We start from the raw sequence: 144,179 nt of genomic DNA, 5'->3' as shown, positions 1-144,179 counted from the left end.
CTTGTAAATCTTCATGTTCTCTAACTGCAGATTCACTGTCTTGGGATCTCTCTAGCAGAATCCAGGAGTCTGTATGGAGCAGGCATGACCCAGGCAGACAAGCATGGTGACAATAGAGTTCCTTACATGTATATGATTCATTTCAGAAACATCCTAAGATTTTTAACTGAGATATGAACTTAGCATTCTGGAAATAGTCAGGATATTTTTGGAATCTGCCTACAGAAGTCAGAGAATAAGCATTTCATATGTTTTATGAGAGGCTCGTTGGGACCAGAATTGTGACAACATTTTATAAATTGCATCATCGATGTAAACATGTAAATATATGCTCGTGTATGATGACACATGCATATGGATGACTATATATAAGTATAGTCTGATCAATGTCATGTGTATTTATTTGTTTCCTGTTTTGGTGGCACCACTCAGCTCGGGGGGATCTTAGTGGGCTACTGTCCATAGGGTTGCAAAGAGTCTGACGTGACTGAGCATAGGACAGCAAAAACACAGCAGTGAAAACACCAAGTCTTAACCACTGGACCTCCAGGGAATTCCCTATGTCATGTGTATCTTGTACATAGCCAATTATGTTTCAAGTTGGCATTAATTGAAAGGGGTAAAAAATAAGCTCTAAGTTGTTCAACATATGAGATCAACTTTATATTCGGAAATTAATAGGCTGTTGAAAAAAAAAGTCACTCAGTCGTGTCCAGCTCTTTGTGACCTCATGGACTATACAGTCCATGGAATTCTCCAGGCCAGAATACTGGAGTGGCTAGCTTTTTCCCTTCTCCATCTTCCCAACCCAGGGATCAAACTCAGGTCTCCCGCATTGCAGGTGGATTCTTTACCTGGTGAGCCACAAGGGAAGCCCTAATAAGGTTATTGCATTAACAGTTTTTATAAAGTATAATTACATTATCCCAAACTTTTAGTATTATCTTACTTGAGATGGGTGTGTGTGTTCAAATGTGTGTGTTTCTAGTTTCTTTCTTTTGTAAAATCCTCATTGTTGGTGTTTTGTTTGTTTTTCCTCAACATATAATATGGGTGAAATCTTCGGTTAAGGCCAATTAATACAGTGGAGATCAACATTCACTATTTACATTTAAATTATTTTTATTCCATATTTCACTGAAGAGTCCCTTGGACTGCAAGGAGATCAAACCAGTCAATCCTAAAGGAAATCAGTCCTGAATATTCATTGGAAGGACTGATGCTGAAGCTGAAACTCCAATATTTTGGCCACCTGATGCGAAGAACTGCCTCATTTGAAAAGACCCTGTTGCTGGGAAAGATCGAAGGCAGGAGGAAAAGGGGACGACAGAGGATGAGATGGTTGGATGGTATCACTGACTCGATGGACATGAGTCTGAACAAGCTCCAGGAGTTGGTGATGGACATGAAGGCCTGGTGTGCTGCAGTCAGTCCATGGGGTTTTGAGGAGTCGGACCCGACTGAACAACTGAACTGAACTGATAGGTTAGGAAAGCACCACTAACTCTTTTTAAACCTCTAAGTTAACATTTCACTCTATGTTTTGTCTAGTCTGTAATCAGTAGAACTCTGGAGAGGTTTTCCGCTTTGTTTTTTTTTTTTTTTTCTCATTCTCCATTTCCATTATATGCACATAGTCATTTGAGGAGGCTTGGTGCACCCCCAAGGGAAGTTGTGCTTCACCTCACATCTGATTTGCAACAGACAAAATCATGAATACAGAGAGGTCTGAACTTCTAATGTCACTTCTGGGTGTTCTTCTTACCCTTGAACTCTTCATTTTGGCATTTTTGTTCCCCAAGTCCTTGACCACTAATGTATACAGGAGAGCTTTGGGAAGCAGTCCCTCTCTGCCCTGCTGGAAGATTCTTCCACCCCGGAGGAGACAGCTCATGGTGGCTCCTTCTGAGTCCTGCTATGATCTCCAAGGCTCACTACAGCCTGACTTCTCACAGAAAACAGGACAGTTTGATATGAAGTCTTATCAAATTCTTTTCTTTGATGGGGTACAGAATGCTGTGTGTTTCCTGGCCAAGCATGCTATAATATCTTTAGGGAAATTTCACAAGTCCCTTAGGTAAGCTTTCCCCCGTAAATCTAGCAGTTGGCCTTGAAAGACTGTCAGTTTTTTCAAGGTGCTCTTTAGCTAAAGCACACTGCAAACATGCCCAGTATTTCCTTACACACCTGATTTCTTTTCAGAGTCCATGAACTCAGCACTGTGAAGCCATATCTGAAAAATAATTTAATGTCACCATTCAGTTGGCTGTCAGTTACAAGACATGAAATTCTTCTGGGGCATCTTGGGACACACTTGCTTTTGTTCCTTATTAAAAGGCATTATGGGTAGTTGAAAAACTGAGCTTTGCAGAGGAAGAGCTGTTCTGCGGCTTAATTCTGACTTTGGAGAACGTATTTAATTCTTGCAACTCAGCTTTTCTCATAAATACAGTGCTTTATACTATTTTTGGCATAGATGTAGAATCATTGGGATGACTAGATTAAAAATATATATAAAGACCTGAGCATATAGTAGGTCTTTCAAAAATGTAAAATACAAATGTCTTAAATACATATTTTAAGAGTTTTTAAAATAAGAAATCTTCTTACATATTATTATAACTACTTTCCTTCTCTCAGCATGAGACACTGGGAAATTTCTCTAAAGTATGAAAAACCTCCTCTCTTCTGCTGCCATCGAGTCTGAAGTGATGGAAAGCTTTGCATTAAGAAGAGCAGTGCCAAGTTCTCAGGTTGACAATGGTTTCTACCAATTAGACCTGAAAAAGATACAACTGACTTAAAGGTGACTCTCACTTAAAGTAATTAATCAATGCCTATTTGAAAACTGGACATCATGGCTAATTTTTATTTATTTTATTTTACACATCACTCCCTTCTTTCCAGAAATTTTTCAGGATACTAAAAATAGTCTTACCCTAAACGAAACCAAACTGGCCTTCTGATTTTTTCATTACACTCGACAGTGTTCTCACTGCTCTAAATCTCTGACTAGCATGCCAGAAAGTTATAGAGAATGTGTTTTGTTTATTTGAACTAAGCCAATGACCTTTTCAAGCATTCTCATCATGAACTGCATATTACATAGAGTACCTTCTGTGCATAATGAACCAATAGGATCAAATTCTGGGGCCTTATGGGATAAAACTACATTTCCCCTTAGGTTGTCAGCTTTTAAACGAGATGTTCTGCAGAACGGACAATGTTGACATGACATTATGGAGACACATCATGACTGGAGAGCATTTTGTCACAATGGTGATGTGTGAACTTCAGAAGAGTTGGATCCCAAGTTTGAACATGCTGCCAAGAATGTGGCTTCCTTTTTAGAGTATCCAGATGTCTCATGTCTGGAGAAATGGGCTTTTCAAATTGTTTATTTGTTGGTTTATATCAGGACAAGAAAGAGTACATTGCCTTCTTGAATCTAATTCAAGTCACTTCCAGAGTCTGAGAAACATGCCATACCTTCAGACACTTATTTTTATCTGCTCTGTAGCTGACTTTTATTGACCGGATCAAAGCTAGACTTATTTTAAAAGAATAAGCAAAAATAAAACCAGAAGTCTCCTTATGTTAAGCCAAGTCAAAGGTTTAAGGTCGTTTCACAAAAACATTAGGGGATGAAATAAAAGAGGGGATATCATCTGAAGCTTTTATAACCTTGATGCTTCACCATAAGCACCAAAGGAAGTCAAGCAGAATCTTCATAGCTTTTCTCCATCGTGTGCATATGTTGGTTCTGCCTCAGGAATCTGTAGACAACTGTCTTCATATGCAGATTCCAGCAATGACCATCAGTAATGGCAATGGAATTTCCAAGGTACAAAGTTTTCATTTGATTCATTTTTACTGTCATTTGTCTGAAACATATCAGCACCATGAGTTTAGGTATTATCAGAAAATCATGAATCATTTTTTTCAACTACATAAGTTCTTGGAAAATTTGACCAGCCCCAGGTCTTAAAATAGGGACACCCAATAGTTCAATTTGGAAATTCATGGAAACTCATGGTTTGTTCCCTGCTGAGCCCACGGTGCACAGAACTTGGGGCTCAAAAAGGTTGCAGCTTTCATATTTATTGAATAAATGAGTGAATGGTTCACACCAATGCTATTAATTGCCTATAATTAGTAAAGAGTCTGGTACTTTAAGCTTTCAGGAGTGAAGATGGACCTGTCTCTGATATGACCCCTGGGTGATACGATGAACTGCTGACCTTCTTTCATATTGGAATTTCATGTATTCATTGTGAATGGATTTCCACATATCATAAGCAGTTATGATTTTCATAATTCTGGTTGACCAATCTGAAGCTCTATTCTTCATCTTTGTAAAAGAGCCATCAAGCCTAAGAAATTATAGAAACCTTAATGAAGCCATGTAATCTCATAACACCTTCCAGAAAAAAAAAACAGCAATAGGTCACAGGTTACCTTAAAGGTAGAGTTCCCTGGTGGCTAACACAGTAAAGAATCCACCTGCAGTACAGGAAACCTGGGTTTGATTCCTGGGTTGGGAAGATCCCCTGGAGAAGGGAATGGCTACCCACTCCAGTATTTTTGCCTGGAGAATCCCATGGAGATGGAGCCTTGCAAACAATATTCCAGGGGTTGAAAAGAATAGGACACGACTGAGCAACTAACACACATTACCTTAAAGGCACCCTCTTTACATCTAGAAATAGAGCAGTGATTGTGCACCAGCTCAAGAAACTTATTTGAAAACTTGAAACAAAAGCTAAGAATCTTTGAATGCAAACTCGTACTGAAGTCTAACATCAAATTACATTTTTAGGTTCGTTATTTTGGATCAGTGATATAGTTAAAAATATGCACTTTCCCAGAAAAAAATAATTTAGAAACATCCTAATATATGCTTAGGTAATTGATAAAGAATCTTAGCAAAGAACTAGGAGAGATCGTGATTGTCACGTCCGCCCATCTTTCTACTTTGTACAATATCTGTGCCAAAAGAGAGGGAAAAAATAATATGGTAACCACCTTGTGCATGTTAGCATTGTATAAGCAATGGACACATCCTGGGGAGGGAGGGAAAATATATCTACAGAATATCTGTGTGGTACCTGACTCAGAGTCACCTTATTTCATGCTCTCAACAATGCTATGTTTAAGTGTTAAGTGTTTTGCACTCTTTTTATTTTTATATATGTGAGTCAGCCACTTCCCTGTGAAGAATAAATGAGATAATGCATGTAAAAGTGTTATCTAAACTGCAAGTTTCCATGTCACTATTAGATATTGTCAGAGCCCAGGAATTTATAAGAAATCTCCGGTTCTTACACATTGGAAGACTCAGTGAGCTGGCAGCAGTGGGCTGCCTGCCCTTCCTATTAGGACATGACTTGGGGAGAGAGGGCAGTAAAGAGCTAATTAGTGAAAAATTTGTTTATTCTTGGGGGATTTCGTTTTCCTATCTAGGGCTTACTAATGAATAATAAGCCTTCTTCTTCTTCCCTTTTTTTTTTTTTTTTTTTTTTAGCTTTCTGGCTTATGAAGTCCTGTGAGTAAAGACTGGGGCTGAATCTGGTAGCAGAGCAGAAGAAAAAGCCATACCCCTGCAAGGGGATGTTGTAATTGAGAAAGAAAAATGAGGATTCTGGCAGAAGAAGCAGTTTCTAAAGCTTGAAGTGAACTGAAAACTTTGCCTAAACTCTGACTCTGGGCCCAATCACTGTCAGTATTAACAGCAGAATATTTCTGCAGCTTCTCCGGGAATAGAAGGCGGCAGTACAGTAACAGGAGAGGGGCAGGGTGAGTTGCTGAGCTTCACGAACAAATCAGGTTCTGGTGACCCAGGACTGGACACGCCATGGAGGTGGTTAGGCAAGGGTTAGTTGGGATTTAAGAGCAGGGTCCTTTGCTTTAAAGGCCAAGAAAGTCATCTGTGTTTTGCTGCTAGGTGCTCAGTCATGTCCGACGCTTTGCAATCCCATGAACTATATAGCCCACCAGGCTCCTCTGTCCGTGGGATTCTCCAGGTAAGATTACTGGAGAGGGTTGCCATTCCCTTCTCCGGGGGATCTTCCTGATGCAGGTATTGAACCCAGGTGTCCTGCATTGCAGGCAACTTGTGCCTTAATTATACAGAGTAGGTCCTCAGAGAAGGGTGTGTAGGTTGGTAAGACTATGATGTCTTCTGTCAGCTGCCTGGAGAGGAAGGCACTGATCTTTGAAGCATGGAAAATTGAGTTCAGGTGGTAATGAAACTAGACAATCCTTTTGGATTGTTCAGCAGAGCAAAAGTTGTACTCGAATACAGCCATCCGAAGATGTAAAGTACTGCTCCCAATCTTGCAGAAATATGAAGAATCCCTGAACTTCTTTAAATCAAATGTCCATGCCCAACCCTACACCGATAGAACCCAACCAATCTTTCAGTGAGTGGAACTTGGATTTTTTTGTTTTAAAGTTTCCCAAGTGATTTTAATTGTAATCAGGCTTGAGAACCATTGACTTCAGAGTCTCAAGAGAAAAATTTGCAAGAAGATGCTATTCTATTCAAATCACCTTTCCCATTCTTACTCGACTTACAGTTATCCAAGAGGATGTATCAAATGGCAATTATTAGGAGGGAATTTTTCTAGCAGGTAGAAACACACCATCTTGTTGGGCCTTATAAAGTCAGCACTTGCTTCCTAAGGTCCGTGGTCTGTTCCACATTAAGAAAGAGGAGATAGTAGTTTAAGAACCCAGCATGGTCTGTTTCATGGGCACATGCTATTGAGTTTTATTTTTTTGATTATACAAAGATGGTCTTCTCCCCTCTCCTGATAACTCTCAATCCCCAGACTTCAGTGGCTGCCTCCTTTGGAAATTAACCAGCCTGCCATCCATTCTCACTGATGGCTGCAGATGGCTACTGACATTGCATAAACTGCATTGATGTTCCTTCTCTGAATCCACAGGTTGTAAACATTTTCTGCTGGATTTAGGTTATATTGGAATGCTGGACACAAAATTTCAATAGTGCTGGACACAAAGACTAGTGCTGAAAGTGGACACTGGACCGTTACAAAGGGATCAAGAATCTAGAAGATATTCAGATATTTGAAGATAATTAGGACAAGGGAGCCATGTAATGACGACTTGGGAAGATCCCTGTTGCTGTCTTTTCACTTTCTTTATGTTCTGTGCTAGGAACTCTAACCTCTTCTCAGTTTCAAAAGTTAGGAGAGACACCAGTCAAAGCAGAATTGGCCAGAACCTGGGGTTCTGACAGAGTACCCGATGCTGATCTGGGAAGAAACACATCTCTAAAAAGTTTAGACCTCTAGAAAGGCCCAAGAGTAGTTGACTGGAGCCTATCAAAGCAGGATGGCACAGTAGGGCTTCATGAAGGTCTTGCACTGGGTGTGGAGAAATGTCTAAGACAGAGAGCAAACAGCATCTGGTAAGCCCAGCAAAGCCAATGGGAGCCCTAGTCTGGAGCTCAAGAGTTATGAAAAAACTTGCCAGACTCCAGGAGAATTTATTCTATGGCCCACCAAGTGGGCGTATCATGTAGAGAGAAAGGCAGTGAGTGGAAATTGGACTCCTAGGCAGGAGGAAGTACGCTAAAGACACGGACAGCTCAGGGCTCGTCCTGTGCAAGAGGCCTGGAGTCTGGCCTCTAGAAATGCAGAATAGATTTTGTCCAGCAGCCAAGGGGACCTCATGTTGGCTGATGAACTTCTTGTCTATGGCTCCCTGAATTCCCCCAGCCCAGGGTAACGGGATAATTTCCAGAGTCATCTCAGGCCTGGACCTGTAGGTTGGGGTTAAGTGGTTCCAGCTTCTAAGGTTAGAAAGATATAGAGGCAGGAAACCAAGGAGATCCTCACCATGAGTAATTTTTTTTTTTTAACTCAATTCTTCTTTCCTCCCCCAGCTACAGTTTAGTGAAGTGGACATATTCTAAGAATATGTTCAGAGGAAGAGACTGACTAAACTATTCAAGTCAAAGAAGGGCTACAGCACTGTAGCCAAAATATTTACCGCTGGAAGCAGTCAAATGCATTTCTTGTTCTTTTATGTTCCAGAGTATCTGATATTATGTGGGACACATAATGTACTTTAAGTGCATATTGATACAGACCAGAAAGACATAGCTATAACAGAGGTGTGTGTGTGTGTTTAGTCACTCAGCTGTGTCCTTGGGAAGGACACACTCAGTCGTGTCCGACTCTTTGCCACCCCATGGACTATAGCCCACCGGGCTCTTCTGTCCATGGAATTCTCCAGGCGAGAGTATTGGATGGATAGTCATTCCCTTCTCCAGGGGATCTTCCCAACCCACGGATGAAACCCAGGTCTCCCACATTTGCAGGAAGATTCTTTACTGTTTGAGCCATTAGGGAAGCCCATACAAGAGGTGCATTACTGATAAAATATGGTATTTCCAAAACTACTATCCCATCCTAATTTATTTTCAAGTGTGCCCTTATCTAAAATGTCTTATTTTTATTTAAGTCTTTGCAAAACCTCATTCTTATTTTCTCACTTTAAAATACAAAATCTTAAATACTTGGAAGATATATTGCTGCCATATAATTCACAGGCACACACAACAATAAAAGAACCAACATATTGCTGAGTTAGCAACTAAATAAACAGCTAAGTACACCCCTTTTGTATCATTAAGTAGCGTGCATTCTTAAAGTGATAATGGAACTAAATTTGGAGAGAACAGACTGGTAGGTTTCAATTTATTTGTTTCACAATCACAGCCTCAAACTGAAGGGAAAATTATGCTGCAGTTTGATAAATAAAGCCCTATACATTCACAAACAAAATGCAAAATGCAAACTTCTAGAACTTCAAATAATCAAGGATCTTAGATTAATTCCATCAGTGGTGGAGAGTTTTTTGTTGTTGGGAATTTGCTGGAGAGTTTAGTATGAAAGCACTCTAACTAGTGTCTGATTATATCAGTGTCTCCATTTCCTCTTAGAACACACATCTGTTGTTGTGGGGGCTTTTCGGAGGGGAGAGTGTGGTTGTGGTTATTATGGAAATACGGCAAAACCAAATATTTTAAAGCAGATGAGAAGAAATCTACAGACAGTTGGCTCACAAATGTTGCAGGCTTTCCGCATCTAGGCATAAAGCAAGCAGCGGTAACAGCAGCGTTCCTGGTGGCCCCTGTTTTATCTGTTTCCAACACTGGACTGCTCTTGTTAGTTAACTGACTGGAGATTGTTTCCCCCTTTATTCCCTCGCTCTCTTTTATAATTGTTGTTACTCTGTTTTGCCTGAAAGCTGCAGTATCTCACTGTTCATTATTCCTGGTTCAGTCAAATCCTGTCCAAAATTAACCCACGGCGTGCTGGAGTTATTCCCTAGCTCTGCTTCTTCCTATACCGCATGGACCTTGCTGTTGCTCTTAAAAAGTTTACAGATCCTATAGAAGTAACTCTTTTAATGAGCTCAATGCTGATTTCACCCACCTGTGTTTCATATTTAAAATTCCTAACTAACATTCAATATTTAAGTTTCCAATTATTGACAAATTGTTGTAAAATTCTGGAGTCCCATACACTTAAATCCTCTCTCTCTCTCACACAGACCTAGTTCTACAGAATCCGTTTTAACTTTGGCTCCACGTTTTCTATTTTATTCATATTCTCTACTCTTTAAAAGAGCCTTCTGAGACTCCAAACTCAAGCTGTAAGACAGGAAGAAAAAAAAAGTCAGCATCAATGAGAGAGGGGAACTAGTTTCTTCTCCTAGCATCAGATTCCAGAGTATTCCATCTGAATTGAGTGCAGCCATCAGAAGAACCATAGAAATGGAAGGTTGCTGTTATAAATTAATGATTATTTGCTGCGCATGTTAGAATGGCTGTTTGTTCCACATTTTATTGTGATGTTTTATTCTTATTCAGTGCAACAGTAATTGGGTCTTAAACATGATAAAGTATCTTAAAGCTGCATTGGTAGCTGAGCTGCCTACAGCAGGTTTTTAACTCTAGTTAAAGAAGGTTAATCAAAGCTAATGAATCTGTTTTATCCAATGCCACAAGTGTATCCAAAAAATATGCAGGAGGTGACTAAAATCCGGATTGTTCAGCTGCAAATGCAAATGCATTTTCAGCATAGTAATTTTGTAAGCATTTTTGATGGTCCTGGATGGATGGCCCATACCTGCAAGCCCAATACTTTTCTTAACTTTCTGCTGCTCACTCTTCTGCCATGAAAAATACATATATACGTATATGAGCCTTATGAATATACAAGGGTGGAAATGCAATCCCACATAGAGCCTTCGGTGTGAGAATATCAAGAGACTGTTGCATTCAGAAGTTCAGAATAGCTCTGCTCTTTATGAAAGAATATGAGGAGCCCCTAATAAGGCTAATTCATTAGAACAAGCGTTTGTTATTAAAACACACCACGCACGACCAGAGGCATCCAAGCCAGACAGTGTGGCAATTAAAGTTGCCTCCCTGCAAAACTCGGGCTGCCCACCAACTCTCGCCCACGAGTTCTGTTTTGTTTTCTTATTAGAAATGACATTGAAGAATGCAAGTTCATAATTTGTCAGGCAGCCGAAGACGGATCAGTCTTTGGCCGTGACACCGTTGTGTCCCCTTTCAGTCAGAAGGTTTTAAAAATTCAAATTGTCTGCCTGTGTCCTTTTGCAAGGCTGGGGAATCCACCTTGCTATCTTGAACGCTGCCTTGTTGCACTGGAAAAAAAACAAAACAAAACAAAACTCATAGCTAGAAATCATCCTCTAAATGTCTAAATTCACAGTGGTGGAGAGTTTTTCATCTTAATCCCAGCATTTACGGAAAACACACACACATACACACATCCTCAGTCTGCACGGACACCTTTCCCCCCTTGGCTACTAGTGGTGGTTTGGAATGAGATTCATAGCGACTCAGAGGGCTGCTGCTGGCCTGGAAAAACCCCCTGCCTATGAGACAGAAAGGAGGGGGCGTGGGCACATTGTAGCTTTCCACCCAGCTCTCTTTTTAAACCTAAATAATATTTGTGCTTTAGGGGGAAGGGTGTGAAAACGGGATGGACCAAGAAAGCAAGGCAGGACCCAAGACTCCAGGGATGAAGGAGAAAAAAAAATTAAAAAGCCCGAGGACTCAATCTAGCTTTGGTCCATGGAAAGCCTCCATCACAGGTTTCAAAAGCATATTTTTTCAGTTTCACCAGCCACAACCCCCTCAATGAAAACTAGTTGCGAAATTCAGTGCCTGTTAGGCCTCAGCTAATTAGAAAAAATGGGCTTTTTTTTTTTTCTTTTCCTTTCTTTCTTTAGCACCTTTTCTTTCAAGCATTTAGTCTCAGGAGGGGAATCCAGGCTTTTGGCCGGGCTGTTTTGAAAACACGCCTTTGAATGCCTCTCCCTAATTCACGCCTTTTGTTTTTCAGCTTTTGTGTTTGCCAGTTTGACCATATAACATTATACATCTGGTGTATAGCTTGTTGGGGCTTTTTTCTCCCAGGGATCCTATGCATTCCCTATAGGATCCTCCCGGGCTTCAATTTGAGCGATCTTGTAACAGAAAGGGGTAAAGGAGCGCGAGGAGGCTGGGGGCAGGCAGAGAGAGAAATGAGCGAAACCTAAAAAAAAAAAAAAGTTGAAAAGAATTCTTTTGCTCTGGTCTTTTCTTCTCACTGTTGCGACTGGACCCTGAGTCAGCCGGCGACAAGGCCTCGGTGGGAAAATTGACGGGGCCACAGAATAGATAACTCATTGGAATTCTGGCAACATATTCGTAAATAAAACAAAAGTGGAGAGGCGGGCTGGGGGAGGGCGCGTGTTTCTGGGGAGGCGCAGGGCTGCGGGGGTCTGGGAGGACCCTTCCAGGGCTGGCTCCCTGACTCCCCTCTCGCAGGGGACATCTAAGATGGTCAAAGGAAAGGAATTCAGACTGTGTTGTCCAGGCTTGTTAGGCAGAGCTCTTGCAGCTGGACATGTTTATTATTGCAGCTATCAGGGTGCTCTTGCACACACACGTTCCAAGCCCCAGAGAGCTGAAATAATCCACCTTGTTTCTTCAGAGCGGGCAGGCAAGCTCTGTGCCTCCGAAGGGGTTTCTTTTTAAAAAGGAACATTCCTGTGCACGACAACTCTTTTTTTCCTCCTCTTCAGGAGGAGATGTCCCCCAGATTCAGTTTGCATTTATCTTTTCCAGCCCCTACCTCCCAGGCACACTTTTGACAAAACAGCTTGGATGGGTTTTTCTGGGTGTGATGGAATTTGTGTATGTTTCCTAATGGTGGAAACTCTCAATCTTCTAGCTGATTTTGTTATTAATGTACATAGTGTGTAATCTTCTGGCCAAGATCCTCTCTCAGTCTCCCCATCTGCAAAATGGACACAGCAAAACACCAAAGTCAGAATTTATAGTTTCCTGTATACTTTGAGTTCCTTTTTACAATGGCTTTGTTTGATACATATATTTCGCATATCATATATGAATAAACTCATTATAAAACCCATTATAAATAAATATATCATGTCTTGATTTGGGATAAGATAAAACCTACAATAAATAGAAAGACAGTATGTTTGTAGCTGGTGTTTGACGCTAATACCAGCATTCTTTTCTTTACTGCTGAACAATTTCAAAAGCAATACTAGGCATGAAAACAAAACAAACTCATTTCAGTGCAAAGCTTATGAGCTGTTTGTGTTTCCCTGAACTCAATGAAGGGGTGGGTGGGCAGGGAATTTATTTTAAATATAGAAGTGTGGAAAATATAACAGAGTCGGCAGAATATCTGGGAAGGTTCTGCAGCTCATAGTGCAGAGTTTATTAAAGATGTGATGTAACTTGTGAATGTAGTTTTCAAAAGTAGTCATGGAAAGACTGAAAGATCTTACGAAAAATGCTATTTTTGGCTTACATATTTGTAATTCAGATTACCGGCTGGTTAACCCTTTGATAAGAGTTTCTTTAGCTGGAAATCTGTATTCCTGTCTGTCCTTAATCAGTCCAGTCACCTGACCAATTATGCAGATCCAAGGATAAACACAAATTAGAAAGTATTTGGAGGAAACGGTGAGATCTTTTTAAAAATATATATATTTTTAACTAAGACACTTTGCTGTTCCAATCAAACACATAAAGTATACAATAGGCTAATTTTCAAGAATACGTTTTTTTCCAAAACATCATTCAGATGGGTAGAAAACGCCTACTATTCAATATTGAAATATACTGTAATTCCCTTGGAAAAGTAACTTAACGAACAGTTTCACTTAACAGACAAAGACTATTTATTTACTCTGAGTTTCCTGCAAGGTTGTCTGTTTTTTGTTTTTGTTTAAAATGGTTTCAGAACATGGAGAACTAAGACCATCCTCAACTGAAAGGAAAACAAAAACAAAAATCATGGACTTTAAAATTCTTCAATGAATTCCTTAGCTTCCAAATGTAAAACTGTCCCAGCAAGAATGTCACACAGTGTAAGCACAGAAGGATATGTATTTTACTGAAAACATTCTCTCCATAACGTCCAAAGAATACACAAAGAATAAGCTGCTCTTATTTAGATGACAATGTCTGTATTTATCATATTTTCAAGTCTGCTTAACAATCCGATACCATTTTCCAAAAGATGTCTTGGTTAGACTAAGACTCCTAACCCACCCACCTGCTCTTTTAGCTCATGAGTCTTGATTTGAAGAAAAATGTCCTTTATGTTTCTGTGAAGACTAGCTTTATTTCTAATGAAGTGGGAGTTTAGAATTAGAGGAAAACCTGGTGCAGGTCGTCCAGCAGCAGCAGCAAAGTAAAAATGACAAATAGCAGTTCCCCACTTAAGAAAATAACATTCTGTTGATTGACCAACACCCTTTAAATTTTAGCTCTTAACAACTCTTACAGAAACAGGAACTGCCAATAACAAACCTGATTTCCAGCGTCCCCAAGGTAATAATAATCCACTAATTTGACTACATCCCAGCTGGCCGTCTGTAACAGTTTCTCTCTGGTTTTTGAAGCAGAGAGGCCTTATCTTTGGTGGAAAAAAAAAAAAAAAAGAAAACACATACACAGGGAGGGTGGGCAGTGAAGTTAAGGAGTGTGGAGAGAAAACACATGGAAATTTAATGTGAAAGTTTCTTGTTTCAATAAAGCTGTTAGGTTTGGCATGAAGACTGTTATCAGATGGTTCCTTTGACATTACTTGAGCCTTTCAGTAAGTAAGACAAGCCTGAAGGATTAGGTTGTCAACTTCAGCCTGTCATCTTTAGGACAGGAAAAAAAAAAGTTTCTTTCTTTTTTCTTTCTCTTTTTTATGGTCGCATCTTCCTTCACCAGCTTTGGGGACTGCAAGAGAGGCATTTAAGGTGTAGAAGACAACTCCGACCCTACATTGATCATGGATGTTCTGCTTCTAAAGATGAGTGAGCCAGCCAAGCTGTAAGGCTAATCACCCTGGGCAAGTATGAATTTATCTAAAGAGGATTTCATGTGGAACCCCCTGAGCCGGCCGCCAAACGGATGACTGCACACTTTAAGAAAGTTAGTGGGCCTTCTCCCAATCAACTGTCAGGCGACATAAAAGGTTTGGAACGCGCTGACTTAAGCAAACGATATTTAGCCATCTAAGGAGATCAGAAGGCCCAAGATTTTGCTTTGTTGGAGCTGACAGGAAATATTGATACGTATCAAGTAACACTCCTGATGCAAAAGGGAAGATGTGATTCTTTTCGGCACTATCTCTATTTACAAAACTGTCTTGTGCTTTGGAAAGAAGGTGGGGGCAGGGGAAATGCCAAAACCAACACTTCACTTGGGACTTTGCCAGCTTTCCTGGGACCGCAATGTAGTGAAAATAGGAATCAAACTACATCAGCTTTTTTTTTTTTTTTTTTAAACAAAAGGTGTTGGAATTGGAATCTGCAGACTCTCTGAATGTCTAGCTGATGGGTGGACCTCGTCCATCACCCCAAATCTATCCCTTGAGTTGATTAACTTAGAAAGCCTGCCATGGATTATGTTTTGGTGGATAATATGCCAGAGTGTCTTCCAAATATCTGGCTCTCAGGCCTGAAAAGCAAATGCTCTGAACAGGTCCTAGGTATTGAAGTTCTATTTTCATGAGTAACAATGTTCATGATCCGAATGATTCATCACTTTCAGTATTTAAACCACATGGGTTGCGGGGAGGGGAATCATAATGTCCTGTATTGGCAAAGTCTAACGGGAACACAGGGCTTTTACCGTGGAATAAAGGTTGGGTTGGAGGGTTTCATTTAAAAGGGGAAAAAAAAAAAAAACACAAAACACCCTATTTTATCAGAAGACTAAACGTTCTCCATCAGTAATGTTGTGCCTGAGGTGATACCTTGAAGATGCTGGAGGTGGCAGTGTTAATGAAACACCCGTTGGCACTAAACAGCATTTCTAGAATCCTGATTGTAGCACTAGAAAGGAAAGTGAAATTTGTAACCGCACAATAAACAAGGGAAACTGCAGAAAAGAACCTGCTTGTTCTGAGAGGAAGATCGCTTCCAGTTAAACAAAGAAATTTAGGGTCGTCTGCTTTTCATGAAAATCGCATACATATGGCCTTTGAAATTTGTCACTGAAGACGTTTTTTGCTCTAAGGTAAAATTCACCACTTTATAGCTTTTCAGCTGCAAATCTCTGGCTTTCTTTTTTTCTTCTCTCTTTTGGCCCGCAGCCCAATATGAATGTATGATCACTAGCGCAATAGTTAAACATCTGAGCCTTTTTGAAGTGCCTTCAATGTTACAATGATGTGATGGTTGATTGCCTAGCCGTCCCTTTAGAAAAGAACTTCATTCTGCCCCCTAGTGGTAGAGATTAAAGTTTAATGACTATTTCATAATACGATAAAGCCTTCCCACTCCAGTGTTTCCCATATTTTTAAGAACATTCTGTAGGGTGGGAAGTACTGATGAGTTTCCTCATAATCAGGAATATTTTCAGTATATTTTCACAGGAAAACTATACTGAATGGACGGTTCTGCAAGCCAGAGGATCGTTTCATTTTCATGCATTTTGCTGTATACGCTGCCACTATAAACTGTCATTGTTCCCACTACCAGGTCCCTCCTGGAAAAATTCTGCAACATCTCAATGGAAACTTTTAGCCAAGAAGTGTATGTTATCCTCAAAATAACTGGAGGAAGAGAAAGCATTCCCTATCGTCAGATGTTGTGGAAGTTTACCTTACTTCTCAGATGACTATTTTTGAACAAAAGGTAACCGAAGCAGTTCTCACTAATTACAGTGCTGGTTGCTTCACAGGTCACATTTCCTTAGGGTTCCAGTTCATAAAGTAAGGCATGTATCCCCAACATAAAAAGGGGATGTGTGATGTCAGCACAATTTTTGACATGGGAAATGTTGATCATGCCCAGTTCTTTTGGAGCTGACACCAAAGTAGAAGGGGTTTGTTTGGGTTTTTATCCTGTCCTGGCTTTGTTTTCTTTATGTATTTATTTCTTTAATCTTTTGTGGAGGGTTCATTTTCTGCATGCAGGTGGCGCTTATGCAAGCATGTGAAATCAAGCCCTCAGAATGGAGCAACCAATAAGCATGTATGTCTAGGTCTTGCAGAAGTGAAAGCTCATGTTGGAGGGAGATGGAGACACAGAGGAGGAGGAGGGGTCCACGGAGAGTGGACAGGGCAGCTGGACCGTGTGTAATGTGTCAGTTCACGTCTGTGCCACCATTGTGCTGCCGATGTTGGAATGCAGAGAAGGCGCTAGTTTATTGAATGAGGAGCCATGTAAATTCCAGCTGTCAACGTGTGATCAGTCCTTCGGACAAAGAGAGAGGTTTTCTCCTTACCCATATTTGATTTCTAGTCACAGCTACACGTTTTTCCGGAGTTCTTCTGCCACCAGGCTGTGTCTCTGGGTCGCCCTTGGTCACCCCTCTCTTCTCAGACTGTCTCTACGAGTTCAGTACCTGGTTTGTGAAGGTGTATGGACTGCAATTGAAATGCATGAAGTCAAGATTTTTTTCAGGAAATAATGCTAGGTCTATAGTGGCGTCAACAGTCACCAGTATTTCTGAAGGAGCAGACTGGCTATTGTTTCATTTGTTTCCCTGTGATAGGCCAACACTTTCTTTAAAAGAGAATAGTCCAAAACAAATATTAATATACTCGATGGCTTTTCTTATTGCAAAGCACGTCAACGGGGTCATAACCATGTCAATTTAATTCCTTTCTTTAAAAAGAGCTCTGGGGAACCACGTGACCCACAAGGGGCCAGAGAAGCCCTCACTTCTCATCACTTCTTATTGCTGTCTGGCTCCCTACCCCCTCCACGTGGTTTGAAACAGGCTGCTGACATTTCTGAGATTTGGAGCAGGGTTCTGGGAAGCTCTCGACAAACTAGAAGGGGAGGAGGAAGAGGAGGAGAAGGAGGAGGTTTCTCTGAGTAAGACCAACTCCAAAACAGCTTGAGTCTCATGGGAGTTTAATTAGAGAAAGCAGCCCTGTTCACACAGGCAAAAATTATCCATACTAGGAGATCTCAGATGCCAATTTGTATATGTGTGTGTGTGTGTGTGTGTGTGTGTGTGTGTGTGTGTGTTAGTCACTCAGTCGTGTCCAACTCTTCGCGACCCCATGGACTGTAGCCTGCCAGGCTCCTTTGGGATTCTCCAGGCAAGACTATTGGAGTGGGTTGCCATTTCCTTCTCCAAATATATAAGAAGCCTAGAACATTTTGTGATGTACTAGGATTGCAGCCTTTCTTTCTCCTTATCCCAGAATTTCATCTCTAAAGCAACCCAAGGTGTCTCTGCTCTTCCGATGTCACTGACGTGGCAGTTCTTGGAACTCTGGCCGAAGACGGCAAATGGGACTTTGATGACTTGTTTTCTTAATGTCGATTACTTACATACAGATTATATGTGTATGTCCTTTTCAGGTATTCAACCTGTCTCAATGATTTCCACAGGGGTTCTTTCTAGAAGTGTATGGTTAAACACAGATGGGATGGAGAGATTGCTGGGTGGGAGGTGGGGCACAGGAGTTTCCTAAACAAATGATCTGGACCTAAAGAAATCAGAATCCTTTTGAACTCGCATTAATTTGTTACTGAATAAAATCAACTGCCATTTGAAATGCTTGGGTGACACTTGGCTATCTTGATTTTTTTTAATTGAAGTATAGTGGATTTTCAATGTTGCGTTAGTTTCAGATGTACAACACAGTGATTCATCCATTCTTCAGATTGTTTTCCTTTACAGGTCATTAGAAAATGCTGCATATAGTTCCCTGTGCTTAGGTCCTCATTGTTTTGTGTATATGTTAATCCCAAACTCCTCATTTATCTAAGACTCCCTTCCACTTTGGTAACAATAGTTTTGTTTTCTTTGTCAGTGGGTCCATTTCTGCTTTGTAAATAGATTCATTTGTATCACTTTTTTTTTTTTTTTTTAGATTCCACATGTAAGTTATATCATATGGCATTTGTCTTTGGTTTACTTCGCTTAGTGAGATAATATCTAGGTCTATATTGATTTTAAAAGATGTAAAGAGTGGCCTCGTTTTGAAGTCATTCATTGGTTTTCAAAACATCACCACCACCGTCATCCTCATCCATTACTGAATGGTCTCCTGCTTCATAGAAGACACAGAGCTCAGGCCACAAAAAAAACATAAAGAGAATGTGTTCTCCACCTTGACTGGGATTAGGGGGAGGTAAGTGAGGTCTATCAATTGTAAATAAAGACTAGATGAGCAGCCGTAATTTGCACCAGCCACATGGGAGACTGGAGCAAAAGGAAAACTCAGTAATAATGATCTAATATTTACTTTAAATTTTGATGTTTTGTTCATTATGGATTTTTGCATTAATTTTGATTTGTTGTGCATTGCATCCCAATACTATTTATCTTGATCATGAAGTTCTTGGTACTTCACTTGCCTCACCATCTTCCTAGCCCATCTTACAGACATGGAAAGATGGCGGCACACTCGTCTTATTTCTGTTGGTCTATCTTTTTAAGAGTCAACAGAAATCGGTTTGAGCTAAAACATTCTTTATGGAATCATTAAAAACACATTTATGAATGGTGACTCTCCATGTCATCTCTCTAAGGTGCTTTTCAGGGGCTACTGACACTCAGATAAAAATCTCTTGCTACAGACAACTGGTTTCTCTCTCTAGTAACTAGTTCATCTCAGATTTAGGATGCAGAAAAACTGCTTTCCCAGGCACTGTCTTATGTCATTATTCGAAGACCATCCAAGCCCAGGTACAGCGTTTCTCATCAGACCTGGGCTCTCGTGCCAGCTCTTATTTTGCATTTCCCTCCACCCTTCACCTGCCTAAGTGCCCCCAGCTGCTGCAGCGTCCTGCTATCAGTCACGTGCATGTCCCGGGGGCTGCACTTTGGGCAGTGGATTTCCGATTCCTTGGCACAGGGCAACATATGTTCTTCAACTCCAGAGCCTCGTGTCAGACACGGCCACTGCCAAGGATGCGTGATGTGTGACCTGCTCCAAACTTCTTCCTTGCTAATTCAGCCTAGAGAGACAGTTGTGCCAGAGTGGAGACCAACATGTGTTTACAGGGCATGACAGTGCAGCTCTGCACTGCTATAAACCCTTGACGCTTTTGACCTGCAAAACAAAAATGATTGCATAGAATTTGGCCTTTTTTCAGCACGTTGTGACTTGGCTTAGATGCCTGGAAAAGACAAAGAGGTGTGAGAGAGGCAGAGAGAGAGAGAGAGAGAGAGAGAGACCAAGGGAGAATATACATCTCTATTTGTACCGTTTAGCTACGGAGAAGGAAATGCAGAAACCACCTCTCAAGTCAGGAGAATACTCCAACCAGCTAGGGTGTTATAAATTAGAGCCTGTCAGTATTACAATGTATATTAATAGTCACACCTCTTTTTAATGAGTTTGGCATTGGCAGCTGAGAGGAAATACAAGTCATCATGGCTCTGCTCATGCAAACCCCGACAAAGGAATCCGTAATAAATCTTCCTAGAACAGCACTCACCATAAATATGTATCACATAAGGCATCTGTTTTACATTCTGCATATAAATCAGCATAGCGCTGAATAGCAATGAATCAGCTTCTCAATGCCTGATTTGATAACAAATCGACTTGGATCTTAGGAGAGAGAATTTACAGCCCTCACCCTCAAGACAGATAGTCAATACTTAAGAGGAGTGCCAAGTTAACTTTTCTTCAGCAAGCAAGTTTCCAGAATGAGAAACTCATTGGTGCCCGTGGTGGAGGGCGGGGTGGGGGACAGACAAGGCTAGGCAATTTCAGAGGAAGGGGAAGGGGAAGCAGTCTACCTTCCAGGGGAGGGGTTTTGAAAATGTTCAGTTCTGGGTTTGAAGGGCACTGTGACATTTCTCTCCACATGAACATTTTCTTCTCTGTTCGGTCCTTTACTTGGGTTTCCTGGCCTGGTGATGATGAAGACATCTTGGTCATGTAATGGGGGACTCCAGGGACCTCCCTCAGACTGGGTGGGGCTTCCCCCTTGCAAAGCCCCTTCACCTGTCCCCGCCAGGCTGGGGTGATTCCCATGGCTGAAGGAGGAAGCAAAGCTCTGACCCTTTTCTTTCCAGACTGTTGATAATAACTTCCTGTAAAGACCTTTTATTCCACGCTACAAAATGAGTGAACAGCATTTATGGCGTCTTTCCAGTATTGGAGTGTTGATGGGATCAGGTCACAGGGGGAAACTTGAATGGCTCTTTATTGTCACAGCCCTGCCTGATGCAGACATGTCCAGTTACACAGAGATAGGAGATGCTTAAAGACCACACGGGCAGAGCGGCGCTGCAAAGTTTATGCCAAGATAAAGGCAGCTGTTCTGGTTGACTTGGGTTGGCAGAGAAAGGAGCAGGTACCTTTCTGGCGATTGGATGTCACGTGGGGTGAACAGATACCCTTGTGCAAAGTTCTGAAGCCCATGCTTTATTTCCTTCTATTTTCTTTCATCTTAGCTATGGGTCGTCATTTCTCTTTCTTTGGATAGATCCATCTCATTTGTAGTAGGAAGCAGCCACTTACCATATTGCAAAATCCAAGCCTTCTAGTATATTGGTTATTTCCTTGGCCTGAAAACTGGTGATATTTTTCTAGGCTCAGATGTGGTGGCCTTTCCAAATTAGTGCACAACCACATTGAGTGTGGTTCACTTCTCAACCCCAAAGTAGGAAATAGATTTCAAAATCTTTCCATAGATTAACTTTATTCAGTGTTTTAAATCCAGTTGGGCAAATATGAAAATTTCCTCCCTCATTGTGGTTAGGTAAATAACCAGGAAAAAAATTCTAAGTTTTTATGAATTCCTATCTGATAAAACCTAACTAATCAGAAGTCTTCTAGCTACACGTTTTCTCCCTCACTTTAGGAGATATATATTCTGGTGTAATTCTTAACTGAGATGATAATCGGGTCCTCTTAAAATTCAGGATTTTCTTGTTCAGAATCTATAACTCACTCTAAGAACAATAATAACAGAAAATCACCCTGAAATATAATCTGTTTCAAAGACCAACCCACTTAACTGTTTTTCTCTTCATGGATCAATTTGGATGTACATAAATATTAGAAGAGTGGATCTTTTGCACTCCCAAGGGATATCTGGCAGTGTCTAGAGACAGTTTTAGTTATTTTTAGTTGTCATAATTTGGTGGAAGGGTGCTGATGGCATCTGGTGGGCAGGGGTTGGGGAAGCTGTCAAATATTCTATAGTACAAATAGCCCTCCTCCCCATCCCCATTCAATGAAGAATTATCCTTCCCCCAATAATGATGGCGCTAAATAAGAAAACTCTGCCGAAGACAGTGAAGGCCTGGGTTGTGGTGTCAGAGGACTTGGGCTGGAATTCAGCCTGAAGCTTCTTAGCATATGACCTGGAATAAGTTACCTAACCTGTGTGATCCTTATCTTTGAAGCAGGAACTGACCTCCGAGGTCTGGTGTGAGAAGTACATGAAGGAGTGTATGTAAACTATTTGGCCAGAAAGCAGTTCCATATCTAAGTTTCCCTTGCCTTCCCTTAACAACAAATCCTCAAGAGTCCACCTCAAAGTGAGCTCTAGCAGAAAATAATTTTTGAAATGATTATATTTTTTTCTGGCCTGCCCCTGTGTCCAAGTTTTGTTGTTTGTGTTTAAATAATAAATACCAGATAGAATCTGTTGGACTTCAGTCTTACAGGTTTGAGGGACTGCATAAAAGTTTAGGTCCAAGTGGAATCTTTCTGATTGAAATTCCAGTGCCACTGGTGATTTTATGAACAGGAAATGGGAAGGTCTGAGAGTCAGGCACACCTACATTCAAATGTCATATCTACATTTCTTGGCTTCATGACCTTGGACTATGTGACCTTGGGCCTAAAATACCTTGTTCAGGCCTTAGTTTTGCTCATTGGCAAAATGAGAGTCATGATTTTGGACTGTAAGATCATGTCTCGCCCAGAGCTAGATGGTGTGGAAGACCTGTCTAAATAACAACGGTTTGAAGCACCTGCTGTTCCTGCTTTTATTTTCCTGTGTCATTAAAGAGATGTGAGGCAGAACAAAGAAAAGAGACCTAGGGTGGCCTCAGAAGTGGAGAGGACAAATGTCATGGGGCAGACTAGGGAGGAGAGCTCACCTTAAGGGAACATCCGGTTCAGAGAAACCAGCCCTACATGTTTGAATGAGATCATTGAATGTATTGAACTAGAAAAGGTTCCTAATATCCAGCATGTGGTTTTTAAAGAGAGGAAGTGGTCAGGTACCACATATAACCAGAAGGCCTCTGTGACAGGTTGTATTTTCCAAAGATGGCTGCCACAGTCTCCTCCGAGACCACACATTGAGCAACTCTGCAAATTCGTTCAAGGTATTTTATTTTGATATAATTTTTGAAATGCTCATTTGTTTTAAATTATAAATGGAATGCATGTTCAAGAATGTAAGATTAAAAAAAGATAAAGTTAGCAGTGATATTAAAATACCTTTTTGGACCAATTACTGTTTTCAAATGTGTTTAGTTACAGAGTTCAAAAACAAAATTATAAGTGACCCTGATGCATAGGCAGTGTCTTCACACGCAAAACAAAGTGCAAATTAAGATAATTGTTGCAAAAATTTAGGCCCAGAACCTGCTTACCTAGACAGTCCCTATAATTTAAGAAAAGGTGTTTGGGATAATTGCCTCAATTTACCCCTTCAGTTGTCTGAGGGTATGAAGTACCCAGAACTTGTTGGCATAGTTTTCTTTTCTGATTGTATAAAATGCTTAATCGGACTGTTTGTCTCAAAATATTGTTTTGCTCAGTGAAAATCCTCTTTTATATAAAACATTCTTTGACTCATTTGTCAAAAGAATAGTTCAGTTATCAATGTCCAAATTACCAATCAATTCTATAAATTAATATTTTTTTTAAAGAAAACTGAACAGAAGCAAACAGGCTAGTTTACAAATTGAAAGCACATATTTTAAAGTGTAAAATGTTCCCTGGAATATTTCTAACAAGTAAATTGTAATCTACAGTTTGTGTTGTGCTGAGTTATGTCCCATCAGATTTACAAGGACAATGGGAGTGACTGTCTTGGACAGAGTTTCCATTTCCTCCACAGTATGTGCAGATTGTTGGGAGGGACATAGGAGGTGATTTGAAGAGGGAGTAAAGAGTGGCTAAAGTCCAGCAATTTAGAAGAAAATGCGAACATTTTTCCTCTCACGACTTAGGTACACACTTTCCAAAGGATGTGTGGCAGGTAAATTTTAGGGTCCTTCTCATTTTTCCCCAGTGTCTTATATTAAACGATATCAAACACATTCTAAGCTAGAACTCATTATTAAGAATGACAAGGAAGATTGATGTAATATAAAATAATCAGAGGAGGAGATAGTGGGTAAGCAGAAATTCTCTTTGACCTCTGGTCTAATCTTGAAGGGAAATGTAGATTAGAAAAAGCAAAGCTGGAAGTCAGCATGAAACAGCCTTACAGGCCACAGGACATAGACCATGGAAAAACAGGGGGATGAATGGACAAGAGGAAGGTGAGGTGGAAACAGAAGCTACAGGAAATGATGCACTGGACTCTGGAGGACAACTTCCTACTCACATACTGTCCACATTCTTAACACTTCACCTCCATTGTCTGTTTACTGTTTTTTGTTTTTAAATTTTAAAATCTTTTATTCTTACATGCGTTCCCAAATATGATTACTCATTTTTTAATTTATTTTTTTCTTATATTCAAGATGAACATCTTGAGAAAAGGCTACCACTTCAGGAGTCACAGTCTGCAAAAATGAAGAATATATAATATAAGAAGGATCCATCTTGCAAAATCTCTTGATAATTTAGAACTGGTTTATTTCTGTTTTCCATCCTCTGATGTCAAGCAATATACTGCCTTCCTGTCCTCATTTCAAAGGTGCTTATTTGTAAAATCATGATCTTATGAATAGTTGTTTGCCAAGATCTGTCCTATGTTTCATAGAACTCTAAAGTATATTCAAAATTCAGAGAAACATTTTATTAATTCTTACTAGTGAAAGTGAAAGTGTGTGTTGCTCAGTCATGTCTGACTCTTTTTGACCCCATGGACTGTGGCCCACCAGACTCCTATGTGCATGGAATTCTCCAGGTAAGAATACTGGAGTGGGTTGCCATTCCCTTCTCAAGGGGATCTTCCCAACCCAGAGACTGAACCCCATGTCTCCTGCATTGCAGTCAGATTCTTTACCATCTGAGCCACCAGGAAAGAAAAGTCTATTCAATGGGAAAATCTTCAAGCCTTGTTCTAGAGATATATACTGCTTTGAAATGTAGCATTTTGTACCGGATAAAAATGCAACAAAGCTTAATAATCCAGAAAAAAATACTTTTCTAAAACTTTGAGTGTTTGAAGTTTCAGAAATAAATGTGGTCAGTTTCAAATATTTCTAGGGTAGCAGCAGACTCATCTGGTTCTTTTCACCAGGGCTGAATGTCCTGGTGAGGTGTGTGTGGTATGTGAATTGGTCGGGGTCCAACTGGGACCCAGTTTTCTCAGATCATCTCCCTCTCGTTTATGTTTCCTGTGACAGCAGTAACTGGAAGTGATCACAAAACAGTAGGATATTTATTTCCTGGTTTTAGCTGACTAATGAGCATCTGAAAGATACTTGTAACTTGTGTGTGCTTGCTCAGGCAGTGGAATGTCTCTCTTTACTCTGGTAGTTCTTCTTCTAAAATCAATCAAAAGTATTTCCCATACTTGGGCAAAACAAACAAAATAAACCAGGGCTTTGATTCAGTAAATGAGGGTACCTAATAACTATTCCATTAGTTTTAATAAAAGAACCAAATATTAAATGATAATGACATCTTTATGTGACAAAAGTAAACTCCCTTCCAAATCCTGCCAAGAGTAGTTTTTTAACTGGGGTAAACTGGGAAGGGAGAGGAGAAAAACATCACCAAAAATACTTGTTATATATGAAAACCAGTAGATAAATAAAATACCATCTTGAGAGCAGAAATAACAATAATAATAATGGCAAATCAAAAACGGATAGTACTAATTTTCCCTCCCTTTTCGCCACCTTACAGGATATCCCGTCTCGCTGCAGAAACAAAACATGGAAATGAATCAGTCGATAAAGGATTTTCTCCCATTAACGATGTTGGCGATTTTGTCCCATGGAGGGGAAGTGGACCATTAAGATGAATGTTCAAAATCTATAGAGATCACAGTTACTCCCCCACCCCCTGCAGCTGGACTCAAACTTTTGTGTGTGTGATAAAGAATGTCAAGCTAAAGTTAAATGCATTTTATCTAAGTATGGTAATAAATCACCACCTAGACTGACCTACATGTTTAATTTTTTCCAACATTGATAGTTACTCTTTTTTTGACTGCTTCCATCACTGACTATTTTTGTTTTTCCCACTAAATCACAGAAAACTGACCTCTGTAGAAGCTCAATACCTATTCTTTGAAGGGTCAGAGAGAGAGAATAAAGCAATAGCTGTGAGAATATGAAGCCACAAGAGAGAATGAGGCCGCTTTCATCAGGAGAAATTCAGTGGTCATTCAAAAATTTTTATTGTGATATTTTTCATTTCAAAGAGATGTAAATTCCTCTTAAACAACTTACATTTTTCAAAAGTTAAAGTCAAAAATATTAATTGGGACTTCTCTGGCAGTCCAGTGGTTAGTACTTCAACTTCCAAAGCAAAGGGTATGGTTTGATCTCTGGTTGGGGAACTAAGATCCCATATGCTTTGGGGGTCAAAAAACCAAAACATAAAAAGAAGAAATATTATAACAAATTCAATAAAGATTTTGAAATGGTCCACATAAAAACATCTTTAAAACTGTTAATTAATTTAATTTGCAGGATCGCAATGGAAACATATGTCAAATATGTAGTGGAATACGTTAAATATATACAACTTTTATTTGTCAATAATTCAAAAAAACACTAAAATTAAACATCAGGAATAAATTAAAAAAAGAAAAAAATGCCGGAGGAGTAAAAGTCCCTTCCATTCCCAAGGTTTATATGACCTAGAAATGAACTTGTCCTAGGAATCAGGTTTAAGATATATTAGAAACCATAGACTTTCTATTTTCCCAGAAAAATAAACTTAATATCACAAATATTATCACCATGTTGGGATCAACATGGAAGGTTTGCTGGAATTAAATATTTAAAGCAAGAGGTGAGGAAAGATTTATGTAATGCTAATTTCAGGCAGTTTTCAAGGTTAATGCTTGTCCACATTTGCATGGGCCAGCTCTCCTCACCCCAAGCCCACATGATCAGCTCTGGCCTGCTTGCCACTGGCATCAACTCCTTCTGTGATATGCTGGCTGCAATTCAACAGTGAAGTGTGCATATTCTCTGCTGAGCATTTAGGGAGTCTGCAGGCAGTGACATATGATGTAAATGGAAAAACAGAAAAAAGTATGACCCTAAAACTCACCATCAGAAGACTTGTAGGTGTCCTGCTCACTGTTCCAAAGTGGGTACTCAGACAGGCCACCCAAACTGCTGACATCCTTCCTTGACCCTTTCAAAGTAGCTGTGAGCCTAACGATTGGGTTTTGGAACTGAGCTTCACAGGAATTGGTTCCAATCCTGGGTGGTGCTGAGAAAACTCCAGTCTCACCAGAATTTGGCTGAGACCACCAGACGCGTTTCATGTGAGGGCCTTTTCCCATAATCTGACCAGAATGGTTTATAAATGTTCTGGAGAGCAAAAAGCAGGTCCCACAGGCTGCGAAAGGGCCATGCCCTGCTCGGTTAGGAGACCACACAGCCATCCCCTCTCCCTTCTGAGTATTTAGAGTTAGGAAAACCACAACACCCCTCTCCTTCAGAAGCTGAGGGTGAAAGTGGAAAAAGACAGAAACACAAATTGCATCCTACAGCTGAGAAAGCCTCTCTCTTGGAAAAGCTAGAAAATAAATAAATAAAGGGGGAAATCCAAATGGGATTGCTCTTCAAACACACAAATGATCTTATGTTAACAGTTGGGATTAAACAGCTGTCTCGTGGTTATGTGATCATAACAGATGCTGTGTGCAAACGTTTCCTGCTAGCTTTGTTTTGGTTATTGCTGTTTGTGCAGTTCAATGGGCTGAATTCAGCTTAAGGGATACAGGTTTTTATTATCCTTCTGTGCTGCACGGGCAGCTTCATCATCTCTTTAAGAGGAAAGGGGGCGAGTGTGAGGGATAGAGGGAGAGGAAATGGAGGGTGGGCTCTCCGATGTCACATTGGGAATGATGTCATATCGATGAAATTCCAACACACTGATTTACGGCCACGTTGCTGTTAAAGTGGTCCCTAGATCTATTCTTTGTGCCTATGTGTTTGTGTGTGTGTGTGTGTGTGTGTGTGTGTGTGTGTGTGTGTGTGTGTGTGCATGTGTGTAGGCTTGAGTCTAGTGCAGTTTATGCAGCTGGATTATAAAACCTAGAGAAAGGTTTCTTTGATGCCTAACAGATTACAACGTAGTATTGCTCCCTGGTTTGTCTCTTTTCCTCCCATACCCTCCAGAGGTACAAAGGAACTAGACAGTTTTGAATTTTCCTAGAAGTTTCATTTCATCCTAGAAGTGGGGATCACCCTATCTGTGTCAGCCGAGTGACGTGGCAAACCATCACTATTTTGGGGAAGTTCAAATCTGAAGCCATGTTGGCCTGAATTATATGACTTGTTCGAATCAAAATATCCTCTTGGCTCAAATTCTTTCAGAGAGATGCTGTGATTCATAACACATTTTGCCTACCGACAGATTTTATTTCTACTTATATTTTCCAAACTTTAAAAAAACATGATGTAAATGGCAGAAATAATGTTTCTGGGTTCGCAAAGCACCTGGCTTCCATGAGGAGGAGGTAAAGAGAACAACGTGGGTGCTATTTAGCAGAGCTGGCGTGGGCTCAGCCTGCCGGTCCACACCCCCAGGACCTCAATTTGCAGCTATAAACAGCCCATCTTCATCCATGTAGGCAAGCATTCACCAGCCAGTAGCTCATCTATGCTTTTTGAAATTTTGAATGCGGGAAGGAGGAAGCAGATTCCATCGCCCAGAACCTTGTGTTACGAATCACACCTTTGAGTGGGACGTCCTACCATGGTGGAGTCTCTCCCCTCTGGCATCCTTACTAAACAGGAGGCTTTAACAATAAACATTTATAAAGAACCAAACTTAAATTGCCATCTTATTCTCACTCTAAGGAGATATTTAACGATGACTCTCCAGGGTTTATAGCTCACAGAATGAGACTAGCCTTTCTCTGAAAAGTAGCCAAAGCAGTCCCATTTCTAGAGAGTTTTAAATCAATTTCAAAGCAACTACATACACATTCAACTCTTGATCCACTAATGCCTGAACAGCTCCTGGAGATGCTTTCCTAATTCGACACAAAAGCAAGTCAAGGTTCATCCTACAAGGTAAGTAGCGTATCTAAGGGTTCAAGTTTATACGAGTAGTAAGTAGTGGAGCCCGTACTGGTACCTACATTGGGAATCTATGGCCACAAGATACAGAGGCTGAGAAGAGTGTTTGCTCATGGACCGCTGTTGCTGTCTGTCTTTTTTATTTGATGGATTGGAGGGTGAGAGAGCGCTGCACTATGTCCGTCTGCCTCTGTTGCCTCTAAATTGTGAAGGCAAACATCAGCCTTCTACTTCCAGTCTTTCTAGGTGCTCTGGAAATACTGAAGAATTTGTTTTCTATGTGCCCAGGAGGTCTGCATATCAGCTCCCTTTATGGAATCAAGCCTGTGGCAGCCTCAAAACAAAAAGTCCTTCCAAAGAAGAGATACAAACAGCCAATAAGCTCATGCAAAGATACTCAACATCTTTAATCATTAGGGAAATACAAATCAAACCTACAATAGTGGTACTAACTCACAACCATTAAGATAGTTAATATATATTTTTTAAAAATGACAGGCATTGACAAAGATGTGGAGAAACTGGGACTCTTTTGCACTGTTGGTAAGAGTGTAAAATGGTGTAGCTGCTATGGGAAACAGTATGGTGGTTTCTCAAAAATATCAAAAACAGAATTATCACATGATCCAGCAATTCCACTTCTAGGAATGGTATCAAGAAAATTGAAAGCAATATTAGACAGATAACTGTATGCTTATGTTCGTGGCAACATTATTCACAATAGCTAAAATGTAAAAGCAGTATGAGTGTCCATAAATGCATGCAGGAAAGGATGAATAGGATGTGGGGTGTGTGTGTGTGTGTGTGTGTGTGTGTGTGTGTGTGTGTATATGTATATATATATATTCCAGAATTTGAAAAGGAAGGAATTTCTAACATATGCTACAACATGAATGAACTTTGAGGACATTATTCTAAGTGAAATAAGCCAGTCACAGAAAACAAATACCATATGATCCCATTTATATTACATTCTTAGAGTAGTCAAACTTAAAGAAACAGACAGCAGAATGATGGTTGCAGGGGCAGAGAGACGGGGGAGGGGGAGCTGGTGTTTAATGGATACAGAGTTTCAGCTTGGGAAGATGAAAACGTTCTGGAGACGCATGAGGGTGATGACTGCACGGCAATATGAATGCGCCTAACACCACCGAGCTGAGCTCTGTGCTGAAGATTTCATGTTATATGTAGTTTACCACAATAAAAAATAAGAACAAAGCAAAGCAAAACAAACGGTCCATTGCAGTCACCTAAGACCCAAAGTTTAAGTCTCTAAAAGCTGCTTTCCCTGCCTTTGTGCCCCAGCCCCTTCTCCACTGTAAGTCTGGACACAACACATACTCGGCTTTTCAGCATGATCGAGTATCCAGATACTATAGTGTGTACAGACTAAATGTCGGTGGGAGAAATGCGAATCAAGCCATCAAAGAGGTTTGATTTATACCCTTTCCTTGACGATCAGAAGTATCTCTAGGATCTTCATTCTTTCCAGGCTTGATACCAATTAAAATGCAAATCTTTCCAAGAGAGAATGTTTTAAGCATTTTCATCTTTGAATGAAATTCAGATCCTTTTATCTTCTGTCTCTTTTTGTAAAACAAAGCTTCTTTTAATTACAAAAGTAATAGAGAAAAAGGGTTAATAGGAATACACACCAAAAACACTTGCAAACTGTCAAGATGGAGACGGTCTAACACAAAATGGGCAGAGGCTGTGAGGAGAAGGCAGAGCCAATCTAGGTGGCCCCCAAACAAAGAAAAAGATGGTCAAATCACTAAGCAGCAGGAAAATGAAAATTAAAAAATAGCAAAGTATCACTTTAATTCATCAAATGGGTACTGTTTTAATGGTACATCACTCATTCAGGACAGGAATACATGGAAAGGGTACATTCATACACCATTTGTAAAAATGTGAAGACTTTTTGAATTTTAGGGAAGCAATCTGATCAGTTCAGTTCAGTTCAGTCACTCAGGCACGTCTGACTCTTTGTAACCCCATGGACTGCAGCACGCCAGGCTTCCCTGTGCATCACCAACTCCTGGAATTTACTCAAACTCATGTCCATCTAATTGGTGATGACATCCAACCATCTCAGCCTCTGTCATCCCCTTCTCATCCTTCCTTCCATCTTTCCCAGCATCACGGTCTTTTCAAATGAGTCAGTTCTTTGCATCAGGTGACCAAATATTGGAGTTTCAGCTTCAGCATCAGTCCTTCCAATGAATATTCAGGACTGATTTCCTTTAGGATGGACTGGTTGGATCTCCTTGCTGTCCAAGGGACTCTCGAGAGTCTTCTCCAACATCACAATTCAAAAGCATCAGTTTTTCGGTGCTCAGCTTTCTTTATAGTCCAACTCTCACATTCATACATGACTACAGGAAAAACCATAGCTTTGAATAGACTGACCTTTGTTGGCAAAGTAGTGTCTCTGCTTTTTAATATGCTGTCTAGGCTGGTCATAACTTTTCTTCCAAGGAGAAGTGCCTTTTAATTTCATGGCTGCAGTCACCATCTGCAGTGACTTTGGAGTCCCCCCCCCCGCGCCCCTCCCCACCGCCAAATAAAGTCTGACACTGTTTCCACTGTTTCCCCATCTATTTGCCATGAAGTGATGGCACCAGATGCCATGACCTTAGTTTTCTAAATGTTGAGTTTCAAGCCAACTTTTTCACTCTCCTCTTTCACTTTCATCAAGAGGCTCTTTAGTTCTTCTTTGCCTTCTGCCATAAGTGTGGTGTCATCTACATATCTGAAGTTATTGATATTTCTCCTGGCAATCTTGATTCCAATTTGTGCTTCAAAGACTTTTTGCATTTTAGAAGCGCAATCTGAGAGCATATTTTAAAAGTTCATATATTTTTCCACTCAATAGTCCCATCCTTAAAAGTCTCCCCAAGAAAAGAAGAATTGAAACGAACGAAACCCTCTCTTTCTGTTTTAGTCAGTATGTGGAATATTGAAGATTATATATACATTTAAATACATATAAACATTCATATATGTGAGTATTTGCTGTTGCTGCTAAGTCGCATCAGTCGTGTCCGACTCTGTGAGACCCCATAGACGGAAGCCCACCATATTTCTCTGTCCCTGGGATTCTCCAGGCAAGAACACTGGAGTGGGTTGCCATTTCCTTCTCTGTGAATATTTGCTACATAGTGACCAAAAAAAATAAGTTCAGTACATTCATGCCATGGACAATGATTCAATCACTAAAAAGAAAAAAAATTAGAGGTGCGTCAAATGACTTAGATGAAATTCTGTGAAGAATTGCTGAATAGGAAAATCTTTGGGTGTAGCCCATTTTGGAAAAAAACAAGTAATCACTCTCACACACTCCAAACTTGCATGCACTTATCTTTTGTATCACCCACAGAGGATCATAGGATATATAATGGATAAGAGTGTACATTCCTAAAGACATATGGAAGGATTCTTTCTAGGTAATTCACATTATTTTCCTGTGGAGGAGTAAGCTGATGTGAGTAGAGAGAGAAAGGGGGAAAGTGAGTTTATAAGCTGAAAAGAAAAGGAAAAACAAAAAAATGGAATGAAAAATGGAAATGCGTCTTTTGCATTGCTTTTTTTCTATATGTCAGTATTGTTGCTTTTGTTTAGTTGCTAAGTCACATCTGACTCATCAAGACCCAGTGGACTGTAGCCCACCGGGCTCTTCTGTCCATGGGATTTCCCAGGCAAGAGCACTGGAGTGGGTTGCCGCTGGAGTGAGTTTCCTTCTCCAGGGGATATTCGCAACCCAGGCATTGAACCCACGCCTCCTGCATTGGCAGGCTGATTGTTTACCACCAAACCACAGGAGAGGCCATAAGTCACTATGTAAAGTGAAAACCTTAGTCGCTTAGTCATGTCCCACTCTTTGCGACCCCATGGACTGTTGCCCACCAAACTTCTCTGTCCATGGGATTCTCTGGGCAAAAATACTGGAGTGGGTAGCTATTCCCTTCTCCAGCGGATCTTCCAGACCAAGGAAACAAACTTGGGTCTCCTGCATCAGCAGCAGATTCTTTACCACTGAGCCACCTGGGAAGCCATATGTCAGTATACATATAAATAAATTTATATTAAAACATAAAACCAAATTACAGTACCTTTTATAGCTAAACCTCTGAAGGGAAAAATGAGGCTTCACGAGAGATACTGCCTGCTGCTCTTGGGATTATTATTATATTTTGCTCAGTTACAGCCTAAAACCAGTGACTTAGAGCATTCAATACGAGTTCCGATGATGCAGATAATTCATTTGGCATGAGATGGCCATCATTTTGCTGTTCGTAGGAAGCAGAGGACTGAGGAGGGGATGCTCCATAGCTCAGAGTCATGCCCTAAAAGTGTAAAGCGTGGTGTTATCTCTACCAAGCGCTGAAACAGAGCTCCATCAGTTATTATTTTGAGGAGTAATCAAACACAAGCAACCAAGCTACACACAGACCTCATTTCCCAGTTCCAGGAAGGTGTCTTAGAAAGGAGAGGCTGACGAGAGCAATGCAGAACCATACTTGCCTGGTAGCAGGACATACTTCTCAACACAGATCATCCTTTTAACTGGTTTCCTAATTTGCATTTCTAAAACTGGAATACAGTTTGAAAAAGTGAAGATGGGGCTGTATAAAGCCATGAAATTCCCCTTCGCAATTTATTCACTTTGATTCATTTCTCTGTTGGCCAGTATATAAGTGTGAATTTACTTTCAAAAATCATAATTCGCACATGATCAATTTTCAAAATATTTGAAAATGTACCTATGAAGCTTTTCCATACCAGAAGAAACTTGATTAGTGACAACAGAAATGAATCACAGTCTGTTTCCCCTATAAGTGAGGAGATGCTTTTTATTATATTCGGCATTTTCAACTAAAAAAAAATGTCTGTCAGCCCAGTTTGTGTCATTTTTTTAGGTAATTTTTTTGTTTCCTTAACAGTCTGCTGTGCTTATATGATATTTACTTTAATAATTTAATTATCTTTCCAGTCTGTTAATTTCCTACTGAGGTTGCTTATACTGGTATGGAGCCATTTGATATACATAGTCTAGTTTTTCTAACACAGTGAATTTTTTTTAATGTTGTCTTTGAGTTTTGTTTCCGTTCCATCTGTCCTGTCTTCTTCCTCCAGGACTCATAGCTTCTTAGATTCCATCTCCATTTTGTGATCAACACTACTGTATTTTCACAAATATGCTTTTCTTTTGAGTACTTAAATTTTTTCCTGATATCTCTAGTAGAGTTTTCTGTGTTTACTTATTTTCAATATGATTTCTACCCTTTACTGCTATCAGTTATGGCTTTAATTCTGCAATTCCAGTTTTAGTGAGGTTTGTTTAACTGGTATGATACATCTTGGTTAGATATTATGCAAAGGCTCAAAATTTGAAATTTCTTAATTTTCTTAAGTTTGCTTAATTTCTCTAACAGCCACCACTTTCACAGATCCCAAAATATATGTTATTACTTTCAATAATACTCCTTTATATATATATATACACACACATATATACATATATATACATATGTATATACATATATACACACATATATACATATATACACATATATATACACATATGTATATACATATATACATATATATATACACACACACACATATATATATATGAAAAGGAAATGGCGACCTACTCCAGTACTCTTGCCTGGGCAATCCTGTGGTCAGAAGAACCTGGCAGGCTATAGCCCAGGGGGGTCTCAAAAGGATCAGGCATGCCTTAGTGACCACACAGCAACAAACATATACCTTATAGCTCAGGAAGTCAGAACCTTATAGCTCAGGAGGTCAGAAGTCTAAAGCAGGTTAGCAGGGCTCTATTCTTTCTGAAGACGAGGGGACAATCTGCTCCCTTGCCTTCTCCAGCGTCTAGAAGCACCTGCTCCCCATGCCTGCGGCCCCACGTCACTCAAGCCTCTGACTCAGCTGCATCTCTTTCTCTAACTCTGACCCTCCTGTCTCTCTTATTCCTTGTGATTACTCTGGATAATTCAGAATAATCTCCCCATCTCAAGGACCTTAATCACATCTCCAGAGTTATCTTTTCTCATGTAAAAGACTATGTCCATGAGCTTGTAAAATTAAGACATGGACATCTTTGGAGGACTATTATTCAGCCTGCATGTGGGCCATGTTGCTTGAGTTGTGTCCGACTCTTTGTGACCCCATGGACCATAGCCCACCAGGCTTCTCTGTCCATGGGGTTCTCCAGGCAACAGTACTTGAGTGGGTTGCTATGCTCCCTTCCAGGGGATCTTCCCGACCCAGGGATCAAACCCTGTCTCTTGCGTCTGCTGCATTGACAAGTGGGTTCTTTACCACTAGTGCCAGTTAACTGGCAAACCAGTTAATCAGCCTACTATAGTCACATTCAGGCTTCCCTCAAAACTCAGTTGATAAAGAATCCTCGTGCAATGCAGGAGACTGAAACCATAGTCACAGAAAACTAGCCAATGATCATATGGACCACAGCCTTGTCTAACTCAATGAAACTAAGCCATGACGTGTGGGGCCACCAAGATGGATGGGTCACGGTGGAGAGGTCTGACAGAATATGGTCCACTGGAGAAGGGAATGGCAAAACACTTCAGTATTCTTGCCTTGAGAACCTCATTAAAAGCATGAAAAGACAAAATGATAGGATACTGAAAGAGGAACTCCCCCAGGTCGGTAGGTGCCCAATATGCTACTGGAGATGAGTGGAGAAATAACTCCAGAAAGAATGAAGGGATGGAGCCAAAGCAAAAACAATACCCAGCTGTGGATGTGACTGGTGATAGAAGTAAGGTCTGATGCTGTAAAGAGTAATATCGCATAGGAATCTGGAATGTTAGGTCCGTGAATCAAGGCAAATTGGAAGTGGTCAAACAGGAGATGGCAAGAGTGAATGTTGACATTCTAGGAATTAGCAAACTAAAATGGACTGGAATGGATGAATTTAACTCAGATGACCACCATATCTACTACTGTGGGCAAGAATCCCTTAGGAGAAATGGAGTAGCCATCATGGTCAACAAAAGAGTCTGAAATGCAATACTTGGATGCTATCTCAAAAACGACAGAATGATCTGTGTTCATTTCCAAGGCAAACTATTCAATATCACAATAATCCAAGCCTATGTCCCAACCAGTAATGCTGAAGAAGCTGAAGTTGAACAGTTCTATGATGACCTACAAGACCTTTTAGATCTAACACCCCAAAAAGATGTTCTTTTCATTATAGGGGACTGGAATGCAAAAGTAGGAAATCAAGAAACACCTGGAGTAACAGGCAAATTTTGCCTTTTAGTACAGAATGAAGCAGGGCAAAGGCTAATAGAGTTTTGCCAAGAGAATGCACTGGTCATAGCAAACATCCTCTTCCAACAACACAAGAGAAGGCTCTACACATGGGCATCACCAGATGGTCAACACCGAAATCAGACTGATTATATTCTTTGCAGCCAAAGATGGAGAAGCTCTATATAGTCAGCAAAAACAAGACCAGGAGCTGACTGTGGCTCAGATCATGAACTCCTTATTGACAAATTCAGACTTAAATTGAAGAAAGTAGGGAAAACCACTAGACCATTCAGATATGACCTAAATCAAATCCCTTATGATTATACAGTGGAAGTGAGAAATAGATTTAAGGGACTAGATCTGATAGAGTGCCTGATAAACTATGGAATGAGGTTCGTGACATTGTGCAGGAGACAGGGATCAAGACCATCCCCAAGAAAAAGAAATGCAAAAAAGCAAAATGGCTGCCTGTGGAGGCCTTACAAATAGCTGTGAAAAGAAGAGAAGTGAAAAGCAAAGGAGAAAAGGAAAGATATAAGCATCTGAATGCAGAGTTCCAAAGAATAGCAAGGAGAGATTAAAAAGTCTTCCTCAATGCAAAGAAATAGAGGAAAAGAACAGAATGGGAAAGACTAGAGATCTCTTCAAGAAAATTAGAGATACCAAGGGAACATTTCATGCAAAGATGGGCTCAATAAAGGACAGAAATGGTATGGACCTAACAGAAGCAGAAGATATTAAGAAGAGGTGGCAAGAATACACAGAAGAACTGTACAAAAAAGAGCTTCACTACCCAGATAATCACGATTGTGTGATCATTCACCTGGAGCCAGACATCCTGGAATGTGAAGTCAAGTGGGCCTTAGAAAGCATCACTATGAACAAAGCAAGTGGAGGTGATGGAATTCCAGTTGAGGTATTTCAAATCCTAAAGGATGATGCTGTGAAAGTGCTGCACTCAATATGCCAGTGAATCTGGAAAACTCAGCTGTGGCCACAGGACTGGAAAAGGTCAGTATTCATTCCAATCCCAAAGAAAGGCAATGCCAAAGAATGCTCAAACTACCGCACAACTGCACTCATCTCACACGCTAGGGAAGTAATGCTCAAAATTCTCCAAGCCAGACTACAGCAATATGTGAACCATGAACTCCCTGATGTTCAAGCTGGTTTTAGAAAAGGCAGAGGAACCAGAGATCAAAATGCCAACATCCACTGGATCATGGAAAAAAAGCAAGAGAGTACCAGAAAAACATTTATTTCTACTTTATTGACTGTGTGGATCACAATAAACAGCAGAAAATTTTGAAAGAGACAGGCATACCAGATCACCTGACCTGCCTCTTGAAAAACCTGTATGCAGGTCAAGAAGCAACAGTTAGAACTGGACATGGAAAAACAGACTGGTTCCAAATAGGAAAAGAGTACATCAAGGCTGTATATTGTCACTCTGCTTAATTAACTTACATACAGAGTACATCATGAGAAATGCTGGGCTGGGAGAAGCGCAAGCTGGAATCAAGATTGCTGGGAGAAATATCAATAACCTCAGATATGCCAATGACACCACCCTTACGGCAGAAAGTGAAGAGGAACTAAAAAGTCTCTTGACGAAAGTGAAAGAGGAGAGTGAAAAAGCTGGCTTAAACTCAACATTCAGAAAACGAAGATCATGGTATCTGGTCCCATCACTTCCCGGGAAATAGATGGGGAAACAGTGGAAACAGTGTTAGACTTTATTTTGGGGGGCTCCAAAATCACTGCATATGGTGATTGCAGCCATGAAATTAAAAGACGCTTACTCCTTGGAAGGAAAGTTATGACCAAGCTAGATAGCATATTGAAAAGCAGAGATATTGCTTTGCCAACAAAGATCCGTCTAGTCAAGGCTATGGTTTTTCCTGTGGTCATGTATGGATGTGAGAGTTGGACTGTGAAGAAAGTTGAACACTGAAGAATTGATGCTTTTGAACTGTGGTGTTGGAAAAGACTCTTGGAAGTCCCTTGGACTGCAAAGAGATCCGACCAGTCCATTCTAAAGGAGATCAGTCCTGGGTGTTCATTGGAAGGAATGATGGTAAAGCTGAAACTCCAGTACTTTGGCCACCTCATGCGAAGAGTTGACTCATTGGAAAAGACCCTGATGCTGGGAGGGATTGGGGGCAGGAGGAGAAAGGGATGACAGAGGATGAGATGGCTGGATGGCATCACCAACTTGATGGATGTGAGTTTTAGTGAACTCTGGGAGTTGGTGTTGGACAGGGAGGCCTGGTGTGCTGCGATTCATGGGGTCTCAAAGAGTTGGACACAACTGAGGGACTGAACTGAACTGAACTAACTGAGACTGAATGAAGTAAGAGAGAAAGTAGGAAAATCAGATCAGTTGTTCTTCCACAGCCCAGGAGCATATGATGCCGTCTTGGATGAGAGGATGCTTGAAGAAAAGATGGATAGAAATAGATGCCTGTGATTTGAACGCTTGAGGTAGAGCTAAATGTGGGTACTTTGAAATTTGTGTTTCGAAGAGCAAGGAAAAGAGAAGAATCAAAATGAATTCCACATTCTAGTTAGAGAATTTACTATTGATTTAGTAAAATGAGAAAGACTGAGGTAGGAAAAAATTTGGAAGGTTGAGAATCAAGAGTTTCATTTTGGACACATTGTGTTTAAAAGGCCTGACCAATTAGAAGTGGTGGGAAAGGCACAAAAATAGAAGTTTGCAAAGGGGGCTGAAAAATAGTGACCAGAGAGGCCAAAGAAAACTCAACAGAGTGTGACATCACAGAATCTTAGGAAAGAGAGACTTCTGAGAAAGTGAGAGTGGACAGTGATGCTGGTACCATGAGGATGGGCAAAGTGAAGCCCCATGAGCCTAACAAGATCAGTCTCTGTAGGGATGAAGGTGAAAGCCATTCTGTAATCAAAGAGTGAGGGTGATGAGGCCATATATATAGATGATTCAAAATACTTGGACTTGAATTGAAGATAAGCTTTCTTCTAAGCATAAAATGAATGGCATTCATTTTAAGGAATGAGGGATCAGAGAATATAAGCATATCATTTAAGTTTAGTTTTGGCTTCAAATGTTAAAAAGCCCCACAATGACAACTTGAACAAGAAAGATGTATGTTTTTCTCCTTCATTACTTTGTTGTTGTGATGGTGGTGGTGGTGGTTCAGTCACTAAGTCATGCCCCACTCTTTGCAACCCCATAGACTGCAGCACACCAGGCTTCCCTGTCCTTCACTACCTCCTGGAGTTTGCTCAAATTTATGTCCATTGAGTTGTTGATGCCATCCAACCATCTCTTCCTTTGTAATCCCCTTCTTAGTTTAGGCATTAAGAAGTTTGGGGCTGCTATGGTGTCTCCCCAAACATCACATCAAAGGTCCAAATCTTAAATAAAATAAAACATGCAAACAAAAAAAGCAAGAAACGAACAAAAATCAAACAGTATCTCTATTAAAGGATAATACTTGGTCTTCAATATTCATTGCCCCCTTTTCTTTTGGTTAAAGAACCTATGCCCAGGGGCCCAAATCCTTCTATTGCATAGCTAGGCTAACATCAGCATGGGAGGAAGTGATGAAGTGCTCAGACCCTTTCATTTGGATGATGCTTCTTCCATCTGCTTACTTGTTTGCATGGCCACACCTAAGTGCAAGAGTCTGGGATATGTTGCCTATTCCAGGCATGTATGGGCTCAACTAAAGGCATAGATTCTTTAATCAAAGCAGAAGGGGACAATGGGTATTGAAGACCAACTATCATCGTTTACCAGAGATACTGTTTGATTTCTGTTAGTTTTTTTGCTTGTTTGTTTTGTTTTATTTAGCTGTTATACAGTTATAACTGTGTAAAAAAATAATGAACAGACAGTGTTAGTTGCTCAGTTGTGTTCAACTTTTTGCAGCCCCATGGACTGTACTCTCCGTGGAATTCTCTAGGCAAGAATACTGGAGTGAGTGGCCATTTCCGTCTCTAGAGGATCTTTCTGACCCAGGGATCAAACCTGGATCTCCTACATTGCAGGCAGATTCTTTACCATCTGAGCTACCTGGAAAGCCCAGAAATAAACAGAAACCTTAGTTAAATTGGGAAATCGGTTAAATAGAGTTGGAAGACCAGAAGGGGGAGCTCTCATGCTCTGTGGCACTGAGTTGGGGACACATAGGTGAGCCCTCCCTTCTTCCAGTGGAAGACCATGACTTGCCAACACTTGTCATTTTAGGTGTGCACTAGCCACTTTCAGTGATTCTCTTGTGATCACCTCCCTTGCTTGTTTCACCCCCTCCCTTCTTCTCAAAAAAAAGTTGGGAAACTTATGGACACCCAGAAAGACTTTGTCTTATACCTCGGCCACCTTTTCAGACCTGTTTCAGTTTTAAACAAGCTAAGTGAAAGAAACTGAGTATTTTGTGAAATATGACTATTATTATCAAAACAGTTTTATGCAACAGACTCTTTTACTGTAAATTTTTCTTGACAAGGTGTACAGACTATATTAGAAGGATGAAGAAAGGAAAGAACAGAGGAGACTCTTGGAAGCAGCATGTGCGTTTCTCAGAAGTCGGAACAATTGCCAGGTGATAATTAATGAGACATTTGAATCAGATTAGCTTTCCAAATGAGTTAGATACTACTCTGCAAAGTATGGGCTTTCCCAGGCGGCACTAGTGGTAAAGAACTCGCTTGCCAGTGCAAGAGACATAAGAGATGTGGGGTTGATCCCTGAATTGGGAAGATTCCCTGGAAGAGGGCATGGCAACCCACTCCAGTGTTCTCACCAAGAGAATCCCATGGACAGAGGAGCCTGGCAGACTACAGTCCATAGGGTTGCAGAGTCAGACATGACTGAAGTGACTTGAAGTGAACACACAAAAAAAGAAAGACTTCTTCCTGGCAAGGGCTCCATGGATTAAAAAAAAAAAAAAAAAAAACAACTAAACAAACCATGGACTCTCCATTCATCATAATCCTCTCAACTTCATTCTCCTCTCTGTGAACACCTTCTCCTCTTACTCTGTAGGGGTGGCAGCTCACCCTGGTTGCAGAGTCTGAACCGCAATTCTCTGTTGAACCCAAATAAACCCAATCCTTGCTGGAGAAATATCTAGTGGACTATTTGTTTCAGGTCAACAACTGTTGGGTTTGTAAGCTGATCCAGTAAAGGAGTGCAGGATGCAGGAGATTGGTGGACCAAAGGCCACAAAATCCTTGAAAGGGAGGAGGGGTTAGGATTCAGAACCCAGGTCAAGGGACTTTGAAAACACAAGGCACCTGTCTTCGGTTGGAATTTTAAAGGGAAAAGATAAGACAGTGTAGATGTCGGTGAGTTTTACTACTGAAAGTTATGTAAAAGATGAGAAATTCCTAACTGATGGCATCTATTTCCCAGGTGCCTTTTGAACCAAGGTAAGCTTAAACTAAATGTTTCAGGAGAAAGAAGAAGGCATGGAATTGTTTTTTGTCTTGGAGATCCAACTTAGCAGGTAGACTCAACAGAACCTCAGGGCAGCATTAAGAGCTCATCTGAGGCTCAGGATTTTATACTTAAGAGTCAAACCAAGGTGATCCAGGCAGGGGCAGACCACACTAGCTAAATGAAGCTGCTGGCACAACTGTGGAGAAGGCAGATGTTGATTTAATCCAAGATTGGGGTTTGGCAAGGCAAGTACTAAGTGACTAAGAGAGTGGGAAGTTGTTACAGAAACTTGGAAGGAAGTGGTTCTAATGATCACCAGTATTATCATCATCAATCAGTTCCAATAACAGCTTCTTATTTATTTAATGCCTCATTTGCATGAGCACTTTTAATTATAAGGATTGATATTTTGTAGCATCTCTGTTGTTCATTAAAACTATTTTTTTAAACTATCAATGGTTCAGAAGATGTTTTTCAGTATGTATGGAATTGTCCCTAATTTAAACCCATTTCCCAAATTGCTATTATATTACCCCTGAAGTAATACAGGGATAATATTATATTGCCCCTGAAGTAAAACAGTCCTGCAATTTCCTCACAGATCATTTCAGACTCTCATTTTGACCTTCCCCCTCTGTAAAACAAAGGGATTGTCTAAACACATCTCAATGTTTCATCACAAAAACTGTTCGGGTTCCTTTTATCTGAATCCTCTCCAACTTCTCCATCCCCTTTAGAAGTAGGACTAAGGGCAAATGGGGATGTTTAACTCTCCAAAGGGCCATGGTGGAGGCCTCATTTCATAAGGTGCCATGAAAAGATGCAGAGAGATGAAAAGACCACTCTGAGATATAGAAAGTTCCCGTCCTGGTGCAGACTGGGTGGCCCTTAACAAGCGGCTTGAGGGTTAATTTGTGTTTTCAGCGGCAACTCAGCTCTTGAAGGCATTTTTCTAGGAGACCAAATCCCCAGGACATCACACCTAGATGAAAACAAATGGCATTATTGCTACCAAGATACGCTCAGCGCTGTGTTGTCGGATTTTAGATTTATATTAAAAGCCAATTTGCAAAGTAAACTTCTGGGAGAAACTAGCAATTCCTTTTGACATTATTCTATAGGAAAAAAAAACCCGTCAAAATATGATTTATTCTCAAATTGTAATATGAAGACAGTAGGTAAACTGAAAGGGACAAGGGACAAAATTCCTGGTCTTTAATCGTCTCATTCCAAGAGTAGTCCGCGATGGTATCTTGGGCTTCCTTACTTTTAAACTACTGCTACGACTATACTGGTACCATACTGGTGATGGAGAAGACTCTTGAGAATCCCTTGGAGTGCAAGGAGATCAAGCCAGCCAATCCTAAAGGAAACCGACCAACCCTGAAGATTCATTGGAAGGACTGATGCTGAAGCTGAAGTTTCAATACTTTGGCCATCTGATGTGAAGAACTGGCTCAGTGAAAAAGACCCTGATGCTGGGAAAGATGGAAGCAAAAGAAGTGGGCAGCAGAGGATGAAATGGTTAGATAACATCATCGACTCAATGGGCACGAATCTGAGCAAATTCAGGGAGAAAGTGAAGGACTGGAAAGCCTGACGTGTTGCAGTCCATGGAGTAGCAGAGTGGGACACGACTTAGCAACTGAACAACAGCTACTATACTATTCCTCATCAATTTCCTGGGAACTGTAAGAACTACTGAGACCTGTTCCTGATTTGTTTGCTATTAAATCCGTCATTGGGATAAAATTATATTTTAAACTATTTCTGTTAGAAGAGAATGTCAAATTTCCAATAAGATTTTGTATTTGATTTCTGGTTTCCAGAATATCTGTTTAATTTATGGTCAGCTGCAAAAGGTGGAAAATAAGTTCTTGATTTCAAGCTCAGCTTGATTGTTGCTGCTTTATACAGAAGAGATGCTAGGCTGAGGTCCATGTGACATAGCTCCACAGCCCCTCCACGCAAAGTCACTGGGATATGGAAGTGACTCAGACTGCAGATTATGAGCTCCTCTTTCCTGGGGCTCATAAAAAAAGGTAAATAAAATACGCGTGTGTATTTGAAATATGTTTGTTTGTATGTATGCCTGTGTATGCATATGCATATAGAGACATTCAGGTATAATTTGTATACATGCATATATAAAGGCATTAATACATATATAAATACACTAATACATGAATACATGAATACATTATATATATAAGTACACGCTCCAATGACTCAGCAGTAAAGAACTTGCCTGCAATGCAGGAGACCCAGGAGATTCAGGTTTGATCCCCAGGTCAGGAAGAGCCCCTGATGGAGGGCATGGCAACCCACTCCAGTATTCTTACCTGGAGAATTCCATGGACAGAGGAGACTGGTGGGCTACAGTCCATAGGGTCACAGAGTCGGACATGACTTAAGTGACTTAGCACAGCACAGGAGATGAATATAAGTACATGAATACATGTATATTTGTATACACAAATATATATATATATATACTTTGCCAACAAAGGTCCGCCTAGTCAAAGCTATGGTTTTTCCACTGGTCATGTATGGATGTGAGAGTTGGACTATAAAGAAAGCTGAGTGTCAAAGAATTGATACCTTTGAACTGTGGTGTTGGAGAAGACTCTCGAGAGTCACTTGGACAGCAAAGAGATCCAACTAGTCCCTCCTAAAGGAAATCAGTCCTGAATATTCATTAGAAGGACTGATGCTGAAGCTGAAACTCCAATACTTTGGCCACCTGATGCCAAGAACTGAGTCATTGAAAAGAGCCTGATACTGGGAGAAAGATTGAAGGCAGTAGGAGAAGGGGATGACAGAAGATGAGCTGGTTGGATGGCATCACCAACCTGATGGACGAGTTTGAGCAACCTCCGGGAGTTGATGATGGAGAGAGAAGCCTGGCATGCTGCAATCCATGGGGTCACAAAGAGTCAGACATGACTGAGAGACTGAACTGAACATGAATGTATATATGTACATAAATATATATTGTATTTATATAAATTGAAAATATATGTTAATTTATCATTTGATTAAAATCTAGAGGCACTACTAATCTTAATTTCTGTATTAATTGTCCCCAAAGCAAATGAAAAGTAATATCCATGATAAACATTTCTTCAAAGGAGCCTTTTCCCATTTTTTTTTTTAAACATTAATTTATCACAAAAGCTGTTGTCTTAACAGGTTCCCAGGTGGTGCTAGTGGTAAAGAACCCACTAGTTGGGAAGGTTTCCCTGGAGGAGACATCGCAACCCACTCCAGTATTCTTGCCTGGAGAATCCCATGGAGTGAGGAGCCTGGTGGGCTACAATCCATAGGGTCGCAAAGAACTGGACGCGATTGAAGCAACCTAGCATGAAGCACATAGCCTTAAACGCACCAATGTCTTTTCTACTGTACTTTTCAACAAATGATTTCTGGTACATTTGTGAAATGTCACAGATGGGTCGTGTCCCAAATGATCAGGATACTTGTGGTACCTGATATTTGGCTCCCAAGCCCTGCACTCCAGGCTGGATAGAGTGTGTAAAGAAAAGGATGCCTCTATTTGCCTTTGTCTTTAAGAAAGTGAGTGACTGTCTCTCTCCTTGCCTAGTCCCTCCATGGAGAATTTACTGGCCCAAATTTTTAAAAAATCTTTCTACCACACTCCCACTTTCTGTAAGTGCAATTAGTTGCAGGTACAAAATTTGGAGCAAAGAGGCCTCTTGTGGCCTGTTGTGCCTGCAGTTATCCAACTGTGGCTGCAGTTTTTCAGTGCACAACTGATTGCACCCACAAAAAGAAAGACTGAACTCCGAAAATGGGTCCCTTTAAGACAGCTGGGGGATTGTACGCCTCAGGTTGGCAAATTGCAATCTTTTCTAGAGTCACGTCCATCACTCTGGCTCACAACATGAGTAGGAAATCCAGCTTAGGCATCTCAGCAGAGGGAAAAGCCCCCTCCCCTGGCCCCCAGGAAAGCAGGCACAGTGCCCTTGCTCTACTCCACTTTGATCTCGGTTGTACCAGTGGGCAGTGAACTAGGATATTCAGCCTTCTGGCCTCCATCCCTTGGTTAGTTGACCAGTCATTCTCCAAAAGGGTTTGAAGAGAGAAATTCAGGCACCCTGTCAATAGAACACACTTAACCAATTCTAAATTTGCTTTAAAGAGACAGCTACAAAGATTGACTTTTGCAAAGTGACTCACTCCACCGTGTATCAAAAGACATCTGTGTGCTCCCGCCTATTATTAACTGTGGCACTGAGTCCATAAGAAAGGGTTTGGAAGGAATTCCAGTGTGAATCCACTAATTCAATAATCCAATAACATAAATTCGAGTAATGGATATTAATACTGTGTTCAAAACACACTCACAACTTTTATCTCTCTCTTTCTCAAACAGACAGAGCATGCATCGAGAGAGGCTCCTGATGAAATAATAAAACCCAATTCTCATCTAGAAAAAAGAATCATTATAGGAGGATGGTAATTTACTTTATATGACCTTCAATTGATTATTCTGTGGCTGCAACACAAATATCACAGGAGCTATTGATCGTAAAACCTACCAAATAGATCTCTAATAGCTTTTACTGGGCAAAAATAATTATGCTTGCACTGTGGTCAAACACACATAAACCAATGTGGAGGTATTAATGTATGGTATTATTACCCATCTGTCTACGAGGTACGGAGAAGACCCTTCATGGGAACACACTCTGTCTAAGCCCCATGAAAGCTCAATATCCAAGCCAACAATTACAGCCAGTTACACTGAAAAATTGATTACTGTAACTAAAAGCCAGAGCTGGAAAATGGAGGCTGCAGCTTGCTTAATAAAAGTAAAATAATAACGAGAAAAGTCCTAATTGAAGAGAAATCTTGCTGCCGTTGGTATGTGATGCAGAAATTGAATTTCCCTCTGGTGTTGGCAGCAGAGGAACTTTTCAGAGTCAAGAGCTTTCTCTCCAGCCCAGATCAAGATCAATGATCAACACCCGTAAAAGGTCAGGGTGTCTAATCAAAGAGCAGATCATCTATCTCTCAAGGAAAAGTGTACAACGTAATCTAGCAATGCGGCACTGCTGGCCACGGAGAGCACGGAAAATCCAGGGAAAGACAAACTCCAGTTCCACTTTGGTGAACAGGAAGGATGCTCTGATCTTACAAAATGTTGATCCAGACATCGGAGTGGGATTTGGGAAAGCTTAAAGTGGGCCTGAAGCCGATGAATAAAAAGCCACAAGCTCACGGTGGAACTTTCTAAGAAAAATATTTTAGAGTTCAGAATCCCTCAGTAAGAATCCCCCCACTCCAGTCAATACTTTAAATAATGAAAACCTGAAACTATCAATAGCAAAAACAACTTCTATTAATATCAAGGTATGAAAATGAGTAATGATACATTGAAGGCAAAAGGAGAAGAGGATGGCAGAGGGTGAAATGGTTAGACAGCACCCCTGACTCAATGGACATGACTTTGAGCAAACTCTGGGAGATGGTGAAAGACAGGGAAAACTGGCATGCTGCAGTCCATGGGGTTGCAAGGAGTCAGACATGACTTAGTGAGTAAACACTCACAATACAATGATACATTTTTAGTATCTAGAATGAATAGACCAGAATGTGAATAGGAGCAAGCGAAGGATAAGGAAAAACTATACTCAATAAATTGTAATAACCTATAAAGGATGAGAACGTAAAGAAAGAATATATATGTGTGTATAACTGAACAGCTTTACTGTATATCTGAAATTAACACATATTATAAATCAACTGTATCTCACTATTCGTTTCTAATTCACAAAGAGAAGAGACTTTGTTTATCCACTGTGGGTTCTGTGCTGTGTTTGGAGGGAAGAGTAAAGGATGACGGAGAGGGGACACTTGCATCCCATGAAACAGAAGAGAATAATACCCCACGAATGCCATTCATATATCCCATAAAACAGAACAAAATTGGAATGTGCAGCTGGAGGACTGAGCATTCCAATGACAGGAAAGGTTTTCCAGAGTACTTCTATCCAGACCACACCCAAGACCAAGAGAATCAGAAGGTTGCTCTGGGCACTGGTATTTTCTTTTTTCCCCCAGTTTTATTAAGATAAAATTGACATACATCACTGTACAGGTTTAAGGTACACAGCATAATGACTTCACTTATATACATTATGAAATGATTACCATGGTAAGTTTAGTGAGCATCCATCATCTCACATAGATACAAAAAAATGTTTTTTTTTCCTTGTAATGAGAACTCAGGATTTATTCTCCAAACTTTCATATCCATCATAGGGCAGTGTTAACTATAGTCATCATGCATATACTACACTACTAGTATTCAATTATCTTGTAACTGAAAGCTTGCATCTTTTTATTTTGAACCGATTCAGCATAATTAAGATTTACACAATTTCCACACAACAGAAGGATACAAATTCAAGTTCCCATAGACTATAAACTAGGAGACACTGGAAGCACCTGTATTTTCTTAAAAACTCCAAGGTGAGTCTCTTGTGAAGCCGGGTTTGAGAACCACTTACTTTGAAGAGAGACCCTTCCTACCCCTGGGAGGTCTCTAACAAATGGTGAACCTGGAACTTCCCACAGGCACCCTCCCCCAACAGCCTATAGCTCAAATGTTTGTTTCTCTTCCTTTTCGGCATTATCAGCTCCAGTTGCTAAAGGCAGGAAGGCTGGAGTCACTGCTCACTCTATTTCATGATTTATGATTCAGAAGCAAGATAGGGGTAAAGGGTTGGGGTGATGCTTGCTGCTGTGGTTGCTTTTTTTCTGTTTGTTTTTAAAAGATATGCTTTCTTGGAGAAACCTTGAAGCATTGATGTCACCAGCAGCACAGTCTGTTCTGTTCCAAAGCCTTGTCTGGATGTAATTGACAACTATATAGACACAGTTGAGGGGAGGGTGTCCGATTCTGCTCGTCCTCAATTGTTCTCAAATTACATGATAAAGTAGAAATTTTGGATCTTTTATACCAGAAAGAGTTACGGATTCGTTACAAAGTCTGTACCACATTAGCAGGACTAGTTGTAGCTGCCTCCACAGAGCAGCCTAGGAACTCAGAATTCCAAAAGCAAGGTGCTTGCGATGCAATTATTTTGCCTATTTGGAAAAGGAAGACTCCCTGTGATTTGAGGTTCAGCTCTTTCTCTGAACTGTTGCAATCTGTTCTCATGACCCTTAAGATATGCGTTAGGTTTTGTTTGGGCACCGTATGGAGACTGGCTATTAGTGCAGTGTTAATATCGCTCAGTGAGATCTCGGGGAGATATTGTCTGAAGTGTGCAAGAGGACATTCCGAATTCACACTCGGCTGGCACACTCCATCCCTGGTTCATACTATCACAAACAGACCAGAGGCAAAGAACTCTATCACTTGCGCGTGTCCTCACTGACTCTTCCTTCCCTAAGGTAAGCATCAGAATTCTTCCGGTTTGGGGAGACTATAAACGCAGTGAGGGCCCGTGGGTCCACACACGATCCAAAGCAGGTCTGCGAAAACGAATCGCCCGGCGATCCTGCGGATCCCTGGCCGCCAGCGGCGGGCTCCGAGCGCACTCCGCCCGGTCACCTGAGCGCACCTGTCCAGTCCTGGCCTCGGAGAAAGCGGGGCTTTCCCAGGGCACCGCCAGCCCCGGAGGCGAGCGGAGGGTAGAGCAGGGCTGGGGCAGGCGGTCCGCAGGTGTGGCCCTACCTGCCGCCCGACTGGCCGCGGCGGCGAGCCGGGCGGGAGCCGGGTGGGTGATGGATGGTCTCCCCGCCCGGGTCCGAGCGGCGGGCCGAGCGGAAGGTAAAAACGCGCAAGCTCGGAGCCTCCTGGCCGGAGCCGGGAGAGCGAGACGCAGGCACAAAAGGACCCGGCTGGGAACGTTTAGATTTTGAAGATGAGTTTCTAGTCCATCTCTGTGGGAGAAAGCAGAACGCGCTCTGGGAAAGTGGAGTGCCAAGAACCTCGCAGAATTTTGGCCTGATGTTTGACAGATCATTTTGCCATCCGAACAACCCCTAAGCCTCCCCTTCCGGAACAGCTTCTAACTCCTGTTTGTCGTGTCTGTGAATGATGCTCTATCAGGATCTGAGAAGCAGTATGAAATCAGACCTGAACAGTTGCATCCTTTCATCTCAGGAAATAGCAAAATCATTGAAAATACGTTTAAAAAAATTGTGGAGGGGGATGCACTTTAGATGGTCTGTGCAGGATAAGACAACTGGATATTAAATGTTTAACAGAACTTGATTTCAAAAAGAATAAAATGAGATAGACGTGTTCTAGAGATATCGTCTGCAGATTAGAATATAAAATTTTCATAATTTGCCTGGCTCTTACGTGTTTAAAAGTCACAAGCAATTTGAATATGTTTTCTTTATCCTTGCAAAAAGATGACAGCGAGTGGTTTTAGGCAATTCGATTTAAGAAGTGTCCTTTTTAAAACTCATTAGGTTGAGAACAAGAGTTGAAGCAGACAGACGGGTTAACAGGAAAAAATATATCGTGAACATCATGGAGGTGGGACTGGTAGAGAGCTATTGTATCATTCGGGCTCTTTGGCAACTGAAGGACAGGTCGGTTCACCCTGGGCATTTCGTCCTGTACAGGCGGCGAGCTGACGGTAATACATCTCGTGTCCACGAATAAGGCAGTCCTGGCTGAAGGCTGATGCAGTCACCTCTGATAGCAAAAGAGTTTAGAGAATATAGTGGCTTTATGCATATATATATATATATATATATATATATATTCATATATGTGTGTGTGTGTGTGTGTGTGTGTGAGGGAAATATTCTAATTGTGCTTTAGAGCAGTCACCAACCCCCTCTGCCTCCCCACTACACCACTAACAAAAATGAAAGCCACGTTTAAAATAGCAGTAAGTGAGACTAAACCATGTCACAAAGATGTGCTTTATCTCACTGTCGTTAAAAAGTGATCAGGGGGAAAAAGAACTTGCATGCATTTCTGTTTTAAATGCTATATTTTAATGCTCTAAGTTTAGAAAACAGAAAAAAAAAAGGAAACCTAATAATCCCATCAGGCTAACACTGATAGTATATACCGAAAAAGAAAAGAAACAAGTACACACATAAATCCATGCATTTTTTAAAAAAATATTTTTTCTGGATGCTTAAATACTTTTATAAAAGAGCACATTTGAATCCTATGGGGTTGTTTTGTATAATGTCAAAATAGTTTTTTCTTTTTTTAAATTATTGGTAGTAGAGAATAGCCCTATTTATCAGCTTTAATAATTGTATATTTTATGAAGCATATGTATGTAATTTCCTTAACCATTTCCCCATTGATGGATACTCATGTTGCTTCTAGATTTCAGTAAAGTAAATACTACAGTAAGGAACATCTTAAAGCAAAATTTTCATTTTTGAATGTATTGATTTCAAATAAATTTTAATGGAGTAAATAAGCCATGCTTTATGGACATTTTGATAGTTTCATAATAGTTTCCAAGCTATTTTACTAAAAAAAAAAGTAGCCTTCCATCCTACCAATAGGAAAATATTAGGCCACATATTTTACAGTATACTCAGTATTATTCAGAATATTAATTAAAATATTTGATAATTGGTGAAAATTATTTCTTTTTTGACTATTAACAAAGTTGCCTTTTTTAAAAAAATTCTTCTGGCTTCCCTTCTTCTGAATTTTTTGGTTCCTTTTTTATTTCATTATTGGTTTTATTTTTATTTCATTATTTTGGGTAGCCCTGAAGCCCCCATATATAAAAACAAAATAGAGTGTTTTTATAAATCACTCTTTCATGGTGTTAATTTTGAACTTAGGTGGTAACCCCTGGTTAAAAGAATCATAGCAAGAAATCTTGGACAAAATTGAGTCAGGTTGCAATTTAAAATGATCTACTGAATTTAGGTTTCCAGCAGGCTTCTTCCACCGTACCTTCATGGGGGCACATAAAATGATATTATCATCTGTGAAATTACCTCAGAAACTTGAGGTACTTTATAGCAAGTCATATTCTCTGATTAGGAAACTCAGACCCGTTGATTTTTGCACTGCCATTCTTTCAAGGCTGAAAATTTGTGTTGTTTTCTTAAACTGTGATGCGATCATTTAAAAATGCCTTCTTGCATTCCGGCACCTTCCACAAGTGAACCAGTGCCCAGTAAATAAAGTAGCAGCCCATGTCCCTTTTAGCAAAAGCTATATATCTGTTCAGACTTGTAATTTGCTCCGTTTATATCCTTTGCCCTTGAACTCTGGTTATTAACGCAATGTTTCTCCAAATGATGCCATATAACTCTGCTCTGAGCACATTCACGGTGACACCCTGCAAACATTCCAAGGGCCAGGGCCAGCCAGAGAAGAGAAGGAAGGACGGCTGAATTGTGGGAGTTGCGGTGCATTACTCAACATGGAGCGGCTGTGAAACTATGACTGCTAATATTCAAATTGCAACAAGGCCAGGGCCAGCCTCAGCTAATATTCTGAGGTCTGGTTGGAAAGCAATTTAGCAAAGTAGCTTTGATTAAAAAAAGAAACAGTCAGAATCACTTCTCCCAAGAAAGGAACTAAAAACCTTTCAAAGGATTTGAGGCAGGTGCTCTAATCATACATTTAAAAAATTATTATGGTGGTTTTGGAGAGGGGAACTGTTCAGTTACAAAATGCGTATCGTGTGTGTGTGGTGGAACTATGGACCAAACTCCTTTGTGTAAACTGTAATGAAATATACTACTTTTTTTTTTTTTTGGTTATAATTGTTTGTATCGTACATCTTACATAAGACAATTGAGCATTGACTGGCTTTATTGATTTCATCTAAAAAATGAAAAATTTGCTAATGAATCTTGTGTGAAACTTTGGACAGGGAGTGAGACCAGTCTTCCTCACAATATCTGTGAAGGGATGCACTGATTCACCAAATTAATAATTTTGAGCATGCAGAGACTGTGCAAAATCTACTTTGGAATGGACATTGTTCTCCCACATTTTAGAAAAGAGCATTTACAAAAAAAGGTCCCATTCTTTTGAAATAAGAAAGTCATACGTATGCAGTAATATGTCCAAGACAGAGCTTGTCCATATTTGTTTATTTTAAAATATTGTATTTGATTCAAAATAATGTTTTTTAAAAGTTTAGTTTTTCAAAGCTCTTTATTACAATAGATTTTAATAGGTTTACATTAAAATGCAAACGTCCTTTTTTTTTTTTTTTGGCATTTTACCTGGAAGCAAATTGTTCACAGCAATGAGATTTAATTTGTACACCTCCTCCCCAAATCCTAGGCTATGCATAATGCAGTTCATGCAAAAAATGTTGATGGGAATGAGAAAATAATATACCATCAAATATTGAATTTCATGCTGAAACATAAGCTGCCTGGAACCTCTGGGCACTCGTCTGTATTTTTAGTGCTCTATGTGCCTTTAGAAATAAGTAAGAAAAGAAAAACTTAAACTATTCCAATTGACTACCCTATTAATTTTTTTTGACACAAAGCATGATTTGAATACATTTGCATGTCCAAATATACACATGTGGTTATTGCCAATAAAAATACATAAGCCATAGGTTCCCATGAACACCAAACACACTCAGTGTGTTAGCTGCTCTCATTCTGGTATTATTCCCAGAGGAAAAGGAATTCTAGGTTCCAAGTAAGATGTATTAAAGTACTTGGGGAAAGTTTCTTCGTGGATATGGAGCCATGCATTTTCCTCATATTCTGTCTCTAATCGACTGTACCTAAATTGAAACAGGTTTTTAACCTTTAATTAAAGAAACCAATCTAGTGATCTTAATTTGAGAACATTGTTTGGCTGAGGAACATAAAAACATAAATAAGGGGATTCTAGCATTTCTTTGAGGTTTTCAGAATATCATACTTAATGGGTGAGCAGAATCATGAGACAGACACCTTGGTTACATCATTCATCTCTAAATCCCCATCTGATGAGTACCTGATGAACCAGCTCTAGTCTAGTTTTTGAGTTAAATGCATACAAGAAGGAAGTTGAAAGTTTATTGTACATCATTTGGAATGTACATCAACTGTAATAAAATTATGAGCTTTATAATACTGAGACTTTTATTAAAATTGACCTTGTGGTATGGATGTTTTTCTACTTGTGAAACCTCAAGGTGTTTGTTTTTATATATTTCATTCAGAAAACTGTGATCCCACTGTGCCAGTAAAACCAAGTTTGAAGAGTCTGGCTCACATGTTTTTGAGTTTTCAGGGCTAAATGACTGCTAAAATGCACGTGAGACCTAAAAATGTGTACTGTGTTAGATGCAGAGCCTATATTAATTGCAAGTAGATGTTACGTTATTTGGTACAGGACATGTATTCTGTTGATAGAATGATAACGTAGCTTATTAAAAATTCTGAATGTCTTGAAATTTGATGATTCTCCACAGACTAAACTTTGGACTTTCTACCTTGCTCTCCTAAATAAAATGTATTTATACACAAGGCAGACAGTATGTAGTGTAGTCACACTTGCAGTAGTTTCAAATATCTGATTCCAAAATGTTAAGAATGACCATTCCTGGTTCAACCCTTCATTTCCCTTTTCATAACTGCAGCTTCCTCCAACATTTCTATTATATTTCTTCAGAATTCACTTTCCTATCTGTAAGCAACATGTTTGTATTGCTGTGTCTTAACAACTACTTCTTCCTCTTCTCCGCCTTCTTAGAGTTGTTTGAATATGGGGCATTATCAATGGACTTTCCACAAAAGAAGATTTGTCTCTCTTTACCACCCCGGCCCCCAACTATACTTACATCTTTAATATTCTTTATACTGTTACATTGCATTTCCTATTAATATTTGGTGTGTAATATTACTAATAAATTCTGCTGAGGACTGTGCTAGGGAATAAACAAACCTTTTCTTACACATTTTCTGTTTTTTGTAGAGTTAATAATTCCTTTGTTTTTAATTTAGTTTAATCTTTTTTTCTTTTACTTTCTAGGTAGTCGCCACTAAGTCATCACTAAATTCTCTGGCAGTCTCCTCTCAAAACATTCATATACTTCAGTTACTTTTTCAAGACTTTCATTCTGGAAACTTCTACCTCCTTCTAGACCAGCAACCCTTGTCATCTGGGCACTGCTGTCCTTCTGGACTCTCCCTTCAGAACTATGCTCCACCAGTCTGTGTGTTGGGTCTTCTGTTACTGTATCACTTTTTTTTCTTTTTCTTGCTTTAGTCTCTTACATATGTGGCACTCTTCCCCGTATGGCTAACTATAAAAAGGAGGGGGGCTTTGCAGTCTAAAAGTATTCTTGTTTTAGCCACCCTGTTAACTAGTAATCTTCTTGGACTAGAATTCTAGGATAGAAAATCTTTTCCTTTCAACTTTTATAGGTATTTTTTTATCAAAAAGTCAATTTGGGGTCATTTTTAAAAAATACAAATCAATGATTAGGTAATTAATATAGTCTATTAACATGAAATTTAAAGATATGACACCCCCAAAAAAGAGTTTTATTATTTTATTTGTGATTATAAGGCACCATGTAGTTTTAAAAAAATTTTTACTTAAAAAGACTACAGTACTATAGTGTATAATTTTCCACCTTTCTAGAAGATTCTAATTGTGCATACCACATATCCTAGTGTTTTCTTAACATCATTTTAATATTTACATTGTTTATGTTTTTTTTTATGTAACATGTTATTGATTATCTCAGCAATTGATTATTCCCCAAATTAGTAGAGGATTGCTGACTATAGAGTGAAATATGTATGAAATATGAATGTATGATGCTGAATTGAGCTCCACGTTGGCCAACAAAGCAGAAGGTATCACACCTTAAAGAAGATTAATTTCTATTATGAGATTACTGAAAAGTGAAAATTGAGATAGAAGAAATAGATTATATTATAGAAGAGTTGTAGTCGACAAGATAAAATTTAAAGGAAGTTATTCCAAATCCTACTTGCACATGCAAATTTTGATAAGCTGAGTGCTAGGCCTTAAACACACTTTCTTAAAACCTGAAAACAAAACATCATACCGGGCATTGAAATATTGTGGGGGCTATTCTTTTGGATATGTGATTTGCTGCATTTGACTTGAATAAACATTCTATCTTTACAGTGATTTATTGAATCACCTTCCATAAATTCTAATTAACAAGAAAACTGGTAGATATCTAAGAACACTCTATAAAACCATTTCTCCCAAGAACTGTACACAATGAAGTAAAAGTGAGAGTGGATATAAAATAAAATTTTAAAAATATTACCAGCTTTAATATCATTCTCATAAGCTTCACAAGTCCAGTGCAATATATTTCAGGCCTGTGAAGGTCAATGCAAAATGACAGATTGAAAAACCGTACGTGACTTGTAAAAGCCATTTTTAGGCAAGCTGTTTACCAAGACTTAAATTAAATTTAAGCTTACCTTGTGTCAGACATTTTTATTTTATCTGGATTGTGGCCTCGTTTTCAAAGAAGATCACTTTTATCTCTGGTTGTCAAGAACATATTACCATTGTGAAAATGAACTTGATGGCATGTGGCAAATACTGATTAAGTGCTGGCCCTTTTCCTTGAAGAAATGAATTTTTATCATTGGAAATAAAATACCAAGTTGTTTTTTTTCTTTTTCATAATTCGCAGCTTCTTCCTGAGATTGTAATTGACAGAAGGAGTGAGTTCCAGTCTTAACACAGGATTTGAGTCAGACACAGCTGGGTTCAAATCCCATGTCTGCCACTTACGAGAAAGCTACTAAACTTATCTGTGGTCACTGGTTACCTCGCAAGTGAAATAAGGATAATCGCGAGTGTTTATCAGAATTTAACAAGGTATGTAGGACAGAGCCTGGCTTAGAGGAGGCACACTCATAATCTGAAAGCCATTGTTGCTGTTCATGATTTCACTGTTGGTCTCACATGTGTATACATTTTCTTATATTTTTATTGTTCACTTTTCTACCAACTGGCATTATAATTTTAGTGCTCTGGGTTTCAGATATTATATACTAAAGATATTAGAGATGAAGTTCCTGAAATGATATAATTTTAACCACATCAAGCTGGTTCTCTGGGTCTGAGTTTTGAGCACTTTAGAACCCTCATCATCTGAGGGTAGACACCTTGAAAGTTTGCAAATCTCCCTGCTTAGGGCTTTCTCTGGATGACTCTGATTTAGAGGTGAGCCTGTTGCGCCTTCTGGCTCATTATGCTGTTCCAGTTTTCTTTTCTAAGATCTGCCTCCAAGGCTGCCAAGGAGAAATCAACCAGACAAGGGGTGCAGCTCTCTCTGTCCGTCACGACCTTAGGACACTCCTGTTGGTACTCTTCAAGTCCTTGTCAAATGTCCCATCGTTGCATGGGTTGTGAGATGGATGAGCTGATTTGACTTTATCAGTGCTGTCTTGTTAACCCTCATTTTTTCAGGATGGGTCTAAGCTTACTAGGCACAAGATAAAAGGAAATTTGGGTCACGTTTAATTAAACACTCTTTATTAAACATTTCATTAAAAACTAGTTTTCAGAATAAAGACATTTTCACTAGCAGTCTCCAAAAGTGACCATTGACATTTCAAGTGCCACCATGAACTCAGTCATATATTTGATGTTCTAATCCAATTATCATATATCAAAAAAACCACATTAATTATTAAGCATAGCACATTAAAAAAACACATAATAAACGCATAATACAAATGCACCTTTTGTTGAATTGTAAGGTATACACTCTCATGTAAAACTTAATCATTCCAGATATCTTCCACAGGTCCTGTGTCCATAAAGCCTAACCAAGCGTGTCATTTATATTTAGTAATGTAGAAAGAAAAGCTATATAAATTGGCTCTTCAAACCTTCAGGTCCAGATGTCAGGTCCAGTAGTCTGAACACCTTTGAGAGTGGTGGTGGGCAGTGATGAGCAGAGCAGGCCCAGTGTCCAGAGAAGTGTTGGCAAAGTCTTTACATTGTAGAAGGAACATAGGCAAGAAGAGAAGCGGAATCAGCCACTGGCTTGGAGTGGGGACCAGCTTGCCCTATCGCCCAAGTTCTGGAGGAGATTTCAAAATAATGGTAATAGTAGATGATAGTTTTAAAAAAATTAAAGATAATTTTTGGAACAGTTTTAGGAAGGTTGGAAAGAAGGAACAGAGATTTATACCCCTCTCCTCATACATGCATGGTTCCCCCCATCATCAACAGTACTCACTAGAATAGTATTTCTCCCCGCCTCCAGGATTACTGTATATTGACACATCCTAATCGCCAAAAGTTCGCCATCTATCTTTGAGTTCATTCACCCAAGGTGATGTACAGTTTATGGATTTGGGCTAATCTGTGGTGACACTTATTAATCGTTATAGCATCATATTAAAGTATTTTCACTGCACTCAAATCCTCTGTGCTCTGCCAATTCATCTTTCTCCCCCATAGCCAACCCTTGTTGTTGTTTAGTTACTAAGCTGTGTCCAACTCTTTTTCAACCCTATGGATTGCATCCTGTCAGGCTCCTCTGTCCATGGGATTTCCCAGGCAAGAATACTGGAGGGGGTTACCATTTCCTTCTCCCAAGGATCAAACCCATGTCTCCTTCATTGGCAGGTGGATTCTTTACTGCTGAGCCACCAGGGGAGACCCCTATGGTCACCTCTAGTGACCACTGATTTTATTATTTTATTTTATTTTTTTATTATTGTATCGTACCTGGAGTCATACAGTATGTGGTCTTTTCAAATTGGCTTCTTTCATTTAATAATACGCATTGAAAATTCTTCTGTGTCTTTTCACAATTTAATAGGTCATTTCTTTTTAGTGCTGGATAATGTTCCACTCTCTGGATGTATCACAGTTTATATATCCATTCACCTACTAAAGGACATCATAGCCGAGGTGGTTGTTGCAGTTTTTGAAATGAGACACCATAAATTTTGCTTCATTTATCAACTCTTCCTTTCATGAAAGATTTCTCTGTAACAAGCAGTGCTGTTTCGCCTACAGTAGAATTTCCATCAAGATTGAGTTTCATCAAACTCTGCTACTGCTTATCCACTAAGCTTATGTAATACTCTAAATTCCTTGTTGTCATTTCAGTAAAGTCGTAGCACCTTCACCAGGCGTAGGTTTATCGCAAGAGATCATTTCCCTTGTTCATCCATAAGAAGCAATTTATCTCTTCAGATTTTATCATGAAATTGCGATAGAGTCACATCTTCAGACTTCACCTCTAATTCTGGTTCTCTTGTGATTTCTACCACATCTGCACTGAAGTCTTGAACACATCAAAGTTATCCATGAAAATGGGCATCAGATTATCCCATACGCCTGTGTATGTTCATATTTTTACCTCTTCCCATGAATGACAGATGTTTTCAATGGCAACTAGAATGGTGAATCCTATCCGACTGTTTTAAATCGAATTTTCTCAGATCCATCAGAGGTTCTAAGGCAGCTAGAGCCTCACATATATTTCTTACATAATAAGACTTTAAAGTCAAAGTGATTCCTTGATTCCATAGACCGCAGAATGGATGTTGTGATAGCAGGCATGAAAACAGTATGAGTCTCTTTGTACATCTCCATCAGAGCTCTTGGGCAAGCAAGTGCATTGTCCATGAGCAGAAATACTTTGAGAGGAATCTTTTTTTTTCTCCTAAGCAGTAGATCTCAATAAGGGGCTTAATATATTCAGTAAACCATAACAGAAGCAGAAGATATTAAGAACAGGTGGCAAGAATACACAGAAGAACTGTACAAAAAAGATCTTCACGACCCAGATAATCACAATGGTGTGGTCACTCACCTAGAGCCAGACATCCTGGAATGTGAAGTCAAGTGGGCCTTAGAAAGCATCACTACAAACAAAGCTAGTGGAGGTGATGGAATTCCAGTTGAGCTGTTTCAAATCCTGAAAGATGATGCTGTGAAAGTGCTGCACTCAATAGGCCAGCAAATTTGGAAAACTCAGCAGTGGCCAAGGACTGGTAAGGTCAGTATTCATTCCAATCACAAAGAAAGGCAATGCCAAAGAATGTTCAAACTACCGCACAATTGCACTCATCTCACACGCTAGTAAAGTAATGCTCAAAATTCTCCAAGCCAGGCTTCAGCAGTACATGAACCGTGAACTTCCAGATGTTCAAGCTGGAAAAGACAGAGGAACCAGAGATCAAATTGCTAACATCTGCTGGATCATGGAAAAGCAAGAAAGTTCCAGAAAAACATCTATTTCTGCTCTATTGACTATGCCAAAGTCTTTGACTGTGTGGATCACAATGAACTGTGGAAAATTCTTCAAGAGATGGGAATACCAGACCAACTGACCTGCCTCTTGAGAAACCTATATGCAGGTCAGGAAGCAACAGTTAGAACTGGACATGGAACAACAGACTGGTTCAAAATAAGGAGTACGTCAAGGCTGTATACTGTCATCCTGCTTATTTAACTTATATGCAGAGTATATCATGAGAAACGCTGGACTGGAAGAAGCACAAGCTTGAATCAAGATTGCTGGGAGAAATATCAATAACCTCAGATATGCAGGTGATACCACCCTTACGGCAGAAAGTGAAGAGGAACTAAAAGTCTCTTGATGAAAGTGAGAGGAGAGTGAAAAAGTTGGCTTAAAGCTCAACATTCAGAAAACGAAGATCATGGCGTCTGGTCCCATCACTTCATGGCAGATAGATGGGCAAACAGTGGCAACAGTGTCAGACTTTAATTTGGGGGGCTCCAAAATCACTGCAGATGGTGACTGCAGCCATGAAATTAAAAGACACTTACTCCTTGGAAGGAAAGTTATGACCAACCTAGATAGCATAAAAAGCAGAGACATTACTTTGCCAACAAAGGTCCATCTAGTCAAGGCTATGGTTTTTCCAGTAGTCCTGTATGGATGTGAGAGTTGGACTGTGAAGAAAGCTGAGCACCGAAGAATTGATGCTTTTGAACTGCGGTGCTGGAGAAGACTCTTGAGAGTCCCTTGGACTGCAGGAGACCCAACCAGTCCATCCTAAAGGACATCCATCCTGGGTGTTCATTGAAAGGACTGATGCTTAAGCTGAAACTCCAATGCTTTGGCCACCTGATGCGAAGAGTTGACTCATTGGACAAGACTCTGATGCTGGGAGGGACTGGGGGCAGGTTGAGAAGGGGATGTCAGAGGTTGAGATGGCTGGATGGCATTGCCGACTCGATGGACATGAGTTTGAGTGAACTCTGGGAGTTGGCGATGGACAGGGAGGCCTGGTGTGCTTTGATTCATGGGGTCGCAAAGAGTCAGAGACGACTGAGCGACTGAACCGAACTGAACTGAAACCATGTTGTAAACAGATGTGCTGTCATCCAGGCTTTGTTTTTCCAGTTATAGAGCACAGGCAGACAGATTTAACATGATACTTAAGGGCCCTAGAATTTTTAGAATGGTAAATGAGCATTGGCGTCAACTTAGTCACCAGCTGCAGCAGTTCTTAATAGGAGAGTCAGCAAAAAAACCTGCAGATCTATGTCCAGTGCTTTTTCTGCTTCTATTGATGTGATCATGTGATTTTTTTTCTTTCTTAGTCGGCTTGTATGATTAATAGTTTTATTAAAAAGTTTTTTTGAAATTTGCCCCTATTCTTTCCAATGTCATTGAGAAAAAATTGACATGTAACTGTGTAAGTTGAAGATATACAGTGTGATGATTTGATATGTATGTATCTTGCAAAATGATTACCACAATAATTTGAAGCTTTGAATTCAGCATTGACTTATCCTCTCTAGCTATGGAAGTCCTAGATGACATTTTCTTCCTGTTGAAGGATTTTTTTGGCTGCACTGAAAAGCCGTTATTTAGTATAGCCATCTTCATTCATTTCCATAGCTAGATTTTCTGGATAATTTCTAGCAACTTCTATATCAGCAATTGCTACTTAACCTTTTTTTTTTTTTTTTTTACTTTATGAAAATAGCTTCTTCCTTAAACCTAATGAATCAGCCTCTGCTAGCTTCAAACTTGTGTTATGCAGCTTCTTCACCTCTCTTAGTGTTCATAGAATTGAAGAGAGTTAGGGGCTTGCTATGGATTGTGCTTTGGCTGAAAGGAATGTTGTAGCTGGTTTGATATTCTCTCCAGACAGCTAAAACTTTATCCTTATCAGCAATAAGGCTGTTTGCTTTCTTGTCATTCATGTATTCACTGGAGTAGGTACTTTTAATTTCCTTTCTGCCTATCTCAGCTTTCTATATGCCTTCCTAACTTAGTTCAATCATTTCTGGACTTTCTTGGTGGCTCAGACAGAAAAGAATGTGCCTGCAGTGTGGGAGACCTGGGTTCAATCCCTGGGTTGAGAAGATCCCCTGGAGAAGGGAATGGCTACTTACTCTAGTATTCTTGTCTGGAGAATTCCATGGCCAGAGGAGCCTGAAGTCTACAATCCATGGGGTTTCAAAGAGTCAGATATTTGATATGAAATGAAAGACATGTGACTGTTCTTTCACTTGAACACTTAAATACCTACTTCCCTGGTGGCTCAGATGGTAAAGCATCTCTCTACAATGCGGGAGACCTGGGTTCGATCCCTGGGTTGGGAAGATCCCCTGGAGAAGGAAATGGCAATCCACTCCAGGACTATTGCCTGGAAAATCCCATAGACAGAGGAGCCTGGTAGGCTACAGTCCATGGGGTCGCAAAGAGTCAGACACGACTGAGCGACTTCACTTCATAAGGTTATTAATTGGCCTGATTTTAATATTGCTGTGTCTCAGGTTAGAGGGAGGCCCAAAGACAGAGGAAAAGATGGAGGAACAGCCAGTTGGTGGAGCAGTCAGAACACAGACAACACTTATATAATATGTTTCCAGTCTTATATATAAAGGCATGATTTGTGGCAGCCCAGATCAGTTACAATCGCAACATCAAAGATGACTGACCACAGATAACTGTAATAAATATGATACTAATTAAAAAGTATAAGATGTTTCACGAATTACCAATATATGACCTGGAGACACAGAGTGAACAAATGCAGTTGGAAAAATGGTGCCGATACATTTCTTTGACACGAGGTGTCACAACTCTTCAGTCTGTAAAAGATGCAATATCTGCACAGTGCAATGAAATGAACATGGAATATTTGCAGGGGGTTCTTTTTTTGGCAAATATCCTTTATCAAGTTGAGAAAATTCTTCTCCATTCCTTGTTTAGATTTTTTAAAAATCACATTGGATTTATCCAATGTTTTTTCGGCTTCTATTGATATAATCATGTGATTTTCTTTTTCTTTTTTTAGCCTGCTTGTATGAACAAGTTTTTTTTTTAAATTTTTTTGAACTTGTACTTTATCTTTCTTTCCATTGTTATTGAGAAAAAATGGCCATGTAACTTTGTGTAAGTTTAAGGTATACAGTGTGGTGATTTGATATATATCTTACAAAATGATTACCACAATAAGGTTAGTTAACACATCCATTATTGTTGTTGCTGTTTAATCACAGCCCACCGGCCTCTTCTGTCGCAGGATTTCCCAGGCAAAAATACTGGAGTGGGTTTCCATTTCCTTCTACAGGGATCAAACCTGAGTTTCCTGCATTGCAGCTGGATTCTTTACTGCTCAGCCACCAGGGAAACCCAGCTCATCCATTTTCTCACATAACTAAAATTTTGTGTATGTGTTATAAGAACACATAAGAGTTACTCTCTTAGTAACTTCCCAGCCAGTAATACAATATTGATAAGTATCATTGCCATGCTGTACATTTGATCCCCAGTATTTACTTATCTTACAATTGGATGTTTCACTTTGATCAACATCTCCCTACCACCCACCACTTGCGGCCTCTGGCAACCAGTACTCCACTGTTTCCATGAATTTGACTTCTCATTTTAGATCCTAAATATAAGAAAGAGCATACAGAACTTGTGTTTCTCTGTCTCACTTATTTTATTTATCATAAAGCTCTCAAGGTCCATTCAGTTCCTTTTACTGACAGGATTTCTTTTTTATGCCCAAATAACATTCCATTTTCTTTATCCATTTATCTGTTGATGAACACGTAGATTAATTTTATGTCTTGGTGGTGGTGATGGTTTAGTCGCTAAGTTGTGTCCTCCTTCCATGAGATTCTCCAGGCAAAAATACTGGAGTGGGTCCCCATTTCTTCTCCAGGGGACCTTCCCGACTCAGGAAACGAACCCGGGTCTCCTGCACTGCAGGCAGATTTTTTACCAACCGAGCTACAGGGAAGCCCTAGAATTTTGTGTCTCGGCTATTGTGAAACATGCTGTGATGAACATAAATCCACAGCTCTCTCTGAGACAGCAATTTAATTTCCATAAGATATAAACTCAGAATTGGGATGACGGGATCACAGGATAGTTCTGTTTCTCATTGTGTGAGAAAACTCCATTTGTTTCCCAAGTGGATGGACCAGCTTAGTTTCCCATCAACAGTGCACCAAGTCCCCTTTCCTGCACATCCTCACGAACACAACCATTCTAACAGGTGTGAGGAGGCTTATTGTGGCTTTCATTCACATTTCCATGATGATTAGTAATTTTCACTGTATTTTCATGTACCTCCTGTCTGTTTGCCTGCATTCTTTAGAAAAATGTCTATCCAAGTCCTCTTCTCCATTAAACAATTTTTTTGCTATTGAGTTGTATGAGTTCCTTATATGTTTAGGATATTAACCTCTTATCTGATATATGATATGCAGATTTTCTTTTTTTTTTTTTGCCTTTCAGTAGGTTGCTTGTTCACTCTGTTGATTGTTTATTTCGCTGTACAGAAACTTGTCAGTCTGATGTAGCTCCACCTGTATGTTTTCGCCTCTGTTTCGTGTGCTTTGTGCATTATATTTAAAAACTCATTGCCTGCATCAGTGTCAAAGAGCATCTCCATATTTTCATTTAGGGTTTTATAGTTTCAGGTAGTACATTATAGTCTTTAATCCATTTCAAATTTTTTTTACAGTGATACAAGGTGGGGATCCAATTTCACTCTTTGGCAGGTAAATACCTAGTTTTTTCCCAGCATCACTTCTTGAAAAGACTGTCTTTTCCCCTTTGAGTGTTTTTTGGCTCCCTATACAAATATTAATTGACCCTGTATTTGTAAGTTTATTTCTGTGCTATCTATTATACACCGTATGTGTGTTTTATGCCACTACCCTTCTTTTGATTTCTGTTGTTTTCTGGCATATTTGAAATTAGAGGGAGGGATGCCTCCAACTTTGCTCTTTTTTTCTCAAAAGTTTTTTGAGTATTCAGGGTCTTCTGTGGTTCCATATGAATCTTAGGATTGTTTTTTCTATTTCTGTGAAAAATGTCATTGGAGTTTTGATAGAGACGTTATTCAGTTTATAGATGGCTTTGAGTAGTGCAGCCCGTTTAACAATATTCTTCCAATACATGAGTGAGAAAAAATCTTGTCCTTTGCTGATTCTTTAACTTCTTTCATCAGTGTCGCAGTTTTCCATGTAGAGGTCTTTCACCTCCTTAGTTAAATTTATTCCTGAGTATTTTATCATTTTTGATATGATTGTAAATTGTGTTACTTTGTTCCTTTTTCAGATATTTTATTGTTAGTGTGTAGCAGTGCAACTGATTTTTGAATGCTGATTTTGTATCCTTCAACTACTGAAATCATTTATTAGTTCTAAAAGCGTTTGGTGAAATCTTTGTGGTTGCTATATCTATAATATCATAACATCCACAAATAGAAACCATTTTATTTCTTCCTTTCTGATTTGGATGACTTTACTTTTTGTTCTGGCCTAAGTGCTCTGACTTGAATTTCTAGTACTATGTTGAATAGGAATGGTGAGAGCAGGCACCCATATCTTATTCTTAATTTTAGAGGAGAAGTTTTCAGCTTTCCGCCATTGATTTTGTTTGTTATGGGTTTGCCATATATAGCCTTTATATATTCATGTATAACTTTCCCATTCACAATTTTTAAAAGCTTTTATCACAGAAGAGTGTTGCGTTTTGTCAAATGTTTCTTTGTACATCTATTGAGAAGATCATGTGATTTTTATTCTTCATTCTATTAATGTGGTATATCACCTTTATTGATTTGCAAATATTGAACCAAACTGGCATCCCAGGGATCATTCTCATTTAACCATGGCGTATGATCCTTTTAAAGTGCTGTTGAATTTGATTTGCTTGAATTTTTTTCAAAATATTTTTCATTTATATTCATTAGGGATTTTCGGCCTGTAGGTTTTTTTTTTTTTTTTTTCCTTTCTTTCTTTCTTATATTGTGCTTACCTGTCTTTGCTGTCAGGGTAATGCTGGCCTTATAAAATGAATTCAAAAGTGTTCTAGTCTCTTCAATTTTTTTTTTAAATTAGGATTTGAGGAAGATTGATGTTAACTCTTCTTTAGAATAGAATTCACCAGGGAAACTGTCTGGTTCTGGACTATCTGTTCTTGGTAGGATTTTAATTACTGCCTCCACCTCCTTGGTCTTTATTGATCTGCTCAGATTTTCTGTTCCTTCTTGATTCAGTCTTGGAAGATTGTGTATTATAGGACTTTATCAATTTCTTCTAGGTTATCCAATTTTTGGCATATCGTTGTTCATAATAACCTCTTTTGATGCTTTGTATTTCTGTGGTCAGTTGTATTCTCTCTTATTTTATTTATAATTTTATTTGAGCATTCCCTGTTTTTTCTTGGTTAGTCTAGCTAAAGATTAGTCAATTTTCTTTATCTTTCAAAGAAACTAGTTTCCTTGATTTTTTTCTATCGTCTTTCTTGTTTTCATTTCTTTATTTGTGCTCTTATCTTTTTATACCTTTCCTGTTGCTAATGTTGGGCTTAGTTATTTCTCTATTTAATTTCTTGAGGTGTAAAGGTAGTTTGTATGAAAATTTTAAAGGTGTTTATATGGAAATTTTCTTTTTCTTAATGTAAGTATTTATTTCTGTAAACTTTCCCCTAAATACAGTTCTGTTCTACCGCATAAGTTTTCATGTGTTTTTCATTTTTATGTGTGTCAAGAGACTTTCTGATTTTTTTAAAAAATTTCTTCATTGACCCATCGGCTGTTAAGAATTGTGTAGATTAATTTACATGCATTTATGAATTTTTCAGTTTTCCTTCTGGTTTTGATTTCTAGTTTCTTACTATTTTGGTCAGGATAGATCCTTAATTTTATTTCAATCATTTAAAATTTGTTAGTGCTTGTTTTGTGTTCCAAAATATGACCTAAACTGGATGATGTTCTGTGTGAGTTTGAGAAGAATGTGTATTCTGGTGCTATTGGATGTGATGTGTTGTATGTGTCTATTAGGATGTAATGAGTTGCATGTGTCTATGAGGTACATTTGGTCTATAGTATTATTCCAGAACTCTGTTTGCTTCTTAATTTTCTGTCTGGATGATCTAGCCAAAGTTGAAATTCGGGTGTTGTAATCCCCTACTATTATGTAGTAATATTGTATTGAATTCTCCTACTATTATTGTAGAGACAGAAATACAAGAATGTGACTCCTTTTGGTTCTGTTAATATTTTCTTTAGTTATTTAGGTGCTCCAGTGTTGGGTCCCTATATATTTACTATTGCTATCTGATTAATATAGTTCTTAAATAACCTTACTTGCTAAATTAGAATATTGACAATCAATTGTGTATCCTTATTACTTATTTTTGTCTTTCTTTTTGTTACTGGACCATTAAATCCTAAATCTGAGTCCCACTGATCAAACACATGTTTACAGCCCTCCTGCTAAATGGTAGATGCCATGTTCTGAGCTGGAAGCAAACTCAGGACTGAGCCAAGGACAGAGCCCCTGCCCCTATAGGTCAACTTCTTGAAGGCAAGGCAGACAGTTTCTTTACTTCTCCCACCTCTCTTCACTACTTGCCTAACTCATAGTGGGTGATTAAAAAAATAATAAAAGGTTAAAAAAAAGAGAAAGAATTGATGCTTTTGAACTGTGGTGTTGGAGAAGACTCTTGAGAGTCCCTTGGACTGCAAGAAGATCAAATCAGTCAATCCTAAAGGAAATCAGTCCTGAATACTTATTGGAAGAACTGATGCTGAATTTGGATCTCCAGTACTTTGGCCACCTGATGGGAAGAACTGTCTCATTGGAAATGACCCTGATGCTAGGAAAGATAGAAGGCAGGAACAGAAGGGGATGACAGAGGATGAGATGGTTGGATGGCATCACCGACTCAATGGACGTGAGTTTGAGCAAGCTCTGGGAGTTGATGATGGACAGGGAAGCTTGGCATGCTGCAATCCGTGGGGTTGCAAAGAGTTGAACATGACTGAGTAACTGAATTGAAAAAATAAAGCATCTTTCGAACAGGTTAACAAAAAGATCTGTGTTACCTTTTTATGCTTATATGATCTCTATGGTTATCAATTCAGTACTCTGATCAACTAATTTTTTTAAACGTCCTATTGGATAAGCAGTTACCTTTATAAGCATATGAGGTAGAAACGAGGGAGGGGGAAAGAAAGAAGTGTTCTCTTTACCAGTTCTTGAGTTTGAATAAGTCATTTAATATCATATAAGAGAACAAACTGGCCTTACACATCTCAAAAGTGTCATCTTTGAGGGCTAAGACATGTGTGGAAACATATGGGTGATGCCAGACACCCTTCAGATGTCAGCAGCATGCCCACTCTTACCTTGCTTTAACCACCTTCCCATCTTCCCTTCCCACTTTCAGTTCAACAAAACCTCCCTCTCCCAAAACACACATATACAGCTTTATTGAAAGAAATTATACAGAACATGGAAGACAGCTGATAGGTATTATTTTTGAGTAGGTCTGATTGTTCAGACCTTTCATAGTGTGGACAATGTAGTGTAAGCAACCATATGCCATGCTCTTCTACCTTATAAGACTTGGTTAGTACGAGATGGCTAAAGGAACTCTCTTGTATTTATATTTTGGTAAGACTGTCTCTATACGTAAAACGTTTAACCTGAATTGATACAAATTAAGTGTATTATATAACCCTTCTATTCAAATAAATAATCAAAATTTCTTCATGCCTAAATATGTTCTCTTTATCCCCTAATAAACTCCTCGGTCAGTTCAGTTCAGTCACTCAGTCGTGTCCGACGCTTTGCGCCCCTATGGATTGCAGCACACCAGGCTTCCCTCTCCATCACCAACTTTCGGAGTTTACTTAGACTCATGTCCATTGAGTCGGTGATGCCATCCAACCATCTCATCTTCTGTTGTCCCCTTCTCCTCCCACCTTCAATCAGGGTCTTTTCCAATGAGTCAGTGTTCTTCACATCAGGTGCCAAAGTATTGGAGCTTCAGCTTCAACATCAGTCCTTTCAATTAATATTCAGGACTGATTTCCTTTAGGATGAACTGGTTGGATCTCCTTGCAGTCCACGGGCCTCTCAAGAGTCTTCTCCAGCACCACAGTTCAAAAGCATCAATTCTTCGATGCTCAGCTTTGTTTACGGTCCACCTTTCACATCCGTACATGACTACTGGAAAAACCATAGCCTTGACTAGACAGACTTTTGTTGGCAAAGTAATGTCTCTGCTTTTTAATATGCAGTCTAGGTTGGTCATAACTCCTAACATAAACTCCTACTTGTCTTTGAAAATTCACTGTGGGAAAATATTTGTAATGCTTTGAGACAAAATGTTAACATTTTAGTATATGAAGAGTTCTTACAAATCAGGAAGAAATTCTGTAGGAGAATGAGCAAATCGTAATGAATGAATTATCAGGAAAAGACAATAAATGTCTGAAACAGTAAAATAACATAATTTATAAAACAATATGTTTATGAAACAAGTCACCAGACAAAAGCAAATAAAGAAACATAAATTTTTGTTTCTCATTTTAACAATAATTACCAAGATATTAATAAGTAGAGTTTGGCAAGGATACATACTCCTTTACTGTTGAAAGGAATTGACAGGAAGTTTTGTACTCTCAAATGGAAATGGACCCAGCAACCTTACTTCTAGAAATATGCTGTAAAAAACTACTAGCATGGTCATAGAAGCATTGTTCATGGGTATTTTCAAAGTAGATTTGTTAGTAATAGTAAAACACTACAAATAGGCTCAGTGTTCATGTAGTTGGTAAGTGATTATTCAAGTTTTGAGGTGGGCTTCCTTAGTGGTTTGGTGGTGAAGAATCCTCCTGCCAATGCAGGAACCGCATGTTCAATCCTTGGATTGGAATGATCCCCTGAAGGAGGAAGTGGAAGCCCACTCCAGTATTCTTGCCTGGGAAATCTCATGGGCAGGGGAACCCGGTGGGCTACAGTCTATAGGCTCACACAAGAGTCAGACATGGCTTAGCAACTAAACCACAACAGCAACAAAGTTTTGATGTGTCTGTGCCGTAGGATTCTAGACACACCTTAAAAATGCCTAGCCTGGAAAGATCTCCAAGATATGTCAAGTGAAAAAAAAGAAGTCAACAAGTAATGCATGTATGCTCACATGCAAAAAGGACCATATTTAAATGTGCCAAAGGACCACTTGAAAGGATGCAAAGCAAACTGTAGAAAGGTGATATTTCTTGGTGGCAGGGGAGAAGGTGTTAATAAGGAGTCTGTGAAAAGAGAAAGGAGAGTCTCACATAGGTGTTACCCTGATTGTTTTAATCTTTGGAAGATAGAATCTATTTAGATATTTTGTATATAAAAACAAAGAAAATAAGTTATTTCAATTCAACTTAATGAATCTTATTAAAGAGGTATATTATCTTCTTAATGATGTGTGGTAACTCTTTATATGTCCTCTTTATATAATGTATTAGTTTAATATATTAAATTCTTCCAAACAAGTACATTTCATGTACTATGAAAGTAGCTCAGAACTTTATTCGAATATTTTTAATATTTATGGTTTCAAATGTATGTACTTCTCTGGTACATCTACAATGATTTTTTTTCTGCTGTAAAATAGAGGTTTACTTTGAATTTTGTTTTTTTCTTAAGGCTCTAATTAATTATTCAATTCAAAAATTAAACAGTTTTCTTTTTCCTATTAATATAAAATGTATGCAGAAGTGTTAGTCACTCAGTTTTGTGTGACTCTTTGCCACCCATGGACTGTAGTTCTCCAGGCTCCTCTGCCCATGAAATTTTCCAGGCAAGAATATTGGAGTGGGTTGCCATTCCTTTCTCTAGGGGATCTTCCCAACCCAGGGATCAAACCAGGGTCATCTGCATTGCAGGTAGATTATTTATTGTCTGAGCCACTAGGGAAGCAAGTGAATATAAAATGTAAACTTTATCATAAAAATGACCAAATGCACATGGGCCTTTTTTTATATGTTTCTCTTCCATTGATATATATATATATATATTATATTGATATTGCTATATCCCATTGATATATCTATTGCTTTTCCAGTACCACAGTTTTATTACGTTTGCAGTGTGGTTGGCAATCTAATACAGTAAGGTTCCATTCATGCTCTTGTTTGCTAAACTTTCTTGACTATTTTTGTGCATATTCTTTTAGTATCAACATGACATGTGTCATTAAATATTGTACTGCAATTTTGATTTGTATTGTATTTAAACCATAGATACACTTAGAAAAATACATCTTCATAATATTGAATTTTTGTATGTAACATACAGCTCCACTTTTCATTTGATTAAATAGTGTTTTTTATGTTATCTGGTAAAGTTTCTATTTATTGTTTTGTTCACATAGGTACTTAATATTTCTAATTAGACTTTTGGTCTCCTCCAAGTGTGCCTCGAGTAGGTCAACTCTTGGTTCACGAAGCATTGAGATCTTTGAAATGCATGTCTGCATATCACATAAGCATGTGTAACAGTATCACCCAGTTTCTTGCAAAATACCATGCAAGTTCATGTGGGCTTTCCTGGTGGCTCAGATGGCAAAGAATCCGCCAGCAATGCGGGACACCTGGATTCAATCCCTGGGTTGGGAAGAACCCCTGGAGGAGGGCATGGCAACCCACTCCAGTATTTTTGCCTGGAGAATCCCCATGGACAGAGGAGCCTGGTGCGCTGCAGTCCATGGGGTCACAAAGAGTCGGACACGACTGAGTGACTAAGCACAAAGCACACATGGAGGTTCATTTACTTATTTTATTTTTTGAACTAATTTGTTTGATTTTTCTCATGAGTCCTTTCTTCCTCTGCTTGATGGAGGGGAAAGGGTCCAACAATGGAGAACAATCTAACAGCATAAATGATCTCAATTTGACAGCAGAGTTTGAAGAGTTTTCAGACAATGTAATCTCCTTTTGATATAATTTCCAGTCATTTGGAGGTACCCCATCCTCCTATCTCTTCTCTGAGTTGGTTTCTAAACATGTCTTCTGTTCTCATGGTTCAAGGAGAGATGGGGCCCCTGCGTCCTCAGGGCATCTCTGGCCTCTTTCACCAAGTTGCTGCTCTGGGCTGCTTCCTGCAGAGGTGAGTCTCAGCGTGAAGGCTCCGTGTGTTGCGTGCACCCTGTGTCTGATCAAGCCCACTGGTGCTCCCCAGTCAGCCACACACCATCCTTCCCACGGTGTGACTGGCTCCTCTGAGTTGCCAGCACATCATTCATCTGGCCCTGAGTCTGGGCTGTGCACCTGAGGGCTTGTGCTTCAGAGTTGCGGCATTGCCTTGGAATCCCAGAGCACCGCACAGCAGGCTGACTGTCCCTCAGTTTATCTCCAGGGGGCATGTGGGTGCTTCTCCAGGTTAGCTCCATTCCAGGTGTGTGGGAAGGTAGAGTGGGAAATGTAAACCCTGCCCTCCTCCTCTCTGACTCTGCTACCTCCGAGTTCACTGTGGAATGACAGTCCTGAGATGCTGTGTGTGAAGGCTCTGCATAACCCCTCACCAGGTCCAGACACTGAGCTGGGAAAAGGACGTCCATCCTTTTCCTTTGATATCCCTCTCAATTTATCATATAAACTTCCATTTCTGGCTTAAATGTAAAAGTGCCTGGCAGGCTACGGTCCATGGGATCGCAAAGAGTCAGACATGGACACGACTGATTGACTAACACTTTCACCTTTTTTTCTTTTTTTTTTTTTTTAGCAGAAGGAAGATTAGGATATCAGTGCCCAATCCCCTTTCCTTCTGATCTCTCCCATCTTCCTTCCCTTGCCTTATAGGATCACACTTTTCTTTAACATCCCTCATGAAATTTTCCCCTCTATTCAGATTCCAGCCTCAGGGTTAAGTCATAACCTTGAGAAGGGTGGAGGTAGGAGTAAGGGCAACTAGTGAAAATTCCAAAATATTTCACCAGATATGCATATTTACAATACAATTCTATTGTACATTCAAAGAAGAAATTGCATTTAATTCTATAGCTCCCACAATGGGGAAAAGAGAGTGATACTTCTTGTAAAAAGCCACGAACATACCACCTAGCATTGTTTTCAGGGCTCTCTCACTTCGTTAACACATGACCATAGTGCTAGTCATGTGATTACAAGGTACTCACAACATGGTAATTGAAGCATCTTACACTTTTCTGAGTGTGGAGGTTCTGAAGGGAGTCTAATTTTCATCTTGACTTCAAGTGCCATGGAGTGGTCAGGAATCGGGGAAGTTGGTTCTCCAGAGAGAATTGTTGTCCAAATGTCATCTGAACGTGAAAGGGAACAGAAAATTAATCACGACAGTGACATTTTAAAAAGGGAGCTACACGGAAAGTAGAGAAAGAACATGCATTAATGGTTTAATAAAACCAGTGGGAAGTATGCTGGAGCCTCCGAAACTCTGGCTCAGAGCTGATGTTTCAAACGCGCAGTGACATACGGACAGATAAGTAAGTACAAGGATCACTCAGAAAGAGTACAATTCGTGTGTCTTCTCTGGGTATCCAGAGATCCCATACTGTGTATTGTTGGCAGTTTACAGGGAGCAGGATCTAAGTCTTCGAAGGAAAAAATAAAAGCTCTGAAGTCTGCCTTTGAGTGCGGATGTTGAACAGATGTAAAACCTGCCACATGTTTTCAACCTTTTTAAGCTCATTCCCCTTTTCACTTTTTCCCCCCTTTTGGAAATAATCTGTATGGCAGTCATTTGGTTTCTGACCCAACAATCCTATCTAGAGATTTGGGGCTTTTTTGTTTTGTTTCACTTGTGTTTTGCACCTGAAGTTGTTTTGCTGTGTTACGCTCATTCGCTCAGTCATGCCTGACTCTTTGTGACCCCATGGCCAGTGGCCAGTCAGGCTCCTCTGTCCATGAGATTTTTCAGGCAGGAATAATGGAGTGGGTCACCATTTCTTCCTCCAGGGTATCTTCCCAACACCAGGAATCGAACCTGCGCCTCCCGTGTCTCCTTCACTGCGGGTGGATTCTGTACCCACTGAGCCATCAGGGAAGCCCACACTAAAGATCTTTCAGGCTTTCTGACTCTGCAGAGTGAGCCCACTGCCACAGATCTTTCTTCTCCACAAGACCTCCACAGGAGTGTGAACCAGCGGTATATGGTAAGGAGCCCTTATCTGTGCCTTACTTCTCATTTGGTGCAAGTCAGACTTCACTTGATGATGATGTCTTTCTCAGGAGAGGGTGAAGGAGTTCACTGAGGATGCCTTAGTGCAAAATCTCATGCAGAAACTTCTGCTAGTGGGAGCTGACACTCCAGTGCACACTGGGCATCTGTGGAGGACTTTCTCCTAGTGCCTTTATGGACTCAACAACATTTGGCATGCAAGCCACAAAGCAGTTGCCTGAAACATGCAACCAAAGAGGACACTGCAAGAAAGAACCAGAATGCCAGCTCCCAAACATGGCAGAGGCTTGAAAACAGTGGAGTGCTTAAAAAACATGCGGTCTAGAACTACACCCCTATTCTGCCACTTTCAGTAAGTTACTTATTCCCTGAGATCTCAGTTTCCTTATCTGGGAAATGGGGAAAATACCCTCACACTCTCAAGATTAAATGAGATGATATATACAAAATCTTAGAGTTTGCAACTCTTATAATATCTTGGAATAACCCTGACATCTATTACTTATATGAACTGTCCAATTCTTCTTTGGACCTCAATTGAAACTTACGTATTTAGCAGATAAAAATCCAGAGTGCCTGGGTAAACTTTGAATTCAAGATAAATAAGAAATAATTTTTAGGATAAAAAAAAATCCAGGAAATATCAGGATATAATTTATGCTAAAAAGCATTCATTATTTATTTGAAATTGAAATTGAACTGGTCGTCCTGAGTTTTATCTGGCAAACTTAGCCTCAATCCCCTTGTCTGATAAAGGAGATATTGGTGTTTACTCATTTGTATTAGAGGGTGATGGTGAGGATGACATAAAAAATAAACACGCAAAAGTTTTATGAATTGGAACATGTGATTCAGATATGTGGGAATGCTGTGATTATTAGTGTGGGTTTTGAAATCATCACCAGTTCAGGAACAGGTTGAAGCATGCAGAGTGGAAGTCAATGAGAGGAGATACTGTAAGTTATAGACCAGTTAACCTGTTCACCTCTTCTCAGGGGCCGAGAACCTCTGAGTTACTTGCAGCAGACTGCCTTTTCTCATTAATATGCATGGGTGGCTACCATTGGTAAGGACTTTTTGTACTTGGATTGAGAAGGAAGAAGAGGAGTATGAAGAGGATTGTGCAGGAGACTGCCAACCTTTATACAGGGAGGGTTATTTCCTTTTTAATTAAATTTCTAGACATGCAATTTGCCTTTTCCGATGTATTACGTTTTTCATCAGCTTTTTCCTCGTAGAGTGGCAAATCACGAACAGCTTATTTCAGGAATAATCACAGAAGGGGCCGTTTGGGTGCCCACTCATGTCCAAGCTGCATTTTAAGCATAAAGACTCCTTGGACGGAAAATTCCAAGTGAAAAGTCAAGGTTCTAAAAATACTCAAAGAGATTTTAACTCTCCTGTGTCAGGTGCATTCAGGAAATGCAAGTACTCAAATTCTTTTATTTTCAAAGAAAAGAACATAAGGTCTTTTCCATCCCTTCTCATGGGCCAAAACTAGATCCCAGAACAAAATGTATTCTGGTGTAACTTAGGCAGTTTCTCAAGATATCATTTATTAAAGGAGAGAATGTGACTTGTACTGTTATAATGGCCAATCTACTAACTAATTCTGTCCTTTTGTAAAATGAATAACTCATAAGGCAAAAACTTAGTGAGATCAGTTATTTGGTAGGATGTAGTTAAAGGAAGTCTCAGTCATACAACTGAATGTTTATTTTTAAACCAGTTTTGCCAGCTTCCCATAGACAGTGCCTCAGAGCTAGGAGACAGATACAGGAACGGAGTAACTAGAGCAACCAACTTGGCAATTTCCTACAAGACAGAGAGAAATAAATCTCGGAGGACCCTTGGCCTTTGACTTTGGAATGCAAACGCTCTGGGAGAAAAGAAACGTATGGTGAGCATGTGCTCCAGCGTCTGCAGACTACAGCCATGCAAGACCCATCCTTGAGTGAAATTGCGAATTTCCCCACAAGGGGTTGGGGGAGAGGGGTGGTTGATTTTCAGCTGGCAGGCACAACAGACAGGATAAGCCTCTTTGTGTTTAGACACTTGAGCCATCGCATTTTATGGACACAAACTGAAGATAAGATCTACTGATGGAGTCTCCGGCCACAGCCTGAGACCAGCCCATCAATGTCAGGCTTCGTTAAGCACCTGATGCCGACACTTTGCAGCACTTCCGGTGGATAAAGGTTCTGGCGGGGTCAGTGTCTCCAGTGAAGCTGAGGGTCTCATTTGCCATAAATGAAGAAGATGGGAAGTGAGCTGTGAGATTTTTAGACTAATATTTAGATCACTGCAATTTATCTCATCTTAAGGATCAAGCTGACTGAACGCGAGCCGAGTTTGAACTTGCTGTGTTTACAAGGCCTTCTTCCTCTGGGCTAGATGTTTAAAGAAAGGAGAAAAGCGAGAGCTGGGATTTCCGGCTAACCTTGGAACCCAAACTGGCCAATCCCAATAACAATAATAGCAAGAATAAACAAGCAGGAATATTGCAATGTGCTCTCTCCCGTGCTGAGAAAAATTAATTTCCTATTTGTGTTCCATTCACATAAATACTCATAATGATGTATTTAAATCCAGAGTCTGTTAAATCCTAAACCCACAGTACCTGAGCCAACAGCGAGAGTCTTGCATTTAATCGGTTACTGTAATAAACATATAAAATGTGTTTTTTTTTTTCATGAGAGGACAGAGCAGTGGCTACATAAAAGGACATCAAATGACACATCCTCCATCTCCTAGCAAATAAAAAAGCCATCAGCTCATAACAAGGCGGTGATAAAAGGTGCTGAGGCCAGTAAGATTAAGACTTTGTAATAAGGTTCGGGCGCCAAAACTGACAGCCATTTTCTTTTATATTTATCATGTCCTCACATTGGGGTGAGAAGCCATGGCTGTCCCATTGCTGGCTAGAATTTATAGCAGCTCCATTATTAGGAGATTGCAGTGAAATGGGGTAGAGGTATGGTTTTCTGAGAACGTTATGATAGCCTCCTACATTATACACTTGACAGGTTTGTCAGCTCTTAGTAACAAGCCTTGTAAAGTACTTTAATATCATTAGCACTATTTTCTTAATGTGTCTATTCTCCTTGCAGCCTGAAAATATCATATATCATGGGCTGGAGGGTAGCCTGAACTGCTATCTCCCCTTTTCTGGCTTCTTAAATGTGATTTTATAGTAACACGTAGAGTTGATATTTTAATCAGAATAATGCAGCCATTTTCCTTTATTGATTATCAAGTAAATACGTATAAATATGTAGTTAGGGGTGGGCAACCCTTTTAGGGGATATTGAAAACATATAATGAATGGCTTTCTAGGGTAATCTTGCTGCCTGCTTACTTCCGCTATGCCATATGCCTGAAGATTTTCCATTCTTTTCTCCTTGCTCAGAGATCTCTGGCGTTCACATGCAGGAAAGAGGGATGAGGGTCAGAACTGAAACTCTGGAGGGATGATCCAGGTAGGTAAGTCCTAAATTAGATGCTTTTGTAATTTCTGTACGTACATGTCTTTCTTTTAGCAAACTACAATATGCATGCGTGTTCAGTCGCTTCAGTCATGTCTGACTGCAATTCTATGGATGGTAGCCTGCCCGGGTTTTCTGTCCATGGGATTCTCCAAACAAGAATAGTGTGGGTTGCCATGCCCTCCTCCAGGGTATCTTCCCGATCCAAGGGTTGAACCCACATCTCCTGCATTGCAGGTGGATTCCTTACCCACTGAGCCACCTGGGAAGCCCCAAGCTACAATATATTCTGTAGTTAATGGCGCACTTCGAAAGGACCCACATTTGTTTTGAAGTATAGAAATTCTGTAAGGCTTTTTCTTCCTTTACACGATGAGATATTTGACTTACCTATGCCTATCTATAATACTAATGTAAACCTAGAGACTCAACACTTGAAAGAGTTTTATATGTTTTAAATATCAAAAATAAACATGTATTGCTTGGTGAATGTAATACAATTATAAACTTGATTTAGATCTCATGTTTAAACAGGACATATATCTTAATAGGGGTCGTGTCTGTTCTTAACATTGTCAGTTTACTCATATGTGGCTTTGATCATAAAATTTTAATTATTGTCAACAAGAGCCTTAAATTGATACCAAAACTAAGACTGGACACAAATAACACACCTAAAGGGAATTTTATTATCTCCAGTAGAACCTCAGATTGTTCCATGACTTAAGGTTAAAGTCAAATACACAGTTCAGTTCTGTGCCAGGGCTAAGAAGAAAACATCAACCTTGTGTGTGCAGTACCATATCATGTAATTTATTACACATTGCCCCAGATGTGTACTCAACTAGTTACTGGATGTTACCCTACCTACCTAGTTACTGGTAGTTACCCTACCTCCCTACCATGACTACCTCAAATGAAAAATGAAGGATATATACAACGGAATACCTGATCTAAATAGTCACTCTATTGTGTCTGAATCTGCGACCCCGCGGACTGTAGCCCGCCAGGCTTCTCTGTCCATGGAATTCTCCAGGTAAGAATATGGAGTGAGTAACCATTCCCTTCTCCAGTAGGTCTTCCTGACCCAGGGATTGAACCCTGATCTCCTGACCTGCAGGGAGATTGTTTACCATTTCCCTGGTGGCTCAGGTGGTAGAGAATCTGCCTGCAGTGCAGGAGAAGAGGCAAGGAGTTGCAAAGACTCAGACACAACTGAGCAACTTTCGCTTTCATATGCAATGGAATACTATTCAGCAGTAAAAAATAACAAATTAATGCCATTTGCAGCAACATGGACGCAATTGGAGATTTTCTGTGAAGTAGATCAAGAAGAGGAAGACAAATATAATATGATATAATTTTTACCTGTCATCTTAAATAGGTACAAATGAACCTACCTATGAAGCAGAAACAGTCACAGAAATGGAGAAGAGACTTGTGCTTGCCAAGGGAAGGGGGTTGGGGAAGAAATGGAATGGAAGGTTGGGTTTAGCAGATGCAAACTTTTATTGATAAAATGAATAAACAACAAGATCCTACTGTTCAGCACAGAGAACAATATTCAATATTCTATGATAAACCAAAATGGAAAAGAATATAAAAAAGAATGTATATACATGTATAACTTACTTTGTTACATAGCAATAATTAATCAACATTGTGAATCAAATATACTTCAATTAAAATTTTTATAAATGTAACAAAAAATGAAGACATGAAGGAATCTGTGAGTATTTTCCTTTCAGTCAAAATCATTGCACCTAGTTCTGAGCCTGGCACATAGTAAGTAATCAAAATGTATTGATTAGAAGAGTGTGAAATGAATCTGTAACTTCTTCCACCTTACACTGAGGTTTTTGGCCCATGGCCATCAACATGGGATACTTGCAAGAAAAAAAAAAATTTGTATCAGATGGAGAGGAGCTATAGCAACTGGATCTGAGATTAATTTAGTCATGCTTTCCTTTATTAACTTATGTAATTGCTTCTGCATTTACACAAGTCCATACTCAGATGCTCTCAGAGAACAGCACTACACATTGGCAAATAGATACTACTGGGCAATCCAAAATTCTTGTTAACAATTTATATGAGTGAGTCTAAAATATTTATTGTTAACCATTCAAAAATGTATTTTGAGAATAAACAATCCAAGATTTACACTTTTATCTCCATCTCCACTTATGGCTTTTATGTCCTATGGTTATACAGATATTCCAAGATATACCGTACTTCACAAAGTGGGGTGACTAGACGAAATTATAGTTTAATACTTTTGCTTCATTTCGATTAGAAGTGCCTCCCTAAATGCTATATTTCCAGTGCATTTGCCTAATTTAGGTGAGAAGGAGACAATTCATACTTTGGACCGTCTCTCTACTCACCTGAACAAGAAGACAGGGCAGGGTTAACCCAATATTTTTGTCTATTTTTATAGTCAGTTTAATAATTGCCTGTGATGGATTAATTATATAGTAACTACTGCTGATTTTGCTTAGAAAGGAAATGATTTAATCATATATTTTTCAGTGGGGTCTGGTCACCACATGAGGACCTAACCTAACCTTTTTAAAGTATTTTATGCCTCTTCATCTGAAGGAAAACCATTAAGTTGATGTGCTGAGAAACTGCCCTGTGAAAATGCTACTGTTCATACATTCTGGTTAACAGGAATATGATTTTAATATCTGTTGATATGTTGCAATTCCCCATCAGTCACATGACTGGTCATAAAATCATTTAGTTTGTTAATTGCTTGAAATCATTAAGGATTAGATTCATTTAAGTCTGCTCATTTACTAAGCTTACAACATTTGTTTCTATCAGAGAAAATATCTTTTGATAAAGTCTTTACGTGTAAAACAGCAGAGCAATCAGTCAAAATCATTGACTAAGGATTTATGGCCAGTGATGTATAGGAGTGCCAAAGAATTGGGGCCTTTGAATTGTGGTGCTAGAGAAATCTCTTGAGAGTCCCTTGGAGAGCAAGAGCAAACTTTAGTCAATCCTAAAGGGAATCTCAACATTCAGAAAACTAAGATCATGGCATCTGGTCCCATCACTTCATTGGAAATAGATGGGGAAACAGTGGAAACAGTGTCAAACTTTATTTCTTTGGGCTCCAAAATCACTGCAGATGGTGATTGTAGCCATGAAATTAAAAGACGCTTACTCCTTGGAAGGAAAGTTACGACCAACCTAGATGGTATATTAAAAAGCAGAGACATTGCTTTGCCAACAAAGATCCGTCTAGTCAAGGCTACGGTTTTTCCAGTAGTCATATAGGGATGTGAGAGTTGGACTGTGAAGAAAGCTGAGCGCCGAAGAATTGATGCTTTTGAACTGTGGTGTTGGAGAAGACTCCTGAGAGTCCCTTGGACTGCAAGGAGAGCCAACCAGTCCATTCTAAAGGATATCAGTCCTGGGTGTTCTTTGGAAGGAATGATGCTAAAGCTGAAACTCCAGTACTTTGGCCACCTGATGAGAAGAGTTGACTCATTGGAAAAGACTCTGATGCTGGGAGGGATTGGGGGCAGGAGGAGAAGGGGAGGACAGAGCATGAGATGGCTGGATGGCATCACCGATTCGATGGATATGAGTTTGAGTGAACTCTGGGTGTTGGTGATGGACAGGGAGGCCTGGCGTGCTGCAATTCATGGGGTCGCAGAAAGTCGGACATGACTGAGTGACTGAACTGAACTGAACTGAAAGGAAATCAACTCTGAATATTCACTGGAAGGACGAATGCTGAAGCTCAATACTTTGGCCTCCTGATGTGAAGAGCCAGCTCCTTGGAGAAGATCCTGATGCTGGGAAAGATTGAAGGCAGAAGGAGAAGGGGCTGACAAAGGGTGAGATGGTTGGATGGTCTCATCAACTCAATGGACATGAGTCTGCACCAACTCCAGGAGATAGTGACGGTTAGGGAAACCTGGTGTGCTGCAGTCTATGGGGTCGCAAAGACTCAGACGCAGCTTAGCAACTGAAGAACAAATTCATGTATCTAAACAGTTCTGTAGCTTCTTTGTACTCTTGCGTTGACATTATAATACTTAGGGCTAAAAGGAAATTTCAGCATCACCTGGATGGTCTTTCTGAATCACTAGAACAGGAAACATTGGATTCAAATTTTATTGTTTGAGTTCTCTTTTCCTTGATATACACACTGCACAAGTGTTGTCCCATTTCTTTTTCCCCAAGTTCAAATGAAGCATGCAGGAGAGAAAGGTGGGCTCTGGTGTTTTTCTTTATCTCTGTCTCCATCTTTGAGGTTCTAAAGACTGTATGACATTTCATTTGTTCCGATCATTCTGGGCAGAGTCCTGGCCAAGCTTCTTGACTCAGTTTTTAGTGTTTCACAGCAAACACTGTTATTGAGTTAATTAGCCAAGAACACGTTAGTTGAAATGCTGTTATAAGACTAAGACAGCGGATTGTAAAATCAAAATGATACCCTCATGATTCAATATCCCTAGAATGAATCATTTTTCAGTGAATATATTCCTTATTTTGACTCGGTAAATTGATGTTTCATTCATTGTTGCATGGAGAAAATACCGATGTCACCATTTTGGACAATGTTTTGACATTATCAAGTAATGTAGAAATATGTGTACCTTCCAACATAATCATTTGATTTCTAGATGTATACCTGAAGAAATACCTGTGCCTAGCCAAACTAGCCTAAAACTGGAAACAACCCAAATTTCATCAGTGGTAGAATTAAAAAATAAATTGTGACATGCTCATACAAGGACAACTATACACTGAATTAAAAGGAATGAACAGCTATGTGTATGACCATCAATGAACATCAAAACTTAATGTTGAGGGAAAGTAGGAAGACAGAGAGAGATGCACACATTCCATTCCATTTTCATAAAAGATTTAAAAAGCAAATCTGAATTTCACACTGAGTAGGGATTCATATGAAGGTGAAAACTCTTTAAAGAAGAAAAGGAAATAATTAACACAAAATTCAAGATAGCAGCATTTTGAGAAGCTGGGCTAAGGGATGGGTATATGATGGAAGAAGGTAGACAGTGTGGAATACTCCTGCTACACTGGTGATGGAATATTTCTTACATGGAAATATTAGTCTTGGAAGATAGGTACAAGGATTTAAAAAAATACCCATTATTTTAAATGTATATTTAGTAGTTATGCATTTTTTAAATATAAAATTCAAAATGTAAGAAATGATAATAGATAAATAGAAGAAGGAAAAAGAGGTGGAGGGGACTTCAAAGACACCTCTGTTCCTTTCTTCCATTTTCACTTAAAGAGACTGACAAAACCATTCAGCAGTGCTTGGTGTAAGCAAAAATGGGTACCCCTCTAACTTGTGCATTTTATCTCACAAATAGAAATGTGTTTCTGTAGCGTATCAGCTTTAAATCAAATCTAGACAGAGATTATCTAATATACATGAAAGTTATAGGAGATCTCACATGTTCTGTATAATACTTTGCATATACGTTTAATAGTTAGCAGCATGTCTAAGGGTTATGATTTTAAATCAATTATTCAGACGTTGAAGTTAGCCAAGTGCAGTCCATTAAAATGCCCATTGTTTTATGTTCCTGTCTCCTTTTAAGACAATTTTCAAAGACTAAATCAGACACTTTAGCCACTATCATCCCATTTCCCCCAGATGTGTTCATGATGTAATTTGAAAGTCACCATTGTTGTATAATTTTAGGAGATTTAGATAAATCATACTCTCACGTGTTAAAACAGTAGATACTGTTTGAATAGTTTTTATCTTTATCTTATTTTCCAACAGGAAATGGAAGAAGGTAACAGACAAACCATAATGCTTGCTGAATAGCTCACCAAGAGCAATGAAGGTACACAGAGCATAATATCTCCTTTTATCCTCTCTCAACAGCTCTGTAAGATTCATACTGGTCTTAATTATCCCCTTCTTACAGAGGAGAAAAATAATGCACAGGAAGCATAAAGACTTTCCCAAAATAAATGGCTATGCTCATATTTGAACTGTGACGTTTTGCCTTTTCTACCATTCTGATAAATTGCCCTCCATCCCATATGAATGAGCAAAATTACTCTATATGCAATTATGCATATGTCATGTATGTTTACAGTAAAAGGTCTGTCTTCACATGTTTAGTGTATTGCATGTCCATCATTAAATTATTTTGCAAATGTTCATTATGAGTAATATTTATGCCCACATCAGGTGAATAATGTTGACATCTTTTTAAGTTAAAGGCATCAAAGGTTTTTTTTTTTTAATAGAAACTGTAAAACATTTATTTAAAAACATTGTTTTAAGCTCCCACTTCCTGAGTCAGACTGATGGCTCTAGGAGATGATTGTCATGTGCTCATTTCCATTTTTCAGCACCCTTCATGATCACACCAGGCTGGTAATTAGTAAGATAAAAATTGCTGTTGGATAATGCACCATTTCAACTGTCATCCTGCTGGGTTGGGGGGAAAGTTATCCTGTAAAATGAGAGCCCAGTGGTGCGGTTGTATTGACTTTTATGTCATGTTTGTTTCAGTTTACTAGTCAAAACAAGTTTCTCAGCTCCTCCTGGCCCAGAAGGTTCCGTTTGCTTTATGAAAATGAAGCCATCTTGTTTTCTGGTTCATAAATCATTGTCAAGCGGAGCTAGATAACAGAAACAAGTTCAGATTCCAGGATGATTATCCTTAGAGATGATGTATTAAATATACAGAATACAACTTGATTTTCATAAGCCATGTTGACTTTGCAGAACTGAGGCTGCAGGGAAAAATTATCTCATAAGAGGAGGGGCAAGGTCTTGCAAAATCTCACCAGGTGGCTATGATAGGGGAGGGTAGGAGCACATCTTTGCCTGCAAAGATGTCTGTGCTCTCTCCCATTCTCTTGCAGTTGTTTACCTGGTGTCGTTCCTTCAAGCATTTGGGTGCCTCTTTCTTTTATTTCTTTTCTTAACAATGTAGGAAACATCTTCAGAGGAGATTCCACTTTGCCTCTGTTATCTGCCACTTCTTTTTCATCCTCTTCTTTGAATATAAAGATATCTTATAAAATCTTCCTTTTACCTCTTTGTATTGAAATTGGCCTGGTTTGAGTTGTACCTTTGGGGTATCCTAGCCCTTAATGAGAGGCTTTCTAATCAGAGCAAAATCAGGAGCTGTGGGAATGAAGTTGAGGAAAAAAAAGAATCACAGTGGAATCAGAAAAAATTACAGGGACGCCCAGAGATTGAGTGCCCCTGTGACAAATCGCAGAGCAGGTGTCTCATAGATACCTTGTCCTGAATGCACTAAGGCTGACTTTTTCTCTGAATGAAGAGTTCAGACCTTCAAGCAAATTCAAATGCCTTTCGCTGAGAAATACTGCTGTGTGAAATGTGTCTTACCTCTCACGTGACCTTGCAGCTCCTATGGAGCTTTAAATCTCATTCAATATCCGTCCCCAAGAACCTCCTTTCCTCCACCCCTCAATCTAGGATCCTGTTTCTCTGGATGTTCCCTCAGAGCACACCCTTCCCTGCTCCCCCTTCCTACTTATTACAGGATTATCAAGAATTCCCTACATCACTAGTTTTTTTTTAAAAAATTTATATTGGAGCCCAGTGGATTCACAAGTTGTGTTCATTTCAGATGTATAGCAAAGTGATTCAATTATACATGTATCGATTCTTTTGCAAATGCTTTTTTTTTTTTTTTTTGGCATTTAAATTGTTACCTAACATGGAGCAGAGTTTCCTGTGCATACAGTAGGTCCTAGTTGGTGAGCCATTTTAAATACACCAGTGAGTAAATGTCAGTTCAAACTCCCTAACTATCCTTCCCCCCCTTTCCCCTCAATAACTATATATGTTTGTTCATACACCATATAGTAGGTTTGCATTAAATTTTTGGAAGCTGAGACTAAAGAGAAACCCTGAGTAAAACTTGATCTAGCAGGGGATGTGGGTGGGAATTCAAGTTGCAATTAAGATTTAAATCTCTCAATTAGGTTTTCTTGTTCAGAATGGAAGGCGACATTCCCCAAAGAGAAAAATAACAGAAAACTTATATATGCTGTCACGCATTTCCTGTATTATGAAAAAGAACTTTCCTGTCTACCAAGACAAGTGTATGATTTTCTTAAGATAACACACTACTAGAGGAGACTAGTTCTGCCACCAGACCCATAAATACCACAACAAATACACAAATATCACAAGTCTCCATGTTGGGACTTGGGGACCACTTGGGGACTCTCAGGGGCCACCAGTAGGAAGTTCAAATTTTGTACTACCTGGCTTATTGATTGCTTTATTCTTTATTTACATACCTAGTTTTTTTTATCTCCAGTACTCTTGCCTGGAAAATCCCATGGACAGAGGAGCCTGGTGGGCTGCAGTCCATGGGGTCACTGAGAGTTGGACACAACTGAGCGACTTCACTTTCACTTTTCACTTTCATGCATTGGAGAAGGAAATGGCAACCCACTCCAGTGTTCTTGCCTGGAGAATCCCAGGGACGGGGGAGCCTGGTGGGCTGCCATCTCTGGGGTCGCACAGAGTCGGACACAACTGAAGCGACTTAGCACCAGTAGCAGCTGTCTTTTTACTCATTTATTGAGCAGGAAAGCAAAGTGAGGGATCAAAAGGTTATTTAGAACTTTGTTATATGCGTATGACTAGTTGCAGTCTTCACCACAATGTGCATTTTCAGCAGTGGGTTTGAAAATCTGTATCAGCAAGATAATTATCTCAACGTATTACTTCAGTGAACTTAAAAAAAGAAAAAAAAAACACACAGCTTTTTATAAGCTAAGGGCAAAATGTCTACCTGAACTTGAACTTTAAGTTTTTAAGACACTCAAGATTCCCAGGCTGTTGGTTACTGCCTGTGGAATTTGCACATTTTATAAATATTTAGACATTTGTAAACACAATCTTGCTTTATATACCATTGTCGAATAACATGGGTGCTTTGCTCTTTAGGAAGCATGTTCTGTGGAACAATCAATAGCAAAACCCTGCATGGTTTATTTTCTATTATGTATACCTTACAGGTCATTGAGTCAAGTACTATGGCAGGATTTCTAAAAGGCTGGTGGTTTTTAGAAAAGATCATCAATAACATATGTAGCGGAGCAAGCTAAAATAATTACAATCAAATTTCATGCTTCAGGGCATAAACTGATTTCCTGCAAGGGTCACGAAGGAATTATGCTGCCTTCACCAATGTGGACTGCGTTGGGTAACTGACTTACCTATTTTTGTTTGGTTTTGCCCTTTTATTTCTGAAACGAATATACTGCAACTCTGGTTAGCCCATGCCCCTCCTTGGTTGCATCATATCAGATTGGCTAGAGCACTGGTTGGGAAATGCTGCCTGTAAAATGTAAATGTCCCTTCATGGAACTATATTTTAGCACTGAAGGTCTAGAAGGAGAAAACTGAATGGAGAAGAAAGAAAAATAATATGATTTGGGATTTCAAGCACACAGGCTAAACACTCAACGTTTTCTATTTGAGACCCTCTAAACCTGTCTACTTCCAGTCCCCAGTTTTATTCATCTTGCTTCTTTATTCCAGCTAACTTTTGTCACTGGCTCTCTCTCTCTCACTCAAAAATCTCAGAGACATATATTTTCACTTCTCTGAACAGCTTCAGTGTCAGGAAAAAGAGTCTAATCTGCCACAATTTTGTTGGCGAGGCGGTGGCGGCGGGGGGGGGTGGGGAAGGGGGGGTGGTTGTGGGGAGTTGCTCGGAGAAGAGGAGGGAAGAGAAGCAAATGGTTATTCCCAGACAATGCTCCTACCACAAACAGCACAGAGGACTTTGAGCTAATTATGTTCTGTATATCTGAGCCAACTACCCAAGCTTCACGCTGACACTCGGATACATCTGGGCCTGATAACAATTGCAAATACTCAGGGCACACTTTAAAAAAGAGCTTATGTTACAACGTGAAATAGCGTGTTTTACAGTCCTCAGAACGGTTGGATAAATAAAACAGCTCCAGAGCTTTGTGGGGGGAAAATATATTTTGTAACATTTCATTTAGAGCAGAAAAAATTCCCCACCGACAAGGGAACATTTGACCCTAAGAAAATGTTAAGTTCTACCCACAGCTGTTTGAGGTAATGGGCAATAGAAGATGGAGCTGCTCAGTGTTGTGGGCTCTAAGATTACAATCACCTCCCATTCGGAGAGACAGTTTTGGAGATTTGGGTCTAATGTGAGAGTATCAAGGAGAATGTATAAAAAGCAACTTTTGCATGTACATCCAAGGAAGGAGATCAGGAAGGAAGAAACTTTACGTTTCTGGGATGCTGTTGGTGTTCAGTCACTCAGTTGTGTCCAACTCTTTGCAACCCCATGGACTGTAGCACGCCAAGCTTCCCTGTCCCCATAGCCTGGAGCTTGCTCAAACTCATGTCCATCGAGCCGGTGAGGCCATCCAACCATCTCATCCTCTGCCGTCCCCTTCTTCTCCTGCCCTCAATCTATCCCAGCATCAGGATTTTTTTCAATGAGTGAGCACTTTGCATCAGGTGGCCAAGGTATTCTGGGATGTATTGAGCAGTAAATGGTGAAAGGATAATTTTAGTTAATTTGGGAGCTGTCTTTGGGGGTGTTTACTATGTTGAACACAGCTAGGTTGCTTTCCAAGATAACTATTCGTTCTTTGGGGCAATGGTGGACAGTGGGAGCAGGAAAGCAAAATTATACCAGAAGTCAGAGTTTTGCATAATAAATCATCACTTTCCACTGGGCACAAAGCTACCCCTAGAATTCCATCTTCTAACACATGCTGAACAGAGACCTCTTCAGGAAAATTAGAGGTACCAAGGGAACATTTCATGCAAAGATGGGCACAATAAAGGACAGAAATGGTATGGACCTAACAGAAGCAAAAGATATTAAGAACAGGTGGCAAGAATATACAGAAGAACTATACAAAAAAGATCTTCATGACCCAGATAATCATGATGGTGTGATCACTCACCTAAAGCCAGACATCCTGGAATGTGAAGTCAAGTGGGCCTTAGGAAGCATTGCTAGGAACAAAGCTAGTGGAGGTGATGGAACTCCAGTTGAGCTATTTCAAATCCTAAAAGATGATGCTGTGAAAGTGCTGCACTCAATGTGCTAACAAATTTGGAAGACTCAGCAGTGGCCACAGGACTGGAAAAGGTCAGTTTTCATTCCAATTCCAAAGAAAGGCAATGCCAAAGAATGCTCAAACTACCGCACAATTGCACTCATCTCACACACTACCAAAGTAATGCTCAAAATTCTCCAACCAGGCTTCAACAGTATGTGAACCATGAACTTCCAGATATTCATGTTGGGTTTAGAGAAGGCAGAGGAACCAGAGCTCAAATTGCCAATATCCATTGGATCATCAAAAAAGCAAGAGAGTTCCAGAAAAACATCTACTTCTGCTTTATTGACTATGCCAAAGCCTTTGACTGTGTGGATCACAACAAACTGTGGAAAATTCTTCAAGAGATGGGAATACCAGACCATCTGACCTGCCTCCTGAGAAATCAGTATGCAGGTCAAGAAGCAACAGTTAGAACTGGACGTGGAATGCAGACTGGCTCCAAATTGGGAAAGGAGTATATCAAAGCTGTATATTGTCACCCTGCTTATTTAATTTATATGCAAAGTACATCATGAGAAAAGCTGGACTGGATGAAGCACAAGCTGGAATCAAGATTGCCTGGAGAAATATCAATAACCTCAGATAGGCAGATGACACCACCCTTATGGCAGAAAGCAAAGAAGAACTAAAGAGCCTTTTGATGAAAGTGAAAGAGGAGAGTGAAAAAGCTGACTTAAAGCTCAACATTCAGAAAACTAAGATCATGGCATCTGGTTCCATCACTTCATGGCAGATAGATGGGGAAACAGTGGAAACAGTGACAGACTTTCTTTTTTAGGCTCCAAAATCACTGCAGATGGTGACTGCAGCCATGAAATTAAAAGATGCTTACTCCTTGGAAGGAAAGTTATGACCAATCTAGATAGCATATTCAAAAGCAGAGACATTACTTTGCCAACAAAGGTCCGTCTAGTCTAAGGCTATGGTTTTTCCAGTGGTCATGTATGGATGTGAGAGTTGGACTATAAAGAAAACTGAGCACCGAAGAATTGATACTTTTGAACTGTGGTGTTGGGAAAGACTCCTGAGAGTCCATTGGACTGCTATGAGATCCAACCAGTCCATCCTAACAGAAATCAATCCTGAATATTCATTGGAAGGACTGATGCTGAAGCTGAAACTCCAGTACTTTGGCCACCTGACGGGAAGAACTGACTCATTGGAAGAGACCCTGATGCTGAGGAAGATTGAAGGCGGGAGGAGAAGGGGACGACAGAGGATGTGATGGTTGGCTGGCATCACCGACTCAATGGACATGAGTGTGAGTAAACTCTGGGAGTCGTTGATGGACAGGGAAGTCCAGCATGCTGCAGTTCATGGGGTTGAAAAGAGTTGGACATGACTGAGTGACTGAACTGAACTGAACGCAAGCTATATGTCTGCAACCATCTTGCTTCCTCTTATGGAGACTTGTGAGGTCATAAAAGAGAGGGGTATCACTCACTTTAATCTGGCCGTTTCTCTGTTTCTTAAATCCACATCTCTGTTTTTTGAAGTGTAGCTTTAACACATTAATATTTACTGTTCTTGCCCTTCCATTGAGTGTATGGTTTTGTGGAAGATACTACTACCCACACTGCTCATGCTCTTTATCTCATGGCCCTACTCCTCCAGAACAGTTTTATTTAAAAACTGCTGAGCGTAACCACAACTTTAGTATGGAGGGAATAAAATAACATAGATCTTCTATTTGGAGAGCACTTTGAATTATACTAGTTATTGCATCTCTTTTCATTCTCAAAACATCTCGAGAGGGAGAAACTTAGCCCCCATTTGACAAATGTAGCAACTGAGGCTCAGAGATAAGTAGTAAGTTATCCCAGATTCCACAGCACTAAATAGCAGAGCCCTCCCTCAAGTTCATCACTCACTGGCATCAGTAACTACATTAAGTGCCTCTAACCATTACATTGGGCTTCCCTGGTGGCTCAGCCAGTAAAGAATCCACCTGCAGTGAGGATACTGCTTGTACCAGGGAATCTGATTCAATCCCTCTGTGGGGAAGGTCCCCTGGAGAAGGAAATGGCAACCCACTCCAGTATTCTTACCTGGGAAATCCCATGGACAGAGGAGCCTGGCGGGCGACAGTCCATGGGGTCCCAAGAGTTGGACATGACTTAGCAACTGAAGCACCAGCCAGCAGCCATTATATTACCATTTAACTGTATAGAAATTTCCATTTCAAAAGCACTCTTCTTTCCTACCTCTTCTCTTTTAATAATGAATTCAAAGAACCCATGAAATTTTAAAATACCTTTCAGTTTAGAGGCACAAGGAAGTGATTAAGTTTTCTTAGCAAAGATAAAGTAACTAATGTAATATGAACGTGGTATTCCTTTTTGATAGTTACTTACCTCTATGTATATTAAATATACCTCTGAGCATGTGTTATTTTAATGATTACATGCCATATTCCCCAATTTGTTCTCTCAAGGAAGAAAAATACAGATTTTCTTGATTATAATTAATGTTTCAGAACCATACTTCACATTTTCCTGAACCCTCCAACTTGCTCAGTTTTAAGGCCATCTCTCCTAAACACAAACCACATCTTTTTTTTTTTTTTTTTTTTTTGGTAAGTCGAAAGAAGGTTTTGTTTGTTTGATTGTGTGTGTATGTGGGGGGCACGGGTGGGAGGATCGGGTTCTCTGGAAAGCTGGCTCCTGTGTTCTCAAGGGTTATAAAAACGGGAATCATTTTTATTGGCAATCCACTGGAATAGTGCTGAGACAAATGGAAACTTGAAGATAAGGATCCCCAGAGGTGAGAACGTACAGCTGTTGGGAATTGCAAGAGAATCTGACCAATAAAGGAAGTCACTATTTTTCCAGGCCTAACGTGAGTTATAGGGCGAGACGGGTGTTGTATATTTATGTAAGCCAGCAGCGGGGAGTTCAAGCGGCTGTATATTGCTGAAAGAGCATCATTCACATTCGGGCTGAGACAAAACGTGGAAATGAAGTAACATCCTGGCCGTAGAAGGCCTCATGACAGAATAATAACATTTCAGAGAGGGGGGCCGTGTGCGAGGCTGTGGGTAGGCCTCAAAATGAGGAAATGATCAAGATGCCTTGTCAGGCCTTCAAAAAAACAGTTACACACACACACACACACACACACACTCAGGATTAAGGCCTGGCCAAGCGTCCTTGGGAAGGAAGGTCATTTATCTTTCACAGAAACGCATACACAATTACTTGCAACCTTCATCAGTATAGTCAGCAAGATAGGTTTGCCAAAAGTACTGGAAAAATATATATCAATACACATATTACAGTTGGGACCCCATTTGGTGTTTATTCTTATCATACACTCTTGCCTCCTGTATCAGCGTGGATACTAATTCAGGGCAATATTTGAAGGACTAAAGTGGTTCTGGCGGCCCAAGAGATTCAAGGGAAAAGAGTGGGTGGAGGTGGTGGGGGAACTGTCTTATCTCCTGTGTTTATTTATTGTGTCTTTTTGTTTAGAGGAAGTTGCAAGTAGAATAAAAGGGTCTTGAAATTACACTCCTCTAATGACAAATGAGAGAGAGAAAGCAAGACAATCCATTGCAGAAAGATGATCAAAAGAGAAGGGGGGAAAAAAAAGAGTTTTAATTCAGAAAAATATGCACAGCTAGTAGGCAGGACTCTGAAAATGCTGTGCTTCTGTTTAGTAGAAATCATCTTGGGTGCTCCCAAAAGCTCATTAAGGTGTTGTTGGAAATTTTAATGGTGGATCATGGTAAATATTTCCAAAACTTTAGTCATTTCAGCAAAAAACACAATGTGAAATAATTGTGTCTCACAATTATTTTTGTGAAACAGAAATAATTTTAGTTTTTACTAAAGCTTTTAGTTAATACTAAATTAGAATGGTTATTAAAATTCAGAATCGCTGGGATGAAAATAGCATATTTTGTCCTTGAGGTTTATTTATTTTTGAAACACATATGGCAATTACAAAAAACTTAAGTAAAATTAAAAGGCTTTCTATAAAAATGTTTATGTGGTATGCCATGGACTAGAGTTTTCCTTATTCAGACAAAGTACAGTGAGACGTCAAAATGATTTTATGCTAAGAAAGCATTATTTAAAACACAAAGCACATATTTAAACCTTAAGAATATCTGGTTAAGTATTAAGGGAATAGTGGAATTACGAAATGAAGAGATGTGCCTCTATTTTTCCTCTGCTGTTTTATAGCTGAATATTAAACTACCATTTAAAAAACTAAGTGATTGAAATGATTTAATTTTCTTCACTGACCCTTCTTTAAAAGTATTCTCCCTCATGGTTTCAGCCATGCTTGACAAGTCTGTACGTTCAGTCCCAATATTATCAGTTCTCAGTGTTTAGCAACCTTTTCAAGAGCCAAAGGCAAGGAGGATTAAGAATGAGTTTAGGGCTCTTCTCCCTATAAAACGATCAACTGCAAACAGGAACAGCTCAGAAGACATTTGTAAGTGAACTCACCAGGCACAGAGCTGAAGTCAGAGATTTTCTAGGAATGACAACTTTAGCACATCCGTGAAATGATCCTCCTTGCCAATTTCCTATTTTTCCACAGGGGACATCTGAAGGGCTGGGGTCATGCAAATTCATTCCTGGCTTCTGAAGCATCAGGTAATGGCCACCGCCAGCAGGAGGATTCCAAAACCATTAGCCCACTGGTCTGATCCTATATGGGAAAACCATATATTTTGACCATACCCCACCATCTCCTGGTACGCCCACCTAGTACTAAAAATGCATTGGTGAGGAACATACTAAAATAGGTCACTCTGTGAAGCATATACTAGAACTGCTTGAGGAAAAAAAAAATGTCATTTGCACAGAGTTTGAGCTCCATTGAGAAAAATGATCTTAAATACAGATTGTTCAGAGTCTCCAATCCTGCATTATATATTTTTATATACAACTTATCTGAACCAGATTTCTTGAACTCAGAATTATTGGTCAAACCTGCAGCAGCTCATACGAAAAGCAATAGTGGCAGGAAAAAAAATCTTCCTTTCTTTGGTTTTTGCCTCAAACATTTGAGTAAGGAATCATCAGTATAGTTGCAGGCATCCATGTGTTGTGGTGTGTTGAAAAAAAAAAAAAAACCCTCCATTTAAACACGGATTTTAACCTTTCCACCTTAGCCTCTTACATTTTCTTTCCTTCTACTCAAAGCATTTAGGTAAATTAGGATGAGGTCCCTCCATAAAAATGCAAGGGGATCCGTTAAACTTTCATCTCTAATTTATTCATGAAGGAGCGAGGTCTTGCCTGGTCATGCTGTGCATCAACCTGTCAGAATCACTTTCTCTTTTGTCGAGGAGGGAGATGGAAGGACAGGAAACCGTGGGCTTGGGCTTTGCTGGTAATTGCTGTGAGAATAGAAATGCTGGTGCCTTCTTGCTAGGGAAAGTGAACGTGAGCAAAAGTTTCAAAAGCCAGGACCATAACTGAATGAGCCTCTAAATTTGTGTGAGTATACCAATAGAAACATATATTATATATATGCATATTTATATATTATAAATACATAATATGCATAATGTATACATTTTATCTAATGCGTATATAATATTAAAAAATCATTCCATCTATGTGAACCTATTTATCAGCATTGTCTAGGTGCACCATCATTTCAGTGCATGATTGGATTCAAAGTATTTACAACAGTGGAAAATACACCAGAATTACATTTCCTAAATCATACCATTTCAAGTTCTACTGGATTATTGCCCTTAAAACTTTGTGTAAGCTTGGTATCATGGACTGTCCACTTCGACCGTTGTTTTCACACATAAAGATCAAGCTCTCATTGCGTTCTGTGTGTCCAGGACCATGTGTCCAGGTCCTATGCATCCTTGGATATTTGCAAGTTCAGAAGACTTATCTGTCTTTTAAGAAATTCCTGATTTTCTCTTTCAAATCTAACTGTGGTTTAATACATGTTAATGTTCTCTTTTAAAAGTTCATCTTTTTTTTTTTTTTCTTCTTAGCTCACTAACTGGTTTTTGTTATTTGTTTGTTTCCTTTCCTCCTCTTTCGAATATATTTCACATTTGGAGGCTCATCGGAAAGGAGTGGAGTTTTATAATATGAAAGACCTTATTCTAGTTGATGAATAGGTTCCTGGGCTTTGCCATTCCCACCCCAGCATTCAAAAATTATCATCTTTTATACATGTGAAAAAAGGGAGGGGGTGGGGTCTGGCATTAGTTCTTTTAGTCGTCAGGAAATTACAAAATGTACACTTGCGAAGTAAGCAATTTTTGCAGTCGGCTTGCACATCCATCTTTTTAATGAGCCTTGTTTATAACCTGACGCCATGTTTCTAGTCACCTACCCTGTTTACGTCTTTGGCCCCTTTAATTAAGAGAAGAACCAGTTAAAAGAAAGTAAGAAGAAATATTAATATGATCTGATTAATTCAGCTAGCAGGAGGTTATGGGGTACCAAGGTTATTATAACCTATAAAGGCAATGGGAATAAAGCTGTATTCATTTGTAATTTTATTAGGCGGAGCAAATTAGTGAGTCTGCATAGCAGTGACAAAAGACCCGTTCCTATTCTCCCTTACCCCCCACTGCAAGGGCCAGGTGCCCAAAGTTAGGCTCCATATTAGGCAAATGAGATCTGATAAATCTCAGCTGCACATCTAATGAGACCCTCCAGAGCTGGTGCTGTGCTAATTTGGAAAGATTAGCTGGGATGTTTGTGTATGGCTAAAGTCCAAAAGAATAAAAGTAAAACAGAGATGAAGAAGCAAAACCTAGAAAGGGTTAAATGCATTAAGACAATAGTCCTCGGAAAAATGGAAGGCCAGAATTGATAACGGGCAAACTATTGGAAACAAACTGTCAACAGCAGTTTGAGGGGTAAAGTAAAAATTCTGTTTTAAAAGAAATCTCAATGATAACTTGTCCCTGTATAATGATGTTTAAAAAAAGTGATATGGTCTGCCTATGTGGGCTGACCCTTACCTCCTGGATCTTTCCCTGCTTCTTTAATATTCACTTTTGTCCACTTTCAAGGAATGAAAGGAATTTGCAGAGTTCGATTCCAGCAAAGGTGTGAGGAGTCCTGATAGGTTAAGGAGAATTCAAAGTAAAAGAACGTAGGGGGAGTGTTTAATACAAAGGTTTTAATACTCGTCAAGGGGACATTCTCATGAGCTGATCTATGGATTTTGAAAAAAGGCTTCAGTACTCTGGAATACTGACTGGACAAACTCGCTTGGGTCTCCAGTGTGCAAATTATAGTTTGTCTTGTCTTGCTTGATCTCCTAAGTGCTAAACTCTCATTTCAGACTTGGGGCCAATCTGTTATTTGCTCTGGCTTTACTTGGCTTCTCCTGCTCATTGCTCCAATTCTTACCAGGCCTTTGCCTAATTTCTCTGTTAAGATTTCAACACTAAACATTGGAGGGTCTCACATTTCACTCTGGTCCAGAAATAGATACCTATTTAGACATAAGTAAACTCTATTCTTTTCCAATACTTGAAATATGTTATGAAAACTCTTATTCTGGTATATATTCTGAACATAGACTCCTGAAGGACCCATCTGAGTCAGGATAGAAAATTAGTCTTTTATCATTGCTAGGGCATTCTATGGGCTTCCCTGGTGGCTCAGAGAGTAAAGACTCTGAAGCCATGCAGGAGACCAGGGTTCCATCCCTGGGTCAGGAAGATCCCCTGGAGAAGGGAATGGCAACCCACTCTAGTATTCTTGCCTGGAGAATCCCATGGACAAAGGAGTCTGGAGGGCTACAGTCCATAGGGTTGCAAAGAGTTGGCCACACCTGAGTAACTAAGCACACATGTGCACACAGGGCATTCTATTGAGTACACTCTTAAAAGAAGAAAAATCATAAATCGGATAATAGTAGCAGTATAGTCGAAATAGATGACTTTAGAATCCCAATGAAAAAACGAAGAACATGTATCTTAAAAACATTCCAATGACCAAAATTATTTAAATACTTTAAATTATGTTAGGAACAAGCATAAAATAAATTTAAAATTTAAACAATAAAAAAACCAAACCCTTCCTTGTTGAGTAGAGAAATGATTTCTCAAGAAAAAATAAGTTCTTATAAAAAATGAATTCTTATACTGAGAATCAATGAAGAAGCAAAACATTAGTTTGGATTTAAGTTCTCTTACCGCCAAGTATAATATAATAGAAAAATCCTGAAAATGTGAATAAGTAAATCATACAGTACTCTATCCTTGTTCTAAATGTATCTCCAGAATTTTAAAAATTTATGTAAAAAAATAAACATATATGAATGTGGAAGGGGATCCCCCTATGAACATATTTAGCTCCCAAAGTCAATGGGATTTTTTTCTTCCCGGATGATAATCTCCTTATTTATAATAAGTGCTTTGGCCACTTTTTCAATGGAAAATGTTTATGGGAATTTTTAATTATTTATGGAAAATGTAAATTGTCCTTTGATCCTCCTAATCAGCTCTCTGCTTTCACAGGTCAGATCCGAAAGGGTTATAAATCTCTGTAACAACTGAGATGATGAATTGTCAGAAATGGCTAATACTATCATAGTAGAGACTCAGTGATACCTACTAAGTCAGGTGACTCAGATGAGTGTTCAAGTGTATATAACACAGGTTGGGAAAATGATCGGCAATTTTTCAATCAGAATCCATCTTTACTTCATCACTGGTGCCACCGCACTAGGAACATTTGGTTCATTATGAGTGGCAGGGATTTAGAGCATGAGCCCTGGTCAGAATCCCTGCTCTTCCACCACATACTATCCTCAGGCAACTAACATCACCTCTCTTTGCCTTAGTTCCCTATTGTACGCATGAGGGAAATTAGTGTTTACTTCTTGAAATTATTTTGATTAAGTGGCTTATTATATAGAGATCTTTCAGAAAAGCATTTGACATATGGCTTACTCCATAAACCTCAGCTCTATCATTTTATCTTTTATTTTCGGTAGTTTTTTTGCCATCTCTCCTACACTCAGGAGTCCCCTGAAGGCCCAGGAATAGTTTCATTCAACTCCATGACATCTCAGTACTAAGCACAAAAGTACTACTAAAAAGAGGGTCTTAAGTCATGCCAACATCTTCTGACCAGAACATTCCTTTCACTCTCCGCGCTTTGATTTTCTTAATAATCCAGTTTTTTTTTGTTTTCAAAAGCAACAATAAAGCATTAGATAATTGTCATACAAAGCCATGTGGAAGACTGACTGATAAGAGCCACATATTACGATAATGATAAAATATATACTTTATGTTTTATTTATTGGCTAATATGAAGGTCTATGAACATACATGACCTCATTAGTTCTCTTAAAAAAACGCAGTTGTTGGTGTTAGGATACTGGAAGAAGCAGAGATTTTAGAAAACCGGCTCTGTCCCCTTCTAAGCTATTTTTCATATCTATTCAATGAAAACACCCACTTCGTGGGATCCTGGTGAGTCCTGGTTAGATAACATAGGTAAAGTACTGGTACTCAATAAATGATAGCTGTTGTTACAGTCATTATTTGTAGAAAATTTCACCTAAAATAGTTTCTGTGGGAATGAAAGAGGAGCCGTCAGAGGGTAATAGTTGTGCTTTAGTTGGTGTTAGTCCGTGCATGGGTGTGCTCAGTCGTGTTTGACTCTGTGACCCCATGGACTGTAGCCTGCCACGTTCCTCTGGCCATGGGATTCTTCAGGAAAGAACACTGGAGTGAGTTGCCGTTTCCTTCTCCAGGGGATTTTCCCAATGCAGGGACTGAAACTGCGGCTCCTGCATTTGGCAGGCGGGTTCTTTACCTCTGAGCCACCTGGGAAGCCCATAGTTGGTAATAATGCTTGGATAAGAAGGATTCTGAATCTGAGCCTGCAGCCAGGGAAATGCTCCCTGACCCATGAGCAAGTCTGCCTTGTGCGCTATACAGGGAAGTTTATCACCATGCTGTGGAACTCCAAGCCAGGAGTCTTTCCGAAAACATCTGCCCATGGATTCTTCTGGAAGATTGATGAAGCCTATGAAAATTTCTCATTAAAACAAACAAACAAACAAACACATACACACACTTAAAAAATGATACATTAAATACATTTTAAAAATGCGTTCTAAAAAACCATCATTAAAATGTTTAAAAAGACAAACATCATACCACAATATACACTTTTCTTTGTTAGGATAGTAAATAATGGGATCTAGTCACAGGACTCATTGGAGAAGGCAATGGCACCCCAATCCCTACTCTTGCGTGGAAAATCCCACTGGCGGGGGATCCTGGTAGGCTGCAGTCCATGCAGTCGCTAAGAGTCGGACACGATTGAGCGACTTCACTTTCACTTTTCACTTTCATGCATTGGAGAAGGAAATTGCGACCCACTCCAGTGTTCTCGCCTGGAGGATCCCAGGGACAGGGGAGCCTGGTGGGCTGCCGTCAATGGGGTCACACAGAGTTGGGCACGACTGAAGCAACTTAGCAGCAGCAGCAGTCACAGGTCTCATACCTACCCATCCACTATAGTTCAAAGGTGTATTGTGCACACATAATACTCTGAGTTATCTGTAACACGTGGAATACAATAGGAACATATCTGTAACATCTCTTGGTGACATTCACAGGTATTGTTAGTACTGTTATGATGTCTACTCCATATTCATAATGAAAAGGAATGCTCCCTTTCAGTTAGAAATCAGGGAAAGTAAAGATGCAACTTTTGCCCATGCAGTTTCATCTTAGACCCCTTGCTCGAGAACCCCAAATGAAGAATGACTCTGCTTAAAACCCAAAGTTAAAACCCCATGTCTAAAACCTAAATTTTTTTTTCACTTGATGAATTTGGCATACTGTGTTTTCCCATAACCACTTCCTTGTTTGCTCTTCTGCAGATATACATCCATTTTATGAAGTTTGTAAAGACATTGAGTCCAAGTCTTTGAAATCTTTAGGATATTTAAATTGCTCTTCATACCTGGACACAGGTTGATATAATTATTATATCAATTATGTTTTTAGCAGGTTGAACTATCTTGGTATAAATCCTGGAATTTAAATTAGTCAAATTTGAAGATAGATGCAAGAGAATTCATACTAGGCTATGACTATTTTAAGAAATGAAATGCTTTGGGAATAGTTATAAAACAAGGGGTACCTTACATCTTGGGAAACCTCACATTCAATTATTCAGGATGAAAAAATTGAAATAAACTTTGGACAAACATGCAGACTGTGGGCTACTTAATTCAACTTAAAACTTAAAGATTTTTGACACTGGCCCATAGTCTTAGATAAATGTAATAATCTGTTTTTCTAGATAGGAAACAATTCTTCCTTCTGTTGAGTTAAAAGCCTAGAGAATATGTAAGTATATACAGCTGGGTGTACCAGAATCATTGGGATAGGCTTGATGGGTATCTGTCATAAGGTAAATGCAATTTAGAGAAAGAATTCATTGTAAAGACAGGATATAGGTCTAAACTACTTTATGTATTTGCAGATGTTTTGCATGTTATTGGCTCCCTGTGAAAGTGTCACGTCCAAGGGGATAGTGTGAAACTTTAATTTTTATTCATTGCCTCTACATCTTTGTGCTGTTTGAGAAAGAGCTCAAGATGGAGGTCTGTTAAATTTGACCTTTCATAAGCAGACACACTGTGGCTCTTTCTTGCTTGTTTATATTTGTAGTACTAAAAAGATTAATTGATTGTTCAATAAATTATCACTTTACAGATCAGGTTAGTCTCTTAAACAAACCACCAATCACCTTGTTAACATGTAGATACAAATGAATTGTTTTCAATAGGATAAACATTATCCCCTCTGTAGGTGTGGCAATTAGATTATTGATTTTAGGTAAATGTCTGGTTAAGTATGCAATAGGCTTCATTTCTTCTGTTAATTAAACTACTGCTCTTTTAAGTCAATAAACTATAGCCTCAGGAGAAATGAGAAGATTCCCATTGAAAGAGTCCAAGTACCTCCCCCAGAAAGGGACAGAATAGGGACCCTTCTGCTTTTAAAACAAAGACCCAAATGAAGAAAAATTTATAAGAGCAAATTGCATTTTCAGTTCATTCACGATCCATTTCTAGAGTCAAAATTAAATGCAAATCTGAGTAGAAATACTTGAAGAGAAACCACTAACCTGTTTTTGTATAATCAACAATCTCTTTCTTGCTTTGTATCAAAATGATAAGCTTTAACCTGCCTTCCAAAATGCTGTCATTATCCTTGTCATTTAGTTGTTAATCATTGATCCTAGTAGCAGGGAGAAAGGACTATTTCAGAACCATCCTGGGGAACAGTCTCAGTGCAACTCAGAATACTCTCACCAGCACGCCTTACCCTGCTTCCTTTCCTTTGGTCAAAGATTGAGCCATAAATTTTGACTTTTGTCCTGCTCTACTTGGGGATTCTTAGGTTTTTTTCAAACTGTTTCCCTTTTGGAGGGAGCATTGGGAAAGTCTGGGAGGTAGGCTTCTAGTTACTTTGCCTAGAACCTGAAATCTAAACTTGCCATGCTCTTCCCCCTAATTTCATAACTTGGTGAGACTTCTGACCAGTTAATTGATCCCTGACTCTGCTGTGTTTATTTTATCTTCAGTCCCAGTGTCACAAACATGTCCTCTCTTGCAAATCTGATAATGTTTTATACATAGCAGAGGCACAATATTAATTGGATAAATGAATGGAAATTGCATATTTGTTAAAGCCCTGGTTAGAGTCTATACAGGAAAGTCACCAGCTTCCAGACCATAATGAACTGATTCCCCTCTTCCTTTAGGCATTGGCCTAAGGGTAGCCCATAGAAATATTAGTGACAGTGATAATCATTAATGTTTATTGAGTGCTTACTAACTGAGTGTTCTGGACATTATTCTAAGATGATTGGCATGCATTATCTCATTTATTCCTCACAAGAGTACTTTTCAGCACATGTTTTATTATCCTGTTTTTATATAGAGAAACTGAGGCAAGGAATACAATGTGACTAAGTGATGGAACTAGGATTCAAACCTAGGAAACCTAGATTCTGTGACTACAGAATCTATGCTTTTAATAACTACTAGGCCTCAGTGATCACTTAGTAGACAAAATAATTGACCAAAGCCCAAGGATGAATGGGGCATCCAGTTGGTACAACTGACCTGAAATCTCTTTGGTAAAAATAGGAGCCAGTGTTTAATAAGAACTTATTCCATTGGCTCACTTCCAAAGTGAACATGCAGACTGTCACAGCTTGCATATCAGTCACAGCTCAACCAGTCAGGAAGGCATTGGTAGTTCTACGAAGCAGATTGAGTGCTGGACAAAGGAACACTTGTTTGTCCAATATCAGCATCTCTTTTCCTGCTAAAGATTTTAGCACTAGACAGATGAATAACATATGAATAAAATTTCTTTTCTCCTGACCAAATTACTTGCTTGTAGCATAGAAGTAGCTACAGACCAAGTCATCATATTTTTATTTGAATATTTCCTAATTAGTTTACAATAAAGTTGGACATAGTTCTAGTGACCAGAGAATGACTCTTGCTGCTTCTTCAAACCCAGGATATTTCCTTTTATGGTGAAAGTCATAATTAGTTACAGAATCCTCAACTGTACTTGTTAAAAAGAATCCTCATATAAGAAACCTGGTAAAAGTTATGCTGGTGTTTGCATGAAGCCTGTTATACATAATTTTCTGAAGCTGTTTTCAATCATGCAAATGATTTTTTCCTTTGCAATATGCTAATGCAATCTGATTTATTTCAGTTGTAAAAGTTAATTACAATGTGTTTGTGAGTCCCTAAAGATGATGTATTAAATGTTTATAACCAGGATTATTAAAATGTCCTGTCTCGATTACAGAGCTTCTCTTTCAAACACTAGAACTAATTGTAGCCTTAAATCACAACAACCTCACCGTTAAAATTAACACAAGGGCGACATTGCATAATTTTAATTAATTTTAATTTGGCCAAAGCAAATTAATTTTTGTTTTCTAGAAGGACAACTAAACTCTTTTGTAGCCTGCTCCCACTGAACGCAGAGTTCATAAACTTCCTTTTTCCCTCTGAGGATTGTACCCTGGGACTGAATCCTTGTTCATGTTTTGGTTTCAATTTGCATATCAGGTTCTCTCCTATCCTCTTGGCATTGAAGTAAGAAAATGAAACCAGAGTGAAAGGTTCACAGTTCTATGATCAGAGAAGCAAAATTTTCACTGTGAGTTTCTTAATAGTAACCCAGGGTTTTGCAGATAATAATGTTTGAGCCCAGGAGAAGTGTATTCTGACACTCCTATCTTTAGCACCCATTAAAAAGCTGCCAACACCTCTTTCAAAATTTGCAAAACAATTTTCTAAGGAATGCCTTCTTAGAAGACATTCTATCTTGATTGTTTCCTTCTCCCTGTGCTTAACATGTATGCCAAAATCAATTATTTCATATGAATGGCTCATTCTAAATCTTCCATTGTTAGTCAGCTGTGCTGAACAAACAGTAAGAAACAGGCTAAAATTCTATTTATTGCTTAAACTGACACATCCTTTCCAGGAAAACGTCACCTAGTCCCCATTTCTTTGAATAGTATGGCTATTCTCTGTGTTTAGATGAGAGTCATTGTAAAATAGGGATAGCCATGATAAAGAATCTTGAAAATATACCTTAAAAAAACCAACATGGCTTCCTGAAACCTAGAAAACCTGTAATAAATACTGGGTAGGATCTCAGTGCTTTATCTTTCTGGTCATAGATTATAAATATTTTGAAAATTGGATAATTATTACTTGGCTTGATTTACATGTGCATATTCTGGGATAATGTGAGTGTATATTTTGCTGATCATCTAAAGTTTAATCTGCCTATGCATACTTACAGGCATTCCTTATGCATTTGCTAAACTAATATCTTAGAAACAATCTCATTTTATGGCCCCAAACTAGTAATCATAGCCAAGAGAAAGTCTAATGTAGAAAAGTCAATTTATATCAAATAAGTAAAGTCTAAATATATCAGATAGTTCTTATCCAAAGCAACATATTGTCTTTATCAGTGGAAGAGGATACTGTTAACAATTATATGAGAATATTATGTATAAAAGTGAAATCTTCTGGGAAAAGTGAAAGATTTGCTCACCCTCCAAATAAGGAAATGAAATTGATGGTTTTCTGGCTGTGTCTTTGGTTTTTCACAATGTCTTCCCTCTCTTCCTTCTTTATAGGGATGGGTCTCAAGCAACCATATTTATGCTGCATGATGCAAGCCTGGATATGGAGTGGGGGTGGAATTGATGGATGTTTGATTAAACTAGCTCTATACAACTTTGCCTTAAATTTAATTAGGCATGAGAAACTTGAGTTAAATTTTGGGTGTGTCTATGGATGGGGAGGCCTGGCGTGCTGCGATTCATGGGGTCCCAAAGAGCCGGACACAACTGAGCGACTGAACTGAACTGAACTGAACTGAAATCAGTCTTTGGCAAACTTGAGAGCTATGAGGAATCTGTTTTAGCCTATCTTGTGAATACATCTATTGTATGCAATAAATGTGTACTTTTCTGTCAAGGTTCAGGACATAGACTATATGATCAGTTTCAATTTAAAAAAAAATTAAGATGAATATCTATGTGTAAAAATATCTATTCATAAAACCATGAAAGAAAATTTTAAGTGCTTGCTCGGTCAAAACTAGTAGTAATATGGCCAAAATTGTCTCATTGGCAACTTACAAATATTCAGTATCAAAATATTTAGTTTAAATTCAATGACTTTTAAAGCATATCTAACAAAAAATATATAATCTTTTGAAGACTAGATTATTGTTAAAATTGTAAATTTGCCAATAGACAGTTTTATTTCTATCTGGAGTTGTTAAATACCTTGATAACACAGAAGAAGTATTTTGCTTTTCTTTTAAGTGAATATTTACAGTGAACTTTAGGGGTCTTTTGCATTTCTACTTGCTTCTAGAATTATATAAGTGAATGTGAGAAGGGAAGAATCTTATTAGAGACTGTGGGTAGCTATTTCTATCCTTGAATGTCCCCCAGGCCTAGAAACTCTTTGAGGGAAGAGAAATTATTTTACTCATCTTTGTATCTCCAAGTTCTTAGCATAAATATCAGTACATATTAAATATTCAACATGCTGTTTTGAAAAGAAATGACGGAGGAGAGTGGGCATAGGCTAGAAATAAATTTAGACCAGAACCATAGTATTCACGTGATCACTGGTAAAACAAGCACATAGATATAAATTAAACAAATCTTCAAGTCTCAACTAATCCATAGAAACTCTTTACTTATCAGTAATGAGATTTGGATACTCCAATAAAAGGAAATTCAGTCAGAGAGAACTAGTAATAGAGGACACTCGGGCTTATAAGAAAACCTCAGTGATGGGGGAAAAAAAAGTTTATTACCTCATTTCTTTAATACCTATATTTCACCATTTATTCTGAGAATTATCCTGTGAAGATAAAGTATAAATAAAAAGGTCCTTTTACAACATACCAATTTTGAAGAGTTGATTATAATTTACTGTGTTATTTGTTCCCTCTAAAACCACCATTCATGGCAAGCATGTGATATACTTGGAAGGCTTAGGTTGTCAAGTATTGTGGGAAATTTGCTCACCGACTTTACAGATCATGGTCACTAGCATATGTGTGCCAAACACTTAATGGTTGTCATTTGTTTGTAAGAGATCATAGCCTATTATGACTGAATGTCTTCTGCTCTCTCTAGTGAAATGACACTGGTGAGAAGAATGAACACACTTTTTGATGCAGACATCTATTGATTGGGAAAATAAATCTCACTTTGACTAAATACACCAATAATAAGATAGCATTCTTTAAGTACTGACAGATCACTAACTTTCAGCCCAAGGCTTGTGGTGGATGACTGGTTTGGATGGATGATTATACAGTGGCAAAGGAAGGGATACTTAGAACACAGAATGCATTTTCTCCCAGAAAGATCTAGGTCATGAGAAGATGTCTCTTTAGAAGCAATTGCATCTTATTAGATGAAACAGATGCTTTCCTAGTGAGATTTAATAATACCTCAAAAATTTATGATCAAAAACATGGAGTGGCTGAATGGGTAAAAGACCAGCCCCATCTACATCTATACGCTCCTACAAGAGACTTGTTTCAGTAGGGACAAACACAGACTGAAAGAGGGGGGATAGAAAAAGGTGTTTCATGAAAAGAAAATCAAAATAAGTCTGAGGTAGCTACACTTATTTCAGAAAAACAATAGACTTTAAAACAAAGATTATAAGAAAAGATTAAAAAGGACATTATATAGTGATAAAAGGGTGAATCCAACATGAGGATATTGCATTGTAAATATGTACCCAACATAGGAGCACCTATATTTATAAAACTAATATTAACAGATGTAAAAGGTGAAAAAGACAGTAGTATAATATCAGGGGATTTTAATACCCCACTTATATCAATGTATAAATTATCCAGACAGAAAACCAATAAGGAAATATGTGCCTTAATCAAAACATTGGAATAAAGTGACTTACTAGATATGTAGTGAACATTTTATCCAAAAGTCATAGAATACACATTTTTCTCAAAGCACATGGAATACTCTCCATGATAGATCATAAGATCTAAATCTAAGCCACAAAACAAATTCTTAATAAATTTAAGAGGGTTGAAATCATATCAAGCATTCTTCCCTACAATAATGGTATAAAACTAGAAACATTTCCAAGGAAAAAACTAGAAAAAAGTCACGAATATGTAGAGATCAAACAACATGCTACTAAACAACTTCAATAAAAATAGTGAAGGAGAAATAAAAAATACCTTGAGACAAATTAAAATGGAAATACAACATACCAAAATTTATGAGATGCAACAAAATCAGCGCTCAAAAGGAAAATTCATAGAGATACATGCCTTTTGCATGGAAAAAAAATTATTCTTACTTTACACATTGAGGGACTAGAAAAAAAAATTAAAAAGCTCAAAATGAGTGAAGGAAAGAAATAGCAAAGACCAGAACATATACAAATGAAATAGAGACTAATAAAGAAAACAGAAAAGATGAATGAAAATAAAAGCTAGCTCTTTGTAAAGTGAAAGTGAAGTCACTCAGTTGTGTCAGATTCTTTGCGACCCCATGGACTGTAGCCTACCAGGCTCCTCTGTCCATGGGATTTTCCAGGCAATAGTCCTGGAGTGGATTGCCATTTCCTTCTCCAGGGGATCTTCCTAATCTAGGGATAGAACCCCAGTCTCCTGCATTGTAGACAAATGCTTTACCGTCTGAGCCACCAGGGAAGTCCATTGTAAAGGTAAACAAAATTGACAAACATTTAGCTGGACTTACAAAAAAATAGAGTGCAAATAAATAAAGTCAGAAATGAAGGAAGGGACATTACAATTGATACCACAGAAATACACAGGATCATAAGAGGTCACTATGAACAATTATATACCAATGAGTTGAACAACCTAGAATAAATGGATGCATACCTAGAAACACACAAATTCCCAAGATTGAATTATGATAAAACACAAAATCTGAGTAGAAGAATTACTAGTGAACAGAATAAGTAATTAAAAACCTTCAAAAAACCAAATTCCAAGACCAGATGGCTTTACTGGTGAATTCTACCAAGCATTCAAAGAAAAATCAATACCCCCCCAACTCCACAAAAAAAAAAAAAAAAGTGTAGAGAGAAAATACTTTCACATTTGTTTTACAATGCAAGATCAGTCTGATACCAAAACCAGACAAAGATACCACAGGGGAAAAAAGAAAAAGAAATCACTGGCATATATCTCTGATAAAAATAAATGTAAAAATCTTCAACAAAATATTATCAAACAGAATTCAACAATATACTGAAAGAATCCTAAATTATGATCAAGTGAGAATTATTCCAGGGATGCAAGGATGGCTCAGTATCTGCAAATCAATCATGATATGCCATGTTAACTAAATGAATAAAAATCGTGTGATCATCTCAATAGATGGAGGAAAAGCATTCGGCAAAATGTGACATCTATTTATGGTAAAAAATTTCAACAACAACAACAAAAAAAAAACCTATGAAAAAATTTAGCCAAGGAGGTGAAGATGTTGAAACTTTTAAGATATTGATAAAAATAATTGAGAAGGCAAAAATAAATGGAAATATATTTTGTGCTCAAGAGATTAGAAGAATTAATATTGTTAAAATGCCCCAAACAATCTACAAATAAAATGCAATTCATATCAAAATTGTTATCATCCCACTGGAGAGACCATTTAATTGATACTTTTATTATCAAAATTATCCTTTGTAATCTGTATTAGTATTTTATTGTAAAGTCTACTTTGTTGTTTAAATATAACATGAAAATATTCTATTAGTATTTGTATTGTGTGTTTTTATCACTCATTTGATTTAAATATTTCTATATCCCTATGCTTTTGATGTCTTTTCTACACAGTACAGAATTTGGTTTTTAGTGTTTCTGAAAGACCAGCAATCTTTGTATTTTAATCAAATATATTCAATATATTTTCTCATATATCTGAGATTAAACATATCATTTTGCTAATTTCATGTCCCTTTTTTCTACTCTCATGTTTTTATATTGATTAGTTATCTTTTATTAATCCAAATTTTTCTCTATTACCTTGCAAATTGTACCTTTTACAATTTTTTTATAGTTGTTATAGAATCATACTATGACTGCTTGAGTTTTCACAATCAAATTTTAGTCATTATTACCCTCTTACAGGACAATAAAAGGAAATTAGATCATTGTATTTCCTAACTTTTATATCATACTTTTTGTGTAATTTAATAATTTGTATTTTAAAATCACAAACATAATTATCATTGTTAAGTATGTACTATAATTATTTTTATTTGCTCACCAGCTCACCATTTAGCTACTGCTTTTTGTTTCTTTCTGCATTTCTGAGATTCCATATGTAATCATTTTTTTCTGCATGAAGATTATCCTATACTATTTACCTGATTAAATTAATTTACTACAAATGCTATATTTTGGAGCTTCCAAGGTAGCTCAGCGATAATTAATCTGCCTGCAATGCAGAAGCTGCAGGAGATTTGGGTTCGATCCCTGGGTCAGCAAGATCCCCTGGAGGAAGCCGTGGCAACCCATTCCAGTATTCTTGCCTGGAGACTCCCAAGGACAGAGGAGCCTGCGGGCTATAGTCCACAGGGTCACAGAGTCAGACATGACTGAATAACTGAGCATGCACGCTCATGCTAGATATCTCATTATTTCTTATACCTTTTTGTTTCTCTGTTCATAATCAGTACATGCTCTTTCAAAGTAGTTTCAAGTTCATAAACTCTCTTTAGCTGTGTCCACTCTCTCCTTAAACCAATCAAGTCATTAATCTAATTCACATTTCTAATTGGGTTCATTTCTATAATTTTCAGTTCTTTGCCTGTGTGTTCCATTATGTCTTTTATCTCCTTGAGCATGGTAAATATAGTTAGTTTAAACTGTATGCTTTATAATACTAATATTTGGAATACCTGTAACATTTACTGTTAACTGCTTTTTACTTTTTTATTTTTTCGTCATGTTGCATAGTTCCTCTAATTGTCTATTCATTTATTACACTGATTATTGTGTATTGGACATTTGATAGAGTTTTAATTCTGGCCTCTTATCCAGATTTATCCATTTGAATGGCCCCCTGCTCATGGACATAACATTTGATTATTCAAGAATGAAATATAAACCACGTGGAAATAGCCATAACATTTCCCAAGTATTCTTCCCCCTCCCCCCACCCCCACCAAAAATATTTTTTTCTATTAGTGTGGTTGGGTAGAGCGAAATTTAGGTTATGGTTCTTGAAAACATCTTGCTATCACATTGAGAAATTCTATCTGTGAAAGAGGCAATCATAATTAATCAAGCTCATGAAATTAAGAGACTCACACAGTCCTGATAATATCCTCTGAGAGCCAGATCTGTATCAACCATTCACATTCCCCATTTGCATGGCTCAACAAATTCCGTTTTCAGTTTAGATGCTTTTATTTATTTATCTATTGCCACACCATGAGGTATGCGAGATCTTTGTTCTCTGCCCATGGATCAAACCCATGCCCTCTGCACTGGAAATTCAGAGTCTTAACCGCTGAACCGCCAAAATTGTCCCAGTTTAGATCATTTTAAATAGAGTTTTGTCACTTCCAACTAAAAAAAAAAAATCCTTACTAATTTTTAAAATTAATTCAGGCACAAGGAGAGGCTTGGTGATTGTAGAAAAGAGCTGGAGAAGTTTGAAGGCAAGAAGACAAGACGGAAGACTAAGAAAATAAAAACGAGCTTCCTCAGTGGCTCAGCTGGTCAAGAAACCGACTGCAATGCAGGAGACTGCTTGCAATCCTGGAGACCAGGGTTCAATCCCTGCTTGGGAAGATCCCCTGGAGAAGGAGATGGCAACTCACTCCAGTATTCTTGCCTGGAGAATTCCATGGACAGAGGAGTCTGGCAGGCTACAGTCAATGGGGTCACAATGAGTAGGACTTGGCAACGAAACCATCACCACTACCGATATAAAATAGTGAAATCCTATACCAGTGATCACGGAAACAGATGGAAATGGGGTATAGATTTGAAGGATATATACCAGTAAGTGTAGAGAAGTGACATGCTGGATGTGAAAACTTCTTTGTGATATTTTATCTATTACAGAATCTCTGAAAGTGAAGGACAGCACATTCTTATGACTTTTAAATACTTGCTTGAAATCAGACTGTGTACAAATATAGTATCCTAATTCAAAATATTTAACCTCTGGATAGACTATTTGCCTTAGCAATTTTAGTTTTACCTTCAGCACATTGGTTTATCTGGGTTATGAAATATATGTATTTCCCATGAAACAAAGAGGCTTTCAATCCCAATCCCAGTAGCTGTGACAATTCCATTTATCTTTGTCTTTGGAAGTGATGGTATAAATATAATTCTGCATTGTTTTACAGAAACTATTTCGGTTAAAAAAACTATGCAATCAACTGCCTTCCTCTCTAATTTAATGTACGTGTGACCAGGGAGACCTTTCCAAAATAAGGTTGCAAAAGTGCTTAGATAATAGATAAGGACTATTCTGTCCAAACTGGAATATATGCAAAGTAGGAGATGATAGACATCTCGTCGGAGCCCAATGTTTCTAGATAAACATTTCTGGTCAAGATGATTTAAAAACACATATCTGCTTTCCTGTGTTTCTTCTATTCACTCTTGTTGTTGAATCCAATTCTAAAATTGGAATTTGTGGCACAGTTGTGACTTGTTCTCCATGAAGGGTTATCAAGGCTGTAATATGCAGTTTTCCTCTTTCCCGAGCCTTGTAATCTCACAATTTACTTTGAATTGTGAGAAATAGGGTAGAAAAGAGCAACCAGAAAAGTGAGTTGGGTTGTGAAACATGGAATTGTTATGTCATAACTGTAAGATTTCTCATCGGAAAATCTCTTTCCCAGCTATGGGAAAAAAATAAAGATTACTTAGAGAAATCAGAAGGAATGAGACAGTTCTCCCCTCATTCTCTCACATTTTTGCAGTAGAAGAAGCAAAGAACTCCCATGTCAGGATGAATCACCCGACTGGAATTCACACATAGCATAAGATGAGGGGGCTACAGGCTACAAAATGCCAGAATCAAATGTTACAATTATAGCACATTTCCTAAAAGGCAACTTGAAGTCAGTTCCATCCCACGCACTCTTTCCAAATCCTGGTTTGTGTCTTGTCACCTATACTATAAACAAAGCAGTAGCATTCATAGAGATAAATAGAGAGATGTGTGGGGACAGAGCCAGGGAACTGGTTGGGAAAAGAGAAGGCAGAGAAAGCCTGGGTGCTTGAAGCCAAGAATGAAACACTTACAATCATGCACTCTGAGATGTGGGAAGATTCCTCAAATCCTGTTAAAGAGAGTTAAGTTCAAATGTAATTCTATCAACACTGATACTGAGAAAGTCCGCAAGTCATATGGCTGTTTCCACTACGTTATGCTATCTAAACCAGAGGGAAAATCTAAAAGTTACATCTGGCAAGAATACAGCAAATCCCCAGGGGGTCTGTGTTAAAGTACACACTGAACTAGCAGGTGTCTCCACATTTGCATTCAGTAACACTTAACTCCAAGTGTTTTATGCTAAGAGACCACGTATGTGGATCCCATTACATATTTTAAGTTGTTGACTGTCTGGTAATTATTTCATTTTTAGACATATTTTTCTTATTACTGATGTAATAAATGTATAGGTTTGAACACAAACGTAGGCACACACACACACACACACACACACACAGGGCAACTATGAAGGCAACTCCAATGATATTATTCATTGTTTTTGTTTTCTGTCTAATCAAGATATTTGATTCTACTTTTTTTTTTTCAAAATTGGATTCATTTTTGCTATAACTAAATTCAGAGTGTTTTCAGCCTAGTATTGGAAGGGTGTGTGCATGCATGCTAAGTCACTCCAGTCTGTCCGACTCTTCTCAAGCCTATGGACTGTGGCCCACTAGGTTCCTTTGTTATGAGATTCTCCAGGCAAGGCTACTGGAGAGGGATGCCATGCTCTCTTCCAGAGGCTCTTCCTGACCCAAGGATCAAACTGACATCTTTTAAGTCTCCCTCATTGTTAGGTGGGTTCTTTACCAGCGAGCACCACCTAGAAAGCCTAGTTTTGGGAGACGGATTGCCAAATGGAATAATAATGTGAGTCAAGCTGTAAAAAGAGGGGGAAAGGAAAATGCATTTTCAAAAGAAGTTTTCTTTTAAATGGAGAGAAACTATCGACGATTACAAGAAATCAAAATATTGTTTATTTTATATAATTAGATTGTTAAATCATCAAGATAGTTTTACTACATCTAGGTTTTCCTTTCATCTGAATTTATTTTTGCTTAAGTATTTAGGGCTTTTATTTGAGCTTCACACTTAGCCTGTAATTAGAGCTATATTGCAGGTGGGAAGAAGGCATTTGAAAAATAACAGGAATCCTCAGGTGCAAGTGGTTGAGTTTAACTGAACTGTAGGGCACTTTGGGGAGGTGATGGGAGTTTAAGCTGGAAAGGTCGAGAGCCTCGTTTAAATCCAGATGGGGGTGGAGGGGCTTGTAAATCAGCCTGAAAGGATGGACACTATGTTGAAGCTGATAAAGAGCTGTTGAAGGGATTCAAACAGAGGAGTGGCATGAATGTTTGTTGTTAAAAGCATACCCTGATCGCCAAGTGAATAACGTTCTGGAAGAATGGAGCCAGTCAAGGGATGTTAGTTGTAATAGTCTATATGCTCACTCCCCCAACATAACCACACACATCGAAGATGCAGACCTGCATCACGGGAGTAGCAGCACTGAAAGGGAAGAGACAGGCTGGAGGGAAAGTTGACAATACAAATGATAGGAGTTGGTAGCTATTGAAAGATGGATAGGAAGGAGACGGAAGAAATCTCAGCTGATAGCCACACTCTGGCCTCTTATCTGGAAACAGTGATACAAATCTTTCAAAGAAAGTATCCAGGGTAAAAAAAAATTTCGTGGTGAGGAGATGATGGCTTCAGCTTGAGATAAGATTTTGAGGTACTCATGGGACATCCAGGGATGGTTATGGTTTTAAATATAGAATTGGATTTCTGGACAGTTACTTAATAATAGATAACACACACTAGAGGTCTGTTAAGTTCCAGAAATTTCTAAGTGCTTAGCATATTTGAACTCGTTTCATCCTCAAAACAATCAAACCCATTTTAAGATGACTAAAAAGTCAAATAGAGAGGTTAAATGAAGTCCTGATGGTTGCAAGGCTAGGAAGTAGTGGAGCCATAAGGTAAATCCAATAATTTGGCTATTGAAGGTGCACTCTTAATCACTACAGTATAGTTACTGGAGGGAAAAAAAGTAGTCATCAGGATGACTCCAAGGGGTTGAAATTCTAGTAGAATATAGGATAGACATTAGTAGAGGAAAAGGGGAATAAAAATGAAATAAGAAGAAGGAGAAAAGCAGAATTCACAGAAATATCAACAGATGTAAAAATAAGAAGAAATAAGAGACATTAGAAGTAAGTAGAGAATGAACAGTCTTTCTGTTAGGAATTTAGGAAGGAAAACAAAGCATAAGAGAAAATAAAGTGGACAGTTTGAGAACAAGAGGAGTCAAAAAAGACTGGAATGGAAACATACCCAATTTTTTTGAAGTCTAGGTTGACTTGACAAAGTAGTTTCAGTGCAGTAAATGGATATTGGCTAGATTTAGTGGGTCATGGGCGCAGGAGGATATATTGACTTCTGTTTTTAAAGAGGTTTGACTGGGACAAGAAAGAGAATGTATAATCATTTCTTTAGGGTATTATAAGATGGAATAAGATTTTATTTATATCACTGTTTAAAGTATAGCTGTAATGTTAGTATAACTCTTGGTTGGCAAGAAATATGGGAATGTTTAGGAGAAAGGAGAGGGAAGCAGTCGTGCATGGAGTTGTTTCAGGAAAGGGGACCTATTCATTCCAGGGTCCGAGAGTGGTCTTGTCTAACACTCAGAAATAAGTTGTCTGAGAAGACACACGTACTGACAAATGGCTTTCACGGGAAGGGGTGCCCCAGGGGAGAGCAGCAGGGTAGGGAACCCAGGAGAACTATTCTGCCATGTGGCTCCCAGTCTTAGGTTTTACGGTAATGGGGTTAATTGCTGGGTTGTGTCTGGTCAGTCATCTTGCTTGACCTATATTTGGTCTGACCCAGTATCCTTCCCAGTTGTATGTGCATCTCTCAGCCAAGGTGAATTCTAGAGGGAAGATGGTAAAAAATATTATGGAGTCTCCTTCCTCCTTCTGGTGGATTTTGAATTATTCCAGTTCGCTTTGGTGACAACACCATATTCCTTATCAGAATCTCCTGTTTTGAGACAACATGTGCAAGTGGTTGTCATCATGCCTGGTCACGGCAGGTGGTTTTGGTCAACAGTTCCCGAACTGGAATCTCCCCAGAGGACATATGCTCCAAAGTGAAAAATAGAAGGTCAGCTTTGAGAAGAGCTAGAAGGTGTTCTTTCTTGGAGATGGAAAGTGAGAAGAATAGTTTTTGTAGGTATAACAGTAGGCAGTTAGAATTCAGGCATGAAATCATCTATGCCCCCCAAAAAATAGGAGATGAGCTTACTTGCTACACAAAAGAGAAGAAGAAATGGGAGGTTTATAGGGGCTGATTGTGAAACCATGCAGAAACCTCTTGGGTACAAAAGTCTTCCCAGATCTCCTGTTTCCTATATGTAGGGAAGAGGCTTTTAGCCTTTGAGATGTTTCCTGAGTTCCAAAGGTCAGATTCAAAGAGTTACAAGTTAGGGGATTGGGGGAATGCAGAAACAAAGGGAAAGAAATCAAGAGAAAAGAATGATCAGCTACAGTCCAAGTTCTTCCTCAAGAGACACGTGTAACAATCTGGTATAGATCTCTGAGTTTCTCTACAGGAACTGATGCTTCCACCCAAGTGGGTGATGATAACTTCAAGCTACACACAAGCGTGTGGAACCTAGACTGGTTGGAACTAGAAGGCGATGACTGAGACTCCTGAAATACCACTCGGTGACTCACCAGTGACCAATCAGAGGAAAGTCACACACCTAGCAGTCTTCTCCCCAAATTTGCCTCTAAAAGTTCTTCCCTGGAAACCAGCAGGGCGTTTGGGCTTTTTAAGCATGAGCTGCTCATTGTCCTTACTTGGCCCTCACAATAAGCCTTTCTCTGCTCCAAACATCAAGGTGTTGGTTTGTTTGGCATCACTGTGCATTGGGCACGTGAACTCAGTTTCAATAACAATTGTATAAATTTTCTTGGGCTGTCCTAACAAAGTACCACAGATTGGGTGGCTACAAAAGCAGAAATTAAGTTTCTTACATTTCGGAGGCTAGAAGTCTGAGATCAAGGTATTGGAAGGATTGGTTTCTTCTGAGATCTTTCCCTTGGGCTTGTAGATGGATACCTTCTCCCTAAGTCCCTATATGCTCTACCCTCTGTGTGGATCTCTGTCCAAGTTTAGTCTTCTTATAAAAACGCTGGTCATATGTGATTAGGGCTTACTCTTATGATTTCACATTAGCTTAATTACCTCTTTAAAGGCCCTATCTTAATATATGGGCTTCCCTGGCGGCTCAGATGGCAAAGAATCTGTCTGCAAGATGCCCTGGAGAAGAGACCGGCAATCCACTAGGTATTCTTGCCTGTAATATACAGTTGCATTTTTAGGTACTGGGAGTAGGACTTCAATATATACATTTTGAGGAGACATAATTCAACCCACAACATAGATAACACTTTGGAATAACTGCAGTCAAGAAGGGAGAGATGGCTTAATACACAAATATAGATAATTGCCTGCTGCACAATCTAGTTCTATTGAAGAGTCACAAATTTGTAGGGGGCCACAGCTGACCGTAACTGCTCCACTGATGTGAGTGTTTTAAATGGATATCGTAGGGAGACGAGGTGTTAAAAAGGCCAAAGGATCGAGGAAATGTGCTTCCTAAGTCAGGAGATACATTAAAATAAGTGGCAAAAGCAGAAGAGACTGGAAGAGGTTCAAGAAAGATTCTAAGGAATGTGCTATTGTGTGCAGATTGAATAGAACTGGAGAATCTAGAGAGCTGTAATTACAGAGTTTGTGGCCAGAGAATGGGATAGTTACATATTAATGGGTACCGCAGTTCCTGATAGTGATAAGTCAAAGTTAAGGTCATCAAACTATAAAATAGAGGTGAGGGTGAACTGGAGTTGAAGTCCAGGGCTACACGTCAAGATATGGACTATGTCATTCCTGTGGACATTGGTAGTTTGTAGAATAAAGTAAGATGGAAAATTTGTGAGTCAGAATTCTCTGTGAATAGGAAGGAGAAACAAGATTGTTGGTTAACTTATATTTAGCATGATTCTCAAAAGAAAGAACTTTGGGCCCCAGTAGATATGAACATCAGGGTGAACCAAGAGTCTCCTCAGGTCCTAGGATGTGGAGTCTGGCCAGCCTGCTGTGTCTACCAGAAACCACCCCAAACAATGTGGCTATTTGCTGCAGCCCTTTCATTTATCATTTAAGAATCAGCTCAGGTATAACCTGATCTCCAGTCTGTGGGATACCAGTGATGAAGTTGGGCTCTGGAATCAGGCTGTGCAAGTTCCAACGCAGCCACTACATTATAGGTTATCTGACCCAGGACAAGGGGCTTGACCTTTGTGGACCTTCATTTCTTTGTCTGTAAAATGGAAGTAGTATTAGTTATTTCCACCTTATTTCAGAGAGTTTGAAAGATTAAATAAGACAGTTGATATAAAGGACCAGATCAGTACTGGGTTTGCAATACGTACACAGTCCATTTTAGCTATTGTTATTTAAAAGCTTTCTTCAAATTTTACACAATTCATGTGCCCGTTTTAGCCTTTTATCAGGTTATAGACCAATTGTTCATTTGAATCTCCGTCTCTCTTTTAAGCTGGAAGCTTTTTTGGCACCTGGGCAGTTCATCTGGATAAAGCTACTACCTGCCCCATAATAGTGCAGTTTGTGGAATATATTAATGAACAAATGAGAGATTTTTTTTTCAGTACTTGGATGAAACACATAATAATGTTGTAAAAAGTAGTTCTTTTCTTCTAGGTCCACCTCTTCAACCAAGAGTCATATTTTCTAAATCTTATTTTAAATGGGAGCCTAATTTCTGTAAGAGAACAGTAATACTCAGATATTCTGGAAACTGCTCATTTGTAAAAACCCTGAGATTTATAAACATTAGATCAGTGATGGCTATCCATTTTACAGTTGCACTATTGTACTTTATCATCAAAATATAATCAGAGGCTCTATTGATCATCAATTACTATGGAACAACAACCACAAGATCGTGGAGGACGCGTAAGTATTTATTTTTTTGTGTGTCTGTTATTCTGCTGAGGGTTACCTGGGGGTCAGTTGGGCCTCTCCGCGTCAAGCAGTGGATCCGGCTGGACTTGGCTTCTCACCTTACTATGGCTTGGGCTCCACTGAGCTCCACACATAGAACTGCTGGAGCTCATGAGGAACTACCTGAAGGAAGCTATTATGTGTGTGGCAGAAAGGCAAGCAGGTGAGCCCAGGGGCATGAACACAGTGCAATCCCCTGCTTGTGCTGAGCCAAATAACTTACAAAGAAGTAATTTGGCCAAGTTCAAAGTCGGGGGTGGAGAAGCACACTCTGCTTCTGTGGAAGCGACTGCACACTTACTTGGGGAAATGAATGGACAAAGGGAGGGGAGGGAATTGGACCACTCTTTCAATCTGTCCTGGAGACAAACAGGGAATTAACTATCAGATGGTAGCTTGGCAAAGAAATACTTAATAACATTTTCTATAATACTAGATAATAAGATTAAATACTATTTAGTTATGTTCAAAGTCAAAAGGCTTCCCAGGTGGCTCAGATGGTAAAGATTCTGTCTGCAATGCAGAAGGCACTGGTTCAATCCCCGGGTCGGGAAGATCCCCTGGAGAAGGAATGGCAACCCACTCCAGTATTCTGGCCTGGGAAATCCCATGGACAGAGGACCCTGGTGGGCTATAGTCCATGGGGTCACAAAGGGTTGCAAATGACTTAATGACTAAACAGCAGCAGTCAGAAAGAGCTTTTAAGTCAGAAATAACCAAAGATGGCAAGCATTGGACCTCTCAGTCCTCAAAGCTCCATCTTAGTACTGAAGTATCGGGTTCTACAGTGACCCTCCTTAACCCACGCTGGATCCAGTCTGCCCTGCTCAAGGGTCCCAGCGAGTCCAGTGACCAAAAGAAATCCTGCTTGTAAGATTTCAAGCAGCATCTATATTAAGTCAATCAAATGTATTTGTTACTTAACATGTTTTCTGAATTAAGGAGAAAGAAATTTAAACAAGCCAGATTAAAAAGGAAGTATTCCACAAGGGGAAGGAAGGTGAGGCTTGGACCCCAAATCACTGTGCCACCCTGGGCATTTATCCTCTAACAAGACAAGACATTTAACCTCTTTGGGTTCCCTCATCTTAAATATAAGGTCTCAGCCATATCAGATACTTTCTCAGTACATGTCTGAATTACAAATAAATGCAAATACATTTATTTGCAAACAAAATTATTATAAATACAATACAAATACATACAAATAAAATTATTATCACATGGAGATGATAATAATACCTTTTATACAAGGTCAGTTTATCCAGGATCCGTTTAAAGTTTACAAATACATAAACTTTAGGAGTCCAGCATTTTGTGAGTGTACAAAAAGGACTGGTTCCTTTGACAGCCTTTCCCTTTAAATACATAACTGAAAAAACTAAAGCAGATGTGCCGTGACCAAAAGCTACATTTTTCTCTCCTAATTATTCAGAGAAAAGGAAATTCCCTTTTTATATATTTATGACTTTCCAAGTGCAAATTGGCAAAAACATATTTTCAAAAAATAAAAATATGCATTTTTTTGGGTAATTTAAAAGGCAGAAGACTGACAACTGAACTTCCCTCTGGGGAGGCAAATTTTGATGCTATCCATCCCCATTTGTCAGAAATGTTAAAATTCTTCGGAAAGTAGCAGGAACAGACCCAGGGTATTGTAAAGAGGCCCCAGGGACTGTGTGAGGCACTGCGAGGCTGAACCGCCACTCTAACCCAAAGGATGAAGCAGAGCAGTGACTTCTGGTCTCCTTTGAACTTCGGCATCAAAATGGCATGGGGTTGATTGGTTTTTTGACAAGCTCCTTCAAAGTTACCATAGCCACCTGTCTATTGTTTTTAAGCAAATAAATAAAAATTAGCTGTATTTTGTAAAAATTCTTAAGGTACTGAACAGTCATGTCTCTTCATTTTTGGAGATAACTGAGGTTCCTCCAGCATCCCCGATGGCTCAGTGGGTAAAGAATCTGCCTGCAAGTCTGGAGACATGAGATGTGGGTTTGATTCCTGCATCAGAAAAAAATCCCTCCAATATTCTTGCCTGGAAAATCCTATGGACAGAGGCATCTGGCTGACTACAGTCCAAAGAGTTGAATAGAGCTGGACACAACTGAGCGTGCATGATACCTGGCCCTTCTACCACAAGAAAGTCAAGCAATATCAAAGCTGTTTTACTGATGCCTGCTCTGTTTATTATAAAGTAGGTGCTAGTTTCCTCATCTTTAAATGGAAGATAGCACAGTCAGGCTAGCAGCTACATGCCCAAAGCCAATTGCTCAGTAGATAGGAATAAGAGCTGGGAATTAAACCCAGGTCAGTAGATTGTAGATACGTCCTTTATCTACCTGCCCATGCTGTGACTGATATGTGGAAGGCATGTTGATGAAAGAAGTGGCAAAATGAAGCAAAGTGAATTTTTGTGAAACAGACAATGGTATTTCTATCTTATATCCAGACTGTCAAGTACAAAAAGGCTCTTTCTGAATGTCACTGTCTTCTTAGCTGTAATGGGGATACATAATTCCCAAAATGACCTGGAGACTCAGATGGTATAATGTATGTAAAAGTCAGCACAGTTCCTGCTACACAGTAGACGCGTATAAGAATGATGATGATATTGATGACAATAAGCGTGATGGTGGTACAGACACTCATCGGCATAGAAGTGGTTTCTATAGCTCTGAACTGGGATCAGACTCGACTTTTTGACATGGCTTTACACAGTAAATTAATTAAAAGTGGGTGATGGAGCAGGCCAGGTTGTCACTGTTTGTTGTTGTTGAATTAGATCGTCATTTCTATTCTCTATTCCATATGCCCTTATAATCCATGGTGCCTAGACCAGCAAACTCACTCACCAGCTGGGTGGAGAAATTCAGGTAATTGTGTCTACCAGCTCAGCAATCTTACTACAACCAGCTGGATTGTCCAACATTTCTAGCCTCAGGGCTGGTGAGACCAGATCTTTTGGGGGGTATTACAAAGACCCCATTTCAGGTGTCACCTGGCTATTAATTTTTTAAAATACATTTATACAGTCTTTTATGAATCCATACCCCAATTTATTTTCTGCATGTCCTTCTTTAAAGAAAGGAGAATAAGCATATGACTTGAATCATATTTTATAGTTCTTTTATTTGAATTTGGACATACATGCATGTTCATATAGTAGTATCTCAACAACTAGAAAATGTATAATAAGCGTAATTATATGGAAAGTTCCTCAGCTCAAATAAATCATTGTGCTTGAACTCTGGCTTGAATTACCTCTGCAATTATTCTGCTACTTGGAAAATTTTCTGTCTAAAACTTTTATTTCATTTTTTTAATTGAAAAAGAAATCACTGGGTTTTTTTTTCCCCAGAAACTAAATAAATTACCTAACTAAATGATGAGATTTCTTTTCACCACAGAGAAATTCAATGAAATCTTCTGCTCGATGTTCCAAATTAATTCTGTCAGCCATGAAATTCCACTATGAAAATGAATTGTCCCTCACCAAAGATGCCATTTGTGTTCATGTTAGAACTTGCTTCAAGTAAAAAGGTTCCCAGGACTGCTTTATTTGAAGATAATCGTAGAGATTTCCTGGGGTTCTATACCAGCCTGCTCACTTGCAGTATCACGTGGAGGTTGATGGGGATACAGAGCCCTGGCTGCTCTCAAATCATCTAGAAGGCCTTAGATTCTCTCTCGGAACTTTAGTTGCCTATCTCACTTCTGCCAAGCTTCAGGCTACAGTATGTCATAAGTTTATATACAAATGGAAAAGAATCTCACAGTATTATTCACACTCGATTACTGATAATAGTTATCATTCACTGAGCCTCTCCTATGTGCAGAAGGCTACCCTAAATGCTCCATGTGTTTCATCACTGAAACCCTGAAATGGATCATGAGGGAAATATCACTGTTCCGATTTTGCAAATGAGTTAGCTTAAGCTCAGTTCAGTCAGTTCAGTTGCTCAGTTGTGTCTGACTCTTTGCGACCCCATGGACTGCAGCACGCCAGGCCTCCCTGTCTGTCACCAACTCCCGGAGTTTACTCAGACTCGTGTCCATTGAGTCGGTGATGCCATCCAACCATCTCATCCTCTGTCTTCCCCTTCTCTTCCTGCCCTCAATCTTTCCCAGCATCAGGGTCTTTGAGCTTAAGCTCAGTGAGGAAAAAATTCATTCAGGATCAGCATTTAGTAGGAACTCAACCCTTACGTGATCTGACCACCTAATTTTGCCCATCCCATGTCTCTCTGAGTTCAGATAACTAGAAGTCTGACACAGTGTGGCAAGAACATCCATGTGGGAAAAGATTCTTTCCTTTCTCTCCCTTCTAAACAAAAATTTTACCAAAGACCACACCATTTGGTCAAACAACATATGATAGCTACAGTGATATTTCTTGTAATCAATGGTCCGATGATCTGCCCACTTAATTAGCATCAGCATGGTAGGATTGGATGGTGTATGTCAATGATCTCTGTAGAAAGAAGCGTGTAGCTGCTGGAAACTACTTGTGGCCATTTTAGTTAATCCATAACAAGATGAAATGATTTTAAACTGAATCAAAATCCTTGTGTTTAAACATTTTCTTGGGGCTTCTTAGATGACCCTAGTGGTTAAGAACTCACTGGATGCAGGTTAGATCCTTGGGTCGGGAAGATCCCTGGAGGAGGGAATGGCGGCCCATTCCGGTACTCTTGCCTGAATAATGCAGTGGACAGAGGAGCCTGGTGGGCTACAGTCCATAGGGTCACAAAGAGTCGGACACGACTGAAGTGACTTGGCACACACGCAAACATGTTCTTGGAACTTCCCCGGAGGTCCAGTCACTCAGACTCTGCATTCGCAATACACGGGGTGTAGGCTGGGTCCCTGGCCAGTGAACTGATCCCCATGTTGTAATTAAGACCCAGTGCAGACAAATAAAGAAATAAATATTTTAAAAAGCAACATATTCTTGATTTTTCTCCTCTAGCAGCTGACTACGGGTGCAGTCCTGAGAAGTACATCGCCATTGTTTCAGGTCAGTTTTGAAATGGACACAAAAGTTATCTTCTGTGTGTGGACTGTCCTGATTTTCATTGTATAAGTGACAGAAAATGGCCATGTAAAGCAAATAGACCTCTTTAATGTATCTAGCAGAAAAGCAGAAAGTGTGCAAAGGAAAACGAATTCTGGCTCACTTGTGGATGACCCCTCAGCTTTATGACCTGAGTTTTCTGGGGTCTCAACCTTGGAGGCCCCGACATAGCTCTCTATTTTAATTTGTCCCTCTGGGTACTGATTCACTAGGCTGGAATTCAGCCTTCTCTTGAAAGCTAGAACAAAGGATTACAAACAAGAAATTAGCAGAGCAATCAACAGGCAAGAGGATACGCATTTAATAAATGCCAACCTTTATTTTTCTAACAGGCCTAGAAAACAATTACCCAGTGGCTGGGCACCATTTGATTAAATTGCCTCTGATGATTCTGAGAGTGCTGATATGCTTAAACAACTAATGGGTGACGGGCAGTGATGCCCAGTGGACCTGGTTGTCTACATATTTATTGATATGTTGGTTTCAAGAAGGTGGGCTTCCTGACAGTTTGTGGCATCTCACTTCTGTGCTCCCAAATTGGAAACTAGGATCTATAAAAGACCTTATCAAAATCAGGACATTTTTATATCTTCTTTCCATACGCGGTGTAAATTAGTGGGCCTGAGGGAAGAAGTGTTTATTTGAAGAACTTTGGTTGTAGACATTCCATATTCAAAAGTTAAACCAAATAATTACTGTCAACTTCAGAACTGGAAGGGTCAGCCTTGAAAGGGCAAAAGGGCAAAAGGGCAAGCTCTCGGTGAGAAGTCAGTTCGTATTTGCCAAATTGGAAAAGCACACGGAGAAGCTAACGCTTGCACTGGTAGTTACCCAGGTATGCAAATACATCTGTGCAGCTTTTAAACATGCAGTTTCTATAGTTAATTACAAAGTATTTCAGTGAAAATGCATTATTTGAACAAAATAACTAACTTGACCACCTTCAGTTAACTGATCTATTCCTAAGATGTAACTCTCCAAAACAAATTTATTTTCTTCTTGGAAGAATAGGGCCATAAACTCAGGTGTAAACTCAAGAGCCTGAAAATGTAATCACTTTCTTTTCTGCTGTTTGTCATGTGAAATAGGATGATGGTAAGTAATTTGCCTTCTTTGAATTTCAGTTTTCCGATCTGTACAATGGGTCCAAAATTGTATCAATTGAGAGATCATAAAATGTAGACTAGAGTTCCAGCATTGCTATCAACTCCTTTTGTGAGTGGGAACAAATCTCTTACCTACTCTAGCCTTTGTTTTTTTCATCTGTACAATTGAGCGGATGGTGGAGTGGAACTCAGTGACTGTCAGTGTGGACTCTTTGGACACTAAGGGGAGAATTAGGAACCCAGCAGTGCTATGGCATTGCTGTGGCTGACTGTGACTGTGAGCACTTCTCCCTGGGGAAAAAGGTGCATTTTTTTTTCCAACTGCTTTCATCATGTTCTAAAGGGAACTTGTGTCCCCCTAAATGTGTAGATTACTTAACCAAATATCATTTAAATTTTTTCCAGTATTAGAATTTGATGATTCTGTGAATGTTAAAGAATAAGACATTTGGTTATGGCATTAAAATATTGTCTCTTTATTCTCTCTCAAATGTTTCGAAGAGCTATTATCCTAGGTTTTTTAATCAAAAGACTACACAGAGGGGACTGCAGAAAGATCATCCTGGGATCTGTGGAGCCCTGCCAATGGATGCAAAATTCTGTGTGTGTGTACATTTTCTAGAAGAATCAATAGCTTTCATATATTTCCATGTTCTCAATCATAAAAAAGTGAAGAACCACTGATTTATTGACTGGAATTGGCCTAAAATATCTTCACTAAAAAATGAAAATACTTATTGGATGATTTATTTATGAGTGATGAGGTAACAAGAGGACAAATCATTTTGACTATGCTACTTGATTGGTTATTTTAATGGGTAGGCAAATATGAATCTGAGGAACAGAACCATTCACTGTAAGGAAAGCTGACACATAAATGCTTAAGAAATTAAAATACTTCCAGCTTCCCTCCTGACTACTTTTATCCTCCCATTTTCCCTGTCTTCATCAGTCAAAACTCTAAAGAGTAGGATTACTGAGTCAAATATTTTGAATATTTTACATACAGTTTTTCCCTTGAAATAATAATTATTATAACTAAAATTATTGTTGAAAATAACTTAATAATCAAGAGACTTAAAAATCTCCATAGCTTTTGGCCAAGTAATAACATCCTTAGGTGTCTATCCTAATGAATAATCTAAAATATAAATAGATGTTATTTTTTAAAATTTTCCTTATAGAATATTAAAGCAAATAATGAATAAGTATACTAGAATAGAAAAGATTGAGTAAATAAATTATGTAATATCAATGTAATACTGTTTTATGCAGCAATTAAAGTATGTTTAAGGGCTGATATTGTGATTGTGAATGTAAAATCTAGGAAACTAAATTTTATAGTCTGTACAATAAAAGTCATCAATGGAAGTTATCACCAAGTACTAGAATAAAGGATGATTTATTATCTTCCTTACAGTTTTCTATTTTGATCCACTTTACAATGATAATATGCTATACAGATATGAAAGTATAAGCTTTTTGTTGAGGCTTTACAAGGCTAATATATCACACAATTTGGCAATGATAATGTAACATACATATGTTATTAGGTTATCCTGTACTTTCATACAGAAACGTGTCGATAATATACACATTTCAGTTGCTCTGATTTTCAGTGTTTCAGGTTTATAACTGGTCATCCTGGCTAAATTCTAAGCTTACTTGGTGACACAACTCTTTCTCTTATTGTTTCCTTTTGGTTCTTAGGTGAAAGATAGTTCTGGAATGGCTTAATTTGCTCACAGTGATTGGGTTTATTCCACCCGATTTTAAGATGTATCTCTCTGAGGTGGTTGGTACTGTTTGGTCTCTAAGCTGTGTCTGATTTTTTGCCACCTCATGGGCTCTAGCCCACCAGGATCCTCTGTCCATGGGATTTCCAAGGCAAGAATACAGAAATGGGTAGCCATTTCCTTCTCTAGGGGATCGTCCCAATTCAGGGATCGAGCCCATGTCTCTGCATTACAGGCAGACTCTTCACCACTGAACCACCAGGGAAACCCATATCTCTGAGGAGAGAGAAACAAGTGCATTTATTAACCTCATGAGATCTGGAAGAACAGAAGCATCCACAAATATGCTGATCCAGTGTTACAGCCTTGTGGGACAGTGGTGATCCTGAAGGCAGAGGAAAACCACAGTCAGTCTTGTGGCTTCCTCTGATTCATGTTCAGACTCACAATCCTTCAAGTCACTCTCATGAAACTCCAGCCCTCTTGAATGATCAATAGTAACTTACTGGTCTTTGACCATCATAGGCATGTGCTGTGAAATTTTGAAAGCCATTATTATATGCACAGTATTTAGGGGGAGATGAAATCCTGCCTTCATGATTATACCATCGAGGGCAATGGCAAAGACGTATGGCCTGACAAAGCACATATTCTTTGGGTCTGGTATTTTATCCTTTTGCAATTGGTACCTCAGAAAATAGAATATTCTCTTGTATTGTCACTGAGATATTTTCATTTTTCACTGGCTATTTCATGCTATCCTGAGCATTTAGCCTAACACCAATTCTGGAGTGTCAGACAAAGGATGCCTTCCTATCGCTGAACAAAACTGTTTGAGATTTGTTTGGGCTGAGGGCAGGAGGAGACAGCTGGGAGGCATTTTGGTCAAGGAGAAAAATGACATTTTCTGAACTGGAATGATAGATTGGGAAGCTTGCAGATCTTTGTTCATAGTTCTTTTCTGGGAGGGGAAAAATAGGGAAATCCTAACCAGTTGCCACAACTAACTAGACATGAACCCAGTGGGCTGCTCCCCCACATTGAATTTACCAGGTAATGATAATCCCAGTTATTTGTAAACACATACTTAAAAATCCAATTTCACTCTTCAAAAGACTTGTAGGGGTTGAATATCGGGTTTTTCTTTCTGATATATAAGTAGGAAATACATAGGTGTGATAAAATTCTTGCACTAAGTTAGCTAAACAATTTGTTAATAGCATTAGATTACACAATCTGTGAACATTACGGGCAGCTTGAATTTGGGCATGTGTATAAAGGTTTTATTGAGCACACATGCCCGTGGAACCTGCCTTGCTTACTCAGGACCAGGCAGCCATGTTTTATGTCTCTCTCCTGATTTCTTGCCTTCTTTCTAATAGTGACCTTGTTGTTCCGTTGCCAAGACTTGTCAGACTCTGTGACCCTATGGACTATAGCATGCCAGACCTCTCTGTCCTTCACTATCTCCCAAAGTTTGCTCAGATTTAAGTCCATTGATACCATCTAGCCTTCTCATCGTCTGCCACCATCTTCTCCTGTTGCCTTCAATCTTTCCCAGTATCAGGATCTTTTCCAGTGAGTCAACTATTTGCATCAGGTGGCCAAAGTATTGGAGTTTCAGCTTCAGCATCAGTCCTTCCAGTGAATATTCAGGACTGATTTCCTTTAGGATGGACTGGTTTGATCTCCTTGCAGTCCAAGGGACTCTGCTCTTACAGATCATGAAAACTCTCTCTGTTAGCCATGCTTTGTTTAGGTTCCCCTATGTGTGAAACAGAAACAACCACACAGTTTGCTTAGTTTTATTCTGTGAAAAATGCGCATGCACAGAACTTGTCAATTTCTCTGAATGCCTCTGTAATCTCACACCACAGTTAAGTTGGAGTGATGACCAGATCAGAGAGTTCAGTGTGATGTGAGTTTGAATGGTGACTGCAAGGAGCAGCAGAGGAAATGTATCTTGAACTTTCTTGACTGATCATCTGTCTGAGAATAGAGCTCTCTGGAGCATGACTGGTGTATCTGTGAGTATGCACCACTAGGCAGGATGATCTTTTGCTGAATAAAATTCTTTTTCTACTTAGTTTCTGTTCATCCTTTTAAAATCTGCATATTTAGGTATGTTTTATAATACTCTTTGTGACCCCATGGACAGTAGCCCACCAGGCTTCTCTGTCCATGGGATTCTCCAGGCAAGAATACTGGAGTGGGTTGCCATTCCCTTCTCCAGGGGATCTTCCCAACCCAGACATTGAACCTGGATCTCCTGGATTGCAGGCAGATTCTTTACCATCTGAGTCACCAGGTAAGTCCTCACACATATATAATTTACAAATAAAAAGTGGGAAAAGTGACAGACTTTATTTTCCTGGCCTCCAAAATCACTGTGGATGGTGACTGAAGCCACAAAATTAAAAGACACTTGCTCCTTGGAAGAAAAGCTATGTCAAATCTAGACAGTGAATTAAAAAGCAGAGATATCACTCTTCCAACAAAGGTCCCTATCATGCAAGCTATGATTTTTCCAGTGGTCATGTACAGATGTGAATGTTGGACCATAAAGAAGGCTGAGCACTGAAGAACTGATGCTTTTGAACTGTGGTGCTATAGAAGACTCTTGAGAGTCCCTTGGGCAGGAAGGCGATCAAACCAGAAAATCCTTAAGGAAATCAACCCTGAATATTCACTGGAAGGACTGATGCTGAAGCCAATGCTCCAGTACTTTGGCCACCTGATGCCAAGAGCCCACTCATTGGAACAGACCTTGATGCTGTGAAGGACGGAGGGCAGGAGAAGAAGCAGGTGACAGAGGATGAGATTGTTGGATGGCATCACTGACTCAACGGAAATGGACTTCAGCAAGCTCTGGGAGACAGTGAAGGACAGGGAAGCCTGGAATGCTGCAGTTTATGGGGTCGCAGAGAGTTGAGCATGACATGACTGAGCAGCTGAACACCAACAACATACTGTGGGTAATCTTTAATTTCTTCTTTTTCTGATGGGGGTCTCAATAAGAAAAGTTTAGATAATATTGTCTATGAATTTGAAATTGTTTTATTTTCCTATCTCAATCCATATTTATTGACTGTTTATCAATGTCAAGAAGTTATATTTCTTGATTTGTAACTGAATATTTTCAAAGAAGCATTCCTTCTCCTTTTGTTAAGCTAAGAAGCAGCATTGTAACTGTCACAAGCCAGGAATCTTAGGTTGCCTTTTCTGAGACGAAGAATTTTTCACACCTACTGTGGTCAGGATCCATTTCTTCAGGCAGGAGAGCTGATGGAATAGAGCACAATAGTGAGCAGAGGCAGTGGGCTCAACCACGATGCTAACTGTCTCCTTTAGAAAAACCCATCAGTAGCCAACACATCAATGTCCAAGAGAGCAAGTGGAGTTTGTCATCTCTGGAATTTGAAAGCAGATCTCCTAAAGGTACAATGACAAGCATGGAGCTTGGGCTGCAGGTGCTGAGGATTCATCCATGCAATAGTGCTTCTCCAAAGGTCAATTTAGAAAGCCAGTGCTTATTTTGGAAAGAGGGAGGATCCAGAATACAAAGGCAACAGCTCTGGGTAAAGAAAACTGAACTGCAAGTACAGCCCAGGCAAAATGTATTGACCCCATGGGTCAATCTTTCAGTATCTTCGGTTCAGTTTAGTCAGTCAGTCATGTCGACTCTTTGTGACCCCATGGACTACAGCACACCAGGCTTCCCTGTCCCTCACCAACCCCCAGAGATTCCTCAAACTCATGTCCATCAACTCGGTGATGCCACCCAACCATCTCATCCTCTGTCGCCCCCTTCTCCTCCTGCCTTCAATCTTTACCAGCCTCAGGGTCTTATCCAATGTGTTGGCTCTTCACGTTAGGTTTCCAAAGTACTAGAGCTTCAACTTCAGCATGAGTCCTTCCAATGAATATTCAGGGTTGATTTCCTTAGGTATTGATTGGTTTGATCTCCTTCCTGTCCAAGGGACTCTCAAGAGTCTTCTCAAGCACCACAATTCAAAAGCATCAGTTCTTCCATGCTCAGCTTTCTTTATGGTCCAAGTCTCACAGCTGTACATGACTACTGGAGAAACCATAGCTTTGTTTATATGGACCTTTGTGGGGAAAGTGATGTCTCTGATTTTAATATTCTGTCTAGGTTTGTCATAGTTTTCTTTCCAAGGAGCAAACATCTTTTAACTTTGTGGCTGAAGTCACTATCTGCAGTGATTTTGAAGCCCAGCATTTGCTACCTCCACTTGTGTAATTCCAAAAGTTGTTACATCCATCTCTCTGAGAAATGTTGGTTTTTTGATAACTGGCAAAGGATTGCTCATTTTTTTCAAAGTGCAAAGCTGTGAAACCTCAAGGGGTTACATTTATCCCTTTCAAATCCCTGCTGACAAGCAACATGGGGCATGTAAAAATGGTTTAAAACGTGCATGCTGAGAAAACCTTGTCCCAGAGTGATACACTTCACAAACATAACTCAGTAGAAGGTTTTTCCCCAGATTCCTCTTCTCTCTAACCTTTCTAATTTGCTATTAATATCTGATATTTTCCTTTTTCCATTTCCTTTGATCTTCCCTCACTACTAATTTGTAGGGAGAGATAAGATCATTAAGTTCTAAACAATCATGTTCTTGCTTCCAGTGTGTATGTGTGCATGGGAATGCACGTGTGTATACACAGGAACTTAAAAGTCAGAAAGACAGGTTCAAATCCAGGCTCAGCCACAAGAAGAGTATTAGAAGTGGGATAAGGACTGAACTTTTATGATTTCCAGTTTCTTCTCAAATAAAAGAGTGAAAATACTACTACTTCCAAAGCTTTTGAGGGAGCAGAGAAATTATCAATTTAATTGTAAATTTAGCTTTCTTAGTCGCTCAGATGGTAAAGAATCTGCCTGCAGTGCAAGAGACCTGGGTTTGATATCTGGATTGGGAAGATCCCCTGGAGAAGGGAATGGCAATCCACTCCAGTACTCTTGCCTAGAGAATTCTATGGACAGACCATGGAGTTGCAAAGAGTTGAGCAAGTAATACACACACAATTGTAAATTTAATTATCAGTTTGACTGATACTGGCCAAAACTCAATAACAAGGCACAATATTCTGAAACTTTAGTTATGTTATTTAATTTGACAGTTAAAAGCAGGTGTCTAATCTAAAACAATACATATTAATAAATCTGGAGTTTTATCTTTACTTTTTGTGTTTTCTTTGGAATCTAACATACACATAGCTATTGAGGATCAGAGCCTCCCAATGCCAGAAAACTGGAGAATTGTGTTCCTCAGGTGTACACTGGATGGACCAAAAGATGATCATACTAAGCGAATTAAGTGAGGCAGAGAAAGACGAGTAAAATGTGGTGTCACTTACATGTGGAATCTTAAAAATATCTCACAAATGAACTTATTTACAAAACAGAAACAGACTCAAGGACATGGAAAGCAAACTTACGGGTACCGAAAGAGAAGCAGGGGGAGGGATAAATTGGAAGTATGGGATTAACATGCAAACTGCCATATACAAGATAGATAAACAACAGGATCTAGTGTGAAGCATAGGAAACCACATTCCATATCTTGTAATAAACTGTAATGGAAATGAATAAAAAAAATTATATAGATATATACATATGCATGCAGGTATGCAAACCCAGTTGCTCAGTTGTGTTCGAATCTCTGTGACCCCATGGACTGCAGCTCACCAGGCTCCTCTGTCCATGGGATTTTTCCCAGCTAGAATATGAGTGGGTTGCCATTTCCTCCTCCAGAGGATCTTCTTGACCCAGGGATCAAACTCGAGTCTCCTGAACCTCCTGCATTGGGAGGCAGGTTCTTTACCACTGAGCCACGAGCCCCCTGGGAAGCCGATATATACACAGTCAAATCACTTTGCTTTGCATCTAAAACTAGCACAATATTGTACATCAACTATACTTCAATTAAAAAAAAAAGAACAGAACAAGGTGGTGTTTGTGGATTTGTGCTGAAATGAACAGTTTGTATTTAGGTTTGTAAGTGGTTTGTAACTAAGTTCATTTGTACTCCTTTTTAGATTCCACATATAAGTGGTATCATATAATAGTCTTTTCTGCCTGACTTAATTTATTTAGTATGATCATCTTTAGGTCCATCCACGTTGCTGCACATGACATTATTTCATTCTTTTTTATGGCTGAGTAATCAGGCTTCCCAGGTGGCGCTAGTACTAAAGAACCTGCCCGCCAATGCAGGAGACGAGAGACGCGGGTTCAATCCGTGATTGGGAAGATTCCCTGGAGAAGGGCATGGCAACCCACTCCAGGATCCTTGCCTGGAGAATCCCATGGACAGAGGAGCCTGGCGGACTACAGTCCGTAGGGTTGCAAAGAGTCAGACACGGCTGAAGCGACTTAGCACACACACACAATTTTCCATTTTGCATTATTCCATATATCTTATATATGGGCTTCCCAGATGGCTCAGCGGTAAAGAATCCAATGCAGGAGACTCAAGTTCGATCCCTGGGTCAAGAAGATCCTCTGGAGTAGAAAATGGCAACCCACTCTAATATTCTTGCTTGAAAAATTCCATGGATAGAGGAGTCTGGTGGGCTACAGTCCATGGAGTTACAAAAAAGGTCAGACACGTCTGAGTGACTGAACACACACACGCTAAAATGAACGGTCTGAACTAACAAAATGATGAAAACCTGTTTTCGTTCTTCAAAGCCTGGCATAACCCAGGCTCTCTCTGAAGAAACTGAGCCACTGAACTTCCATCATCATGGTTTTTGCAATCTCCAGAGTGGCCAAACTCCAAATATGGAGGGAGAAAAAATACTTCTCCCTTCTGTGTGTGACTAAATTCTCCACATATCTCTATCTGGCTTATAAATATCACAGGCAGTCAGTGAGGTACTGCCAGGCTGAATGATCCTCTTTACAAGCCTCTTTCTAGGTTTTTGAGTAAAGGTTTCCCTTATTAATTTTCCAGCCAGCATTCACTTAGCATTTGCTTTGAGGCATAATTGACAGGCAGGGTGACACCCGCCTGAGAGAAAGCCATAAATCAGAAATAATTTCCAAAATTGGCTGAGGGGCTGAAGTGTTGAATAGGCAAATACAGGTAAAAATCTCTTTATTAGGGCTGACAAGGACAGCAAATGTCAGCGAAGTGTTTCCTAATGTACCGGGCGAGATTAATTTGGGGGCCCTTCCTGAGCCGATGGCATGTTGCACATTCTCTAACAAGTCACCTCTTGGGGCCCCGAAGGAGGAGAGTTGTTGGGGCTGTAATTGAAGAAAGAGCCAAGTCCTGGAAGGCTGGGAGAGCCACTCCCGCCGCATCGCCCTCCTCCTGGAAAAATCACTCATCTGTCTAACACTCTATTTGCATTTTGCATCTTTAGTGGAAAAGAGCTATAAGTCATGATCCAAAGAACTTGGCAGGATAATGAAGCCAAACAACGTGTCCAGAAGGAGAGAAATAATCCACTGATGGTAACTGAAGAAATCCTGCATGATAAATGAGAATTTGGGAAGGTTGGACTGAACATGTATACAATTTCCTCCATTCACAAATGATAATAATATGAATTCGATCCCTATCTTGGGAAGATAGAATAATGCCATTTTCTCCCCATCTATTTCAGGTTCATGGGGATTCTGGCATAGGCCCCTTCCAACCCAAATTCATGGACTTTTATTAAAATGACAAAATTTGGTCATTTTGTATACTGTCTACACAAATGCTTGTGCTATAAATTAAAAAGAAAAAAAATTACACTGCCTTTTTAAACTTCCAGGTATCTATTTAAAGATGTTATCTAAGTTATAGCTGACAGCAGCAAGATGAAAAAATAGAAAATAAGATGAAAATTATATGCTGGAAAAATTACATACCAGCTCATTCTGGGAAATCTACACAGTAGCAAAAATTTAATCCCATCCTGGAAGGTTCTCTCGTTAACAGTTCATAAAGGAGATCAGAGTAAGCGAATTTAATCCGCAGATGTAATTAAGCAGGCTTATTTTTAGAAAATTAAGAAATGAAGATATTTACTAGCTAGCATCAGGAACATAATACTTTTCAAGGCCACTTTATTGGACAAGCCAAAATTATCCAGATTAAAGAAAAAGTGCTGAGCAACTACTAAGATTAGCCACCAAGTCTACGCGAGACACTGTACAAGGCACCTTTCTTATTCAGTCTTCACAAACCCTGCAAGGGCAGTCGTTCGTATTCAATCCAGTGACAGTGTCAGAAGCACAAAATATTAGCGACTGAAATAACAGGGGACAGTATTTCCTTGAAACAAACATACGTAAAGAAGAGCAGCTCAATTGCCGCTGTGACTCTGCTTCTCAAAATCTCACCAGGTGAGTAGCCTTTCCACCCGTGTTCCTAGTCCCCTGAAGGTGTGGTCGTTTTTCCTTCACGGTCCAAGACGGCAGGTCTAGCATCTCATGTGTGTTCTGGGTGCCAGGAAGAAGAAAAGATGAAGGAAGGCAGAGATGTCTGTCAGATCCCTTCAGAAAGTTTCTGGCAAGGAGTTGAATGGCATTTACATCTCATTCATCTCATGTTAAGCGCAAGAGAGTCTAGGAACTGTAGCTTTTATTCTAGGCAGCACGCATCCAGCAAGAGTCAAGTCTCCTCTGATTACAGAAGACAAAAATGAATAGAGGGAGACAATGAACAGTCTCAGGCATAAGATTATTTGCCCTGTTTTACAGGTTAGAAAACAGAATCTAAGGAAGGCAAAATAACTTTCCCTAAATTTAAAAAAAAAAAAAAAAGGAAATAAATCGAGTAAGCAGTTTTAGAGCCTGCATTCTTCTCATTTGCCATAAGGCATAAAAAGGATAAAAACCAACCCAGTTAAATTGTTTACACTGTCAATTAAATTCAGTCCAATTCAACTAATTCTAAAAGCTCATATATTGCTCTCACCATAAGTAAGAAACTATTTTAGGCATAGAGCACTGTGTTAGCTATAAGAGGTTTATGGAACAGAAATGTGAATGGAAATATAGATATGTTATATCCTTTCAGTAGATCTATAGATGGCAGCGGAGATGAAAACATAGTTACAGGCAAAATCAGAGGCTGATTCTCTTGGAAACTGAGGGAGCTTAGGCCTCAGGACCTCTCACTTGCTCAAGACTTTGAAGGCCCAAGGAGAGGGCGCAGCACCGCATGACATAGTCATCTGATTTTGTGCAGAAGATATTTTAAATATAATGGGTTAAGATTTCTGTCTCTTTCCTTTTTGACTTTGTTTTTTTTACCTTTTCCCTTATGCTGGGTAGAGCACTGCCATGGTCCCAGTTATTTCGGGGACCTACTTTAGAAGATGAATTGGGAGTCTATTTAGTCTGAATTTATGATGATACGTTTACATGATTCACTATTATTTCTGTGCAAAGTCAATTTATTATCAGCAATTCTGGGGTAGGAATGCATTCAAGCACACTCTTACAAGTATACTTCTACAAATAATCAAACATAGTGAATAGCATCAATACACTGGAGGAAAAATTAGTATTAGGTGATTTGACATAAATAATTTGTGTTGAAAAAGCTAAAAATACTGATGTTATTTACACAAAAGTAGGCAAACTGGCTAATGAGTTATATCAAAGACTATTTCACCCCTCAGAAAAACTAAAATGCCCTGAAATCTTATAGCTCCTATATAAAAAGACCTGGGAAAGATTTTCCTATGTTTGACAATAATTCCATATTTTACATGAAATTGTCATTAATGACAATTGTAAATTTTTAAATATTTTCCCAAATGTTCAGTAGTTTAAATGATAGAGCTTAATTATCACCATGTTGAAAAGAAAATCTATCTTTCGAATTTCTCTCTAGAGTGAAATATTATGAAGTTCGTTGCATGAAGAAGTACTCAAAGTATATGTAGAAAATATAAGAAAAAGGTATTACAGAGATACCAAACTGTTAACTTAAAATTTATCATGGTAAAAATCTGAATTTAGTGACATTTGTGGCAATTATTGATCTTTTTTTAATTTGTAATGTGTTCCACTTCTATTTTCATGTTCAATAAGTATTGCACTTTGTATCTGATGTTGTGTATTATTAATATTTTTTCTTAAAGAAGACTGTCACAATTGTGTAAGCTTCAAGGTTAATAAAACTGGTCCACTTATGGGTATAATTACAAGTCACAACATGACTCTCAGAGCCTTGGATGGCTGCAGAGCAGGAGGAGGATTTGCAAGTTTGGAAGAGTTAGAGCAGTAATTAATTTCTTTCTCTGGGAATAGCATATTGAAGGCAGTATCCAGAGAAGAGAAGATTGAAATCTTAAGACTGAGGTAAGGTGAGATTGGGAAGATGCGGGTTCAGAAGACACAATGTTGAAAGGATCTAAGGACCGCACTGCTGTGCCTTGCTCAATGCAATCCTTTTCTCCATCTTTCTTGCAGTTTTTCATTAAACGAAAAAGAAAAATCGTGGCTCACCAGTGCAGTGGTGCCAGTGGACACTTATATGAAATACAAGGGTATATCACAAATAAATAAAAATTTTTTGTAGATAACCCTTTATTAAGTTAAGAATACTCCTAGTTTTCTGAGCTATATTCTAGCATTCTTATTTTTTTAATTATGAATTTTTTTAAATGATTTTTTTTGCATTTATTGAGATAGTCATGTGATTTTTATCTTTTTGCTATTAATATTATGAATTTAAAATTTGAATATTGAGCCAACCTTGCCTCTCTGGGAAAAATCATATTTAGACAGAATATATTTTTAAAGTATTGCTGTATTCTATTTCTTAATATTTGGTGTCAAGGTTATGCTGAGCTCATAAACCAAGTTGGGATATTTTTCCTCTTTCCTATGTTATGAAAGATATTGTGTGACATTGGTAGTAATTTTTCCTTAAATGTTTGAAAGCAGTTACCACTGAAGACATCAGGGTCTGAAGAGATTTTTTTGTTCCTTTCTTGATTGTTTGAGGGACTAGGAAGAATGAGAACCTTTCAAATTTTATATTTAATATTTTCATAAGTATAGAGTTGTATGGACGGAATGTTTGTGTTCTTTAAAATACACGTGAAGTCCTAACCCTCTGTGTGTCTCTATGTAAAGATGATGCATCTAGGGAGTAATTAAGGTTAAATGAGGTCATAACCATGGGGTCCTGTTCTGACAGCTCCAGCGCCCTCAGGACAAACAGCAGGGGCCCAGGAAAAGCTGTGTGATGTCATATCAGGACAGCCATCTGCCAGTCAGGAAGAGAACTCTCATCAAAAACCAAATCAGCTGATACTTCGTTTACCGACTTTTAGCCTCCAGAACTGTTAGACACAAATTTCTATTGCTCAAGCCACCCCATCTCTGACGTTTTGCTGTGGCAACCTGAACTGACTCTGCAAACTTTGCAGTTCCTTTCTGTTTACCATTTGGAAGATTGTCATTTTCTTTTTTCCAAGTAAACTGTCAATTTTGTTTAGGCTCTTGAATTTATTGCTTCCCCCCCCCCCCACCAAAATATCCTAGTATTATCCTTTCAACTCCTATAGGATTTGTAGGATGTCTCTCTTTTTTTTCCTTGATATTGATAATTTGTACCATTTCTCTTTTTATTTGATCAATCTGGCAAGCAGTTTAACAATTTTATTCTTTTTGAAGAGCTGTTTACTTTGGTAATTTTCTTTATTGCTTCTCTCTATTTTATTCTATTCTTCTGTTTCCTATTTCATTGGTTCTGCTTGATCATTTTATTCATTCTGCTTTGATCTTTTATTGCTTCACTTCTCCTGTCTTAGAATTTACTTTATTGTTTCTCTATTTTCTTGAAGTGGAAGTTTATATTTCAGATTATTTTTTTAATTTACTCTTTTCACTTTCAAGCATTTAAAGACACAAATTTCCCCTAAGAGCTGCTTTAGTTACATCCTACCAATTTTGATATGTAATATTTGTACTTAGCATTCAGTTAGAATAATTTCTAATTATACTTGTGGTATTTTATTTAACCCCTGGGTTATTTGCCTATCATTTAAATTTTAAATGTTTTACATTTTCTTATCTATTTTATTGTTTCTGACTTCTAATGTAATTTAATTGATGTTAGAGAAAATAGTTTATAAAACTTCAACATTTTTTTAATCTATTGAAAGTTATACTACATCATGTGGTGTGACTTGTTGAACAATCCCTGTATATTGAAAAAAATCCATATTCACAGTTATCAGTATAATGTTCTGTTGGTGTCAGTTTAAGTCAAAATTTTTATAGTGTGTTCAAATATACTATATTTGTAATTATTTTTTTGGCTAGCTTCATCTGTTAGTTACTGACAGAGAGATATTGAAATCTCCAAATATGAGTCTGAGTTTATGTAGTATTCTCTATAGGCCTATTTTTTTATTCACCTACTTTGAAACTGATTAAATGAGTATACATATAGGACTGTTTTATATTGTGAATATCTTTATAAATATGAACTGATGCTTTTTCTCATTATGAAGTGACCCAGTTTATTTCTGGTAATGATATTCTTGTTTTCCAGTTTACTGTTTGATATCAATATAACTACACAAGCAAGCTTCCAAGGTGGTGCTAGTGGCAAAGAGCCCACCTGCCATTGCAGGAGATGAACGAGATGCGGGTTTGATCCCTGGGTTGGGGAGATCCCCTGGAGAAGGTAATGGCAGCCCACTCCAGCATTCTTGCTGGAGAATTCACATGAACAGAGAAGCCTGGCAGGCTACAGTCCACACAAGCTGGACATGACTGAGTGACTGAGCACGCATGCCCACACAGAAGCAATCTCATAATTACTTTCCCCATGGCATATTTTTTCCCATTCTTTTACTTTCAATACATCTGTGATTTTATAGTCAAAGTGTATCCCTTGTAAAAAGCCCATTCTTGAGTCTTAGCTTATTTTCATCCTGAAAGTTTTAATTTTTTCCATGGGATGTATTATACTCATTTACATTTAAAATATTTTTACTTAACTATATGTCTAAATTTAAGTCAAACATTTTACTACTGGTTTCCTGTCTGCACTCTCTATTTTTTTTTTTCTCTTTTCTTGCTTTCTCTTTGGATTAATTTATAAATTTTAAATATTTCACTGTATATTTTCTATTGTTTTTTAGCTATAATCTTTGAATTTTTATTTGTATAGTTGCACTTAAGTTTATAGTATGCACTCAATTTATCACAATAAATATTGAATTAGCTTTATGCCATTCTGTGTATAATGAAATAACCTTATAACTATGTAACTTCATTTATACTCTCCCCTAATTTTTGTGCTATTTTTATTACACAGTAATTTAATATATTAAGACCTCATAATACATTGCTATGATTTTTTTCTTTAGTCTTTTAAAGCATTTTTTACTTTTAAAGAATTTTATAAAATGAAGGAAATAATGTCTATGTTTACACTTCCTCCAAGCTCCAGAGGACTATGAGATCACAGACATGAAGCTATGTGATGGTAAGATCCCAGTTAGATGTCAGGAAACTGAGATTTTGACAAATGTGACACTGTGAGGCAGGGAAACCTTTCTGCTTTTACTCCCAGCCTCTGTGTAATCATCTACCTTCCCCTGTTAAGGGAAAACCTGATTGGGAGGATTCTCTGTGGATCTGGGGTTCTCAAGATCAGTGATCAGTTTGCCATGGTAACCTATGGATTCATCACAATCCAGTTGGTTTCTTCTGGTTGTATATGACAGGTTTGTTTCTCAGAACACTGGCTTCCATCTTAAGCAAATGACCAGTGTTGGAGTTGTTCTGTATTTTTTATTTACTTAGAAAAAAATTGATTTTCCAGAGTTTATTTCTTTTGTATTTCTTTGTCTATAGATCTTTGGTGGAATTTTTTAAAAAATATGTGTTGTTTCTGTTTTTTTCTTTTTTTTTTTTTTGGTATTCAATTGATGATTTCTTATTATTTTTCTTGAGAAGTCAAGCCTTTCATTTCTTTCTAAATCCCAAGAAAAAGGGGAAGACTAAGTTTTCTCACTTTTTTATCCTTCATTCCTCCCTTTGCTCCTTTCTCCCCTCCTGCCTTCTTTCCTTTTCATCTTATTATGTAAAACATATTTTTACCTACCCCATCTTTCCACAGTCCAAGATTACCCAGTTCTTTAAAGCTCAATTTAAGATTCCCCCATTTGTGAAACTCTTTTCCAGGTGCATACAAACATGTCCACCTCCGACAAAATCTTGTTTAGCAGCTCCGTCATTCCTTTGGCAATGACATACACTGCTTTACGTGGTTAGCTTTTTTTTTTTTTTTAAGAGATTTTAATTAAGAGTTATTTTCCAAGAAGAGTTCCTATCCAAGAAGAATTGCTGACCCAGAAGAGTTCCATTTCCTTGAATGTAGGGTATGTTTTTTGTTTATTTGCTTGATGTTTTTTAATATTATTTTTAAATTCATTGCCACTCAAGAGAAAGTAGAATACCCATGAATTTGTTTGAAGATAACTGTGACCATAATTATGGCAACAATTCTCTTGTTTGAGATTGCAGGGAATAAGAGATATGACGTTGTCTTTTCCACATAATAAATCTTCGTTGGCACAATAAAAAAGTAATGAAGCACTCTCTAAATACACGTATTCTTACTGTGTATACATTATTATAACATAAACATGAGTATCTTTAAACATAAAGTCAGGATGACAAATTTGAATATACTCAAATATATTGATAACCTTATGTGCTATGGCCATTTATTCTGTGGTGAGTACAAATGTTCAATATAGACTTTAAAAATTTACATATTTTGAATAAAAGCATAAAATTATGGTGAAAGAAGCAATTTAATTCAGATTAAGTCATCATTATAAGACACACTAAGAAAATTTTTAGTGATGAAAGTACTTTTTAAAAATTCAGAACACAATTCAATGTGGCCTTCTCTGAAAGCCAATCTCTACTCTCTAGATGCCCCTCTTTTTAGTATTCATCATACTTCTAGAGATTCTTCTTCAGATTCAGAAATATTATGAAAATATCATGTATGAGAATGATGTTCATGAATGATGGCCATAAACTAGAGCTTTTGTCTAGCTTATGTATATAGTTACATAAGCATTATTTGAGAAATGTACAATTTTTGAGTTGACTACTTTTTATAGGAAAAAAAATCTACAAATGCAATATAAAAATTACTGCAACAGAGGGTATAAAATACAGAAAAAATGACTTCAGTGGACCCATAATCAAAGGTTATTAATCAGGATTTGCATCCTGGCAACATTTTGATTGCCAAGGTTTGCAATCCAGTGACCCATGGTGGTCTGGTGGTTAAAAGTCTGCCCCGAGTAGGACATGGATTCCATCCCTGGGCAGGGAACTCAGGTCCCACACGCCACAAGGCAACTAAGCTGGCGCTCCACAACTAGAGGCACTACATGCTGCAGCTAAAAAGAAAAAAAGACTTATAATCCAAGTTTCTGGTGATCATTTTCCATGTTGTGATTTAAACTGTGAATAAGTCACCTTTGGTGGGATAGCCTCATGACTGACTTTTATTCAAAGACTCATCAGGCCCTGCTTATTGTGCATGTCCCCTGTACTCTAGGACGTCCCTGAATCTCTCCCCTTGTAAAGAGTATCCTGCTTCATCATTCTCCTTCTCCCGAATCTATTTGGTTCTTTAAGGTCAAAATCAGCAAAAAGATGTGAGACTTTCAAAAAACTCAAACAGGCAAATTTATAGGTTAAATATTGGGCTTAGGAATCTTAGAGTCTGCTCCTAAAGAAAGTTAAAGAACTTTAATTAAGATTTGAAAGTCAAACACAAGAAATTCACTCGCCACACTGAAAATAAGTAAAAGTTAAAGTCTTTTGTTTATGTCTTCTGTGTTACATTATACAAGTTACATGAGGACATGAGGAATATCTTACTCATGGCTAAATATGGGCTTGATAACCTAAAACAAAACACACACACACACAAGGAAGGAAGGAGGAAACATTAATTAATTTAATGATCAATTAAGCAACTTGGACTTTAAAACCATTTTAGTTTGAATCTTGGGGCAAAGCAATTATATATTTTAAAATGTTTCTTGATTTTTTTTCAGTGCATCACCTTATCCTTTCACAGAGCCTTTCAGATCCTGTTTGAATCTCTCGCTGATTTGACATCTCATGTGTGAATTTCCCTGTACTCTTTAGACACAAATCTGCAAACACTGTTTGGATTGAATACTGACTGGCATTTTATGTTATCACTTCCTCTACATCTTTTCTCCTTAGAAGTTGCCAGTCTCCGACTCCCCACATACTCCCTCCTCTCCCGGAGTCCCTCTTCACACAGGGACTCTCCCAGCTGGTTGGTCATACTCATCCATGTTTGTTCTAGGAAACAGAAACTTCATCCAAACTGCTAAATGATAACAGAAATGTCCAAAAGTCAAGTAGGCTTCAAAGTTAGTTAGAAATCTCAGTGATGTCACTTTGGAACCTCTTATCTGTTTGATCTGGGTAGAATTGGCTTCCTCTATGATTTCAAGATGGCAGTCAACAGCTCTAAGAGAAACATACTTTTTCTTCTACAGTGACAGGGAGAAATCTGGATTTGAGTTGTTTCAAAAACAAGAGAGAAGTTAGGAAGTGGAAAGAGTAAGTATGGACAACACTGTTGAAGAGTTTTCTACAAAGGGAACAGAGTGATGGAGTGATAATTGGAGGGAGATGTGGAGTCAAGGGGGAATAAGACACTGAGTGGGATATTAAAATTGTAATGATGATGGTGATGATTTTCCCAGACAGTTGGGCCAAAAATAATTGTTTGAGCATGTTTTCCTATGTTTACTCACTGTTTGTGTCTCTTTTTTCCTGAAGTACTTGTTCTTTGCCTATTTTATTGGATTATATGCCTTCATGCATTCATTTTTTGTCTTCATATATTCTTGGTATTGTCTTTTTTCTACATATACTACAAATATCTCTATAAACTGTCACTTAATTTTAAGTTGATATCTTACTGCTGAAGAAATTAAAGGATGAAATCAAATGGTTATCCTTTAAGAGGACTGAAATTTGGTCTGGAATCACATTTTTTTTTTTAAACATTTTGGTACTAAAACTTAGGAGGACAATATGTAGTGCAAAGAACACCATATTAATAATATCTTACATATTAGAACACTAAAGTGCTACCCATGATCGGGTAAGGGTATGACTAGCATTGGGCACTGCGCTTAAAAGCTGCATACATGACCTTTTTTAATTTTCACAATCGTATAAATTAAACACAGTAATTTATATTTCACAGATGAAAAACTGGGCTGCAGAGAGTTTAGGTTCATCATCCAAGGTTACGCATTAATGACAAGAGACAGCCCAAATTTGAACCATGATCTGACTCCAAATCACTACTCTAAATTCCTACAAGGTAGCTTCCAAAATCAATGATCATTAGAATTTAAAGTGACCTTGAAGATCTCTTATTGCAGCTACCTGAAGAAGCACTATAGGGTGGTTGTCAAAAGTGTGCAGCTCTTGGCTATGCCTTTTAGGAGTAATTTTCTGAGGCTTCATTTTTCTTATCTATGTGATAAGCAGAATATCATCAATCTCTTGCTGGAGTAATTGGGATACATAAGACGATACATATGAAGAAGTACCTGGGATACAATAAGAACTCATTATTGCCCATTATTATTACTATGATTATTATTACTTTTTATCCCCACCTGACATCCTAATCTCTTTGTTAATAGGTCCAACAAATGATAACCTAGTCCCGAGATCAAAATCTCCTGCTAAAGTTAACTCATTACCTCTTATAGAGGTCCATTTTATCTCAGGAAAGTTCTGATTATTAAAATGCTCTTTCTTACAATCAGATGAAAATTGCCCTTCTTGAAATTGTTTTAACAAGACTTTCTAGGATGGCATACAAGCTTTTGAAGTTGATTTTTATTATGTCTCTGTAAATTGTCTACTAACCAAGAAAAAAAGCCTAACAGTCATCTCCTCTCTGTTCAAGCTCATCAATGCGCCTCTTAACATTCTGAACAGAATTCTATGTCTATATAGGTGTGACTACTACAGTCCACAGGTGAGTTCAGTTCAGTTCAGTCACTTAGTCCTGTCCTGCTCCTTGCCACCCCATGGACTGCAGTACGCCAGGCCTCCCTGTTCATCACCAACTCCTGGAGCCTGATCAAACTCATGTCCATCAAGTCAATGATGCCATCCAACCATCTCATCCTCTGTTGTCCCCTTTTCTTCCTGCCTTCAATCTTGCCCATTATCAATGTTTTTCCAGTGAGTCAGTTCTTCACATCAAGTGGCCAAATTTTCGGAGTTTCAGCTTCAGCATAAGTGCTTCCAATCAATATTCAGAACTGATTTCCTTTAGGATTGACTGGTTTGATCTCCTTGCAGTCCAAGGGACTCTCAAGAGTCTATTCCAACACTACAGTTCAAAAGCATCAATTCTTCAGTGCTCAGCCTTCTTTATGGTCCTACTCTCACATCCACACATGACTACTGGAGAAAACATAGCTTTGACTAGACAGACCTTTGTCGGCAAAGTCCCACAGGTAAGCAGTATTATATTCTTTCCTGCTTTGAGTCATTCATTATGTGGCCACGCCTACTTTGCTTACTTATGCAGCCG

General features: G+C 38.9%; 2 long non-coding RNA genes across 5 annotated transcripts; one reads left to right on the top strand and one right to left on the bottom strand.

Annotated features, from left to right (window-relative positions):
* Window positions 1-8,712: 8,712 nt before the first annotated feature.
* Window positions 8,713-13,985, bottom strand: LOC132658152 (uncharacterized). The gene is made up of 2 exons (XR_009597319.1): window positions 13,904-13,985; window positions 8,713-12,353 (listed from the first exon to the last, which is right to left on the bottom strand). It is a non-coding gene; the product is annotated as an uncharacterized LOC132658152 (long non-coding RNA).
* Window positions 13,986-48,671: 34,686 nt separating this feature from the next.
* Window positions 48,672-120,870, top strand: LOC105603050 (uncharacterized). 4 transcript variants are annotated; one of them, XR_009597316.1, is made up of 6 exons: window positions 48,672-49,085; window positions 56,288-56,475; window positions 71,949-72,027; window positions 73,854-74,050; window positions 77,486-77,555; window positions 109,900-120,870. It is a non-coding gene; the product is annotated as an uncharacterized LOC105603050 (long non-coding RNA). The 4 variants fall into 4 exon arrangements; XR_001436040.4 differs by having other exon boundaries at window positions 77,486-77,559; XR_009597317.1 differs by lacking the exon at window positions 109,900-120,870 and adding an exon at window positions 83,350-83,736 and having other exon boundaries at window positions 77,486-77,559.
* The last annotated feature ends 23,309 nt before the right edge of the window (window positions 120,871-144,179 follow it).

Source organism: Ovis aries, chromosome 18 (assembly GCF_016772045.2).
Source record: "Ovis aries strain OAR_USU_Benz2616 breed Rambouillet chromosome 18, ARS-UI_Ramb_v3.0, whole genome shotgun sequence".
NCBI classification, from domain to species: Eukaryota; Metazoa; Chordata; class Mammalia; order Artiodactyla; family Bovidae; genus Ovis; species Ovis aries.
Note: the sequence above shows the minus strand (reverse complement) of the source record. Positions and strands in the feature narration are given on the sequence as shown.